Source organism: Protomyctophum bolini, assembly GCF_963924005.1.
Source record: "Protomyctophum bolini genome assembly, chromosome: 20".
NCBI lineage: Eukaryota > Metazoa > Chordata > Actinopteri > Myctophiformes > Myctophidae > Protomyctophum > Protomyctophum bolini.
The window spans coordinates 9,329,506-9,473,684 of record NC_137881.1 but is presented as its reverse complement, the minus strand read 5'-3'; the positions used below and the strand labels follow the sequence as shown (position 1 = coordinate 9,473,684).

The 144,179-nt window shown below is 41.8% G+C and overlaps 1 protein-coding gene across 1 annotated transcript; it reads left to right on the top strand.

Annotated features, from left to right (window-relative positions):
- Positions 1-43,045: 43,045 nt before the first annotated feature.
- Positions 43,046-125,289, top strand: elavl2 (ELAV like neuron-specific RNA binding protein 2; the record flags this gene model as incomplete). Its single annotated transcript, XM_080792160.1, has 9 exons — positions 43,046-43,060; positions 48,439-48,523; positions 98,539-98,629; positions 102,372-102,615; positions 110,510-110,613; positions 116,989-117,142; positions 120,484-120,709; positions 121,530-121,568; positions 124,959-125,289. Exons 3-9 carry the CDS (start codon positions 98,555-98,557, stop codon positions 125,287-125,289), a joined length of 1,173 nt encoding a protein of 390 aa, XP_080648286.1. The 5' UTR covers positions 43,046-43,060; positions 48,439-48,523; positions 98,539-98,554.
- Between the last annotated feature and the right edge of the window lie 18,890 nt (positions 125,290-144,179).

The following is a 144,179-nucleotide window of genomic DNA, read 5'->3' as shown; positions in this document are numbered from 1 at the left end:
CTCATCTTAAGCAGGTCTCGGGTCAACATAAACAACCTCCGGAAAGGCCAAAGGAAGCTAATACATTACTGGAGCACAGGGTCAGCCGGATCGAGCCAGTTTAGGCGGGAGATGAGTTCCCACGATGAGAAGTGGTGTGGTTTGGTTGGAGGGAGGGGGGGGGGTCAAGGTTGGGTGGTATAACCCATTTTGGACTGAGATCGATTAAAAGAATCCTAACATTTTTCTGAAAAACCTATGTTTCTATGTCAGTTGTGCATGCTCAACCTTTTTCATGTCAAGGACCCCCAGAATTATCTCTATTGGGCCACGGACCCCCATCTCAAAATATGTAGTTCCAGGGACCCCCCAGAAGCAAATATTTTAGTTAAAAATGTTCTCTCTGATTTGCGCCACATTTTATGAGCTATGAGCTTGTAGATCTGCTATTTTTCAATAGCTAAAGTAGAACAGAATGCTTGAAACACCAAGAGGGGTTCCCGCCCAGAATGGGATAATCCAATAAAGCTGATTCACAGCATCGCTGTAATATGAGGTCACGGTGCTTGCCGATACCGGGAGAATAGGAGAGGCTACTAGTAATTGTCCTTGAGGAGCAACCCCTCCGTGAAGCGGCGCACGCAGCTAGACAACTCGTGAGATATATTGAGCACGTTATTTTCACGCCAGACATTACTGTACACTTCAAAACTTAGCTGACGCTGACCTTTTTGAGACATTTAAGTCTTTGGTTTGGGTTTTTAATTTTGTATAGATGATGGGTTGTAAACAAATCATGCTTAGGTGCTTGTATTTGTATGCTAATGATCATTATTTTTAATGAATGAATGAATGATGGGGATTTGGCCTTGGTGGTTCTAATAACGTAGCCATTGCATTGGTCAGTGAGTAATATGGAAGGAAGCAGGGTTACCTAATTGGTCCATATAGACTAATATACCACAGGTTGGGCGTACATGGATGCATGATCATCAGACCTAACTAGATGATCACAGAGCTCATGGCCTTCCCTTATCATGGGGTCACTTCAGAGACATGGATGTGATGCGTCTGAAAAGGCCACACTCTCTTGCCAAAGGCCAGCAAATGTTTTATGTTTAATCACGGTGAGCTTTTATCATGGAGTTACCATCGCAACACGGCAGGGGACAGCCATGGTATTTAATTACCATCAGGCTACCATTTTCTTTCCTCTGGGATGACTAACCCAGAAAGTGCTCGGTTTGCAGACATAATAAGATAGAATTAAAATATTGCATTCCTTAAAGGGACACAAAAATATATGGTAATGACGTTTAGAAGATTTACAACACTTACCTGGGTCTTTATGTGTGTAATATTTTGATATTTAAAATTGTAGCAGTGTCCATGATGCCACAGACACTGGGCTCACTTCCTTCCTGGACTACAATTCTCATAATGCTTTGGTGCACTGCTCCTTGTGGATAGGGGGAGGGCTGTTTTACTGAGACAACATGTAGTCTCAGTAAGTTTAGGAAGGAAGTTTAGAGAAGGAAAGGTCATGGTCACGTGACTGTGCTTCCATGACACTTTCATGGGAGATAAATCTCGCACCGGAAGTCACATGAATACAAAGCAGTGAATGGAGCACGCTGGACCAGAATAACAAACATTATTTATGAACCATTGGGACCTGTGTCATATAATCGGTTCAGGAATATAAAAGTAGACGTATCACAGTTTGTTTTCTAATCACCTGCTTTTCGATGTGCACAGTACATCATTTTATTTGAGGATTTAAACAGCAATCAAAAAGCAGGTATCGTTTCTGTTCTGTGGGTATCGCGATATTTGGACATAGTCTTGCGATACTTGGCACATTTAGAAACATAGTTTTTGCTCTTTAGATACACAGCAGACATGTGTTATATGTTTTCTGTTATTTTCCAGAAGCGATTACTTTACAAAAGATCACAGTCATTCAGATATAGTGTTTGTTCATGCTGGTCACTGAGGTCTCATTGACTCCAGTGCATTCTGCCGAACTTCCGGGTGTAGTTTGGTGCGACGAATCTGCCGTCTGGAATTGCGTGATAGCGAAAATGACTTCGGTGACCTTATCCCCATTTCATATACCTTGGGCTAGTCCAGGAAGACACTGCTAAAATCTAAAATATCAAAAACCACATATTACACATATATCTTCTAAACGTCATTAACATTATACACTATTTGCAAAATTGTCTGTGCACCCATTTCAGCACCATGGACAGCGAAGGAGGAGTTGAGAGAAAGTACAAAAATGCACCCGTTTCAGTTGAAACGGGTGGGCAGATAAAAGCATCATAATACTGTTGTTTAGCGTTAGCTTACCTTCTCCACCAGGCCGGAAAGGCCGGGAGGCAGAGATTATGTTTTCACCCCTCTCCTTCCGTCTCTTTTTACAAAAAGGGTGAAGTGTCCCTTTAAGTCAAAGTAGAAAAGTATATGCATCAAAAAATACTTATAGTAGCAAAAGAAAAGTACTCATTATCCCTTTTCAGAATCATATCATCATGTTATTGGTCTATAATTATTGATCATTAACCACCTTTTGAGATTTACAAGCTCACAATGTGTTGCGTTGTGAGATTGTATAGCTCTGCTATTATCAAAAAAAAATAATATGATTCATTATTAATAATAATCTAAATATCCAAAGTAACTAGAAACTAAAGCTGCCAGTGCCACATAAATGTAGTCGAGTAAAAAAGTACAACCATCAGAATACACAAAGGGCTCTAACGTATTCCATGCCTAACCCGCATATAGCGGGTTTAGAACTTTCCACTATCCATAAACGGTATCAATCCAGTAATCCACGCAACCCACTATACATTTTGAGGCTCCTATATTTGCGGGTGGAGTTGTGTTCGTGGACGTGTTGATGCGCTTTCCTTGAAATCTCCGAGTTGGAGTTGCCTCGACGCACATGTTGCAGAACATTCACAGCATAATCTGTGAATTAATTGAATTAATCACAGTCTTAATTCTCCACGAATCTCTGCATGTAATTGTACTATAATCAGCAGTGTCAATTATTGCTGTGCCGTGCATTTTGCGCAATTCCATTTGCTCGTTCAGTTTCATCACTCCATTGCGCAGCAAATATTTAATGGATTATATATTACAATAACATTTTGAGGGTGAACTATACCTTTAACGCCACTGCTAAAACAGCACATAGAGTAAATGTAAAGACATAATTATGTGATATTGCATTTAAGAGTTCAAACATTGAGTTAGAATATTAGTATAATTATACCAGTAAGGGCAAGAAGCGTGCACGCATCCGCCTGGGTGGAATGGGGGGTCAGATCAACATATCTGCCTGGGTGACAGCAGACTGCTGGGCGAGTGCTGGCGCTTTGACATGGGGGGTGAGATCAACATATGGAATGAATTCTGTACTGGCTATATATGGAGAGTGTCTTGAGTGTACAGGGTTTGATGAGGTCAGATCAACAGAACAGCTCAGCTCCATATATGGAGATGGCAGCGAGGTAGTGTCTTGAGTGTACAGGGTTCGATGAGGGCCCAGGTAGGGCCGGGCCTTGCCCTTCATTTTCGGGCCTGTTGAGAACTCTAGTTTTCGCCGGCTGCCAGGCGTGGCTGCACAAATAACTGGAGAAGGATCAACATATGGAATGTCAGAACAGGTCAGCTCCATATATGGAGATCTAAGGGTTTGAGGTCAGATGTAGAGTTTCTGGCCAATATTGATGACATCAGGGATCTCATTGCTGACATCAGGGATCTCCATACATCATGTCACGCGGCATGACCTGGGATGAACAAACAACACACTGACGGGAAATGCTCGATTTCATAGTAAATGCTATTACTATTAATAGTATGCTATTAAATGCAATTATTTTATAGCAGATCTACCAACCCTCAATGCGTCATGAGATTATGAAGTTGACATTTGGAGATGCATATGTTTCTGCTCGACGGTGACAATATCAATATTGAGCTAGAGAGAATATGAATCTGTTCAAATATAAACAAGTTTTCTTCAGTAAAACCTTCAGAACAGTTCCATCAGTTCCTTATACCTAAAATGTTTGTGCAGAGTGCGTTGGAGAAAGCAATATATGTTTCCAGCTCAAGGCTGTCAGCTTCACTCTCCGACATTCGTCGGCTTACATATGTGTAAATACTGTTTGTGTTGACGTGAGTCACATCTACTCTTTTAATATTGCATGGTTTACACTAGCACAACATTTAGAAAAGGGGAAAAGAAATACAATATGCTGCATATTTAAGAAGCAATACAGGGTTGGGCTGTGGTTCATAAAGGTTGTGTCGTGATTATATCACGGCTAGGGTGTGGTTGCCACAAGTATATCATGATATATCACGGCCTGAAGTGTATTATTTATTTTATATCACGATTGGCTGCCGATTCATCCACTATTTGGGAAAATTCTGTTTCTAAACAGACTTCTGAACAAAGTTTTATTAACTTCAATACACTCCAATGGTGATATCCAATTTTTCTTATGATATATCTTAGCACAAATACGGTGTTTTGTTAAGTGCATGCTTCTACTTCATTTTGAGGATTTGGATTTTTTTTCCCAAATCAATGCTATCGATGCTAAAAAATATTGAACCAATGAAAAAGCGGACAAATCCTATTAACTCTATTGGACCCTCAAACTGTCTGCTAGTGCTAATGCAGCTACCACCTCTCTCCCTCTCATGCCAAGGAATTGGCAATTATATCAAGTCACAATACCAACTTTGAGTATTGCACTGTTTTAAATAAATATAAGGTTTTCTTAATTTCCTGAAAAAACTTAATTTCTTGAAAAATGAGTTGGGTGGTTTCTTCCCGACAGCAGAGATATGTGGACCAAAACCACTTCCAGCCTTGCAATAAACGTCACCTTTGAAAAAGGTCTGCGTGTGACAGCGTGAGTGAAAACCTGGCAGCCACGGTGTCCCCTTTGTCAAAATCCAAACACGTCTTTGCTTCTCCATGGTTACCGCTGCCCTTTTATGAGGCCTGCAACACAACACATGAATAGATGTCAAGAGATGTTATCGGAGACATTTCAACCTTTCTGACATAATATCAAAAGACTGGCGAAACATGTATTAACATGCTGCTGAATTACTTTGGCTTTCCGGCGGCCCAATATAGCATCCTTGATGGGGTGTGATATCCATGTAATCGGTACCGGATGGGTGCCTCATGTCTGGAATGCTCCCTGCATTATGATTTCCGTAGATATTGTATATAATCTAGATAGATGATAGAGACAGAAGTGGAGATAAATGTGAAATTGTAGCTGCTTGGTGCCTTTCTATAGCATTTTGCTTTGTGATAAGGCCTATAGTCTTATCTGTAGTGAAGGCAGCGATGGTAAGATTCTGGACTCTCAACATTGGTCCATTGGTAAAAGCCTGAATGGCCCATCAAAGAAAGAGTCCTTTGTCGCCTCACAGCTAGAAGGTCCTGGTTCGATTCCCGCTGGAGACACTGTGGGCGCTGGGGGCGTGTTCCCTCCTCCGCGGCGGGGTTGGTGAAAGGGCCTTTCTGTGTGGAGTTTGCATGTTCTCCCCGTGTCCCCTAGGCTAGGTACCCTCACAAAAAACATGCAGTAAGCCTGGTCTCTAAACTACCTCCCCTGGGGCGCCTGATAGAGGGGAAAGGAACTGGTCGGAATAACGTGTTCCTTCCACGCGCTACGTCCGGCCGGGGAAACTCCCCCTTTTCAGGTGAAACGAAGCAGCTTTGACTCCTCATGCATAGAAGGAAGCATGAGGTCAGTCCGCTGCCCCCCACCCCAGGTTAGCAGAGGAAGTGTAGCGCCCAGGATTACATTAGATAATTGACACTGGGTGAAAAAATGGGTTGCAAAATCGTGGGATAAAAATGTGAGATTTAAAAGAAAGAGTCCTTTGCAGGACTACAGCATCTCACAGTTATAATGGTTATGATTGGTGGAGGGAGATTACTGTCATTGGGAGCATTTCAAGTATCATATCATATCACCCATATCGTTGGGCACAAACCTTATATTTCATATTTTTATTCAACGCCTGATCTTGTACAGTAGATCAGCTATTTTTAGCAAAGATAATAATGTACTGTAGTGAAAAGTACCTAGTATAGAGCTCTGAGGGACTCCAAAGGCCAATGCTGATCTGTGATGTTTTAATTATGTGACAGCGATGGCGTCCTTGAGTCGGCGACCGGAGAAGTGTTAGCCGATCACAACGTGTCACAATGCATTGTGGGCAAAGAAATCTAATTGCCTGAATAATGCAAAATAAAAATGCATTATTAATTGATTAATGCATTAACTTACTGACCATTGTCATTTTTGAGGGGCGCCCTCCTATGTCCAGCTTTTAGTGTGTGTGTAAACACAAACATTACGTAAACACAAACATCGAAGACAAATCAATTAATTAAATTATAGTTTCATTAACAGTCACACCGCTAATCCATATTGTATATTATAACAATTGCCCTTCTGGATTGAATGTTATGCATCTTAAAGCAGTGTGGGAGAGAGTTGGCGTCAAAGGTGTTCTAAGGCTACACAGCAGCAGCTGCTGCACTTGTAAAGGGCCTTCAATTGAGTCTCTCTAGTCACGTACGGAGAGTGGGCGAGTTGAGGCTCAGGTTTCCATGTCTCCGCGAGGCCGTCGGTTTCATCACCGGCTGTGTCAAACTGTTACTCAGCACCCGCTGTTTTCATCTTGAAGTCTTATGTCGGCCCAAGGTTCTGTGATCAGTCTGTCCCTGTCAAAGGGGGCCGACATTGATTCACAACCGCAGCTTCGGGATTTCACCATTTAAAGAACTTCACCACTTTTCAACCTTCTGTTCATATAATTGGACCTCACTAATGCTCATTATAAGATGGCACAGATTCCGTCTACCCACTCTGAGTCGCATCATGGTGCTCTCTGGAGAGTTCAGAAACATGCCTATACCAATGACACCATCAATGGGTTTCATCAATGGATTTCAAGCTAATATTAACTACCGGTATACAGCCTTTCACCTCCTGAAAAGTTGCACATGCATTCCGTCATAGAAGTAACTATTCTTGCATTAATTGAATTAAATTACTGATACTAAACCTGCCTACCGATGATGGTTCACTGGTTTCTGAACTGTACTACAAAGCCCTCCTCTGAGAGGCAGACCGAATGGACAATAAATCGACATCTCGTAATGAGCATTAGTGAGGAGTCTGTGGACCAATTCTATGAATATAGATTGAAAATGGGGAAGCGGTCCTATAAACCTTAAATACCTTTGTTGTACATCAAATAGCAGCACTACAAGCTCACAGCGTGCTGGTGTTGCGACACGTTGTTAGCTTGTATAGAGCTGCTATTATCTCCAAATGTTCACAGAATGTTCACCTAATTTCACCGAACGTTTGCCTATCATTATGACATGCCCAGAACCGGGTTCAGGTGGTTAAACATTGCGCTGGTGTGGTATCCATATTTCATGATATTCTTATATAAGCTATGTTCAAATGTCCGACTATACTGGTTGCGCCAGTTGCGTCAACAGTTTGAAGGTTGTTGTCAGGAGGTGGTTTAACAAGCAAAGTTTAGATAACACGCGAAGATTAGATACATTTACCAAACTCGTGTTCCAAACATTGTTTGCTTGTGTTTTTTGCATGATAGAATTGTTGAGCAGACTTTTTGACTTTTGATCATCGAAGTTTACCCGCATAGATGTCATTGAATCTTTGACACATCACCACCAATGGCACTTTTTTTCAGCGATGTATGACTTTCGTCTGAACGCAGACAGATGTTTCATTCGTGATGGGTAATTGGGAGCCACAGGGGTGCTAGGAGGGGAACAAGGAAGCGAGGATTGAGGAGTGAGGGAGGACAGCCCTTAAAGTGGCTGACGTTGCAAGCTAATGGTGCTGTCACTGGCTAATCACACTGTCAGCTACCATTACCATTCAGACGGCCATCTTGTCTTCATAGCCTCGACTTTGAGGCGCTTGGACTCTTATTCTCTTAGTTAATATTCAACATATAAATCACAAAGGAAAAAGCGTGTGGTAGCAGTCTGCCGTGGGCAGTTAAGGTGTCAATACTGATGAATATCAACACTTTAACACTGATTCATTTTATCAGTGTCCATAATTTCAAATTAAGTTATGCAGTAGGTGCAAACGGAAAACATTCATGTTGTGACATGTTGTGACTCATTCATGTAGCAGACTTGTTGACACTACATCAATGTGTGAAAATCTAATCAAGAACCTCTAATTGTACCTTTTGCACGACATAGTCTTACAAATTAATTTTGCTGCAAACACACTCATCTAAAAACGTTATTGCTTGCCTGTTCCTTTAGGTATTGTAGACATTGGTTTGTACTTAATTCTGCTTCTGCTAACACAGGTGAATTAAATAATTAGATATACAATGGCTGTGTAGGCCTATTGCTGTGTGTCAAAAACATCTATGCCCCGTACTAAAGCCAAATCAAAGCTGCCGGTAAATACATTCCTCCCCCAAATCCATGCAAATCAAACATGGCGTGTTTGTTGTTTCTCAGGGGGCCGAGGTGCACATGCTCTTATTAATCTCTGTAATTTCATCAGACATAAGTGAGGATGCTTTTGCATGGTGCGCTGAGCGTTGGAACATCGGCTTATTGGTTACGTTTAAATTATTCATTGGAAGCATGGGACCGCTTCCCTATGTGGCTGGTGGTGTCAATGACTGCCAAAGGTTGACATGGCTGAGTAGTGTGAATAGTATGATGATGATGATGATGCAAATGATCTAATGCTCTCCAAGTGTCCATGAACAATTTGAACCATAGCCATGGTTCTGCTGCGAAGATTTGGAGAAAACAGCCAATACCATTACCGGCATTTTTCTCCTTTCCCTCCTCTCCTATAGCTATATTCGCTGAGGACATGCATATTAATGTGTAATATTTGATGTTCTGTTGATGAATTGAATGGACCACAATGGAAATATCCCCATGCAGGACTTTATTGTGTCATCCTTTTCTTACTGTACCACATGTGCTGTTTATATTTCTTTCTAATTAAGTATTCAATCAATTAATCAGAAGACAGTGTATGCTTGGTAGCTCCAGACCCAGTATCACACTTTCATTGGAAAAGAATAATGAAAATAATGGAAAAGAATAATTGGAAAAGAATAGCTCCAGACACAGTATCACACTTTCATTGGAAAAGAATAACACGGGAACAAAAGCATGACAAAGGATTTTCACTCGCTATGATGATGTGGGTGTTTGGAGTTATGTTCCCAGACTGGCCCTGTACAAACATAATTGACACAAGGCTGTCGGCATCCTTTATCATACAGTATACATTGAGTATATTATGTGTCGTGTGCCAAAGAATAGCAGTTGTCCCAGCTCACAACGCACTGCGGATGCGACACATTGTGAGCTTGTTGACCAGCTATTTTCACACATTACCCTGCATGTTGTATGTACTGTATACAGTAGCTCAGCCTTAAAAAAGTTTTTTATCTTGTCACAAATCTTTCCTCTAAACTTATAGGCTTATGTTTAAATACTTATTATTGGCAATTCAAAACATGGTTTATTTTCCTGCAAGATTCAAGTTGAGAGTTTTAAGAACTTTCACTCTGCAGTGTTATAGTTAGTATTGGTAAAGGATGGCTGGGTCCTTAAGCATACCAATGATACTGCCAAATAAAACATTATAGCCCCGGAGCCGATGATTCATGTTTTGTTCCCTGTAGCTACATTAAACACCCATTGATCATCCCTGACTCCCACCCTAATCCTAATGCAAAAAATAAATACCGTATATATTCCCCCACCAGCGATTCCTCCCGCCTTTCTCGGAGAGAGAGAGAGAGAGAGAGAGAGAGAGAGAGTGCACACAATCAATACATGCTTTTGGGTGCAGAATAACCTTTTGATGACCAGTGAGAAAATGCAAGCCGTTCGGACAATTTCCCTCATGCACATACACACACACACACACACACACACACACACACACACACACACACACACACACACGTATTATTGACTTTTCCATCTGTGCGCTTTGTGTTTTCTCCTCGCATCCATCCACTATAGGGCTCTGAAGTGTCCTCTTCATCCTGCTGTTTGTTGGGCAGACAGACATGGTCATCCTTGACGATGCGTGCAGGCGCACTGGGCTGTGTGTGAGTCTTAACAGCGCATGCAGTTTCGTGAGGTAAGCAGAGAGGTATGGCGTCCTCTTTCGCCCTTCTCTTTCCCTCAGTGGCTTTAATAAAGGTTCGTGTGGCTGCTTCACTTCCCTGCTCTGCAGTGAGGGGAAAGTGTCCTTCTGTGCTTATTCAGCTGAGCACCCACCACCATGCAGGGCCCATTTAGTAATTTCCTCTTCTGTCCAACACCGTTTCTCCCCCAGGCCCTCCGTGAAATGTTACTTTCGTACTATATTGGCAAACGCTGCAGCACATTTTGTTTGTTAAACTGAGCTCAAACTGAGGAAATTATAGGGTATGTGCCATCTTAGGGCATGGCTGTGGTAAGTGTGGTTCAATATGTACGTGAAGTGTCAACCTAATAGGTCCTCCTCAGTGTTGACAACGCTGAGGAAGAACACGTCCGTTGTCTCTGTCTGTGAGAGGTAAATACAAATAACTATGTGAGAGGGACATCGTGTGCTGGCTGCTATATTAGCTTACTTCCATGATATTGTTGAGCCCGGCACATTAAGACTTTTAGTTAATGCACTGACAACACAGCGTCTTCAGGTTTCCGGATTATTGCCTTTTTGTCAAATAAATAGACCATGATGTTCTTTCAAGTGTGTTCCATTGAATGTAAAAAAAAGTACATCAATGAACGTGCCTGGAAGTACAGTAACTCTCGCGCGCGCACACGCACACGCACACACACACACACACATAGATTGCCATTATGGAAAAGGCATTGGCCTAGTGGGGGCCTGATGATTCTTCACAAAATAGTTTGAATTACTTTAAGATTACAGTAGGTTGCAATCTATATCTTCAATTGAAAATGTCCCATAGCCTGGAGGGATGATCAAGTGAGTCAGTCCCTAGAAATACCATAATACGTTGCTGCCTGGGAAAAAACACCTACAGTAACTCAGATTTTTAGGTTATAGTTTTTTTGTTGTTGCATAAACAAGTGCTATTGAACACCCTTTACGTCTGTGTGTTGTCTCGGAAATATTGAACCAATGAAAAGTAGTAAAAAGCGCTTGGGACAAAACCTCTTAACTCCATTGGACCCTCAAACTGTCTGCTAACTCCACCACCTCTCCCCCTCACATGGAAGTAATTGACAATATATTAAGTCACAACACCAACAAATTCAATGACTTTTTTTAATTTCCTGAAAAATGAACATTTTGGAGTTAAGTTGTTTGTTCCCGACAGCAGAGATATAATGTATTATAAGTAGAGAGGCCCCAGTCAGTCTCCGATAGGATGTGGCTACCCTTGCCATGACAAGAAAAGCCCAGAAGTACGACTGGCACATCCTGCACAAAGCCTCAACAACACCGGCACCACCAGGCAGGCACAAGTCTCGCCATCCCTACAACAACATGCGAGTGTGCCGAGCCTGAACAGACTGCCGAGCATAAAATCACCTGGCTCTGCCCCCTATATAGCCCCATCTCAGAAGCTGGCCTTTTGGCCTTAGGACTGGAGACAAGGGCATGGCTGCATGGCACTGAGTTGGCCATCTGATGATATACGAAAGAACGATTCGATTAAAAAACAAATCTTCATTCATGCTAGCTGGTAGCAAAAGTGTAGTTAAGCTGTGCCAGCGCCTGCATCACCTTTAAGAGAATCAGTTTACTCCCCGCGGGTTAGCAGCCTGCAGACTGTTATTGTGAGGGTCTGCTATCATTAGCTCACAATGTTTACCTTTTGCCAGAAAAGTTTTCATGTCAGGAGCGATGCCGAGACAAAGTCACAAATGACATCCCATCTTTGGATGGATGATGATCACTCTCGCTCGTAGTTTCAGAGCTACGGGGCTTTGAAAATCCTGCTTTGAATCGAGGTAAATGGAGTTGATTGTAAAGAACCCATAGCTGGTGGTGACGGAGGCGTTGCATAGCAACCGGACCAATGTAAAAGAATTGTTTGGTGCTCAACGGCTTCATATATGGAGTATAGGGGCCTATGGGGGGTACGAATATATACATACCTAGCAGATAACGTCCCATAGCTGGGAGGTACGCAGTAAAAGTTTAAAAAAAATCCCAATGAAGAATTCTTGGCTTTGATGGTTTCTTAGATTTGGTGTAGTTCTATTTTTATACAGAAACACAACATAATTTCAACATAAGATTAACGAGTCAATGAGCGTCTGAATCATTTACATAATACGATTCAATTCGAATAGATTTTCTTCCACAGTCTTAACCGATTTTTCCCAATACGATAACACTTATGCCATATTACAATGAACAATATCCAAAATCACAGACAACATCCAGTCTAATATCATGATGTGGATATAATATTGATACTAGGGATGTCCCGATCACGTTTTTCTTCTTCTAATTATAAGCATCATACGATTATTGTGATATTATTACAACTATGCAAATTATTTATAATACACTGTCTATGATCCTGGTCAAAATGAAAAGTAATTGATAGTTTTTTGTTTTTATAATGCATCGTGGACATGGGAGGCATATAAGGCCTGCATTGTGCTTTCTGTAAAGACTAATTCAAATTGTTATCACTTTGGGGTGGGATTGTGGTTTTGTTTTCAATTCCCCACTACTACACAGTCCTCTAAGTTAGGCTTAGCTCCTGCTAAATCTGAACTGGTGGTCTGTGGTTTCTCCATATATTTAATGACATATGTTAATAAATCTCCTTCTTCCACCAGAGTAAGCAGCTCTTGGCTGCACACTCAGCTTTCTTTGTGGACTCTGGCACCGACCAAATAAGATTTGTGCCCTGCTGTATATAGGGGGCATTTACTTTATCTGGCGACTTGTTACCCTGCCCATGTCTTGGCATAATAATGTACAATGGAGGGCTGAGACAAATTTGCTAGGTCATTAGCAGTGTTTTTGGCAGCAAATTTCTATTTTAGTTTAGTCTTTGGAATAAAACTTAATTTAGTTTTAGTCATAGTCTTTGGAATAAACCTTAGTTTTAGTCATATTTTAATCACCTGGAATGTTTTAGTGTTAGACTACTTTTAGTCGACTAAATCTACAGTTGATTAAGTCGACTAAAATGTATTTTGTCGGGCCTTGATGGTGTCGTAATGACTGATTTTACACTTGCACACAAAATAGTCGATCTACAACTTGTAGATCGGCTATTTTCAGCATACAACCAAGTGTAAAATGACTTTCTCAGTGGAGACTGATCTCCACTAGTCCCTTCCTAACATTAGCCATCATAGCTTAGTTTCCATTTAGTTTTCGTCAGTGGTAGTCGACGAACATTTTTCGTCATAGTTTTAGTCAACGAAAACAACACTGGTCATTAGGTTAAGGGTAAAGTTTTCACTGCGGACTCTGTAAGTCATTGGAAAATACAGATGGATGTAGAGTGTACAGGGGCGAGATGAAGTATTACAATACGCTCTTATTTTTAGAGACAACAATACATTCATTTAGTATCTCATGTATGATGTGCACTCTGTATTATTGTTATTTAACCCATTTTGAGCCGGAACCCATTTTGGTGGTTACATACATTATGTTATAATTTAGCTATTGAAAAATAGCAGATCTACAAGCTCATAGCGCGCCACCGAGTGGCGTGCTATGAGCTTGTACAGTAGGTCTGCTATTTTTGAAAAATCGTTAAAATGTGCCTCAAATCTTTCAGAAAATTGTCATGATTTAGAAGATTTTTTTTTAAATCTCGACTTCAGGCCTGAATGGATTAAGTCTTGGCTACCTTGTATTCTTAAATAATGCGATATAAAATATGAAGCATATTTGCTGCTCGCACTGTGCACAGAATTGTATTAACATTGATCGTATCCACTCGTGTGTTATCATCTGTAGGTGAAAATTGTTCTGACTTAAAATCAAAGGGTTGGGCGAACGGTTAATTTCAATGAAATGGAGGGGTAATCAATGCTTGCATGTGTTGGTGAGCATGTGCCTCTGTCCTGTTTTTCATGTTGCCATCAATATCAGCGATTGATCGCACCTCTGTACATGTGTGGTTTACGGGCACATTTTGTTTAAGATACCGAAGGAAGGCATTGAAAATCTTTGCTTAAGAGGTTTACGATGATTGCACAGGTGTCAGGCCCTGCTTTGTCAATAGCTAATTATTGTCTATGATGCTCTTTGGTCTATGATGCTCTTTCAAGACTACATTTTTAACAACTTGAGATCCATATAGTTTGTCATAGAACGAATATACGAAGATAGCCTATGTACATGCTCTTGTGAGGCGATGTAGCAATTTGTTTTACATTTGGCAACTTTTTTTTAATATAAAGAAGTGCCCAAAATAGGGACGCCAAGCTGATAGTACTTAACCCATTTTGGGCAGGAACCCCTTTTGGTGTTAGCCTTATGTTGTGCTTTAGCTATTGAAAAATAGCAGATCTACAAGCTCATATTAACTGTATATATGATGATCTCGGGTGTGCCAGTACAGTACAGTAGAGGGTACAGTAGAGGGACCCCCACACGGTAACTCTGTCATTTCTCAACCGTTTCGGACACGGGGCGGCTCGCCGGAACCGGGCCGTTCCTGTGGGTCTGGACCCCCCGGGACCCCCGAGTTGCACCACTCACTTCACACGGGTGTGATTTTAGAATCTGATCTCAGGTCAAAATGGGTTAAAGGCGAGTGCCCAGGCCAGGACATCATTCTTGTACCGAGTGTGGCCACTTTTCCAGGAATTTCCCAGTTGGCTATAGGGCACTGGTTTCCCATCTCCTGGCAGAGCCGTCCCTACAGCAGCTGCTCCAAGATGTCGTCGTCATCACTCTCCCCGTAATGAGCCCAGGGTGCGGTGTGAATTAAGGCTCAGGCACTATAGGAGTCTGGGTAGTACCACTTGGCGTTGTGGGAAAACCCCACAGTGACACAAGCTGTCTGCACAGACACGTGTGGACAGCAGGCCCTCTGAAGAGACTCCTCAGGTGAACTCTGTTAGAAATGGCCTCATTAGCAGAGTTTCGGCAAGTCGGAAACTTCAAAGGAATAGCCAGGAAGGAGCTGAGGAATGCGCCCAGGCATGAGATCATATATTTGCGGCGTGTCTTCTTACAGTGTCTGTGAACCCAGTGAGTGTGCTGTCGACGTGCCCGTTGGCGGGGGAACGGCGCTTTTAGTTTATATAAATATCCTTGCAATTTATAGGCAGTGAAGGGGGGGTGGGGGTGGGATGCGGGGGTTAGACCCTGCGGTCATGTGAAAGGTTTGTGCAATTATGATGACACTGTGAAGAGGGTGCATGTTCCCTCAGTCTTATCGATGGCGGGGAAATTCAAGTGCCCTTTATGAACACTCAGCTATGTTTGACAATTTAGCCACCTCATGTCAGGATTTCATGTCCTCCCCACAAACCACTTTATAGCAGAAAATGACAAAAAATCGTTCACAATTTCTACAAATCAGCGTAAGGAGAACACTCCAATTGCTTTCGATGATGCCCATTTTTTCTTACCTTTTTTTTTCTCTTCTTACACAAGGCCTTAGATTCAGAACCCGCTCAGTGAAAAAGAAAAGACAAAAAAAAAGAAGAAGAAAAAAGCAATTAAGCTAATGCAGTGTGGGAGTCATAAGGTTGTAGATATTTCAAGAGTAGAGCAATTTACTGCTTGGTAGAAGGAGGAGAGCGCTTGCATTAAAGCACTCCCTCACTCCTAGATTTATTATGCTTTTAGTTGTGTTATATGTGATACAATTAGTGGGAGGTGCCAATAACCACCCCCTGCTCAAGGACGTGGTCATTCGCTGGGCCATCTGTCATTAATTGCATCGTCCCGTTATGCGGCGTGCAGGCTGGTGGGAAGACGTGCCCAAAGGGGATGAGATGAACCGTGTGTCACATGGCTCATGACACCACAGGTGTGGGACTGAGGAGCTGAATCTGTGCCTTGGCGTGTAACAATGGATGGTCCTTTTTGTCTGGGAGCCAATTGGAAGCTAAGCCGGTATATGACCGGAGTGCTTCTCTGCAGCCTGTTATGTGACTTGACACAGAATGCTGAGGTGTCCTTATTTTGGGAAAGTTTGTCAAAATGTTCTCAAAAGTGTTGGTTTTTTGTTTTTTCATTCAAGAATAGCAACAAAAACAACCAAAAAAAGAAAAGAATAAAATCTACTTTACAAGCTTACAAAGAAGTAAAGGGTTTATGTGGAAATTTGGGGAAATTAATTCAAAACATTAATGCCCTTTAAGGATCAAATCCAAATCTCTATACCATAATAATAATAATAATAACAACAATAAAACATGAATGACATTTTTCATGGCACAGAATTATTTGGCCCACCAAATCAGCCTATTTGCAACACTTTTTCTTTGTTTACCAAAGCCACATTGTACAAGAGCTTTGTTCAGTGCACTGTCACACAACAGCCCATTGCATACTGCATCAACTAATTTGGCTGTCATCTTCATTAGGAAACCAATAGGGTTATAACTGCAGAGGGCAGCAATGATATGTGAATAGAAGGCCCTGGAGTGCCATATTGTTATCTGGTGAGAAGGCTAAGTACTAGCCTGTAGACTTCATATAGTCCCACGGTGCTCGTACAATGAACTCAGCAGTGAGGATGATTTCTACAGAACATGAAGCACGTTGTCTCTACTCTACGTCAGGGGTTATCAAACTTTCTCATTTCAAGGGCCCCCAGACCCGCTTGCAGTTTTCATAATATATGCATTAGGTTACAGACCCACACTATTACAATTTTCTATCTTTGGAATCCCAATTTACACTATACAATCCTAACTCAAGGTTTGTAAAAATGTCGTTCCTTTTGTACCCTCAAGGACACCCTTTCAGAACCTTTTTTTTCCTCCCCTAATGATGTAAAACAAATTAACCACTTCAACACTATAATATAGTGACTGTCACTCCCGCCATAGTCATAAAACGACACAGTAGTTCTGGATACTGAATGGATTTATTCAAGCTCTTGTCAAAGCTCAAAACCAACCATCGAACTACATAAAATAAAGCATAAACAAACAAACAAACACTCGTATTAACACATTTTGTACATAATACGTCCTGAAACGTCATAAGGATTGGAACCGAGAGGTGCCTTAGACGTCTGTGGACGTCCTAGCGACATCCAAACGACGCGGGGCGAGATAATAATATTCAGAATAATTACTTTTTTTTGGCATTTCGCTTTTCGCTTGCCGTATGCTAACACTCTGTGAAACTATTAGCTTGTCATTGACTCCCATGTTAGCGCGGCGGAAAGAATGACTCGTATCTCCTCATCCAGGGCGCTCTCCGTGGTGATGAATGGATCGATATGCTGGCGCTGCGTTTCTGCTCCTCATCCGTCTCTCCCGCAAAATATGAACTCTTTTTGTAGCGTATATAAATATATTAAGATGATCGGAGATTGTGATGGCACTTTGTCAGTCAACTTTTTTAAGAAAGTATTTCCGGTTCATGGCTTTCAAAATGGAAGCGATCACTACTCTGGCGATTACTCCGGCGCAAGCAGCGCCTTTATTTTTATGCAGTTCCGGTACTAAATGTGTTAACATATCAAATCAAGTCATAACATTGTACAATACAAGCAAATGAATGCGAAACAAAAGAGAATACAAATAACACACCTTGCTGGCTGCATATAGACTCAAGGGGGGAATGAATCCAAGTGCTCACAGCAACACAAACTGTCTGTCTTACTGCACGTTCAAACGCTCATGAACGAGCGGAAGCGTTGTGTTACACACTTGTGTGTCGTACGTTAAACTACACTATTAAAAGGTTCCGGAACAAATCACACAATTACTACTTCCAGTAACTCAAATAACATGTAAAGGTAGTTTCAGGGGCAAATAAATAATATACAAAATAAAGAACAAAAATATACCCAAAAGTAAACCTAGTAGTGACTATAGTGACTATATACTTTGTTGACCGGGGCCCCGGGTATCTATCCATGGCCCCCTCATTTTCTCCATCTGCATCAAATTTCTTGAAAGTTTTCCTGAAAATAGCTGATGAAACAACACTGTTTTTTTGGTGCAAATATTCACCCATTGTTGCCAAATGTTCGCCTGTTATGATTTGCCCTGCAGAAAGTACGCTATAGCTAGGGTTCAAGTGGCATACGCCAGCCACATAACGCTGGTAGTGTATAGTGTTTAATAAATCCAGATTTTCACTGTGAAAGCTGGCCTTCACTTGACTTCAATTTTTAATCATAATTGCCTCATAATTATTTTATCATTTCTACTACACAAAATGATGACTGAGTTGGTGGCTGGCTTGTGTCTACTCTGTATTCCCCAGTGGCACAGCTGCACTAATTATTAGGCATGAGCCTTTACCCACTTTCAACCTGGAGTCTCTATTTTGGGCGTGTCATTACAGGCAAACATTTTCCAATTCTTTGAAAATTATCGAACTTTTAAAAAGCAACAAAATAGCCAACGAGTTTGTAGATTGGCTGTTTTACAGTAGATATATATTTTCTGAACAAACATATCAGATATACAAGCTCACAAAGTGTCGCAATGCGATACATTGTGAGGTTGGAGATCTGATATTTTCATTGAATGTTTGGCTATTATTACATGCCCAGAATTGGGATGCCAGGGTTTATTTATACAGTTTTAAGGAATGCATATAGATTATGCATTTCTTATAATATCATTCCCTTATTATAAAAGAAGTGTCATTTCTGAACAAAAAGCTTAAATTCATCAATTAATTGAAACGTGGTACCATAACCAATGTCCCGATTTACCTGCCATATTCAGCAGAGTATTCATTTCTTCCTGCAGAGGGCCTGAACAACAGCTGAGTACATCTGGCATATATATATTGGGGTGTGACTAACATAGCATTGGCAGAATGCAACTAGAAAATAAAGTCCATTCCTGTACGTACGTATACATCCACAGGCTGCATCAGAGTCACTTCTGTTGTAAACTCTAAGTACTGGACCCTCGTCTGGTTTGACAGACAGGTAGTGTGTGCAGGCGGGGTGGTGTGTGGTAATCCGGTTGAAGTATTCCTTTGGTACAGTGACTGCGGCAGCGGGCCCAGGAGAACAATAGCGCGACACGAGACAGTATCACGCTAAAGGTTCACAAAGTTTATTACACAAACAGGAACATAATATAGTGCTGAATCGTAATGACGTGACAACAAGATATGAGACATAATAACATGCCTACTGCAGCAAGGCTGACCTTGCTGTCTGAGATGTCTCTCGTAGCCTAACTATAAAGTATGCTACAGATCAGGCAGTACACAATACATATCAAGTACACTGTGTCTCACGTTCAATTACACAGACATGGGTGATCATGATTATAACAACTTCCCTGGTGTGTCAGCTGTGGTTTCAAGCTTAATGGGATTTTATCTAAAGTTAGAGGAATCACGCCTTGCATGCATGGAGCAAGGTATTTAAAAATCACACCCGTGTGAAAGTGAGGGGCGCTTTACCAACACTTATCATCGCGATATCATAACATAATATCATATGACGATTTGCTCAGTGACAGACAAAACAAACATTTTAAACTCTGTTCATTGTTAATGGCATTTTATGTGTGTGCACTGCTTAGTGACAAAGCAAACATTAAACTCTGTCCATTGTCAATGGCGTTTTTTAATGTTCGTCTAGACAAGACAAACCTTAAACCTGTATATAGGAGGGGCCCTCAAAAATCACACTTGTGTGAAATGAGGGACGCTCTTGTCATCGTACATCAATTTATGTTAGCGGACATTGCTACATAAGGTATGGTCCCTTATTGGCCAAGTGCTCTCACCAACATGTGATTGGTTTTCCCTTCAATGTCAATGGCATTTAATGTTGAATTTACATCATATTTAGCGGAATTATCAGATCTTATCATCATACATCATCTCATACTGGCCAATCAGAATTGCCTGTTGCCTGTGATTGGTTAGCTGATTTGCTCGTTTACATGGCGTTTCATGTTTTGATGTTTAATTTACTCCAATCCCCCACCAACCCCCTCCACCTCATCACCAACAGAGTGTAAAAAGCTAAATGGAATCCTGTGCCATTGTTGACGGACAGGTGGGGAGATGACTTCCTGACACACTGTGGCGTATATACGTGCAAGAGAGGCAGTCCCGTCAGGGGCTGACATCGTTCATTTGTCGGTGAGCATTTGACTTGACAGGGTTGGAGGGGACTTAGGATTCAAATGATCATTTTCTACTCTACTACTTTTTTTTTAAATGCAGGGGGTCCATAAAAGCCCCAAAGGTTGACAGACTAAAATTGCTTAAAATATTTGTGGGTGAGGGATTTGGCGGGCTCATGTTTTGGGAGAGAGTTTAAGTATCTGTGACTGACAGCTTTTTATGACAGAATTGGCACAATACATGCAAACAAACAGACAAGGGCAAAGGCAACATGTTTGGAATCCTGCACGTCGTCTGCCTGAGACGAGCTTCCTTTCTGTTTTGTTTTGACATGTGATACCAAGCGAAACTGACAGTGAGCTTAATTCAGAACACTGTGTCACACTATTATCTTTGTTATCAAGTTAAATCATCACCCCTGCACATAATCAGGAGTTCACCTTAATGATTGAATAATGTTTTCATTTTGTAAATGTGCACAGTGGTTTAATCGAGACAGCTTGCGACTTGTAAATATTTTGGAATTATTTGTTAAGGGGGATGCAGAAGAATAGACCCAGGGATGGCTCATGGGCTGGGGAATAGCATGCAGGCTGGGGTGGACCATCTGGCCTATTCTGCATATTCTTACCATTTGAATTGCAGATTGGAGTTAGGATGAGCTTTTGGATCTAGAGCGATGGCAGACTTCACACAGCACGAACCGAGGCGGTGGCAAAAACAGAAAACAGACAGTGTGAAGGCAGCCATCATTGCACCCGATGGCAACAAAGGCTTGCATGACCATGTGTCTTTTTGCATAGATCACTAGTAGTGGATCGCTTACGAAAAAACAAAAAAGAAAGGCTTCAAAGGAAGCTTGAGCTTCTAAAATAACTCCCAAGTAGTTTTATTTAAATTGACTAGTGGTTGTGGGCCGTCCAGAAAGCCGAATGGTAAGGGTGCATGTACCACATTGGCACGATGCTTTGTTTAGCAAGGGACCTTTTGCTGAATATCAAACCACACTCTCTGCATTTCCTGTCTCTACGTTGTCACAGTCATTGTCAATATAGGCCTGAAAAACATAATATGCTGTACAGTGTGTATGTAATACACAGTACACTATATGCAGAAAGGGTTGGGAAATGCAGTATTATGGTGTATTTGTGAGTGATCCCACTGGACTGTGTGTGACAGGACTCAGGACAGGCCATACCGGCGGCGCGGCCGTGGTGGTTGAGAACTGCATTCCATACGTGTGTCAGGTTCCTGATTATATCGGGCAAATCGAAACCTCCTATCACTGCGCACACACACACACACACACACACACACACACACACACACACACACACTGTGTATATAGTATCTGTAGCCTACATATTATTCCTAGACGTTTCTTCCCTGATTGAAATGTGCCGATTCATTTGTGGTACAGTAGTTCCCATTTTAGTTGCAGGAAGGTTTCGTTATTGTCAAGGCATTAAATGACTGCTGTTTCACTGATGAATCTCAGGGTCTTAATAAGTACAACCCTTTTCACGTCTCTGGTCTGCATCCACTCACCCTTATTACGGCCATGGATCTCCTTATGGGCAATTTCAAGGACTTTGTTTTACTTTACACTTTAAAAATGTCGGGTATAATGTGCAATTGTGGTCAGTGTTTATGAACAACCATAAAGTCAAACTTGGTGTAGCGTTAAAGCCAAGCTATTATGCAGTAAAAGTTAACGTCCATGAAGAGAAGTGAGGACAATGTCGTCATTAAAGAGGACATTACTGGTCTGTGGAACACAGGGACGCTGTGCATGATAACAACGTATTAGGTTTTAGTGCCATGGCAAAATGCAGCAAAATTTGACATGCAGAAAGCTTAAATCAAACTCTGTCAGTCTGTTTTATCGTTTGTTGTCTCCGCTTTTATGGCCACAAAGAGGAGGGGATGAGAGATATGCAGCAATGAGAACGTAAAAAGTACAATTTGTGATTTATCCAAAAGTACGGCATTTAATAACTCCCAGAGGCATTAAAAAATAAAGAAATATATAAATAAATGGCGAGAGGAAGAACATTTGACACTCGCAACACTTGACCTCAGATTTGGCCATAGAGCATGCATAAGAAAAATCAATAGTGACAGATGCCCTATTTTCCCTCCCTCTTGAAAACAGATGTATTAAAAAAAGGCCTATCCTCAAAGGTTAATGCCTCTTCTCGCAGCCCATGTAGGAGCACCGGAGCCTGGGGACAAAAGGTCTGATGGAAGGCACAACCGGGATGGAGTTCACTTGGTCTGGAACATCTCTGGCATTTCAGTCTCCTCTGGAAATGATGTAACATGTGACCTGACATTAATCAGCCTAGAAAAGATGGATCAGGTGTGTGTAGAGCCCTGTCGCAAAGCAGCAAAGTCTGCACTCATTTAACCACTTAACCACAAACAATATATTCTATATTGTTTCACAAAGTTAGTTTTAGGGTCCAATGGAGTTAAGAGGTTTTTTTTACTACTTTTCATTAGTTAAATATTTTCCAAACAACACGCAGACGTAAAGGGTGTTCAATAGCACCGATTTATGCAAAAACATAAATAAAATAAACAAACCTTAAAAATGGAGTTAGGTGGTTTCCTCCCGACAGCAACAATTTTAATGTCTTATACTTTCTCGGAACCCTGCTTATTGTTTTTGTTGTTGTTTACCGGTATTTGTATCCCCATTAGTAGTTACCAAGGCAACACTTCCAGTTGCTTTCCTCAAGAAGTTGAGGTAATAGATGTTGGCATCTTGAATGAGTCGCTGCTTACACAGGTTATGACCACTCGATGTGGGTGGCAATCCAAGAGACAACTGTGAATATTCAGCGAAGCCACTGTATACACAACAGGTATCAAAATATAACAGTTCTCTGTCTCTTGAGTTCAAGGTTTCAGCTGCTGCGCACGCCTTCGTGTCGACAATAACTTAATTAAAAAAGAGCTTTGCACAACATTTCTGTTCGCCCATTATTATAAAGGGTCCACTTCCCACGCTTTCCCAATGGCACCACTTGTAGTAAATGCTTCGGGAATAGTGGTTTATAATGAGGAATTGTTGCCTGTACTGTACAGCAGGTAATTCATCTATACTCAGTCAGCATGTCACAACTAAGGCATTATTTCTTGCCTTGGAACTTGTTCACATGAGCGCTTAATTAGGTCTCTGCCAGGTAGTATAAGTCAATCTTATAGGATGAAACATGGGAAATCTGGTCACTTGACTATAGAGATAATGTGTACTGATTTACGTGATGCGTTGCAAAAATCGGCGTCCTGGTGGCGCTATAACAAGCCAAATTGAAACATTTGTGGGCAGAGGTTCTGCTCTGGCCATCGAGGAGCGTGTGTGCACAGTGTCACGTCGATCAGTCTGTACACACACACTGTGTGTCCGGACGGACAGGGGCCAAAACATAGTCTTGGCCACTCCCTCGGCCTGGCGGAGACAATTAACATAAGCCTAGTCCATGCTTAGGCAATAAGGGGTCAAGAAACATCTTTGTACCAAAGCATAAATTTGCCTTTAGGATACACGTGAGAACTTTTGGACAAAAGGTATGTACACAGGGTGACCTCGGAAAAGGACACATGTGCTGGCAGTTCCTACAGCCAGCAGATTACTCTTATCACATTTAAAGGCCTGAGACCTTGAAATAATGCACCTTTAATCAAATTTACTGCCGGCTGCTTCCGAACCATAGTGTATCACATGGAAAAAAAGGCACAAGAAAGGCGTCTTTTGAGTGTCACGCCGTATCTCTCTTGACCCCTGGTCTGCTGTTTACAATTTGTGCTGCCATAAAAGCTTTGTTCGCTTAAACTAGATTTTCTTTTTGAACTGGTAACCTTGGGTAAAGTAAAGTCAATTTTAATCCAGGAGAGGAGGTTTTAATCAGCCTTTATTATTTGATAAAGTGGAAGTGCCTGGCTCTTGCAACTAGGCAGAGCTGATTTAGTTTGCAGCCTTTTTATTTTCAACCCCTTGACACTGAGATATCAAATGGAAGACATTCTAGGAAGGTAAATAAGCGCTGCAGGATAAGCCTCTTTCTTAGTATTTGAACCGGTAATTGCACATATAATCTTTGTACGGTTTCATCTGTGCTTGTGCTCTCTGCCAGTGTCTTGTGTCTAGTGCTCTCTGCCAGCAGGCCACGAAAGCAAATCAACAAATATTGTTTCACGTATGCTTTATATGGCAGAATTAATCGAATTAATGTAATATGTAATTAATTAAATTGACATGGCATCCAATGGCTATACCTCAAACAAACTATGATCTGATGTTTTCAGCAGAATAGAGGTTACTTCTTATGGTTATGGAGGGGTTACACATCTATTTGTTTCATTCAATTCATTCAAACCTTCTCAAACATTTTGGTGATACTATTTGGCTGTGCTATCCTTGTAGAGTACAAACACAGTGTTACTACAGGAGTACTGTACGTCTGGGTGAAATAATTGCAGGTAAACAACAGTCTGTCTAGCTCATCCATCCTCAATTAGTCTGCGTTATTTGTCGGGAAGCGACGCTGCCACAATACGTAGCTACGTTTATTCAGTTGTATAAATGTGTTTGATTCGATCTAGTGGAAAGGCTACTCACATTAGCTTCGGATGGCTATCTGTTGTTAGCTTAGACCCTGGGCTGCGCCATCTTCAGTGTGCTTTCAGTCTCCAAATGCCCCTCCCAGACAGCATTTCTGGTCAAAGCAGTGCTTTTAGTACGAAGCCTAGCGGTCGTGGTAATAGCGCCGGCCAGTAGTTATCATTAAGCTTCAGGCAGACAATAACAACCGGTCGAGAGTCAACACACACATGGGGCAGCGGTGGCCGAACGGTTTGCGGAGCGGTCTTGATACCGGAAGGTCGCCAGTTCGAATCCCCGGACCGGCACGTTAAAATTACCACCGTTAAAGTGCCCTTGAGCAAGTCATTGAACCCCTACCATGAAATGTTCTATGAGCAGGGTGTGGCTGTAAACAAGCATCTCGAGCTTAGTCCACTTCCCTGGGTAAACAAAGAACTTTGCTTTGCTTTACACCATTACCGTAAGTTGACACAACATCCGGTCGTGGTGTTTTGGATCTTCAAAATAAGGGTTGAACGGCACCATGTCCACCATGTTATTAATTAATCCTGGCGGGGAAGCAGTTAATTAAGTCCTCTGAAACATAAACGTACTCTTTGCCAAGCTTTATGTAAGCCATGCCTTCCCTTGACAGGGTCATTTTGATGAATATGTACAGTGTTCGCTAGCCAAGTCCATGCCAAGACAGAGCATAACTTAATTGCCCTCTTTGGTAATGATCTGTATTAAGTCCATTATTGCAAACTATAAAATCAAAGCAGCGAATGGATTCAATCGTGTTAATATTGATTTCCTTAATGTTAAAAGCACGGAGGAAGATACCTAAAGGAGAGATAGGCTATACAGTAGCACTGATGTCCCCTTTGGTCTGAGGGAGAAAAAGGGAGATGTTCTGATGCACTGCACCAAAGAGAGAGCGTATCTAATCTGACACCTAGCACTCCTGGCTAATGTCTTGACAGGGTGTAAGTGGATCATTTATGCCCTTGGAAAATGTTACGTCGGTGCAGCTAAAAGTAAAAGGCGGAGAAGTCTCTGAGCCTACGTGCTAGTCTGTGCCCCGCTGTTCTTTTACTGTATATTGTACCTTCAATATGTTCTCTGTCTCCAGCCATATTGATTTTGAATTAGAAGTGGTTCACGTTTCCCTGTATCCAGCCGCGCTACACTTAGATGCCTAATGATGCTGCCAAGTTTTGTCATCAAGCCCAGGGGCTGTTTTTAGTCGTTTCGGTAACTTTTAGTTCTACTGGTTCAGATATCGATACAGATGCCACAACATGTGTGGTTGAACTGTGTGTCTGTTTCTATGATAACGCAGTCCAGAGAAATGTCCGCACCTTTGACCCTATAGCCTAGAGGAAGCAAAATAGAGTCTGTAACACTGGTAAAGAAACTCAAAGTTTTTCTCCCAACGTACTGTGCTGTCTCTGCCATAATTGGTAGCCACCACATACAGTATGGTGGAGATGCTGTTACTTATACCCATAAGATAGCTCTGGTCCATAGCCTTACTGCTTCTATGATTCTGCCCTGCCGTAAGGCTATGCTACTTTCGTTTTTAAATCTCACATGGAAATCAGACCAGCCTCTCCTCTTTAGTGGAAATCTCAAGAACGTTTGACCTACTCGCCAATACAAAGACTGGTTGCGTCATTAGAAAGCCTACTTTCCTTAGTGGACGCACTCTGAGCCCCCCACCACACGTATAAACGGTATACTTTTTGGCCAGAAAGGGATTTTCTTTTAGTGAGTGGATGTGCGTGCTCTATTGTATTTTTCCAAGTTACTCCTCTCACCACTCTCATAACGTAGCGACTTGTGACAAGCCCTTGGCGCACATTTTCATATCGTCGCTGTCAGATGGAAACCTTTATGTCCAAAAGCGTTACTTTTCCAAAAATGTACGCAATGATCCAATGTAGTTATTGTCACAAGGTCTTTCTTTTATGTAACATGTAGCATGAGCTAATGTGTGTCTAGAGGTGCGGGTCGCGGCATTTGGAGCGACGCCCATCCAGAAGGGTTGACTCCCACTTCTAGACCAGAGCAGCCAATGCGTTCCTCCAGGCTTTCATGTTTTGCGCTGACGAAAATGAAAGCCTACAGTAGGTAGCGAGGCTATGTAACATGTATGAGCTATTATTAAGTTCATTAAGTATTCCGTTCATACATTGACCTTATTCAATAAGGCATTCATTTACGGCAATTAATAACATAAAAAAAGATGAAATATGGAGATACAGGGTTTCTGCCCGACAGATGATGATGATATGCAAATGGTGATACATAGATCACTTAAGCGACGTTAACCACTCGTATTGGTATCCACAGGACTAATCACATGGATAGATAGAGCGGGGCTCGAGTTGACACAGAGGGGCGACGGTGCGAGCTAACGGTTAGCCAATGGCTGCTCAAAATGACAGCGTTCCCGCCATCCACGATTGATGACTTCATTTATCTCTCCCTGGTGTATGCGCCGCGTTTTGCTGTGAAAACGAATAGCCCTGTAAAATGGAGAAATCGTGCCCTGAAAGAATCCCCCTTTACAATACCACAGAGGCATATTTATTTCATCTTAAAGGGGAGGTTTGGACGCATCCTCCAGTCCCTCCCTAGTGACATTTTCCAACTTGACATTCAGTGACATTTCCAGTTAAATATTCGCTGATATTCCTGCAGTAGAATTAAAAGCGTGTCTAAAAGGGACATCAGCATTAAAGCTCCCTCTCTCGCTCTCTATCTCTCTCTCTCACTATCTTTCTACCACTGTGTTATTCCCACATTCTTTGATTTGGGTCTCTTTCCCCAACCCACTCTCTCTCTGTCGCTCCATTGCACTCCATATGGCAGAATAAAAGGATCATATACTGTATGTGTCCTTTGATAAGAGTTTTCACACCTCTACAGTCATCATAGGGAGTCATTTTAATCCAGAAGGATTTCCAGAATTTTTACCACCGAAAATATGCAAGAGACAGACTTACATGAACAAAGAAAGATTAGGGGGTGATTTATTAATGTATTAAATGTGTAATGTATTTATTGAGACCGTATAGGTCGCAGTTTACTATGGAAACCTGCATTTCCCGTCCGGTCGGATGGTCACGCCTCCATATATGGTCAGGCCTCGTGACGTCACACCTCGTGACATCACGCCTCTCGTGTATCGTGTATTACATTCACACACACACACACACACACACACACACACACACACACACACACACACACACAGAGAGAATGTAATGTTTGTTTTGACACTGTTTGTCTTACATCATCATTACATCACCTAATCATATAATAACATGATAAGAGCGCCCCTCACTTCACATGATTTTTAACCACATATACATTCAGTCAGTCAGTCGAAATGTAATGTGAGACATATATATCTCATGTATACTGTATGTAACAATACAAAGATCAGAACTCAGGCGACCACAACATATATACTGATCGATTTGCTAAATTAGCTACATTTTTTTTTTCAAGAAAACAGCACTAAGTCAATCACTGTGATTAAACATGCATGTCTAATCAATCTCAACAATCACCTCTGCCACCACCACCTTCATAATCACTGTCCGCCATTTGTCTCTGCCATCACCACCACCGCCACAGGCTAAGATCATTTAGCCGGCCACTCAACGAGCACAATGATTGTACGCCCTCTGCCCTTAGTGGCAATGTTCTGTGCATACAGGTTCCTTTAAGTGCTTTCTATTGATTGATTAGTACTGTAAAACATGAGCAGGGAGTGGTATTTTTAAATGGGCTACATGGCATGCCACATAATCCCAAAAAGCAATAGGTAACAATTAACTATTGACTTCTGTTTTCGTTCACAGTGTCTATTTTTAACTTAGTCATTGTGATTGATCTCTTCTCGTTCATCACCATAATGAACTAAACATTGCTCTGTGTCCATGTTAAGCGTGTTTATATTTTTAGTGTCTGGTTCGTCGAACAACGTCAATTCATGAAGTGTTTTTAAGAAGTACATAGCCTACTGAGCGGGAAACCCACTTTATATATTGTATATTTATAGATGAGATTCAAGCTGTATGCCTATTCTTAGCACATCATTTAGACAAATTAAGTTATTCACCTACAGTATAAGGTTGTTCAAATAAGACCAGGCTATACAGTAACAATCTTTTTTTTTTGGGGGGGGGGGGGGGGGGTATTAACCAAAATAGCAGATCTACAAGCTCATGCTAGCAGGTTGTCTATTTTCAGACAAGAGATTTGAGCGAAAGAAGCACAGATCACTTAATACAGAGTCAACCCGGGTCAACGGTAACAAGACAACTCACCCCGTTTCTGTTTTCCTCCCAGAATTTCCCCCAGTGAGGGGTGGGATAGGCTGGACAGCAGACGGCTGGACTTTGAATTTCTCTAATATAAACTTTCATGACAGCAGACAGCCTAAGTACAAATACAATTTATGAAAAGCTACTACAGTGAAGTCTGTTCACAGAAGTTGTTGTAGGATATGTGGGGATCTGACGAGGTACCATTTGAGTGGGCAAAACCTTACATAATACTAAATAATACTAAATTGTTTATAGGGTCAATAATAAGTAAAATAATATAGCCTTTCCACAGGAGTATGTTTTTATATTTTTCCAAAAAGAATACAAACAGCCAATAGCAAAGTTATCCCCCTCACTGGTGAAAATTCCGGGAGGAAAAACGGGCAAGCACCGGGGTGAGTTGTCCAGTATTCAGGTTAAAGTGTCAGTTAAGTACAGAGATAGTTTAAGTGGTTAGGGTGACCAGACGTCCCGGTTTGTCTGGGGCAGTCCTGGACTGGTGTCAAGCTCAGTCCCTAGTCCGGACAAATATCAGTAAAACATACAAATGTCACAGTAAAAGGTCTTAAAGGACTTAAAGGTCCTGGGTTTGGAGTATACATATGAAAATATGGTCATCCCTACAGTACTAATGTTGATTTTGACAGCATGTTTTGATTTAATTGTAGTCATAGACTCTTGAATAAAACACTAAATGATTAAATAAATAAATATCGTAAGGATTTGGTCGATTAAATTTGGCGGGCCTTGATGGCGTCGTAATGCCTGGTACACTTGTGAGCTTGTTGTTCGGCTTCTCCACTAGTTTCTCCCTAACATAAAATTGTCTAGTCTTTATTTGATGATGTCGATATGTCAGTCTCAGTTGTGTGGCTTAGTTTGTATTTAATTTCCATTTAGTTTTTGTCAATCAACAGCAGTATAATACGTATTTTTCCCTTACTTGTGATTTGCAGCAGTTTCCATGCCTATATTTTGCCATATGCTCTTTTTGTCCTTGGTGGAGGACCCTGCCTGCCTGTGTAGGCCGGACTGATTCATGTGCCATGTCTCCACTCCCTACACATCACCCACACTCATCACTGAGAATCTCCCCGTAAATAACCAATGATAAATATGGTGCTACACCCACCTATAAATCTTTGTCATTAGAAGCCTCTGGATTTCATTTGCTGCTTCCCATTCCAGCCTGATAACGATCAGGGCCTTGCAGTCGCGACGCTGAGAGGCGTGAACCGTGAATGCATGGAGTTTAAAAGACCCCAAAATCCAAATTATTAACTTTGTGATGACGGCCCCGTTTCATTTTGCAGGGACGTAGTGCACCTCTGCTCTGCATATTTGAATGAAGGGGTAGAATTCAGATCTGAGGTTGGGGGTTAGAGTAATTGATTGTAATCAAAATGTAAAGTAAGTCTGAGCTGTCCCACTAATGGATTTAATAGTTTATTTGACTCGAGAGGTGAATCAATCTTAAAGTATTGACCATGGGATCCTGGAGGATTAAAGGAGGGCCAAAGGGTCGCGCGGGCTGTCCCGCTTTGCTGTGAAACGGCCATCGCTTGGACAAGGTCCTGGGTTCTAAGCAGTTTAGCATATTGAATGGAAATTAACCTTCCTCGTCGGGAAAGCCCAAGACAAGCAAATCCTCTTTAATTTGTTAATTCATTTATTATAGTCCCGGAGAATGTCGGCACTGCTAAAAGATGCTGTGATGCTCACTTCGCAAAACTTTGCCAAGGACAGCGCTTGTTTAATTACTAAAAGGAAACTGCCACTTTCTGCCAAATTCTAAATGCAAACGCAAAGTTTTTTAAGCGTTCCAGTCACTCAGTATGAATGACTAATTAAGGGCTGCTATCAAAATGATGTGCACTGTATAACTTTCAGCCCGTGCATTGCAGTGGGAATATTTCCTCGATCAACCTTCTCACAATATTGGCATAGTAAGCATGTTGGTGACGGAGGGTCTCAGCCATTTGTAGCCCTCAATGGAGCCAACAATAACTTGTGCAGTCGCTGGTGACAGCGCCGATCAATGACGTGTCGAAAAACACCAAGCTCCGCCGGGTGAGATATGGATTATGAGCGTTGGGAGACTTCGGCCCGCTGCAGCCGGGTTATATACCGTGCATGTGGCATGGCCACCCGAGGCGGTGGGGATAAAACCTCCCTTTGCATACAGCACTGACGCTGGTGCCCCGTGGGGCAATCAGTGCTGGCTTGCTAGCTTCAGTTAGCAACACATTTCTGATTGTGTCATTAAAGACAGCCCTCATTATGGCTTGGCAAGGACAATTTACATGCTCTATTCTACAGAATGTGAATGAGGCTCTGATCAATTATACCCATTACCTAGGCAACTGATTGGTATGTCCTCAGGCACTCGTAGTACCATGGTAACTGGGCAGACAAATATACGCACAAATGCAGATGCACAGGTACACACACACACACACACACACACACACACACACACACACACACACACACACAGCTTTCTCCAGAGCAATGTTGTCAAGTAACTAAAGTAATATATTACTTTCAGTAATATATATTTTTTCCAGTAACTAGTAACGTAACTAGTTACTTTCACATTTTGAGTAATAATATTACATTAACTTTTTTCCAAAAGTAACATGTTACTATTTTCACGAGCCTTGGTGGAACTGTGGGTTTGAGTGTTTATTTATAATAATGGTAGACTGGGTTGGGGTGGAGTTACTTTGCAGGCTACTGATCCGCTCTAGATCTGCTCTGTACGTGAAGTATCGGATGCAGAAGGGCGGGCGTTAAACCGTCCGGAACGCGGAACAACAAACTAGTGTGAGACTCATGTTGTTAAACTGCAAGAGAAGTAAACAAACTAAACATGGAGGAGGTGGAGGAGACACCGGCACCACAAAGCGTTTTATTCACTACTTGGAAGTATTTGCATTATTTTGAGTGTGTCCGCGATAAAGACGAGATGAACATTAAATCACATTATTGTGATCCACCGGAGAAGGCTGTGACTAGACTAAAATGTTACAGAGGGACTAGCGGAGAAGACATCCAGTAGAGCTAAAAGACTTAAGTCATTTTATGTTTGATTGCTACCGTGCCGCACTGTGAGCTTGAAGTGTAAAAACTCAAACTTGACTAAAACTAAAAAGAAAAGTCAAAAATATGACTAAAACTAAATTAAATGTTATTCAAAAAGATTATGACTAGAACTAAATCAAAATTTGATGTCAAAATTATAACACTGCATGGAATCATTTCCTTGTTGCAGAATTGGAGACCACTGCAGGTTGGTTGGGGCCGGCCGGGGGATGCATGTTCAGTGGGCTGGGTAACTGGGGAAGAGAGCACATTCGTCACACTATCCCAGTGAAGGAGCCACGTGCTCTTCTATATCCTCCCCAGACCAGTAGACAAGGGGAATTGGCAATGACTAAACCATAGAAAACACTAAAGTTACTCAGTTTTATTATGGGCTGTCATAGAAACAGTTTGCATTATACAGTATAGCTCTAACTGCCAACACTAGTTGAGAAGGTCCCCCTCCACCCACTACGATCGGTAATAGAACACTTAGCCTCCACTCAGCTTAAATATCATCATCATGTCAGTGACCTTGTGCTGTATGTGTTCCTTCAGAAGAATCCCCCGGTGTGCCTCTTCCCAGCAGGCGGCGAGGACTGCTTTCGAGCAGCGCGTCGGCCAAGACTATGCCGAGTTGAGGAATGTCTTGGCAGTTAATGGATGGTGCAGAAGACGCCCATTTCTTTCCCTCACGGTGCTGCTATAGCCACTCAGCTTGCTTCCCCACCGTAGTCTCAGCTATAGCCTGCGGGGTAGGGCTAGCTCTCAGGAGCCTCCTCACGCTCGTGCCACTATCTGCAGGGTTAAATGATTGGATGGCAGCCAGATGCCTGATGGCCTGCCACAATATTGGCGAATAGCCTACACTTTTATGTGAAGAGAGTTGAGAATGGAGGCTACATTACAGTGTTTGCCAGAAAAGCTGAAAAAGCGGAGGGGAAAAAAAGAAAAGAAAAAAGACTGCTCTCTGGTAATCAATGCAGGATTAACCTCTCTTATCAGAGGGACATTTGCAGTCTAACATTAAGCTAGCAGAGCTCGTGTTTTGGGCATTAAACCACAAATACCATGATTGCTTTGGCTATTTGTGCATGTCTATAGAGAGTTGTTCTTGTTGACAGAACCATTAGTCTGAGAGATACCACAAAATTCATCATAGTCAGCCTGCGGTAGTTTCACAAATTCATCATGTCATTACACTTTTCTCGTGTGTGTGTGTGTGTGTGTGTGTGTGTGTGTGTGTGTGTGTGTGTGTGTGTGTGTGTGTGTGTGTGTGTGTGTGTGTGTGTGTGTGTGTGTGTGTGTGTGTGTGTGTGTGTGTGTGTGTGTGTGTGTGTGTGTGTGTGTGTGTGTGTGTGTGTGTGTGTGGGGTTAGCAGGCAGAGATGCCACGTCCACGATAAGAACACAATTCCAGCCGTGGTGGTAGTAGCATGTTTGGGTTTGATACTGCTAGAGTAATGAATGCTTCAATAATAGCCACATCAAGAATTAGAATGAATATGCAAAGTATATTTCGTTAGAGGACACTAAAAGGTCTTCTTCGTTATGTCTTGATCAGAAAGCCATTTATCTCCAGGCTCTCAATGCGACCGACTCCCTAATCTGCGTGATAGATAATTAATATCTGCTTATTGACTAAATGAAAGTCATTATCTTGATTTCCCGTGGATAATTTATCTGTCTGTGTGCCTCAAGGACGTTATTTTACGGTGCCTGCAGGTATTGATGTGAATCTTAATGGTCATACACATTTTGATTTATTCATTAGACACATGCACAATTCTATGGAAGAGAGAAATTATGTCTGATTTATAATTTGTTGTCAGTATATATATATATTTTTTTTTTGTTAATCTTTCCCCCTAAGATACAGTTTCCATTATAGGACAGACTGAACATAACTTTACAATTGACATTTAACCACTTGAACCCCAGCATCCCTATTCTGGTGGGAACATGATTCACCAAAAATAGCTAATCTACAAGCTCACAACTTGTGAGCACTTATCTTATGGGTGTTTCTTAGTAGTAGTAACGGTATAGGTAGTCGACGAACATTTTCTTTCGGTTGTAGTCGACAACATCAACACTGATAATTCATACTAAATACTAAATACATCTCATCTTTTCTGAAATGGGACTCTGAACCCTACCACACCCGGTCAAGTCATTTCCTCGGATTCAAGGTACCAAACGTTAACTCTGAACTTGCTAGATCTGCTTTTAGCTTCTGTGGCTCTTTTACATGGAATGACCTGCAAACGACATTAAAATTGACCACATTGGTACCCTTGAGTCGTTTTAAAACCTTGGTGAGCATACAGACCCCCACAAATTTGTCTTAGCTTTTTATTTGTAAACCTATGTAATTCACATGTATACCTTTTGTTTGTTTTTTCCTGGTCTTCTGATGTATTGTGATGTTTTTCTATATGATATTGTATTACTCGACGACACAGAAAATGAGCTTAATTACTCAGTGTATTTTCGAGAATAAATAAAACTTGAATGAATGAATATAAGCCTCGCATAGCCAGATAATATCACTGCGTGGATATTTGTCTCTTGTGCTTCTCAGTGTAGATCTCAGGTTAGATCTACAACCAATTAGAGCAGCGCAGCCCGCTCTTGCAATGTTCGTCACAGGTGATAAGCCCGCCCCATATTTGCATAGAATATAACCTGGTTGGTTCTATTCTGGTTCCAGACGATTCTGGTTAGTTCCTCACTACTACTGTAGGCCTATGTAGCTGTGAAATCCTCCCACAATTGAGCGGTGCCAGACATAATCTGCCTGGGGCATTTTTTTTTGCAATGTCAGATTCGTCTAGCTACGCAAGGCAAGATTCTTTACACATGCAACCACCCACATCGGGAGCAGTTAGGGGTTCTTCGTCTTGCTCAAGCACACCATGACATGAAGCCAGGGGGAGCAAGGGATCGAACCGAGAACCTTACAGTTCCCAAGTGACTGGTCTGTGTCTGGCCACAGCCCTGCCTGACAACATGTTTTTTTCTAGTTGCAGAATGCATCTCAAATGAGGTGAAAAGTTTTGACTAAAGTGAAACACAACAAACAATGGCAAACTAAGGGTCGCACTCAGAATGACAAACCATGTTTTCCTTTAACAGAAACAAGTTGACTTCAGAGTTAAAGAAGACAGTTTTCCTTTCTTCACATGGTAAAAAATAAATATGAAAAATCTAATATGGATCACAAGTCACAGCATATAAAGGAAGAAACCATGGCAACATACGTTGACTGAGGCACACAATGTACACCTGTGGGAATTCCCTAAGGTGGTCATTATTTCTTAACCCTAGAACACTAAACAGGTGATTTTCATCCGGACAATTGTTTAGAATTTTCATAATAATAATAATAATAATAAACTTTATTTATATAGCACCTTTTTAAACAATGTTACAAAGTGCTTAAAGGGACGCTTTTTGCTAAATAATGTATGTTAATGATCTTTAGAAGATTTAGTACACTTTCCTGGGGGTCTTTATGTGTGTAATATGTGGTTTTAGATATTTTAGATTTTAGCAGCGAGCCCTCTGATGTCATTGTCACTGGGCTTTAACATCATTAACGTCATAAACGTCATTAACATATATATATATATATATATATATATATATATAATTTTTTTGGCAAAAACGGTAAGTTTCCCTTTAACAATATATAAAATAAAACACACTATTTCTGTACTTCAATATATTTTGATGAGAAATATTTTGTATGGAATATTTTACATTGGGTAAAATATACCCGTGTTTAGTGATGGTCTGACAAAATATATGTTTAGTGTTCCAGGGTTAAGCTAATGTGTACAGTAGTTCTGTGCATCGGTATAATATAGCTTAATCGACATTGAGCTGTCATTGGTCAAACCATTTGATTATTTTGTTTAGTTTTTTTAATCTTCCCCTTGTACTGATGTGGTACATGTGACCATGACCAGCCAATTGGATTTGAGCTCACCTTCCTGAGATCTGAGTCATTAATTTCACAACATGCCATGGACTCAAAACCTGTTTGGACAGCTTTATTGCTGGTGTTGATTGCAAATAACGTGTGGCGGTATCAACTGCTAACTGTATATATTATGCACATTTATGAAGGCAGGCTCCACACACACATACAGCATGTACACTTTACACACATGCTGTGACTTATTTAGATTATTTGAACACATCCCACACACAGGCACCCAACACTTTATATTTTTAATTATGTGTCACGCACGCACGCACATATACGTAGAAGTCGTAGATGTATAGGTTCCATGCATACAGCACCTAACAAAGGCACAAACCATTATATAATATATTGATATTTCCCCCTTTGTTGTTATTTTCCGCTATTTTATTCAGGAGTCAAAACCCTTTACCGTCTTCATACAACTTGTATAATGGGATGTACAGTAACAATTCATCATCTTGAGTCTTCTCTTCAAACACATGGGGTCTGTTTTTTCCCACGAAATTAACACGATTTATTGTATTGTAGAAGAAAGAATTAATATTGTCTCTCTTAATTAGATTCATGCTTTATTTCTACAATTAATTGCTTTAACCACCATGAACCCAATGACTGTTGATTTCGTCAACAAATAAAAACTAGACTAAAATGTTAGGAAGGGACTAGTGGACAAGAGATCCAGTATAAGTCATTTTACACTTGGTTGGATGCTGAAAATAGCCGATCTATTTTCGGCTATTTTCAGCAAGTGTAAAAACAGCCATTACGACGACATCAAGGACCACCAAAGTACATTTTAGTCAACTAAATCAACTGTAGATTTGAAATCGACTGAAATCTTTTGATATTTTGTCAACTGAAACTAGACTAAGGGCCGATTCATACTCCCATTTCGGCGCTGTAGTGCCGAAATGATTTCGGCTCGTCAGAAATTTTCAGTAGCACCGAAGAGCCGACTTTAGGACGGTACCCGCCCCCCCGAACCTCAAATGACGTCAAATTGTAGGCTCTACAGCGCCGAAACGACTTTTATTCGGCTCTAAAATAGGAGTATGAATCGGCCCTAACACTAAAGTATTCCAGGTGACTAAGATGTGACCGAATGAAAATTATTCAAGAGACTATGACTAAGATAGAGATTTGCTGCCAAAAAACAACACTGGTCCATGTCTCTCCCGCGCAGAGCTCTCGTTATCCACTCCCTGCTGAGAGCCCTTGAGAGTTAGTGGAGACCGTGGAGCTATATTCACCCTGGGTTACATCCAAGTATAGAAGGCTCTCACAGCCAGGCCAAGCGCCCCTGCTGCCAGTGGTGCAGCAACAAGTATAGCCTATACTCCAGTAAATACTCAAGTATTCAAAATGACACATTTTCTCTTTAATATCAAATGCATTGCTGTTATTAGCCTATTTCCCCACCTAAAATAAAGTAAGATATTTTCAAATATTGAACCTCTAGTTCACAAACAAAAAACAAGACTATACGGGGGGGAAAAAGAATACAAAGACAAAAAGCAAAAGACAAGGCTGCATTTTTCATATTACAAAATACATTCATTGAAATCCTATTGCATTATAGAACTTATCCTCTTGTAGTCTAAGTATGAATGTTAGTTTTTCCATAACATACAGTTCCTCAGTAATGTCTATCTTTCGTTGGTGGGTCCTGTTGGTACCAGCGTCGTGTTATCGCTTTTTTACTTGTTGCAATTTCCCAGCAATAGAAATGGACAAGTCAGAGGTGAACTTCTGTAGTTTTTTTTAATCGGTTAATTCATAATATATAGGGGGGTATATCCCTTCCTAGAAATGTAGGAGAGTTAAAATACAATATTTTTATTTGAAATGCAAAGTGAAAATGACGACGGGAGCTTAAAAAAAACTAAAAACTAAAAAAGGCCATCTCCATGTCGTCTGTCCAGTGGGGGGAAGTAACTAAGTACATTTATTTACTCAAGTATACTTTGAGGTACTTAAAGTCTAGAATAAACTATGCGCATGATTCAAGTGAATGGCACATCGAGTGGCAAATCGAGTGGCAAAGCAACATGCAAAGTGAGTTTAACATTGTTTAATGTTGTTTAATGCAATCAGATAGGACTTTTCTGTTTGGATGCATGGGTTGTCATGGCCTGAAAGTAGTTTTTTGCCACTCCTGCGTAACTTCCGGGTTTGATGAGGATGTCACGTGCTATACCCTCTATTCAAGAGACTATATGACTAAAACTAAAATCTAAATTTGCTGCCCAAAAACAACACTGACTGAATAGCCACCCCTCCCTCCGACCTGTCTGCTGGGGCCCGCAGGGCGCAATGCCAGCTTGGCAGAGATTGACAGACAGGAGGCTTTATCTCGACATCTCCATCCCTGCATTAGACCTTCCCAGTCCCACTGCCGTCGCGAGAGCTGTCACGCCACGGTTTTCCGCTCAACCCCGCTAGCGGCGCCCCGCCACCATGCTCACCACGTTACGTAAGCTGCCACCCCGGGCCCTATCGTACGGGCATCACAAACCTGAGGCGCTCGCACACACACACACATACACACATACACGCATACACGCATATACACGCATGCATGCACACACGCACACACACGCACACACACACACACACACACACACACACACACACACACACACACACACACACAGAGAGAACTTCAGTAGGAATGAAATGTCCCTTTGATTTCAATCCCTGCATTAACCCATTAAGACCTGAGTCCAATTCTTCTTAACAGTTTTCTGAAAAAAACGTATCTTGCTATCAGTGCGTCTCAAAGGTTAATGATATGTATTTGAACACAGACTCCCATCTCAAAATATATTTTTTCCAGGGACACCCAGAAGCAAAGATTTGAGTGTGTGTTCACTTTCAAAAATATATTGTCAGTGTATACTAGGGAGGCAACCACCTAACTCCATTGTTGAGGTTTTTGATTATTATTAATATTATTTTTCTTTTTTTTCCCTAAATCAATGCTATTGAACACCCTTTAAGTCTGTGTGTTGGTTAAAAACATATTGAACCAATGAAAAGTAGTAAAAAGCGCTTTGGGCAAAACCTCTTAACTCCATTGGACCCAATGGACGCTCAAACTGTCTGCTACAGCAGCTAACTCCACCATTTCTCCCTCTCTCATGCAGTCAATATATAAAGTCACACTACCAACTTTGATGAGGCAGTATTGCATAATTGTTTAATAATAACAATCGTTTAATAACGTTTTCTTATATTTATGTGCTTTCTACCCCCGACAGCAGAGCTATATATTCAAAGATTTGCACACTTTCGCTGGTTTTTCAAAAACACCAACCGATCTACAACCTTTATAGATCTGGTGTTTTTGAACGAGCCAACGTATACATCGACCACTGAGGCTTTCCCGGTTTTCCGGGGTTAAAGGGCACAGAAGAACGTGTGGGTGAATGAGGTTCATTGCTGTGATAATACTGATCATACTGTGTTGGAGTCCAAAGCAATTTCCTGCCTGCCGCCGCCGCCGCCTCTGTATCAGTATATACGCACGTCCTGAAACCACGGAGATTGGTGGCCAGGATGCTGAATTTTTCATGAGGCAGGAAAGGTTAGATAAGATCCTCCCGTGCATTGGAGATAGTGTACCTCCCCCTTGACAGATCTCCCTTTAGGGCTGAAGGGGAAAAAAAGAAAAAAGGGAAAAAAGAAAATGTATAATATATTTGAACAATCGAATGGCTCATATTTTCACACGTGCGCGCACACACACACACACACACACAGACACACACACACACACACACACACACACACACACACACAATCACACTCACACACGTGTACACACTGTAATGACCCGTTATAAAACATGTATAGGCAGAGAGAGAGAGAGTATTTAGTTTTTCCGATGTACTGTAAACTGTACTCCATACAGCTGTATGGAGTTGTAGGGTCCATTAATCTGTACTCTCTGCTGTCAGATTAGACTCAAACAATGAATGAGTCATGATGTGTTCATGAACATCAAACATACTGTTTGCCTGTAATTGCCTGAAAAGATTGTAGAAATGGTAGAAATGTCACAACACCATTATGTCATGAACGGCAACATCCAATAAACCCCAACTTGGAATCACATGTTGAGGGGCCTCTAATAGAGCACAAAAAAATCGCTTTCACGTCAGTGGGGGGCGCCACAAACATGAAAAGTTGTACCATCTGTCATACAATCTCTTTTTTCCCCCCTGCCTTTTCCTCGTTCTTGCCGGCTGCACCCCATGACTGATGGAGCCCTCCTGGGTGTGGACACATACTTAGAGGCAGTTCTGTTGGCCTACACACTACACTACAGACTACAGTATTATAACCCGTGTGTTAGAGGCTTTCACACATACAGTATACCACTTTGCTAATCATAGCTAATTTTGGCTAACTAAGCCAGTCATGACACTGACAGATGGTGTAACTGTAATGAACTATAGAAAGGGGGGTGCTCCGCAGAGTGCTTGTCTGGGAAAATAGCTAAAATTCTTTAATCACATAATACAACGACAACAAAGTTAATTGGAAAATAAAATGCCTGCTTAAAGTTTAAATTTCTGTTTAAAGATTTCAACAGGGCCTGCCTCTCTAATCTCTTTAGTGTTCCATAATTTGGGATCATAATCTAAAGGTACTACAACATGAAATTCAACTTTTCAAAAATGTCTGGTGTTTTTCACGCTCCCCTATGTGTTTTCTATCCCGACAAATATGCAATTTTGAACAATCAGCCTTTCTGCATCATATGGGCTTTACTTTTATGGAAATTGCTCTCAGGAACAGCTCAACTGATTTGGTCGTATGCGTGATGTCATCTGTATCGCCCTACTTTGTATAATTCATGGAAAGCATGAGTGTCTATTTCAAACAAAGTGTTTTTTGACACTCCCCCAGAGAGGACGTATAGGGCCTTAGTCCTATCATAATTTGACCCCCCATTATCAGGATGTATAGGATGTTGATATTCATTCAGCCAACACTCCCCACTCACAGGTAGTACCCCCCCCCCCCCCCCAGAGAGGACGTATAGGGCCTTAGTCCTACTCCTCCCAAATCACACCTTGGAAGGCATGAGTGTCTATTTCAGTGTTCAGTGTTTTTTGACTGGGGGGGGGGGGGGGGGTCATATTTTGACAGCAGGAATTGCCTGTCATAATTTCACGCCCCAGTACCAGGATATAGTAGGATGTTGATATTCATTCATCAGCCAACACTCCCCACACTCAGGTACAACACATCTTATCATGGTCAGTATCATGGTCAGTATCATATCGGTATGTCAGTATCATGTCAGTCAATATCATGGTCAGTATCATGGTCAGTATGTCAGTATCACGGTCAGTACTATGTCGGTCACGTTCTAGTTCAAACTTGTGGCATTACTCTTCAAAAATTACGTTCCACTTCAAAGAAGTATCGTTCCACTTCAAAAGTGTGTGTGTGTGTGTGTGTGTGTGGTGTGGGTGTTCATTTTTTTTCCAATTTTCTGGCCTAATAAGCCTCCTGCATATTTTTATAGTGTTATGTTTCTATTAAACACCAAGTGAGAAGGCTAATAACAGGAACAGAGAGCATTCCCCTTCCTTTCTGTGCTCTGCTTTGATTAAAGCTCAACACGGTACTTGATTGCGGTTCACGTCACCGATCTACAGACTCACACTGTGTGTTTAGTGATCTTGCAGATTGACTATTTTCTGTGCACGACACCCGTGTGTGCACCTGAATCACCCATAATTGAGTTGGAGTCACAGTCGGATAGTGTGTTACAAAAAACTGTGTTTCTATAAAAAGTCGTTGTCATGGCTACTCCTCCGGCGGAGAAACCGACCGGTCATTACAATACTAAATTACTGGACTGGTCTTGAAAAATGTGAAATAAATGTAATTATGTTTTCTTGACAGCTATAGCTATGTGCCGTTTACCTGTCCCCAATAAAAAACTATTATATAAAATAAAATAAAACTCTGAGAGTTGTGGAGGTCCATGGCATTTAAAAAGTTTGAGAACCTCCGGTATTGTAATTGTATAGCAGACGTGAAGTCCACATACCAGATGGTGTGATTGTCAATGTCTGAGCCGCTTCCTCCCGCTTCCTCCGCCTCTGGGTCTCAACACTACTCACGACGCGACGCATTTAGACGCAGAATATGGATGCCGAGGTAACTGGTTAAGAGGTATCCATGAAGTCACACCATGGGGCTCCGGCATGGGTGGCTTGACGCTAGAGCTCGTAAAATGTTCCCATGAGCTTTCTCCAGTCAGAGTGAGCTACACATATTAGCATAATGACTACAAAGCCCACCGACTGCTAGGTCTAAACGCAGACAAAGTGTAGCGGCACAACACGTTTGAGTTCTTAGCTGGAAAGGTCAGAAGCCTGCTTCTCAAACTTGGAGAAAAAGCATTGCTGCTATTTTTGCTGGCATGCGTGACTACAGGCCTTTTTTCTCTTTTCTCTGACAGAGGACTGTTTCTTTTTCTCTTCTAGCCAGAAAAATGGAGAGAGATGACAAGAGACAGCCCCAGGAAGTGCTCTCCTCTTCCCTCCATGTGCGTGTCCCTCTGCAGATAATGCTAGCCACCGTCTTGTGCCCTGCCTGTGCAACTCTGGCTCGACTCTGCTGGCTGGCTGAGCCTTATTGGTGGTTCTTCAACTGAGGATGTCCTTTGACTTGAAGGTCGGCAGTAAAGTACAGTAAGCCTGCGTGCCACCAATGTTAATCAAGAAATGGCTTTTTGTTTTAGACAGTACTTGTTGAGCCGACCATTGCCTGGAGCCATGGACTATGACTTACCACGTTTGAGGCTGCTCAAATCTAAACTGTAGAGATGAACCGCATGAACCGTAGCTTCCCTACATTCTCTAGTGCTCAACATCAGCAAGAGAACACATGTTACCAAATACCAATGAGAATCTGTATGCTGGAATATTCAGGGTGAGTGACAAAATAGCAGCTAGGAGAATGAGACTTACAGGACACTGCCAAAGACACCAGGAGCTGCCAGCCAGCAAACCGGTGCTGTGGGAACCAACACATGGGCAGCGGTCACGAGGACGTCCCATGCTAACATATTATGTGGATGTACACTCAAGAAAGATGCAGGAGCGCAAAGCACCAACGAGCTGGCCGGATGTATGGAGAACCGAGATGACTGGAAGCGACGATGGAAGGCTCGTCTGAGGACGACCTAGAGAGAGAGAGAGAGAGATGTCGTACTAGTAGGTTCAGTGAAAACAGCTGATCTACAAGCTCACATCACACTACAATGCAACGCTGTATTATGAGATTTTCGAAGAAGAGATGTGGTTTAGAGGGACAAAACCCCTCTGGGACCCTGGCCAACGAAGTATAGGGTTTAAGTAGTTAAACATGCCAGTCTATAATCAATTAACTGAGGGCCTGATTTACTAACCATTTTTTAACCTAATTTCAGAATCATTCTGCAACTAGAAACATAATGTGTAATTCAGCAAACATTATCATTTTAAACCCACATTGTGTGCCATTGGCATCGAAAAGGTGTAGGATATATGTTAAGTGTGGTCGAGTATGCATTCTGCTGGATTTACACATGCTCATGCATAACATGCCTGGAATTTCTCCAACACTGAAAACCAGGTGCAAATTAGCACAGGCAGGTTATATTATAAGAAGCGTCTGGTGGAGATGAATGTAAATAAATGCAGCAAAGAGACACAGATTTCCGATGGGTCTGCATAATGTAGATATAGATTAGACCTTGAATCTCCCACACAACGTTCCCATATGGCAATAATCAAGCTCCTTGAAACTGTAGCTACGCTATCTGGTATATGGATGAATAGAATCTACAATAGCACTGCACCTGAAATATGCTTCCCCCAGGTGGATGCTGGGGGAAGCATATTTCAGGGTTTTGTGCAACAGCTGTTGCAGTTCACAAACACTACAACAACATAATAAACAGATTTGCAGAAACAGAAAACCAAAAAAATTAATGTTCAAGTCCAATTTAATTTAAGGCACCAAATCCTTGAACTATACCATCTGTTTTGTGTACAATTTTGGCCTGCTCTTATCCAGAAAGACGTCTAAAGTAAATGTAAGTAAATGGCACGAACCCTTGTTATTATCAAATGAACGGCAAATAAAATAACAAAGTGCTGAAAAGTAACCAGGATACCAGGTAACATCCAAACCTTGTATCTGTCTAGAGCATTAGTGGACAAGCCAACTGTGAAGAATGTCAGGAAAAAGGGAGAGAGAGATAGGGAGAGACATGCAGCAAAGGTCGTCATGAACGGGACTCGAACACACTCTGGCCGGAGCCTATTATGTATGTGGCATGGATATTTAGAACAAAATAAATCAATAGGTAAAATTCTGCCAAACGCAAAATAGCAATGGCGGATTATAATGAAGCCTCTCATTAGTTACCATGAAGTTAGCAGCAAACACTGCTAAAACGGTCAGATTATACTAGTGTATCATCACATCCAAATTAAGTATTTTGGACTTCCATTGAACACTGCTCTGTCCTACTGTTGATTTTGACAGCATATTTTGATTTAGTTTTAGTCAGTCTTTATGAGTAAAATGTTATTTTAGTTTAAGTAAAATTTTAGTCATCTGAAATGTTTTAGCTTTAGTCGATTAAATATCATAAGATTTTATTCGACTAAATCTACAGTTGATTTTGTTGACTAATGTGTTTTGGCAGGCCTGAGAGAGAGCGAGTGCATTTTCCAGCAGCGGCATCAGCCGCGGAACACCCGCGGCAGGCGGCAGTGTTTCTCGGCAGCATCAGTCCGACACTCTACTCCAACCCTAAACCTAACCCTAACTGCAAGCACGACGCAACGCATGGCATCAGCCACGGAACACCCTCGGCAGGCGGTAGTGTTTCTCGGCAGCATCAGTCCGACACTCTACTCCAACCCTAAACCTAACCCTAACTGCAAGCACGACGCAACGCATGGCATCAGCCGCGGAACACCCGCGGCAGGCGGCAGTGTTTCTCGGCAGCATCAGTCCGACACTCTACTCCAACCCTAAACCTAACCATAACCACAAGCTCGACGCAACGCATGTCGGACCAACGCACTGCCACAGAAGCGAGCGGCAGTTGAGTATTATAATCCCCCCAGCTTCCCCGGCAGATGCCGCCCCTTCTCCCGGCAGCACCGCAGCTGTTAACCGGCAGTTGTGACGTGGAACGGCGGCCCCGAGATGGAGTGGCAGTGGAGTGACATAATCCCCCCCAATTTCCCGGCAGATGCCGCCCCTCCCCCCGGCAGTGCTGCGACTGTTACCGGCAGTTGACCGACACTCTGACAGTGCCGCGGAACGGAGCTGTCATATTCCATCCACCTACTCCGGCAGGAACGGAGCTGTCATATTCCATCCACCTACTCCGGCAGGGACGGAGCTGTCATATTCCATCCACCTACTCCGGCAGCTGCCGGCCCTCTCCCCGGCAGTGTCGCATCTCATTGCCGACCCGTTGCTGGAGAATGCACTCGCTGCTTCTGTCGTAATGGCTGTGTTGTGAGCTTGTAGATCTGCTATTTTCAGAGCGCAACCAGACCTAAAATGACATGTCTTTTAGTTCTACTGGATCTCTTATCCACTAGTCCCCCTCCTAACATTAGTCAATTTTTTTATTTCTTGATGAAATCAATATGTATATATTTTGTCTTAGTTTTAGTCATCATTCCTTAGTTTTCATTTCGTTTTTGTCAGTGAATAAGGTAGTCGACGAAATACCACTGAATACCGCTCTGTCCGATGCAGGTTCTTGGATGAACCGGGAAGCACCCTATGATCCGACGGACCATTGCTCCGAAGGAGCATTTGTCCGAGGTGCCCTGGGGGTCGGGAGAGGGTGGGTGGTTAGGTTTAGGTGTCTGCCCCGGGGGAGGTTAGGGTGAGGGTTTGAGGTAGGTTGTCGATCGGACCAATGGACCGTCGGCATATTGACGCGGACCCGGATGAACCGGAGTCTTGTCTGCATTGAGCTGGAAGTGGTGGGAAGGGAGTTCTGTTTTGTGAGTCCTAATGTATTCATTTTATGAGCAATTGTTGCCCAAATTGAATTTCACTCGTTTGGAGTTGCATTGCAAATATTTCAGTTTTCCGGGTGGTCCCATTAGGTGATTGCGTAATTAGCTGTTGCCTTAGTAAATAAGACATTAATTCCCTGCACCTTATGAGTGCAAATTGCACTGAAAGTAATTTGCCTTAGGGAAAATTTGCAATTTGCCTTGATGCACGTAAAGCTGGCCCTCTGAGTTAAAGTCAAACTCTGGAGTTGACTGTGTAAGCACTAAGCAGAGCACGTCAAGTTTATTTATATAGAACATTTCATACAACAAGGCAATTCAGTGTGCTTTAAGTAAAGGCATTGAATGCATTTAAAAACATAATACAATTGTAAAAATACATAAATATGCTAAACTCACTCACTCAGGTGACTCATGGACGATCTCAGACTTCTCACCAATTCATAACATAGTGGCAAGTGATGTGCCCCTGAACCATTGAGTGATTTAAGTGTGATCACCTGTGTTGTGTGTACTGTGGTGCAAACCCACTCTTTTGACACTAATTGCTAAGGGTTTTTTTTTTCCTTTTTTGCTGGGATGAGATACTCATGTCTCAGCATAAAATAATTACCTGAAAGTGCTTTCCAGAGCTGAAGAGCTGTTAACAGCAGAATGAAGAGTCTTATAGTCACCCTATTGTAGTCATGTGGATTAATTGTGAATTTGCCGTTAGTGGACATTGGAGTCACTAAACTAATGGCCATGTTCTAACCTTAAAGGACCACTTTTCAACCTATGTTCATATAATTAGGTCCTCACTAATAATCATGATAAAATGGCAGAATGTTTTTCTACTCAGCCTGTAGGGCTGTGGGCAGTTCAGAAACCCGTCCACCAGTGACATCATCAATATCTTTTTTTACAAAATATATGATACGAAAACGATCACTTCCATTTCGCATTGCAACTTTTCAGGACTAGAAAGCTTTCTATTTCTATTAGCTTGGATTCCCCATCGATGATGTCACTGGCGGACGGGTTTCTGAACTGCCCACAGCCCTCCTATATGACACACGGACTGAGTAGAATTTTGCCATTTTATCATGATTATTGGTGAGGACCTATTATATGAAGATAGGTTGAAAAATGTTGAAGTGGTCCTTTAAACTCAACCCTGTGTTTTATTAGAAAGATAGGGGGGGGGGGGGTTCATTTTGTGAAAAAATAGTTTATAACCTTTCATTTTCATTTCTCCATATATATCAGATCCCTATGATACCAGTTAGAGCTGCCAGGCCAGTGAGGCCACAGCATGGTGAAGTAGTTGGGTAATCACATCAATCTTTTGACATTCAAGGACACATTAGGTAGAAGAAAACACAGAAGACGGCGTGCGTGCGTGCGTGCGTGCGTGTGTGCGTGCGGCTGTGTGCCCATGCGACTAATGATATACCTTTTATCCCTACCAATGTGCTTCAATAAATATGTATATGTCAGTTCAGTGGTGTGCAACAACTGGGCGAGGTGACTTTACAAGGTTGAGGCATTTGTAAATGTGGCAGGATGCTCGGCCGTGTGCCTGCATGTGATAGTAAAGTCCCATCTTGGCGTTCTGAATAAAGTGTGTGACCCACAGCACCTTGGACTTCCTCTGTGGCACACCACAGGGGTGGGGCAGCGAACACAAGTGAAGGAACATTATACTATGGTCCCCTCTAACTTTGTGGTGTATATATATATATTTGTTTTGTTACAGTACATTTGCACGTACACAAAATGTGTCCTCTGCATTTAACCCAAGTCAAAGTCGTACGATTAGTCACACACGTTACCGCAGTGAAATTTGTTCTCCGCATTTGACCCATCTCTTGCAACGTGCGCCGCGCTCAGGAATCATTAGTTGATTTGACCCCCAATCCAAGTGCCAACCCAACCCAAATTGCTCCCGATGTGCTTGTTGGTGCCTTGCATGGCTTCCGCCACAATCTATGTAAAGTGCCTTGGATAAAGGCGCTATATAAATGCACCATTTACCATTTATTTCTCAGGGACACTTTGACACATAGAATAAGACGGGAGGTGAACCGAGGATCTTCTGATTTCCAGACGGCATACAACTACCAGTGGTGGAAAGTAAGTAGTATATTTACTTAAGTACTGCACTACATCTCAGAGACAAATATTATACTTTTACTTTTAATATTTTTGTAACTTTAGTTACTACAGTAGTTACTGTAGATTTAGATTACTATTACAAAACATGCATGACCCATTTCAGCCCTATGGCCATTTGAAAATAGCCGATCTACAAGCTCACGATGCTATTTTCAAAAGTTTTGTATACATTTTATACATTTGAAAACTTGTGAAATGGGACATTCTTCATAATGAATACCGTCTACTTTTGGTACTTTAAGTACATTTTGATACCAAAACATTTGTGCTTTTATTGAATTCCAGACTTTTACTGGTAATAGAGTAATTCTACAGTGTAGTATTGATACTTTTACTTACTGACTATAGCACCCTGTTGGCCACCTTCAAGTCAACGTAGTATCATTATAAGCATTCATTTAGATTGTCTGAATAAAGATTTGAAGTTCTTCAGAAAACTTCAGGTAAGAATTTATAATGTGTTTTTAGAATCGGCCTCAGCAGGTCGTCTAAATGGGTTAAAATGTGTGAGCTCAGATACACGTGAAAGTCTCTTTCATACACAATCCAGTTAGCATTACAATATGTGACCAGATTTGACTGAGAAAAACTTTTTTTCCCCTTTTTTTTCCAAAAATGAGTTGGCACAGGCAGACTCTTCACATACTAGAGCATGTCTGAAGTGTCAGAGCTGAAATCGACATGTAAATATAAAATAAATGCTTAAACATGTAGCTAGGTGTAATGTTAGAGACCACAGAAGTGAACCTTTCAAGCCTGTTTTCTCAACTCGCTGTTTTACATTACTAATACTCTATAAGCCATATCTCCAAAACTGGTGGGTCAAACTGAACAACCAATATGTCAAGTTGAAGCTATGATTCCCTGCTTTCATATGACATGAAAAAACGAAAATTAAAAAACATCAATGGCAGTCTCTCAGTCAGATTTTGTCACATATGCCCTTGCTCAGCTGGAACAAAAGGAGGATTTCTTCTAATTCCAATCAGTTGGGAGTCTGGGACGGCATTGGCCACACTGTACATTAGTGTACGGAAATAAATGAGTGAATGCATGTATGTATTTTACCATTCAATGCATTTATCTCTGTGACCAGCTTTTTAATTCTCAGTCATCCTAAAAGGTGCAGTTCCAACACTATTGGGTCAGTCTAAATAAGCTCTGATTCATACTTGGCTCTGATTCCATGCGTTTGAAATGACAAAAGCTAAGATACAAAGATTTGGAATGATCAGGTATTTGTGTATAAATATTCATGCTTTTGAACTTTTGGTTTGTTAGTGTTTTTAAATGCACACTACCTGAACATGGTTTTGTATCTGAACAGAGCTGTTCAGTCCTCTTTCCATCACTTTGGCTATACATGGCCTTTTCAGGTCCCAAGGGGGTAATCACTACATTTCCCAGGGATGCCTGCTTGGCTAAGCAGTTTTAATACACAAATCAATTTTGCATTACCCCCTTCTGGCTGTGAGTGCTCATAGTGTGAGAGCCATGAAAAATTGATGGGCCTTAGCATGCAGATTGCAGCCCCAGTGAATCTTAAATCTGGCCAGGACCTTTTTTCCCACCCTTTCCTTCCTTCTTTTGTCATGTTTTTTTCACAATGCATCAATCGCGGGGGTGTTTGTTTTGCTTGTAAATTGTTCCTCTGGACGCCCCCCCCCCCCCACCAGTGAAAATAGAAAACGTTCGTGTCGGAGAGGAAATTAAACACACTGGAAGTAAGTGTTTGCCCTTGATAACTTCTGTTTCTACAGTGTGGTGGTGATGGAGTGGGCACACACATACACATGGTTCCACACAACATAGACCGATAAGCAGTATGAACCTACCTGTGTGTTAAAATGCACCACACACACATAATGACCAGTGTCTATATAAATAGTGTTTGTTTTTAACACTGGAATTATATAGTGTCATTATATGGTGTAATTTGGCAAGCCTTTGCATTTGAGTAGGTGATGACTTGACTGCTAAAATAAATTATAGTGCCCATAATTAGGTTTCACTATGAAATGAAGCTATCAGAGGAGAGAATGAGGAAATTTCACACTTTGGAAATTAGATTGTTCAAGGTGCTGTGTTGATGTCCTTGACTATAGGCCTATCAAAAGCTCTTTTTCTTTTCAACGCCTCTCGCACACTTTGTCCTCTGACGAACACTGACAAAAATCTGCAATGAACTGCAATTCCTTTACTCTGAGGGTCTTTTTCAATACCACTACATTTTGTTAATGTAATGACTTTCCCGTTCCAGAATAGGGTTGATCTCAACCGGTAGTATAGTGTGACATTAAGACACTTGAATAGATCAGTACTGAATTCCTACATCTAATGTGGCAACAGGGAGATTTTCCGTTCTAAAACACAGCAGGGCAATTACCATACAGTAAGTCCATTTGTTTCCTTTTAATGGTCTAGGTCTAGGGAAAGCCTCGATCTGTTCTGGTAATTTAAGAAAATGCATGCATACTGACCACCAGGGATCTTTGTGGAGGTCAGCTAAATGATTGATAGTTAGGAACTAAATGGACAATTACAAGTCTGTATAACTTCAAGAGTGTATGGAAGTAAGGGCCCATTTGTTTCCATGGTGTACACTCTCAGAGTATTATAGTAAACTACAGATTTTGCAGTGTAGACTGGAATCCCAGAGATAACCTATAAGACAAAGTGTCTGATAAATTAGAGATATATAATGAATAAATTAATCAATTTGTAGGCTTAAACACAATAGGAGGGTGGCAGAAGGTAGTGGGCAACTGGGCATGCACAGTAACGGCGTGGATGGATTAATAAAACAAAAATGTAGCTACATTGTTCGGTAATGCGGAAAGCAACTTGTAGTAACTTTTGGTCTCTGATGGGTGGAAACCTAAACTGTTCAATTCAATTAAAAAAATGGCAAAAGAACAAGAACCTGTATGATCGAATGCCCAAGGCTGAGCCAGAAAATAGCAGCCAGGAGAATGAGACCAGCATGACACTGCCAAAGACACCAAGAGCTGCCAGAGAGCAAATCGGTGGTGTGGTCACCAACACACGGGCACCGGTCACAAGGATGTCCCACATTAACATGGAGGGATGTACTCAAGAAAGACGCAGGAGCGCAAAGCACCCATGAGCTGGCCAGATGTATGGATGGAACCGGGATGACTGGAAGCAACGATGGAGGGCTCGTCTGAGGACAACCTGGAGAGAAAAGTAGAAGCTCTGAGTCTACAAGCTCAACATTTTGTCGCTTCGCACTGCGTTTAGAGCTTGTAAATCTACTACTTTTAATCCTTCACTGTGACGCAGTACTGTGATCAAGTAGGCCTATAGGGTGCTAATCTATAAAGATTTCTTTTTTAATATGGACATAAGAGGTTTCTGCTCGACAGAGACGTTTTGTAACTAGTTTCCTCCAACACTGCAATGTGTACGTGACCCTAAAATGTGAGGTACTGTACCTGCATACAAAAGCAAGCCCTGAAGATTCAGTGCTACACCTTTTTGTGTAGAGATGGGGGTTTGTTGCCATGGCAATGATAATGTCACTTCAATGGCAGAGATGGTAAGATGGTGGGTGGGTTGCATTTCATATGCAGGTGCTACTGTATGCGGCTATGCGCTGAGGAAAGTGATAGAGATAATGGAATCAATTTCCTGTGATTTCTGAAGCATAGAGCTTGCCGAGAAATAATAAAGGAATTACATGAGCCAGGGCTGAACATCATCCAGCGACTATTTGACTTCAGCTTGATCAGTGGAATTGAAAATAAATAAAACGTTTGGTGTGTGTTCACCTTCATAGTATACGGTGGCTCATTGCTGCCATGTGGGATATATTTTTTCTGCTTGGTTGTGTCATATTATACCGGCAACTTCATGTGGTAAAATCGACATCCTATGTGGTAAAACATCTTTATACTGTATGGTAAACACTTCGGATAAAATACCACAGGGGCCATATAGCCGCCCTACCCATGGCATCTTGTTCTTGTCACATACAAAAAGTAGCATAGTTGGATATGGTTTGTAGTACTTTTTCTTATGAGGGAAGGCAGCATGTACACTTGTACAGTACACATGCTTAAACCATAGCAACTTCATTTATTCACACTTTGGGAGAAGAATCTAACTACATTATAGGAGATTGATTTGAAATAGCCAGCACACAATGAATGTTTTTTATATACCTCTCATGGACAGAAGCAACGGACACGTTTCGACTTCCTCAGCGTTGTTACGACACTGTGGAAAACCTATTACTGTTGGTCGAAACGCGTGTATACATATTAATATATAGCCTATAGCCACGCCCGTGGCACCAGGGAGGACATGAACCCCAGTCAGGGTAGTGGGCAGGAAGTTTACACCTATGCTACCAAGATGTTCGGCCTTAAAAATCTATCCCAAAAGATTTGAAAACTCTTAATTGCTTAAACAGTAAACGGCTGCGTTTCTCCAATTGACACACGGCCGTGTTACAGGCCTTATCGTACAGTAGAATGTAATCGGATCAGCCTCCACTGTGACACTATATTTGGCTGATGGTCTGTGTTGTGTGGGTCAATGGCAAAGATTTTTTTCCTCACCATCTGCCTGCTCGATACTAACATGCTTTTCTTGCACTTTGGACTGCCGCAGCTTGCGTACAGCGATGTCGCCGAGGAGAACGGGCATCTGTCGCAGACTCACTTTCCCTGTGCAAATTCCCTCCAGCAAATCCTCTAAGGGTTTCAGTCGGAAATGCCAATAGTGAAATCTGGTCCGTCAGCTCTAGGAGGTCAGGACACAATGTATTGAAATTGACATCTGCCTCGATGACATTGAATAGCCGTCAGCTTACAAAATATTTTTGGTCAGCAAAGCAGCAGGGGATGCGCGAGTTGTCCCGTCACATTTGGCTCATTTAGGACGTTAATATACACACGCTATCCTAACAAACACCATTGCACGCGCACACATGCTTAAAATTATCTCGGGCCCTCTTATTTGTTTCTGCACTTAAAGAAATGCGTCAGCTCAAGTGCGGGGGTCATGGTTGTGATATTTGGACCTACATATAGTAGGTCACGGTCACTGATGTTTGCTCCGCCTGGCAATGGAATGAAACCTGTCAAATATCCTTGTTGCACCCCAGCTCTACGTGTGAGACCTGCTCAGACAGAAAATCAATTTGAATTCCATTCCAGTGGTGTGCGTGTCTGTGCATGCATGTGTGTGCATGCACATGTGTGTGTGCGTGAGTACACCGTTTTATTTTTGTGTTATTTGTGTGTGTGGGTGGGAAGCGGGGGTGGGGGGGGGGAGTACACGCGCATGTACAGTATAGGCACATCATCATGTCCTTGAGCAAACACCGGTGCTTCTGTTCCGTATGATAGTATATACTAGCTAGGGTCTCAATGTGCAGCGGCATGCATTTTGCACCCGTGTGCTCGCCTCATCGCGTGCCAGCATAATGCACATCCGTGCCAGGCTAGGTCTTCACACATCAGTGCGCATGCATGCAGGTGTGAGGGCGAGGATGTCGGGGTGGTCTACCGCAGGCCAAACACCCGTCCTTGTTGTGGCTATATACGCTTCTCCACTGAGGCTTTACAACCACTAATTCTGATCCGGCAATCGGTTTAGCCAACCGTTATGATTCTGAAATGCCGGTTTTGGGCTGCCAGGTGGTGTCCAGTCTCTCTGTTCCATCGATCAGACAGTCCTCTGGGCATCATTTGAGCTCAGTTAAAAGGGACATTAGCTCACCACGTGACTTGTTGAAGGGAATATTGGCCCTGTAGATCAACTGTACTCCAGGATAGGCTGAGCAGCCAGGCTCTACTCTACTCTATCCATTCAGTGGTGGTGGGGTGCTTATACATGAAGGCAGTATTTGTGGGCTGTGTGGTTGCTTTAGTTTATGTGCACTGATGGGCAGTGTTGTTTTTGGCAGCAAATTTAGATTTTTGTTTTAGTCATAGTCTTTTGAATAGTTACTTGCGTTTTCGTGTGTCGCCGTTTGATGTGTATGCGCCGTGCCAGCGTACATGACGTAATGACTACTTGTGCTTGATATGGCAGTGGTGTCAGATTACATACATGTACTGTATACATAGGGGCATTACCTTTAATCCTCCCGACACTAAAACATATCGTCATTACGTCACCATCGAAAACCAATTACACCCTGGCATTGGGTCCTTTAATCCACATCTTTATTACTTCATCATTGAGAGCTAGTTGTACCAGTTATACACTGACGTCATATGCTGCTACGATACATACGCATCAAACGAGGCATACGCAAAGTAACCACAGTATACCGCTAATACATAGAGGCATTTCCCTTAATCCACCCGACACTGATCGACATATATTCGTCACCATCGAAAGCCGTCACTCATCTGTATTAATTACAACATTACGTAATGGATTGTTGTTAATAACGTAACGAAATAATGAATTTGAAATGCTTAAATAGAATTACCTTCATGTTCCTTCATGTTCTTCAACAGAAGAACATGAAGCTAATTCATGTTCTTCTTTCACAGTATGGCTACGAGCTTGTAGGTCTGCTATTTTTTTTTTATCGAAGAACGACTGACATAGAAACATAGCTTTTTCAGAAAACTGTCAGGATGTAGAAGACATTTTTAGAATCTCATCTCAGGTCAAAATGGGTTAACAGTAACGCAAAACATAGCATACTATTAAATTATTCAATTAAGTCAAATAAAAGGCTGTGTAAGAAATGGCATATTTAATGATCACAAAATGGGACCACGTGATATGAATATGAACAGCAAATGACCATGGATAAAAGCCGATACGACCCGTTATATCTCAAATGTATCGATTCGCTCCATATCAGTCCGTTGGTACGGGGAGCGCCCCTCGAAGCACAGGGCCAGCGCTGTCATGTCTGTCCTGGAGAGCTCCTACCTGTCTCTTGTTTATCACATGCTATATAGAAATCTCTGCTGTTTGTGACATTGATAGGCACAGCTAGTGTGCACGCTCTTTTAAGTAATGGTTATATAGTAAAGGTCTACTTTATAGCATCAGCACTCATGCTTCTTGAAGATGTGATAAGTAGTACTAATTATAATTTAGGTGATTTGACAGCTGAGTGAAATACCATAAATATCAGTAAATATCAGAAATATCAATATTAATTGATGAAGTTTTACCTTGTCCATTTGGGGGGGGGGGGGTGCTAGCCCCTCCTATATTCAGCTATAGGGTAGATTTTTGTCCTAACACAAACAATGAAATGCCATTGACAATGAATGGATAATTTACGTCATATGTGTCTGAGCAAATCGGCAATTTCTTTCCTACTGTTGTGACCCTGTGGGTCACTTCACACGGGTGTGATTTTTGTTTTACTTTTGAACATGTATCCAAATGATTGTCCATGGGAGACAAGTGCTATTATATATTGTGCATCACTGATGGCATATTATCGACTTCTGCCATGAAAATGTATTAGATAGCTGAATATCCATCTGAGCGGGTTTTGACTATACTGTACATCTGCCAAAGGCACGTCCAATGTGCAGAAATGCATGTTGCATCGCCCAATTGATTTCCTCTGTCTGTGCAGGCCTGCCAAAGAGAAGATATAATGAGAGCTTGTTTAGCGTGCCTGTATCCAGTCCTCAAAGCATAGCCTCTAAGCCTAATTTATGCTCCGTCGCACAGCAGTGTCGCACGCCAAACATAGCAGACCTGCAAGCTCACAACATGCCGCGGATGCAACGTGTTGTGAGCTTGCATACTTCTTTTAGACGCGGGACACTGTCGTGCGACGAAGTATGAATCAGGCTTCATTCCGTAAGCCAGGCTACAGGGGATCCTCGCATATTAGAAATCCCATCACGGGGAGACACTTCCCAGTCGCAGTCGGCAGACTTGAACATTATTGACATATCAGACGCATGCATGTACTGCATATGCTGTAAAATAAGCCCCAGAGTTGGATGACATTTATCTTGAGCGAAAAGGAGGCAGCATGTCTAATGCTATTTAATGTATCATGTGCTTCTAAACGAACCTCCCAGAGCATTGTGGAAACATTGACCATAAAGTCGGAAACAGAGGGGTCTAATGATACTTATCTGTGTGCTTCTTTGAAAGTGCACTCTGTGTGTGTGTGTGTGTGTGTGTGTGTGTGTGTGTGTGTGTGTGTGTGTGTGTGTGTGTGTGTGTGTGTGTGTGTGTGTGTGTGTGTGTGTGCGTGTGCGTGTGCGTGTGCGTGTGCGTGCGCGTGCGTGCGCGCGCGTGCATGCGTGCGTGCGCGCGCGTGCATGCGTGCGTCTCTGTTGAAGGGGAGCAGTGGGGAGAATAGGAAAGCTGTGAGTGGCCCATCTATGAAAGCGCCATTAAATTGTCAGTTATGATGGATGTTCTGCCTTTTCTGCATTAACTGGTACATTAGAAGTCATTAATTCTTCAGGATGTGCACTGGAGATCGGAGCCTCCCAGGGGGGTCTCACTGCCTTGATAAAGCAGGAGAGGAGAGAGGGATGGATGGAGAGAGAGAGAGAGAGAGAGAGAGAGATACAGATACAGTGCTGTTGCTGAAGCTTCATGCTGGGAAAGAAAGAGAAAGAGAGTGAGAGAGATCGTTGCAGTGTGATGATGACCAATTCCAATGTTGATGCCTGCTCAGTGATTTCCATATAGCCTTGAGCAGAAAGACTGATGCAAGAGCAACACTTTCATGCTTAATTCAGATCTGTCGTCTGATGGTGTTGCACGCCGGAAATAGCAATGCGACACCTTTGCGAGATTGTAGATCGGCTATTCTCGCTGCACGTACAGCTGAGTATAAATCAGGCTTTTCACTGCTTAAGAGCTGAAAGGATTCTCTCAGCTCGCAGCATTGTTTTCATGCCAAGAAGATCCAGAGAAAGTGGCTTACAACACTGTCCCTCAGCACATTCTCCCCACCAGCAGTCACAGTTCACGTTGAAAAGCTAATGGCTTTGTATTTTCATAAAATATCCATTTCCTTTTGTTTTCACAGTGTAACGTTAGGTGCAATTATAAAAAAAGGTCACGTTTAACCATGATAAATGGTGAATGCGCAGCCGAGTGAGTCAGAATTTTTCGTCAGACACATTAATCTGCTGAGGGGTGTGTTGATATAAATCAAAAGTTTTCACATTGTAAAGGCACAATTATTCAACTGACTTTGTCAAACGTGAGCTGCATATTGTGAACTGGGTCACTTTGCCCCCCTACCTGTGCCTATTTTCAACTTGTCAAACCAGAATGCAACATTTCACTGACAATTAAACAACAATTAGTGGGCATAGTGCTCTTTTGATGGCCATCTGGAAATGGCAAACAACATGGATATCGTTTCTCTCTCTGTCTGTCTGTCTCTATCTCTCTCTCTTTCCGTCCGTCCGTCCCCCTCTCTCTCTCTCTCCCTCTATCTCTCTCTCTCTCTCTCTCTCTCTCTCTCTCTCTCTCTCTCTCTCTCTCTCTCTCTCTCTCTCTCTCTCTCTATGTCATGTTGACACAGAACCAGCCACCAAAGTGCCTCGATCAGCACAGGAGTCACAACCTTGAAGAGAGCATTATGATCACAACACAGGGCCACAGACACGCATGGGGAATTTAAGGAATGTCAGGCATGAGCACAGCAACAAAATCCCACTTCTATACTACCCATATATGTATAGCTTTCTCTTCGCACTCCTGCCCACAAGCAGGGAAACATAATGACACCTCCAGGACGTGAAATAGTTCTTTGGCTCCCCCTCCCATGTTTATCCCCCCCCCCCCCCAACCCCCCCTTTCCTCTTTATGACCTGTTCTGTACATGTACAACCTCGCCATCTGCTGTGTTTAAAGCCAGTAAATATGTTGAATGGAGGGCAACGGGGACGAGTGGGGGTGGGGGATGTGCGCGTCGTGCGTTGAGTGGTGGCTGCGGCTGGTGTGTGGTCAATGAAAACTGAAACAAAGCAGCCCACCAAGGTCCCACAATCTCACACTTTCGCTGTGGGCGACCATGTATGCCGCCAGATATTTATCATCCCACGACAAGCGGGTCACAAGCAAGTCCCACGACCGTTGTTACTGCCTCTGTATTTATTGTCAGGCCTCTGGGGCCAAGATCACAGCTGTTTATTTATTTATTTATTTATTATTATTATTATTTGCTTTTTATGGCGGTGTGTCCTAAGCAGAAATGTGTGGAGAAATTGCTCTGAAGTTGGGCTATTTACAGACGTAGCCTTCCGAGTTGCGTATGATTGATGACCGCAATGCGTATTGACTTATGTAAGTCCTTGGGTATGGACAGTTTATATGTTTAGGTTTAGTTTTTTAGTTTTTCTGGGGGGGAGTGTTGATACTGTTGGTCTTTTGGACATGTTTATTTCCACCCACCGCGTCGCTGTGTCAGTGCCTTCATTTGATGTGGCATGTCTGTTAAATTGAGGTGTTGCGATTGTCAGAGGCTCCATTAAAATGGAATTTGACATGTTGTAAAAGCCATTGGTGTTGTGCTAGACGTTGTCGTTCAGACTTCTTGGCTTTACAGCCAGCTTCACACTTTCCCAGGCTGCGGTCTCACCCCATAGCTCCTTTTCACCAACTGGTTCACTTCGTCAAACACCTGGGAAGGTTATCACAGGGGCAGAGACAGAGAGAGAAATATCCCACTTTTGCACTCATCAGCAGAAAGCCAGATGGTCTAGGACCAAGTGTTCCCTCCTATTAAAAAGTGTTAGAAATATTCCCTATGTATTATGCAAGCAGAACCAAAAGTTATCTTCTGAACCTAGTTTTACTGTGTGTACCAAAATTAGATCTGCCGCCCCCTGCATGTCCTCCACACAGCCATAGGGAGTCTGTCAAAACCTGCTGTGTGATAACTGGAACCCTCCCAACAATGTATCAGTATTTTTTATTCTTTTTTTTTATGTGTTTTTTGTTTTTTTACACTTCCTGTATGATGATTATTGTCTGACCCCAGGGAGGAAGTTGAGTGTGCTGAACTCTCCCTCTCCTGCTGCACTTAAATACATCCCACACACTCTCTGAGCACAAGAGCTGAAGAGAGAAGTTCCCCTCGAAGCATTCAAACCTTCCCTCTCATCTGGTTGACCTATGGCAGGCTTCCCTCACCCCCACAAGACCTTTGCTAGAATACTCACAGGGCCTGGCTAATTGCTCTTAATATGATAAAAAAGAAAAATCGAATAAAAACCGAGTCTGGTGTGGGCAGGCAGTCTGTCAGTATCCGATCAGAGATCGTCCTCCTTTAGGGCACTCGCATCCACATGCCTGTTTCATTCGCATCGTCTATTGCCACACATATGTGGAGACATATGTGTGATTCCCATGGTGTATAAATACTTTTTTTTATAACACATTTTTCACCACTGCCAGTTGCCTAAGCTGTATAATTCTTGGCACTATACTCTCCCTCTGCCAACCTAAGGAGAGCCCCAAACTGAGCTCATGCTTCCTTCAGTGCATGAGGAGTGATCAGGCCGCTTCTTATCAGTTTCCCCGGTAGGATGTATGTAGCATGTGGAAGGAACACATTATTCCAACCAGTTCCTTTCCCCTCCCATCAGGCTGACCAGGGGAAGGCAGTAGAGACCAGGATTACTGCATTTTTTTAGGTTACCTACTCTAGGAGATATGGGGATGCATGGTTTATTCAAATATATTTGTGACCTGTTACATGCCCTTTATATTTAACAAAACATAAACATAAACTAAATTGTAGTAGCGCTTGTTACTGTGCATTGGGCTCCCAGCAAGACCAAATAAACTAGAAGATAAATTCAACCTGGGATCACAAAATGTACTGTAAGGAAGTGGGCGGGAACACCACAAACTCTAAATGGCATATTGGAGCCAGCCAGAAATGGAAGCCCTCTGTCCCCAATATTTCAACCATTGTATGCCAGCAGTCACTTGGCACCGTCCATGAGGACTAAGGACGACCTAGAGAGAGAATGTTTTAGTGACTAAATGTCAAGAGATTTTAGTCGTATTTTCCGGGGCTCGATGCCGTCGTATAATGGCTGATTTTACGCTTGCTGAAAATAGCCGATCTACAAGCTCACAACACATCGCAGCACGACGCGTTGTGAGCTTGTAGATCGGCTATTTTCAGCATGCAACAAAGTGTGAAATGACTTGTACTGGATCTCTTCATGTCCACTAGTCCCTTCCTAACATTTTAGTCTAGTTTTTATTTATTTGACGAAATTGTCGATATATTTAGTTTTAGTCATCATTGCTTAGTTTTTATTTAATTTCTTTTTCTTTTTTGTCAGTGAAAATAGGTAGTTTTAGTCAACAAAATCAACACTGCTTTCTGTCAAGGAAGTTGTACATCACTCCTTATCTAGGATCGAGTCACTTTTTTTAATTAGTAGGCTAATAAGTACCCGCTTTGAGTTGAATTGCCGTATCCATTCGTGACCTACAAAGGAGACAGACAGTACAACAGTCTGTTGTGACTGGAAGTTGTTTCACCGTATGTGTGACAATGAGTCTTGTCAACTTGGGTTCAAACTCGGTGGCAGAGAATCTGGGACGCTGCTCCCAGAAAGTATTGTTAAATCTGTTTCCCCTCCTTGCAAGAGCCAGGGCCTGTTGTTTAAGTCCATGTTCATCGTTCTCCATAAAGTACCACACAACCTTTTGAGTGGGGCTGTAATAAATCAGAGCATCCTGACACGACAGGGGAAGATTATGCAGGAGCAGAATATGGTCGGCAATAATGAAGGAGATTTCACTTTGGCCGTACGTCACATGTCAAGCCAACTGAATGAAAAAGAAAGAAAAGGGAGAGAAAGAAAAAAAAGAACATTGCAAAAGACCTATATTAGTAGAGCACGTAGAGCTATCAAAAGCGACCCTAAACTTTTAAAAGGAAAGATATTGGGAATGAATGGAATTATGAACTGTCACGGACAGAGTAGTAAGTCATTTTCCTTTATTCCCCCGTGGCCATCCATGGCCTTTTCAGCAACTCTGATATTAGAAAATATTACTGCAAGAATTATGTTTTGACATTCAAATGTTATTGCATCCTTCAATATGTGTGTTTTGCTAGTTTGCTCTCTCTCTCTCTCTCCCTCTCTCACCCTCACCCCCCCTCCCCCCCCCCCCCCCCCCCTCTCTCTCTCTCCCATGCATGTTCTTTTGAATAATGGGCAGGCTTGACAGACAGAGAGATTCTCTTTTGCCTTGTTGTTGTTTTAGCCATAAACCCCACCCCACTGTCCTACTGCTCTGGACTATTTTGCAACATCTTGGCTACATCATAAGTGCATCAATAATTGAGTGGCTCACAGAGGGTGGTGGGGTGCAGGGGTGCTAAAATTTTTATGGCTTGTCATTATGGAAGCCCCCCCCCCCCCCCCCCCCAAAAAAAAGCCCACCCGCCTACCCCCGCCCGGCCTCCAGCACCATCCTTCACCTCCCATAGTTTCCCCCTCTCCCCTGGGCAATGTCTCTCCCCCTCTCCAACAGGAAGTGGTGTGATATGGAGCCGTCTCTGGGGGTGGCGGTGGGGGGGAGGTGGGCATGGTATTCCTGACATACTGTGGATATTGCCGTTGGCCCGGCGGTGACATCATGTGCCATTACACAGTCTGATCTAACTTAATGCACTGGATATCAACCCGTGGGCCGCGGGCCCGCTTGTGGGCCGTGACTGAGGCCAAATAGTTGTGATGATATAACATTTATATTAAAAGAATATACAGTATATGAATATATATATTAGGACCCTCTCAAAAACGAGATACTACAGTATATCTCAAATGTATATCTCAAATGTTAAACATTTTTTTGAAAAATCACACCCGTGTGAAGTGAGGGGCACTCTCATCATCTTCCAACATCGAGGAGGTAATTCGATAGGCTATAGCTTGGAGCAGCTATAAATGTTACTTTATTCAATGGTCATCCAATCCATAGTCTATTCTATGATTAGCCTATGATTAGATGATGTAATGATGATGTAAAACAAACGGTGTCAAAACAAATTGTTAATGGGATTTAATGTTTGTGTTAGGGACAAAATAAACATTAATTTCTCTTCATTGTCAATGGCATTTTAAACATAGAAATAAAAACAAACATTAAACCTGTATATAGGAGGGGCTACCGCCTCTCAAAGATTGGTTTTCATTGTCATACCAATAAATAGGAATTTTATAATCCACCCATCTGACCACTTAACAAGGCAGCAAGGGATAACAAGGGATATTTAACTTTCAAATAAAATAAACAAAAAATATATCATTTATAATGTATCTTGTAAATGTGGGTCCCTTAAATGTACTGAAATCAAAAGTAGTAGGCTACAATAAAAAATAAAATCCATAAAAGTCCACCACTAATTATGTCACAAAATATACAGTAGAATAAAAACAGATGTCTAAATGTCGTTCCATTACGTGTGAGGTTACATTCTATTTTTATTTCTGCATTTGCAAACATTAGCTCTTCAGTTAGATTTCATATATAATTGACTTAATTTATTGCAGTGTCGCTGCTACAGTAGTGCTTTCATCTCAGAGACTTGCCATGTTACAGCCAGGTGATTCATGTTTGTTGTTCTGGAAAATGGGATATGTATCCAGTGCTCATAAAGCTGTTGGTGATGTGCCTCTGTGCTTCTTTGATCACAAGGCTTTGCGGAGACTAGTATCAAAGTAACATTTACACACTCGTCATCAGTGATTCTTCATCCTGTTTCAGGGGGAAGAACATTGTGTGACGGCCACCTATCATGTTGTACTCAATCACTGACTGTGAAACAGAGCCTTCATATAATACTGTGTTATCTTCAGGTCAAAGCTTATGCAAGCCATTAGCTGGGAAACATTTGAAATAAATAGCAACTGACCATCTGCATAAAACTACTTATGCAAATACTTTTAAGTGCTTGAAAGAACATATATCAACCGAGTCGAGCGTAAATAATGCAATGTTGTGTCTAGACAGAGCGTTTTGATCTTTGTGGTTGGTAAGACTTTCAATTATTTATATATACTTATATATACGGTTCTTTTGTCTTGCAGGGTTTTGGCGTAGAAATACCTCACTATGTATAAAGCAAACAAACAGCCTTGACTAGACTAACTCACTTGTTTTACAGACTCAAGTAAATGAAAGTTAGATTAAATTGAAAAAACGCACTACAGTTGCAAGTCTGGTGTTTCAGAAAGCAATATTTAACAAAGAGATTACTAGTGGCCCGGACAGTTAGCTCATGGTCACCTAGGCTGCCAAACCAGCTGGACGGCGTGCTGCGGGTTTGACTCCCGAGCCCGACGGCCTTTGCCACGTGTCACTCCCCATCTCTCTCCCCCTTTCCTGTCTGTCTACTGTTCCCTATCATAAAAAAGCCCCAAACAAATCTTTAAAATAAAAGGGGGGAAAAAGAGACTAGTACGAGAACACAGTGATGTTGACCATGTGTGGTCAAACCTCAGCGGTTCTCAAAGTTGGGTATAGGAATCCCAGGGGTCCTTGAAGGGGTACCACGGCCTCCCCACTTAAACACCATGTTATAGTTTGGCTATTGGGAATTAGCCGATCTACAAGTTCACACAGCATTGTGACGGAACGAATGAGTTGTGTAGATGTGTGAAAATCTTTGAATAATTTAGAATTAACACAAATCTTCTCTTATTATGGCAGGTCCCTTGCACACAATCCTTTCAGATAGGGGTACGTGTTCAAATACATGTATGTCATTCACATACATTCTTTTTGAGAACCACTGCAGTGAATGAGGGATATCTTGTCAGCCACTCCCAGCCAATGACCCGTGTTGACGGGAAGCCATTTTGTTCCTCTTGGTATCTGTCAAGTTCTTCTGTTTCTCTGCCTCGTGGTTTCTCTGTGTCTGGAAGGTGACATGGCGGTCGTTGCATGTTCACCAGAGCATGAAACTCTGTCGTCGAGAGACAACAGGACTGTGCCACAGTAGCCTACAATATACCTGCCACTTGACAGCAGTGCACATTGTGCCATGCAGCTTCTGATGACTGTGCTTTTGTACCGGCCACCAGATTTATTTTTGGGGGGGATATTTCAATAATACGCATACATATTTTGGGAGTCTGTACCTCTCAGTGAAACCCCCCACAAGCTTATACTGTCAAATATGGAGTTCCCCAGGCACCAGCAGCAGAAGCACTGCATGCTCCATTTGCTGTAACGTGTTAGCACAGTATTAGCCTGTCCACAGTGTGTTTTGAGACAGGTCATGGAAACCAAAAGGACTTAACTCTGTCTGTACCTATTCCAACGACGTGTTTGTTAAGCAGAAAATGCATTTTAAGTTTGAGATACCAATTTTAACCAATCGGGATAGAGAACGCAGTCAGAATAGGCCTACAGGAACTGGTTGGAATAACGTGTTCCTTTCACGCGCTACGTCCAACCAGGGAAACTCCCCCCTGTCAGGTGTAAAGGAGCAACTTGGACACTCAAGCATCAAGGAAGCATGAGTTAAGTCCGTTGCTCTCCCCAGGTTGGCGGAGGGTGTGTAGAGCCCAGGATCACAGTAGATGATTGACACAGGGGTGAAAAATGGGTTACAAAATCGTGGGATAAAAAATATATTAAGAAAAAAAAGAATAGGCCTACAGATTAAACAAGTGAGATTGTAAGTGACGACACAGAAATGAGCAGACCAAATTGTAACCTACCTGAAAATGTATTTTCTGTTTATTAAAGAGCCGGAGAGACAGAGAGAATATATATATATTATATATTACTATTAGAATATACAGATTTTACCTTTTAATTAAAAAGGTAGTTAAGCCAAAAGATAATACCCTACCTTTAAGCGTATTTAACCAGGTCCTGTGAGTATTCCAGCTATAGATCTTGGTAGATGAATGAAGCCTGCCATAGGTCCACCAGATGAGAAGGTTTAATGCTTAGGATGGCACTTCTCAATAGACCTTGTCAGTGGAATTGCGTTGCCAGGGAACGGCTTCGTCCTATAAGTTTATGTCCTGTCAGCTACCGAAATTCACAAACTCTGCCAGAGGAAATAAACTTGGACCCATCTAGAATGTTTATGTTGTCAAGTATGAAAAGGCCTATTCAAGTCGGAGTGTGCTCAGAGTGTGTGTGGGCTGTATTTAAGTGCAGCAGTGGAGTGAGAGTTCATTTTAAAGCGTGGACTGATTTGAAAAGTCCATCCGAAAACAGCCCCTGGAGAAAAGATTGATTGAATGTCCATGACTTATTAACCACTCAATTATGTTCAGCCAACATTGACTCAATTATTCAGGGGGATTTAATGACTTTGAAGAAAATGTAAACGAAAAGCAAATTCTACAATTAAAGGAAAATAGACTGCATGTACCGGTCCGGTACACTACAATACTTGGCCAAAGCTGTGAGGGGGGGAAAAAACACATGTACTGTATGTATTGACGGTGGTATAGTGACTGACTGGAGTTGTAGCATAAACAAGCACGATGTATGCTACTCTGAACATTTATTGAAAGCAATTGCTCTGAGCACACCTTAGGGGGCGTTATCTGTGTATTTGAATTCACTGTATTCCCTCAACCCCTTTGTATTTGTGTGACTTTGTATTCAGCGTGTGTGGGTGCAGTGCATCGCCGAGCTCTGGCACACTGGAGCTCCAGTGAGCTCCACTGGTGTGTCAGTGGGACTGGAGTGTGCACAGTACACTCACCAGCCAGTCCTGGCACAGTTTCCAATTACTTGTCCCATACACCCCCGAGTCTCTCTCTCTGAAAGATGTGTTTTTAGTATACTGTAGCACCACTGCCCAAAACAGAGCTCCATTACACCCAATTTCACAGCACAATTCTGGGTGTTAATTTAGCTCAGAGAGAGTAAAAGTTTACCTCGCTGGGTTGAATTAACACCAAGTTTTTCCTGTGTTGTCAGCGGACAAGCTCCTGTGGAAAGTGAGCTCGCGTTTCCTATATCTCTCCTCTCTCCCTCCCTCTCTCTCTCTCTGCTGTGTGTGTCATCCTTCTGTTCTAATGAGAAGCAGGGATCAGCAAGGCAGGCCCCCGGAGTTTGACAGAGATGCCTGTCGTGTGCCTCCACAGTTCTCTCTCTCTCTCTCTCTCTCTCTCTCTCTCTCTCTCTCTCTCTCTCTCTCTCTCTCTCTCTCTCACTTCCTCTACACTCCCCTCTCACACCAGAGCTGTCGACTCCTGGCAGTTTGATTCTAAACTGTTCCCTCTCGTCGGACCGGCTTCCAGGAAAGCTGCCGTGACAGAGAATAAAACAAGTGAAATGTATAGTTTGTAGTGAACAATGTGAAGACGAGCTTCCTCTCCACATGTGTGGAAGGCCCATGTGTTCGGTTTCCTTTTGCGGTTCAGGCGGTAGTCTTCACATCCTCTTTCCTGTTCCTAACTCAACGTGTTCTTAAGCAGGCGCCATCAAAGTTTAGATTCCAGAAAGTATTCAGCATTTCGGAAATAAAAATGTTCTGTAGTGTGACTGCCAAATGAAACAGTAGTGATTTATGACACATTGCATATTTAACGATTGCCCTGGCGTACACCTACAGTACAGTATGAGCAGTGGCAAAATGGAGGTTAAGAAAATGGTGCTTTTTGTGATCGACCCAGCATAACATTCAAGCCATGTCACCACCAGTGAAATTCCCTGAGGTGACATGGAATGCAAAGACAGCATGTCACCTCCACCGCTCTCCACCCACGCTGCACTCCATTGCACAGTGTGCTACTGTACTCTCTAGCTTAATCCCCTGTATAATATGACACACTTACTGGAGGCTATACTTACTCATTCAGATAATACAATGAGATGTTGGGCTGCATTGTAGAGATGTCCAGATAGGCCGATACCATTCTTTCATTCCCGATCCGATTCTGATCCAACAACTCCGATACCGATATCAATTAGATACTTTGTCTTATATGACTGCTGCTCTGAGTCCTAATCCTCTCTACTTTGAGAGTGCTAGTAACTAATGTCTAATACAACTGCTGTTCTAAATCCTTTAGACCCGTTATTGGCCTTATACCAACCTTGAAACCTACCTCAGTTACGTCGCGAAGAATGGTGGTCCCTTATTCCTCAAGACACAGACTGAGTCGCCCGCCCTCTTCTGTGGAAGGGCAACATTCCCATCTGTGAATCTCATAAAGCACATTGTAGAACTCATCCTCTTTGTAATTACCTACCTACTAATTACCTACAGGTAAACCGTATCAGCACAGCTGTCAAGCCGTAGCACATGGGAGGAACCTCAAGGTGATCTTCTCTTCCAGCTGTTACTTTTGGTAACTTCTTCTACAATAAAGACAATACCTGTGGAAACGCAGTCGCCTGGGGCAACTCAGTGTATCACCTACAATACACAGCCTGCTGAAGGAACTCCGGTCCAGATACAAGCTGCTTCTGCTGACCAATGGGGAGACTCAGACACAACAGGAGAAGATGGTGGCAGATGTGAGTAGTTATTTGATGCCATTGTGGTGGGAGGAGAGCATGCTGAGGAGAAACCTTGTGTCCATCTTCAAACACTGCTTCACACTGCTAGAGTTGAGCCACAGGAATGTGTTGTGTTTGGAGATTCGCTGGACACAGACATTCAGGGTGGTTTCAATGCAGGCGTTCGGGCAACAGTTTGGATCAACAACAAGGGTGGCTCCGCGCCTGACTGCTCCGTCAAACCAGACTACGATATTCAGAAGAATATAACTGGATTGCATTTAAATGTATTCTATTTTTCAGTGTTTATTATTTACTGTAGTGTAGTTAGTTTAGAGGCTGGTCTGCATTCATGTGAGCGGCGGAAGTCGAGAGTAACATAGCTCTAAATGCAACGCATTAGAGCTATGGACCAGAGCTACCCTTATCCCTAAACGTATTTGCCATTGTTTTACTATTTTAAACCATTTTTAAATAGTACAAATAGCCGATCTACAAGCTAACAACGTGTCGCTGTAGATTGGCTAGTTGAACTATTTTTAAATGTTTTAAAATTGTAAAAAAAAATAGCAAATAAGTTTAGGGATAAGGGGTAAGGGGTGGCGCAAGATAAAGCCCATAGGGCTGTATTTTGCGTGTCTTAAGTACCAGGTCTTATTCCCTAACTTGAGTAAACTAAAGACCTGGAGGCGTGATCAATGCCATTTGGTTATTCTGAGTGGCCAAAGAGCATTGACCACGCCTCCAGGTCTTTAGTTTACTCAAGTTAGGGAATAAGACCTGGTACTTAAGACACGCAAAATACAGCCCATAGTGTCTATTTTACGTCATGATGATGTATGTACGGTGATAAGAGCGACCCTCACTTCACACAGGTGTAATTTTTATTAGCTCTGAACCTGTATCCCTTCCTAGTAGTGTGACTGCAACTACACAGCTCACAGGAGTTTGACATGGGTTTTCACACGTCTCCTAGCAACAATGGACAAGTTGAACTTGTCTGGAGACTGTCTGAGGAAACCTTTTGGAGTGTAAATGTTAAAAAGACCCAAACTATGCTATCTCTTATGAATGTGCAAATGAAATGAAATGAAGAACTCTAAACTGAATTCACTTGACATAAAGTTCTTCACCCCAGGGTTTCAGAATATGATGTAGGTTGTGTCACCTTTAAATGGCGTAATTGACATTAATGCCACTGCCTGACTGCATAACACTGTATGATATAGTGGCACTGTGGCAACACTCGACTGCTTGAGCCTTGACGAGATGTGGTCAACAATGTATTTCCACTCAGCAATTATTATGAGGAAGACAAGATAACAATTCTTGGAAATGTACACATGCTCTGCTTTTACGTATTGCATTCAAGCTGGTATAGCAGCCCACTTTTGTTAGGGTTATTGATGTACTGTACATCGACAGTGTGTACTGTATTCATATACATTATTGTTTCATCATTCGCCGCTCTTCTGCGCGGCATTCTAGGACTGACATAAATTAAAACTAGAATAAGGCAAAATGGAGAGAGAATCGTAGAGATGGAAAGAGAGAGAGACTCCCTGACTTATCGTGGACTCAAGTAGGTCAATACGACAGGCTTGACTGATTTCTATTCTGTTATGTCTGTTTTGTTCAGACTCGTCGAATCTCAGTCTTGGTAGATTCACCTGTTTGATAATAAAGCAGACGGGAGGGCTGAATGAATGACAGGGTTCATTCATTCTGGACTTCCATACCGCTAAGAAAAACATAATACAACGAGAAAGAGGTGCACTGCGGAGGTCATATCTCTACCCTCTACCTACCCAAGGCTGTGAAAGAGGCAGAACTCTGTTTATTGCTGGGATGATGTGGAGCATTACATCAAGTAGATCGGATGTGTTCATCAATTGTGTTGTGTTTTCCCTCGCACAAACTTTAGAAGCCAATTCAAGCCATTATGTCAAACATCTGTAGCACACGAGTCCAGAGATCATGTGAAATAAATCTGTGTGAGGTTTAGGGCAGATTCACACTATGGTCCCGGGTGCGCACTCGGGACCACTTGGCAGATGTTGTAGTAGTGTGAACGATGCGTACCGTTCCCAGGAACGGATTGCCAAACTGTACCCTGGAACGGATTGCCCAACCGTACCTGGGTTCGCAATCAATCAAGTCTCGGATACGGATTGCTGCAATGTGAAAGCCATCCGTACTGGCCAACCGGCATGTGCACTTAAGCCTCTCCAACTGATCCAGCTCACTTGGTCTTCAACCAGCCAAAATTCTCACACCCTTCTCCGCTCCCTCCATTGGCTCCCGGTCGCTGCCCGCACAGAATACAAAACTCTGATGCTGGTATTCAAAGCAACCAAAGGCATGGCTCCCCCATATCTCACAAGTATGATCGAACCCTACAAACCCTCCAGTGCACTCAGATCAGCCAACGCAGGGAATTTGGAAGTACCATCACTAAAAACACCGGGACAACGCTCCACACGTCCCAAACTCTTCTCCCTTCTGGCTCCAAAACTATGGAATGCACTTCCCATTGCAGTCAGAACTGCAGCCTCACTCCCAATCTTCTGCCGTAGTGTCACCTTTTCAGACTCCATCATGGCCCGTAGGACTTGCCCTAGCCCCTTAGATAGCACTTTATGTAGACTTAGATAGCATTTTATACAGACTTAAAGCATGTTACAATAGACAGCACTATAATTGCATTTTATGTAGTCATAGCACTTTATAGTACATATGTATAGTATAATATAATATAGTATGCATAGTTTATATATAGTTTCATTATATAGATACTCCACTGTTACGCTCTTAGCTTACCCATGTTTTATGATAACTACTTTTTATGTATGTGTTGTATGCCATGCTTTTTTTGTTATTGCTTAATGTAAATCACTCTGGATTAAGAGCATCTGCTAAATGCCTAAATTGTAAATTGTACTAAAAGGAGGAAGTGGATATAATCATAATTTACTGTATATATTTCTATAATGACACATAAAACACATGCACTCCAGCTAGGACAAACATACCAAGGTTTAGTCAGTGACGTCACTGCCATACAGACGAGAGACAACGTTACATTGCGCTGTTTAAGACGATTTGAAAAATATGCAGGGATTGACTTTCTTGGCCTACTCACTGGAACATACACAAGAAATGTGGAGCTGATGAGTTTGCGAGATTGGTTCTGAACTAGGGCTGGGTGCATTAACCACAATACCACCATAAGAAGGGTTCATATTAACTGTGATTATTATTACCTGAACAGGACATTAAAGCATTTTATACATCCAGCTCATACAACCGACAGACACTGAGATGATCCACAACGTCATCTATAGAGCACCGAAGTCTGACTTTCAGGGCGCCAGTACACAGGTTCATGTCTTTTTTTATTTGCATTGAAATTCCCATTCATATAAGAACTGTGTTTGAAAAATAAACCGATCATCCCGGCCTTTCTGTCAGGGGGGTGGCTGTGCGTCGTTAATGATGTCCATTCATATTTCATACAGCCAGTTTCTGGAGAAAATGGAATTAATGTGGTCGCATTAGCCTTGAAACTACATATGAAAGCAATGTTGCTGCAAATATACGTCACGCCCAGCTAGTGTCAACACATTGTGTTCCTGAGATTCCTCGTTGACGTAAATAATTAATTAACATGTCAGTTTATGTTGTGCGACGGGCAGCTGCAGCCACCCCGCCTACCCGGAAATGTAGTCTCTGGGTTGTTTGACTCTTTTCTTACGCTTATTGTGTTACTCTTTGGGTATATTTGTACATTTCCACCCTCAGTTCTTATATGAAGAGATCTAAAATGGGGATTTCAATGCAAATAAAAAGTACACGAACCTGTGGACTGGCACCCTCTACTGACAGTGAGGTCAGGACTTCGGTGCTCTATGGTTCACTGTATGTCATGATGGGACATCCAGTACGATCATCTTTAAACGTGGGTTGGCTAATCTGGCGAAATAATTGTCACGGGGACTGATGGAATTCTACTTTGTTCAAAGTCACTTTCTTTCCTCACAACTATGCATTTTTGCTAAGCGTTTAACATAATGCCTTGTCCACTCCATGGTCCATCTGCTACTTCCAAAAGACCACATCAGACTTATAATAGACCTCATTAGACTTGTACTGAACACACTCTGAGCTGGTATAACGTAGCCTCACTAAAGTCACTATACAAGCTCTGCTGTGCCTATGCGTCTATGTGCCTTTGGAGAATTAAAGATTAATTGCCAATTTCCACCCGTTTTCAGCATTGATTAATTACAGTGAGACTCGTTGGCGAATTGAGAAGATTAATGCTGTAAGATTTGCCCCTTTAGATTGTTATTGATTTTGATTTTCTAAAAAAGAAAAGAAAATCTGTCTTCTTCTTCCCGAGAGGGCAGATGGCTAAGCTTCAGAGGCTGCATTTAGGATTTAAAAGTGTGCCAGACAGAGTTTTAAATTATATGTTCTGTGAAAGTGAAAGAAGTTGAAGTGAAATAGGCTGTTATGAATAAAGGTTTCGCATAATTGGCCAACAAATGGGTTAGATGATACGGTTACCAATGGCAACAAAAGAATATTACATTATACAAGTTGCCCTCTATTTTATCTCTGCCATATTACTTGTGCCACAATAAAAGTAAACAAGGCCCAAGTGACTGTGACCTTTTTGCTAATTATTTCTTCTTAAATGTATATTCAGTGATTTCACTTATCACTTATTTTTTTTCGTTTTGTTGTGATAATCCTCCCTGCTATAGAGTGTGCTGACCATATAAGGAGTTCCTCCCTGTTCACCTGGGGTAAAAAAAAAAACATAGGTTTCGTTTTTGGCTAGGTGGCCCAGCCTTCATCCAATCAGGATAGAGAGGGGCCTTCTGCCAATCATGATCGAGCGGGGTGGGCCTTGGTGTGTGTGCTGTTGGCCTGTTGCGTGTCCCTCCCACTGTAATGCATGCATGTGAACATCTTGTTACCGGGGGAGACCGGGGTAGTTTCCAAATCACCCAAATCACTGAATGCTCCTTTAAAGTCTTGATATGGTCTCCTTTTTTCCCCCCTTTCCCTGCAACAACAGACGGAAATGGGTCTCCCTGTCTCTATTTGGGGCACATGTTTCTACTGCCAGCTCTTGGGGCCTGTTGCCCATAAATGCTATGATGTCATGCTGTGTAACAGACACAAAGGCAGCAATAATCGTATAGCGTGGTTGTCACTTATCCCCCCTTTTATGGTGGCGGGGGAGGGGGGGGGGGGGGTCGATCTCCAGTCGAAAGAAATCAGGAAGACTGACACATGTCTGTTGAAGGCAGTGGGGTCTGTATTGTTTGTGCTCCACCAGGATGTTGGCTCCCAAACATGGGATTAGGGCTATTGTGATCTGCCTAAGCGTGTGGTATTAGCTATATTCTCATGGAATCTCATGAAAGCCACTTTGAAACGTTGGTTGCCTCTGATGTGCATGTGTCGGGGGGAAAAGGTGCCATGTCTGGGCTCTCCCAAGATCTCAGATTCAATTATGGATCCATTTTAAATGAGATATTGCAGTAGGAAATAAAATCCCATATTGTGGAGCTTTGAAATGGAAAAAAAGCAGTAATTTGCAAGACCTGCATGTGTGTGTGATCTGCCAAAGAGTGTTGTATCAAACAGATTTTATGATTCCTCGGTCTCTGTAGAATAGTCACTCCTTTTATGTATATTTAACTTTGCATGAGAATCGGGGAGGGGGGTTGATGGAAATTAATGTAAAATGTAAAATCATTCAAATACAGTAGCTTGTACTTGAAAGGCTTGCCATCTTGCTTAGCATGACGGACGGTTAAGATGCACTTGCAGTGCTGTATATTATTTGCCATTCAGGAATGTTGTGTTACATTTCTCTCACTCTCCATTTGTTCCCCATCGGTTGGCTGCCTGCTACCCGAATTCCTTTCAGTTACCTACAGGTTTCAAGAGGATGCCTGCATGAGCCAACCATTCCAAACCTGTTGAAATCAGTCGGGGGGCCAAAGGTGCTCCATTGATTGCAGGTCACTGTTGAGCGGATGTTTGTCTCCCTGATTACACTGTCCCCTGGGAGGGCGTTTGTTGAGCTCCTGTGATGACACACACAGGCCCACATCATCAGTGTCTCATACCCTTGAGAAGGGGACAAAGCAATACCCACTCATCTCATGGTTCCATTTTGTGGCTTTGGATTTTCTTTTTCTTTTTACACTGTAAAATCCTTGAGTGTTAATGTAACTACAGGTCTATTTGTACACTCTCAAGTTAAATTTACAATCAGAATTTTACAGTGTAATGATTGGCATCTGGCATCTTCCAGTCTCAACAACACTCTCTTTACAGTAAATTTACAGTATGGCTTTGCTGACTCCTATTATTGGCTTTCAACACCAGGGTTCCTGAACCAGTGTTGTTTTTGGCAGCAAATTTAGATTTTAGTTTTAGTCATAGTCTTTTGAATAGTTTTCATTTAGTCTTATATAATTTTAGTCCCCTGGAATGTTTTAGTGTTAGTCTAGTTTTAGTCGACTAAATCGACAGTTGATTTAGTCGACTAAAATGTATTTTGGCGGGCCTTGATGCCGTCGTAATGGCTGGTTTTACACTTACTGAAAATAGCAGATCTACTATTTCGGCTATTTTCAGCATTCAACCAAGTGTAAAATGACTTATACTGGATCTCTAAACTGTTTTAGTCTAATTTCTATTTGTTGACGAAATTGTCAATACATTTAGTCTTACTTTTAGTCATCGTAGCTTAGTTTCCATTTAGTTTCCATTTAGTTTTAATCAGTGAAAAAAGGTAGTCGACGAACATACATTTTTTCGTCTTAGTATTAGTCGACAAAATCAACACTGTCCTGAACATTACCTGATGATTAAATTAAGGGGATGCTTAAAGGTTTCAGTAGAGCACACAAGGGTTTCTTTGTCACATAATGTATCTGACTGCTATTAGGTTTGAAAACACAGGACATGATGTTATGGTCCAGAGTACCTGTAACAATGTTTGCAAAAATGTTTTTGTTTTTATGTCTTTGTTTTGTATTCATGAATATAGCAGCCTCCAAAATGAACATTTATACAAAGCCAGAAAAAGAATCCTGGCAGCAAGGCACTCATTTTAATCCTAATTTGTTTAAATTATTTTTATTTATTTAGCATCAGTAAACCTTTATTGCCAAAATTGAATTGAGAGAATTCAGACAATTAGGAGAATAGGGGGTCTACTGTCTTCCCTGTCCTTTCTTTTATAGACAGCTAAATTAGCATTACTGTAGTTATCGCCGGAAGCGATCCTATTGATGTTATCTAAGTTACTGTAGGCAACATTTACCTCCATCTGCGGTATGGACAGGTGGACATGGATCAAGAGTGAATCAGACACCATGGTGTCAAAATGCATTCAGAAAAAGATAAGTTCATCTTTCATGATGGAATAAAAGAGTACTGTATGGTATGCAAGACATTACTCCAGGGCTCCGTACATTAGTGCACATTAGGTGACATATTTAAAATGGGTTTGCATTTTGTCTTTGTGGGCAGTATACATGTATAGAGTATATTAACCACTTAAACCCACTTGATTGACCGGGGTCCCCCAAGGGTCCCTATAGTTTGCCCCCTATTTGTTTCTCTCTACACCAAATCTCTTTTCTGAAAAAAGCCCATAAGATCACATCATGTTGCAAGATCACGCATTGCGACACGTTGTGAGCTTGGCGATCGCAGAATGTTTTCAGAATGGGAACCTATTATTCATGTTAAAATAAGTCCCTTTGCAAGAATGAATGACATGCACGATCCATCCATTCATATTCATGGTAAAGCTGAACCATCTCATTTCTACAAACCAAGCAATTTGCTCTGGCGTTATATCAATATGTCACTGCATATAGCTTAACCGTGGTGGACCAAAATAAGATTGGCATGTTTCTCTTTGGATCAAATAATTATGCCTGAGAAGCCATTATCTCAGCAAACTGCCATGTCTGAATAATTAATCATTTAATCACTTGTTTTGTTTGACCCAAATGCACAACATTTATCACTTTGCTCTGTGTCTCCTAATGCAATATTCTCTTTAATTTCAGAAAGATGTTTGCTCTTCACGTTTAGGCCAAACAATCCCTTGATGAATCACTGTGGGGATAATACATAATACATTGCATTCATATGGCACCTTTGAAAAGGGCGTGAACACCTTGAGACAAGCTCAAAAGAGCTGGCTCTTTTGAGTTCAGGTCAATGTTAGCCTGGTTTCCCGCCCACTCCACTGAGCGCACTGGTTCGGCTCAGAGTCTGACAATCAGGCTAGGTCAATGTCATATCATTTACAATGTGGATTTGTGGAATCATGCTAAATACCTGAAAGAAAAATGAAACAAAACTACAGTAGCAGGTGGCTTTGAAAATATGATTGAAGGACTTTTGTTTTGTTTTGTTTTTTTAACAAACAAAATGCCACGGTAGGCTTACATTTCTTGCTGCCAGACTCTTTAACACCACTAATGTGCCTACAGTACACTTCTTTATTCCACAGTGTCTTCATTTATTTATTTATGTTATTGGGACTGGACTGTATTTGTCAAGTAGATTATCTGCAAATTGACCGCTTTTTTATTTCAAGTGTTTTTTTCTTTAACAATTCCTACTGTAAATGAAGCCTCATGGTTTGATTAAAAATGTAAAAAGCTCTTTGATTGCCTTAATCTTGTGCCTTAAAGAGATTGGGATCGGCTCTATAACCATGCGATCAATATTAAATGCCTATCTGCATTTGAGAGGATCCAAATCATGGATGTTCCATACGCTGAACTCGCCCTGGTCCAGTGCATTAGCGAGTTCTCACTAACGCCCTGCCAGGAAAGCATCTGCTGCACACGGGTACAAATTCCACTGCCTGCGATGGGTCCAACTTTAATAAGAAATAAAAGCATGTTTTGTGTTGGTGTCTATTCCCCATGCAGGCTGAGAAGCCTCTGAGCACCCCAGCTTATATGCTTTTTTGGGCTTAAAATAAAATAAAATATTTTATTTAGAGTGCCCTCTACAGATCTGGTCTATGGGTAATTTATGTTGAGAGGCTTCCCGGCCGGGAGAATAGACTTTCACCAACACAAAACAGGCTTTGTTTCGGTGATTACCGAAGTGGTTTTGTTTATTTTTTGATATTTTTACTGGTATGCAGCAGAGGCTTTCTTGGCAGGGCGTTGGTGAGAACTCGCTAACGCACTGGACCAGGGCTAACGCTGAACAGACACAGCTAATACATTAAGACTAACTAGTCAACTAAATAAATACTATTACTGACACTGTTATAACTAGAAATGCACTCTGTCGAGCTGCCAACTTGTGCGCGAGCTGAGCACACAACTTACCTCTGAAGGCCTATTCATAGTCTGGATTTTCGGTGGTGAGGTGACCACCGCTCCGGTGGTGAGCTGACCACCGGAGCTGAAATAACTTTGAGTGGTGGTGAGTAAAAACAGAGAGAAGGGCTGGAGCGGTGGCGGTGGTTTGCTCTTCACCGCGGCTCGTGACGTCATGTTGTAGTTCGGTGGTCACCCCACCACCGAAAATCCAGACTATGTATGAGCCTTGACTCTTGTCAATTTACCGTCCCTCCCCCCTTTCTGCCACCAGTTTGACACCCCTGGACTACCACCCAACGTGTGAGGATATCTTGCCTATGTATATTCTCTTTCCCATTGTAAATTGCAAGCTTCTTTGGCAAATGGGCAAATAGAAACAGTATCAGGCCAGTATCGGCCAATCAGGGATTGTGTATTTTTGGTGTCGTCGCTCGGCCAATCAGAGCGCAGCGTATGTCGGTGGCCCCCTCGGGCCAATTGGATTGACAGTACAGTACAGTACAGTACAGTACAGTACAGTACAGTACAGTACAGTACAGTACAGCACCACTCACTTCAGATGGGTCTGATTTCTTTTCTCCCATAGAATCAAAGATGTTATGGTCATGATTCACCAGGATCCTATATGGCTTGATTCTAGGCTTAAAATAATTTATATAAATATTTTTTCAGTGGAACCAGAAGCCCACGCCCACTGCTATGCCCTATTTATTATAAGAAGTTCTATTATAATTATATTATTGTACTTCAATCAATGTACATATTTTACAGGCTATTTGTTTGCGGGCAGTTCTTTCCACGAAAGAGAAACTGCTGCCATTCAATCGGACAACAACTCACAGACTCCCTCCTCCCTCCCCGACATCTGGATTTAAAGGGAGGCCTCAGATCAAATCACACTAAAGAGACAAAATGGCAAACGAGCTCAGGCCACTGTTTAATGATGCCCTTTGTTTGCTGTCTGGGAAATTCACTTTCTAATCTCCCGGACGCTGTGAAGGCTTGCCAAGGAGTAGTGTGCCCCATAAAACCCCCTTGATTTCTTATTTTATCTGTGGACAACCAAATCGATAGTCGTCTCCCCTGCACCTGCTCTCCCAGCCCCCTCGCCCCCATAGCTCCAAATCCAACCCCCTTCCCGGTACCCCGGAGAGAGACATGCCCGTCCCGCTCTCCAATCAGATTATTTAGGCCAGGCTATTTCAAGGGGGAACGAAGCTCTGGGTGGACACGATCTCCTCAGTGTCTCCACGATACAGGGGTGTGTTTAAAAAAAAGAAGAGGGAAAAAAAGGACCATCGAAATTTCCCAGGATCTTGACACATCTAATTGAGATTTCATGCCCTATTTTCTCCAAGATCCAAAGCCTCGCTCTTTTCTACTGTGAGCAGTATTTCCCAGAGGATCTAGATGAAAGAAATTGTTTGCAGGTTTTATTTGGTTTTTGATGCTTAATTTTTTTCCCTTTATCACCATTGAAACAGCTTTTCAATAAAAGCGCCTCCATTGTTCAGTAGACAAAGTGACTGTGCTTGATGTATTTTGTCTGAAGGGTGGTGAAAAATGTGTTCCAATCAGCTATTGATGGGTGGGGGGAATACTCACTGGTAGTGCCTGCTTCTTATTTCTTCCACCAAGCAATTTTTTCTTTTAATTGCACACATTTTTCAGGAGTGCATGTGTATCAAACATGTCACTCTGCTATAGTATTTGCAACAGCTGACATTCACTCCCACAGAAGCCACTGAAGCTTTCAAATGGCCCCTCGTCATAATGATGCTTGACAAAGCAACATGTTCCAACATGACATAATTGGTTGTGTAGGGCTTCACTCACACCTTTCTATCTAGCATACAACATTGATGCATGCTACTGTAGATGCATGCTAGATGTAAACAAAGGGTGATTGTGTCAATGCATTTCCAATGGAAGTCACATGGTGATTTCCCATCAACCTGTGTAGTTAGCACTATGACTAATCCTTACTAGTCTCAGGGTCACTGATGATGACCATCCCTGTATTCATGTTATGACATCATTCAAGCTTGCATTACACGGCCTAATGGTCACAGTGGGAGTGTATACCTCCCAGCAGGACCCTATATTGCATGCTCTACAGTCAGTGACATCATACCCCCCCCCCCCCCCCCCCACACACACACACACACACACACACACCAGGCAAGTGCCATGGAAAGGCTACCATTTCTGGTTCATAAGTAGATGAGGACATTGCATGATTTTGTGCGAGTTGTTATTAAAGTATGAGTCTGTGCTAAAGAAGTTTGCCAAGTCACATTTGCAATACATTTGCAATTAACCCATGCTAACTATTAGCTAGCGCACCCCAGCTCTACCTCTAGAAAGTGTCTTTGCAGAAGTACAGTCCTAATATACAGTATGCAGAAATACACTAAAAGAGCAGCAATGTTCCTTATCATTGTGATTCTAAAATATAGACCATGTTCAGTTATAGGAAAGTGTAGGATAATGCTTCTAAACATCCCAATTCTTAAAATTCACAACATCTCTTTTCAATTTACTCCAGTCCCCCTTTTCCTGATCTTAAGAACCCAGCATCACAGCCAGCACAGAAAACAGGATTTACAGAGGTATTTTACAGCAATTATGCCTATTACCTTGTCTTTGTTTGTCATGAAGAACATGCCGACATTTCATTGTCAGTCCCAACGGGGAGGATTAGTATAATCACCCAAAAATGCAACACTGAGGCAATCAACACAGTAGAGGCACATTACACACAGGAACCACTATTGACATCTTGGCAAATCTTTTGAGGTCCCTAAAACACCACCTGGTGTCCAGGAAATATAGCTGTGTTTGCAGACATTTTATCTGCCAATGGGTGATCATGGGGGTCAAGTATACTCACCCTTGACCTTTAACAGCAGTGGTCGGGAGCCATTATGCCTCATGTGATACAGATGACTTGCAGGGAGCAGAAAGAACATGAGAAAAGATCTGAATGTCTCAGGCTTGGCAGCCAATGCACATTACACAGATGGATTAAGCCAGGTAATGACCCTATGGCACTGTGGCCGTGTTGTTTTTGTTTCGTTTTTAGTTTTCCCGGGGGTGTGCCCGGACATATTTGTGTCTCTGAACTATGGACGTTGACCTTTATTTACCGCACAGTCAGTCAAGTGTGAATGTTATAGCGTTTGCCCTCCATTTGTGTGATATTGCTTTACAATAAAGAGTCCCCTGATAAACCTCTTTACCACCTTTCAGCTCATGGACAGTAAGTAGCCTACTGCATGACATAATGGCAGCTCACTATTGCGTTCGAGATTCCAGTATCCAGAAACATAACTGGAGCACTTTATATATGTCATCAGCCTCAGGGAACAGTGTGTGTGTGTGTGTGTGTGTGTGTGTGTGTGTGTGTGTGTGTGTGTGTGTGTGTGTGCGTGTGCGTGTGTGTGTGTTGCACAAAATGCAACAATTCAATATTCAATAAATTCAACAAATCCTTAGGGGTGGAAATGAATTCACCAATGTTATTTATTTCCTATGTTATTTATTTCCTTGTTAAAGGTATGCCTTTAAGGGGGTCCGGCCCCTTTCAGGAGTTCAGAGAGCACAGATGGGTGTGGTCAGGGAAATGTTTGGCACAGGTTCCTGGAGTTCTGGCTGAGTTGTTTGTTCACTTCCTCCTCCCTGTGAAGGGGTTTTAAAGCCTCCTGTGACTTCTAAACCACTTTTCACTTGACTGAAGTGTTGCATGTGCATGTTTTGGTAACCAGCAAAGAACAATTATGGACTTCCCCCCAGTTTTTGTTGTGTTTGTTGTCTCTTTGGTTGAACCAAGATGGTTGTTTTCATGTGTTCACTGGCTATGGCATCTAGCTAAGCCAGACACATGCTCTATGGGCCTGACAATAAGAGGAGGTTTATGGGCCACAAGCTACTGCAGTCTGGTAAGACTTAATTAATTATTGTTACTGTTATTGTTTTCTACTAAATGAAATGGTTGCTCTGCAGGTGAATTATCATGAGTAGTGTCATGTGCAGTGTTGTTTTTGGTAGCACATTTCTATTTGGTCTCTTGATATCACAAGATTTTGGCGGGATTTTGTGTTTTGGCGGGCCTTGATGCCTAAAATGGCTGATTTTATACTAGCTGAAAATAGCAGATCTACAAGCTCACAACACGTCGCAGCGTGTTGTAGATCGGCTATTTTCAGCATGCAACCAAGTCTAAAATTGTGTCTTACTTATACTGGCCCTCTTGTCCACTAGTCCCTTCCTAACAGTTTTTATCTGTTGACGAAATTGTCAACACATTTAGTTGTCATCATAGCTTAGTTTTCATTTAGTTTCCATGTAGTTTTCATCAGTGAGAAAAGGTAGTCGACGAACATTTTTCGTCTTGGTTTTAGTCGATAAAAACAACACTGGTAGTGTGTCATTTCATAGTCCTTCAGTATGTTCAGTGAGTGTTTTGGAGGTGACCAAAACCATGCCAACATTACTGACTGCTATGTTTTCTGCCTTGTCTCTAGGTTGCTGCTTTAAAGTGGCACAGCAGTACCTGCAGTAAGAGAAATTATTCGTCAATTTGTTAAACTTGTAACTTGTGTAATTCAGTAAAATCATGTGAGACTTAAATAAACATATCTGCTGTTGGGCAGAAACCAACTATCAAAAAATGTTTATTTTCTATAAATCAGTGCTATTGAACACCCTTTACTCTGTGAGGGTTTTACAAATATTGAAGACAAAGTTTATGGACAAAGCTGCCTGACAGCAGATATGTATTAATCTGAATTTGGAAATGATTAACTTGGGAACAATTAACGTAATAAACCATTTTAATGAGTGTAGAAATTTGTGTCACCATGTCATGATCATAGGATTTATTCCTCTTGTTTTTGTCTTCTGCTAATGCACAACACGGTGATATTGCATGAGCAGCTGTGACATTGAGGCATACAGCACTGTGATTCAAAAAGAAAATAAATAAATATATATATATATATTTTTTAATTGACACAGCTAATGACAAATAGGTTCAAGACGTGAGGTTTTAGTTTTTATTTTATTTTAACCAATGGCAAATACTGTGATTCATTATGTTTTAGTTTGACTTAAAGCAGGAGGCACTATACTATGTAACTTTGTTTAATGAATAAAAAGTGCAATTTTGTCCAATTTGTAGAGTATGTTAACACAATATACCTTCAACTTTGGGGTGGTTGTATTTAGTCTCCTTGCTCTTCTATTGAGATATTTAGATCGTGTCAAAGGTCATGGCTCACCTAGATGCAGGATCTGACACAGATTTTTACCTAATGGTCAACATACAATTTATCCCCTGAGCAAGCAGGAAGGCTCTTTTAGTTCAATGGTGAACATTTTAGCATTTGCACAGGAACCCGTGGTATAAGAGGAACACATATGTGCTGCTCAGAGTAATCTAGTAAGAGTGGTGACACTAGCGCTGACTGCCATTGTAACAATGGAGTGCGGAAGTGCTCATTCTATCTCAATGGGATAGTTCCAATGTTTGGAACTATAGCCCATAGGCACCCGCTTTGCGGCGAGATCAAAGCGTGTCGCCACTCTTACTATTCCACTCGGGTGCTGCTATAGCTCCCACAGCCTCTCTGGCCTCCACAATGGAAATAAGATAACATCTTTACACATTAAACACACAGGATTTTACTGTGCACCTTTTATTTTCCTTGATTTGTTGTACAGAACTCGCCTTTCTCAAAACCAGTCATGAATCACCATGGGAAACTAGAGTCAAATATTAACTATTCAGATTTTGTCTGCACAATTTTTATTTGGAAGTATGTGATTAATATAGATTGCCTGTTTGTAATGGACTAGTATTTTAGCTTTTATACCAATTGCAGATAATGAAACCAACTGAAAGAGTAACACCAATGAGATTGATCATTTGTGTCTGTTGTCCTTTGGGTGGAATATATTTAATTATATTCAGAACTCACACAGGAGGTTTTAATGGCATGCTGCATCCAACGTGTAGAGTTCACAAGTAACTGTTGCATTAGTCAGTATGATGTTTGGTCAGGAGGGCATAAATGCTTAATTTGCAATAGTCTTGCATGCATTTAAACTTATCTCATGTTCTATTTTTGAGTAAGATTTGTTTAATTGTTACTGTAGTAGGGAACTGTTTGACTTTGTTCTATAGTTCAGAATAATTTGTGAGCAGGAGATTTACAATACTTTGGGAGAACTCTGAACTTCCTTAAAGCATCCCTTGGTATCCTCCCACACACAACTGTTGCTCTTCTCTCCAAATCATCAATTTAAAAGTTAGTTAGATTAGGCCTATAGTGTAATTCATTCTGTTTGCCTTTTCAAGAATGTCTCTATATACCATTACACCTAGGTCTGTCTTGCACACCGTAATGACTCGTGCTATTCAAATTGAAATGACACGCGAAACCACATTTTCTCGTATTGCCTCTCAAGTTGAATATGTCTGGTCTGGTCTATAGTGGAGGTGGAAAGCCTGGTGAGGCGAGGTTAATAGTAGAGTGATTGTCACTGTGTAACCGCCGGCAATGTATGCTTCCAAATATGCGCAGGGGAGAGAGGGCTGGAAGCTGCGTGCTGCATTGTCAGAAACGTGTGCGCTCTCCGTGGTCCTGAAATGCTCCAGTGCTGAAAACGGTGACAATGCGATGCCTGCTACTGTCTGTCCTATAGAAAATGAGGGAAACGCATTTTGTGTTTGGCAAAAGCACATGTCGATATCAGATAGTTATTTCGGCGAGCTATTCATTTCCAACAGTGTCGAGTCCGTGCAGACTGAGGGGACATCGTGGCACAAACGGCTGATGCCGAACGCCAGTATAGCCCAACCCAATGAAAGATCCAGTGTCGAGTCGTGTTATCGTGTCTTGTTTTCTTGTACGTGTAGAACCAACAGGGGCAGATAACGGTGAACCGCAATTATCAGACGAGCATCGAGGACAGGGTAGCCTATATCAAAGTAGCCTAATCCGTACCTTACCCATCGAATAGGCTGCAAGATTGTACCCTGTAGGCTAGTTGTTTTGTATGAGCGGCTTCATTTCAGTCTGTCAAAGAGAGACGTTCCTCCCCCCCCCCCCCATAAGGCGTGGCAGAAGAATGCATTTCACATATAATGGAATATAATGCACCGATATTTTGTTATTCCTGCATGCGTGCTTCAGTGCATGCCTCTGCATGGCGGCACTTGACTTCAATTTCTATGTTTTAAAGTAAATGCTTGATCATTTTTGAATGACTCTGGTGAGAACGAATCGCATCTTTGGCTTGGAAGGATGGCAAGCCGAACCGGTAGCGCGTTATAGCCAATTGCATTGAAGAACCACTACGTGCTCGAGGGTGGATGGAGCTACTCCGGGTATACTTCCGCGTGCATGCGTGCTCGTGTGTAGGTTGAATGGATGAGACTGGTGAGAGAGCGGAGAGGTATAGCATTGCTGTGATACGGCCCTATATATTTGCTGACAGGACTATCTTCTTTTTAAAGACAACCTCCTCCTTACATAGCTTTTCACATAGTGATGTCGCGTATTTGTGTGGCGCACCTGTAAAGAGCGAGACGGGCAGAAGCCGACTTTTTTAATTATTTGATTCCTTTTATTTCTTCTGTTCATTTCCTTTTATTTAATGCATTTGCTGAAAGGAACCCATTCTGTATTTTGATTTAATAAATATTTAATTTCCTCATTTTATCTTGTTTGTGTTGGCTTTTATGTTTCCAAGTTTGAACTAAGAGTGGAATTCGTTTTTTTTTACAACCTATTACCAGGTGTTTTCTTGATTCAGAGATTGTTTGCCTAAGGACGTCCGTAACTTTCATTTATAGAAACGGTAAGATATTTTACATATTTGCTCATTGATCTAAAATATTTGGGATGGATATTTTAGTGCATAAATTCCATGAAACCAGTGACTATAGGGTAGATCATGCCTTCATTGTATTCATCTCTGGTTAGTGCATGTAAACGCGATTGCAAAGTCAGCGCGAACGATTTCAACTGAATCCAATTTGCATTGACTCTATTTGACTGACAGATTTCTAGTCTGGATTGCTATGCGTTGACAGATGATGGACCTACAATGGGATAAATGGTTTAGGCTAGCCTACTCTACTTGCAAGCATTGCAAACGTTATTTCAAATCAGATTCATGGGCGAGCGTCTTAATTTCTCGCCCATGTTATTTCTCTAGTGTGCATGGCCATGGATAGGCCTGGAGAGCTGTAACGTGGGACACTGGCTCGTGCTAGATCGCTATTGTATCGCATGTTGTGTTCTAAAATTAACAGGTTTGTGCCCTAAAACACAAGGCAATTGAGCTTATTTGGACTCCAAATTATAGGCCAATTGAGGGATAATAGCTGCACCCAATTAACCTGATTTAAAAAGACTATTAAATAGGTACTCATCCCTTTTTCATCTATATCACATTACATTTTATTCATACATTTAAGTCTACAACCGTGACCAAATAGCACATTGTCACATATGGAATTGATCATATTGGACATAGTTTTGACCCTAAAAACAAGGATTTAATTGCATTTGCAGGTTACTCTGTAACTTGGTTAAATTGAACCTCCAACGCTGCAAAGTGAATGCTGCACATGTTAGGCGCAGTCCGTGCACTGCACAACTAATGCTATTGTTTGACTGCAGTGTGTTGGGTAACAAAAAGAAGAAGCTGGAGACGTAAAGGGATCCGTTGCTATATCCTTGCTATTCCCTCCCTTATAATTACTCAAGGCAGGCCTTTTTAGTTTTATGCCTATCCTACTACTACTGGCTACCGCTAACCAGTATGGATCTAAAGGCACATGGCATTGTACACTACTTCATTGTTTCATGTAGACATAATATGCAGCAGTGGCAAAGATGAGCTTTATTTGAACGTATATCCCTGCAGCCTGGACATCTAAATGAGGACCACCTCCCATTTGGACCGTCCCGCCTCTGATTGGCCGAGGGTCTAATTAGTTTACTTAGTACACTGCGCGCACCCGCCGTCGCCCCCCGTTCTCTACAGCGTCAAGTTGTCGAGGAAGAGTTTCATGCAATTGAATTCTGGCTCTCTCTTCAAGCTATAAGAGTATATCCAGTCTTAACTATTCTACAAGAACAGGTAAGCTGAACGTGAACTGTGACGCTGGCTGTGTGAATTCATTTTCTGAGAAAAGTGTCGCCCGGTCCCGGAGTTGCACAAAAAAAAAAAATGACGTGCACGCCGCGCACCTGGGCTGCTAGCTAGCCAAGCCTGTAGTTTGGGTGTAGCAGCAGGTGGCTTTACTTTACCAACCCAACCCCAGTGGCTTCATGGAAATTAATTAATCCCTAGGCCTACGTCATATCATCATATTCTAGTCATATCTGTCGAATATAAACTGCAAATGTAACGTTTAAATGTACCACGTACGTCGGCCACAACGGCGAGAACAATGCATTTGTTTGACGCTAGCTTAATGTACCTGTAGAAGGCATGCATGGCCGGCCCAGACGCCATTCTTTATTAAAAACATACATGTGTTTTTAACCGTCGGCTAACCATTTGTGTTACTGCACAGTGCACATACACGGCAACAATTTATTTTGATATGCCGTAGGCCTACAGATTGTTTTGTATTCGTTAAAACAACCAGCATTCCCTAGTCGTCGCAGCCAGAGTTGATATTTGTTAAGCTTAATGAACGCCACCTGTGTTTCTGCATGTGGTCGGAGATGAGGACTTAATGGTGGAACACAGTGGACACTATAGCGTTTACTACCTGGCTAAACTCAGTTCAATGCCTTCTCGCAGTAGTAGGCCTACTCGGGCAGGTTTATGCAATGACTTACACACACACACACACACACACGGCTGTTCTCCGCAACACAGGTGTGTCACGGACTCACGCTGCAAATGAAGCAACCAGCTCCTCTCCCCAACACGCACGAAGAAACTACAAACCAGCCCCTTTAATAAGCTTTTGATTCATTGAATAAACCAGTTCATCCAAATGCTGTTCCAATGTGTGGGCTGCCTAGCCACAACATGTGGCTGTAATGTTATTTACACGAATTCAGCAGATGCTGTAGTCATGTAGTGAGTTGTGTATTCCTTTGACATAATATGATTGGCCCCTTTGTATTCCTGCAATTGTAATGCTATTAAACAATGGGACTCGGATGGGTTAAATTGTTTGATGTAGGCTATACCATTAGTTTTAACCAAGGAATTATCAGTTTACTTGTCCCCACAGCATAGTGTTACCCTACATTTTGACATAGCTATGGAATTCATGATGAATCTTTGTGCAGGCCAATGTGTTTATTCCTTATATCCGCACAACCATATTGTTGCCATCATCCATAACTGCTATTTGTGTACACGGTGCACTTTGAGTTCATGCAAATGCTAGGCTAAGAATCAGGTTTTTAGTCTAATGCTATGCAGTATTTCGTTCTCAGTGTTACTGTAGTTTCTATTTAGTTGGCCTCCTTAGTAGAGTTACTATTGTCTCTGGCTCCTTAGGTACTTACTATTGTATCTGGCATTGAATACTGAGCAGGCAAGTGTGCAGAGAGCAGGGTTTGCCTTGTGTCAAGAATTCAAGCTGTAGTCTGCAGTGACTCAGAAGGTCACCAATATATCCTGTATCATCAAGCCAGCAACTGACGAGTTAATTTAGCAGGAGACTGCTGATGCACTGTTTCGTAGGTGGCCTGTGGGAATGGAGAGCATGGACCAGCAATACAGACTGGTCGAGGCCTGAGGGTGTGGTGCACTCTAGTGTTGCTTGACTACTATGAGTCTGTTTGATTGTATTGCTGTATTGTTGTATTGTTCTTTCTGCTTTGGCAATGTAAACGTATGTTTTCTCATGCCAATAAAGCCCATTGAATTGAATTGAGTCTGGGGTCATTGTCCCCCCAGCTAAGTGAATGAGAGTCAAATAAGGGTTATTGAGTAGCTGCAATTTGCAACACTTGTGTCACTTGTATTTGTAACAATCTAGAGTTGTTACACCAACCATTGACAGCCCATGCAACCAAACAAAGTCCTATCTGATCGTATTAAACAGCATTAAACTTTGGTTGAATTATACGCTTTCTATCTGCAAAGTGTTTGTTTAATAAATATCCACCGTAGACATGTTATGAGCTACTTTCTCTCAAGAAATTCTGTGCAGGTGAACATTTTTCTGTTTTTGAGTTTGGACGCTTTCGTTGGGAATCCCTCAATGGCCCTGCGTACCACATGTTTTGAAATTGCACATAATGCAGCCAGGAGGTTGCATTTTTGAAAACGAGCGCTTCCAAACTCCAATACTTAGAAAAATAATCACCTGCACAGAATTTATTGACAGAAAATAGCTCATATCATGTCTACGGTGGATTTTTATGCAACAATTTGCAGCTAGAAAGGGGATAATTCAAGCTTTTTATAAATGCAAAAAAAGTTTAATGTTAATCAGATAGGACTTTTCTGTTTGGATGCATGGGCTGTCAACGGTTGGTGTTGCAACTCTAGATTCAGCATATATATTTTTTAAATCTAGTGCAAATTGTGGTGAACAGATATAAAACAGTGTAACTCTTCAATGTGTTATAATGTGAGCATGTTATGCTACACTTCAGTAGCACTGTGCTCTGGGTGTTTACGGCCTTCATGGAGAGTGCAGGCACATTTAGCATCATTAATGCTGGCCAACATCACATCCTATCCATTAAATTGTGCATTGTTTGACCTCATGCCCAGTCCAGCATTTTCATTCTCTTGGTATCGCACGGGAATCCTCCTCCCATGATATTTTCTATTAATATCCACAGCTTTCAGGCATTACCCCCTTCAGCATTCCGCTGCCTTCTACAATTGCAGTGGCTTCATGTTCTTTGAGCGATCGGGGGAAGAGTGGTTGTCTTGATGTATTATTGAGTTAAGACATTTGCCTTTTTCTAAATAAAGGCTGCTGACAGAGCTACTAAAACGCAGGAACTTCCAAAGGCCACGTCAGTGTGCTATGCAGTAATGTGCACTAGGGCTGTCAGAGAATTAGGTTAGTGTACGGGGGATGGCTTTGGCAACAAAACCCCCCCCCCCCCCCTTTTGTCCTCCTCAAAACCCTATCCCATCCCCCTATATTCTCTAGTTTCTTTCTGTATTTTTCTTTCTAAATATTCGCTTGTTGCAGTTGACTTAGTCTGGGCTCAGTGGGTGGCGCATGGGACTCTCTTCCCCTTCCCTCCGTGTCTATTTTGTGTGCTGGCCACAGGGTGTCCCTCCCTCCGTGTGTGCTGGTCATTGCCGGAGGCCAGCACTGCAGTGTCCTTGGACCTTGTCACTGAATCACAGCAACTCGTAAAGATCTCCCACATGTGCTACTACTGTGTGTGTGTGTGTGTGTGTGTGTGTATATATATATATATATATATATATATATATATACACACACTTGGTATCAAATTGCCTTTTTAGTCTCAACTGTTTTCCCTCCATTTGTTTTAGCTTCACAATTCTCTTAATGGTTTGTCATGTAAACAGTGCAATGTCCACTTGTTTTGAAATGAAGTATTCTGGCATAAGCATGGTTATTGATGAGCAGGGATGCTATTTTGTAAAAAGGTGATTTGCAACAAAAAAAAAGTTGGAAATGGAACATGATTGTAGTTTGGAGAGGGAGCAGACATCGATAGATGCTGAGGAGTGCTACTTAACTGCAGTTTGGTTTGTGATCACGAAACACCAACGCTCACAGCTGCTCTCTGTATTTTGACATTCACCATATTCACTGGGTGTTTGTTACTTCATACTTACAGTGCCAGGAAGTGGCATTTCCTCCGAACCAGCAAATGACGAGGGCAATATGGCCGCTGTGTGAATGTAGTCAATTGAAACGTGTATGTGCAGTGCAAAGCACAGCCATGTAGTTTACACTTTTGCTAATTTGCATAACGGTACACTTTGGTAATGTTTATGTGGTGGCACTGGGTAAACCACACTAGTAATTTGGTTTATGATATATCATCACAAAGCAAGGTATGAGTCCAACCTCCCCCAACCTTATTGTAGCTTTGATTTTACCATATTTTGGATGTTTAAGTTGTTAAAGATGATGATGGTTGTTTAAGTAGTTAAAGATAATGATGTATATCTATCAAATTGCCTTTTTAGTCTTGAGTGTATATTTTACTGGGTATATTTACATTTTCTGTGACTACCATTGGAGCGTTGATATTCAATTCACAAATCTAATATCCAGCCCAGTTTGAGCCAGAGGGGCAGGGGCATGCATGTGTCAACTACTTGGACACAAACTACACTGGTTTTCTGTTTAGTTCATTTGCATTCAGTTTAGATCATTTGCATATTGCATTCCTCCCTGCTGGAGATGGATGTTCAGGCATCTAGTATATGCCTGTAGTATGAAATGCTGTGCGATGTCAAGACTGTTTTCAGTCACTGTGTGTGTGTGTGTGTGTGTGTGTGTGTGTGTGTGTGTGTGTGTGTGTGTGTGTGTGGGCCATATTTTACAAGGACGGACAGGCCATGATTGTTGCTGTGTCTGCACTCTGTAGCTGGGTTGGTGTAGTTCTGACGGAGAGCTCTAAATACTCATGTCATAACAGCATATTTATAGGGGACCTGCCCCTTTAAAAAAAATTTAAATGTATTGTCAGTCACCGTATTGACCGTAATAGTTGTGGGAATTAGCTAATCTGGAAAAAGTCTGATCTGCCAAACACTCCTATCCCAAAACTGAAAAATAATCAATATGACTTGTGATTAATTCTATCACACTAAATTAAGCGGGGTACACTGGTTGGACTACTCTTACACTCTGTTGTGATAGTTTGAAAATGGTGATCCAGTTTATTTACACTCTTATTCCAGATTATTTTTATGCAGTTAAGCAGTTCAGGTGCTTTTTCAGTGAAATTGATTTAGTTGGCTCCAATCAAATATACTAGTTGTCTACTATATTTCAGATCGAAGACTTGCACTTTGTTTATGCCAGCTGCTCAAATATGCCAGATAACGGTCCATAACAATCCCAACAATTTGGAGAAAAATGAAACTAATCTATATTCACAAGTATGCTAGGTGCTCATGTTCGTTGGTGTACTAGCTGCATATTTTGTAGAAAGCATTTATTTTATTGATGACACCAGTGCCATTAATTGAAAACAAGATGTCAACCCTTTGACTAGAGTCTCCTGAGTCCTGTGGCAGTTGCTTTAATCACACCTCATTCATTTATTTACTGTTGAATTACTGAGGGAGGTCTTTATTATTCCTTGTTGCATGATGCTACATGTGTCAGGGATTTGTTACACATTAAATCTGAAGCGGTGCTTGTTGTTTTGACAATTCTTTTAACGGTATGTCTGTATGTTTACCATTTGTCTAGCACAGTAGTATTACAAATCAAAATGGCTTTTGTTCTTTTCCCGCAGTTGTATTTATTGGCATAATTCTTTCAGTTGAATTTCAACTGTCAACATGTCTTACTTCCAAGAACCAACCCTGGTCACCAGTGACCAAGGACAAATCATTGAGTGGTTGAGGCAAAACCTGCCACTCCTAATGGCATCCTAAAATGGAGGAAGGCCTTTGGTTAAAGGAGAATTCCATACAAGGCTTTCTTACCTTTCTTTGTAGTTGTTACGTCCCAAAGCAAAGAGGTCCAGGTGTTATTTTGTGCAAAAGCTCCTTATTGGCTATTTCCCCTACCATAAGCCCTAAATGAATTGCATTTAATTGAATGGGAATTGAATGGGGCTATGGGGTGTTGTGCTAAGTCGCTTATTTCCATCTCTCAAAATTATTATTATTTTGAATATATCCTCTTCATAATGTAAATAATATCCCAGGCGGCACACTTTGCTACTTATTTAGATGGAAATAAGCGAATTAGTACAACACCCCATAGCCCCATTCAATTCCCATTCAATGCAATTCATTGAGGGCTTACTATAGGGGAAATAGCCAATAAGGAGTATTTGCACAAAAAAACACCTGGACCTCTTTGGTGGGGACGTAACGACTACTAAGAAAGGTAAGAAAGCCTTCTAGCATGGAATTCTCCTTTAAAGCACAGATCACAAAGAATTTAGCTACAGTGCAAGACATATGGATAAATCAATGTAGCACGTGGACTCTGAGAACATACCTAACTAACAATGTTACAGCATTCTGTATGCAGTGAGTGGCATTGAAGCAGACCAGCAGATGGTTATGAAATATTGACGGGTGTGCTAGAAGTCAGAAGCATTCATTCTCTTTATTTAACCAAAGACATTTAAATTGGGTATCAGGTTCTTTTCATAGTAGCATTGCGTGTTAAGTCCCCCCCCCCTCATCCCTCTCTCTTGCTCAATCTGTGTGCGAATGCAGTGGGATGTGTGAGTACCAGTTAACTAAACATGCTACACTTTAATGACTCTTAAAGGGATCCATTGCTCAGTGGGGTAAAACTGTAGTGTGGTGTGGAGGAGGATGGGTTTATCCTAGCACTGACGGGAGTGGGGGGGAGGGGGACAAAATAACCCCATGATCTTTAACTGGGGCTGTTTTTCTGATGAAAACCGCAAGGCAAGGCCTCCAGGGGAACAAGATGCTCCGCACTGAAATGCCAGCACTGATGAAGGCTGGTTGGCTGCCTCCAAATACTGAAAGCCTTCACTGGATTTTTTTTTTGGGCAGAGGCTTCATGCCAAGCCTCCGTTTCCAAGTGTTTATCTAATGAAATATTTCTGCCTTGTGGCATTGTCTGCAGCGGGATAAGGGCCAATGTTTGTACTTTGTACTTAAAATGGAAGGTGATACTGAATTGGAGATGGAAGCAAGCTTTTACGTGTTTGTATTATTTGTTATCCACTGCATTTATTATACTATAGATTAAATGGATTGCTTGCATAATATGCAAGTGAGGGAGGACTGCGGGATGCACACGCAGATTAGACACACCAACGGACCGTCATGCAGAAACAACGGTCAGACATGCGGTCAGACATGCGCTGCTCCCATGCTTGCGGTTAGGTTTAGGTGGAGTCTAGTATAATTTCAATTATAATTTGGCTGAATTTGATATGCTTTTCATCATAACTGGGCTATCAAGAGTTGCCGAGTGCAAGTAGCAGCAAAGCAGACCCGTTTTTCAGTCTTTAACGTTACCTGTTTTAGACTAAGAGGAAAATAACAGATGGGAAGAGCAGCGGGAGAGATTATTTGAGCTGTGAAGTTCAAGCCTACGTCATTGCCTGACTTGAACGCATGCAGCACTATTTTGAGTTTGTGTAGACTGTACTTGGCACTATCAGGAAGGACACAGCATGCACACGTTGAAAGCAAATCCGTCTCAGAAATGTTTCTGTAGTGGTTTGACATTGCATGGATGACATTTTGGGCTACTTCAATGGATTTAACCCCTTTTTGGTGTTTTAAGCATTATGTTATGCTTTAGCTGTTGGTCTGCTATTTTTGAAAAATCGTGAAAATGTGGCGTAAATCTTTGAATATATATTCTTTCAGAGCGAACGTTTTAAACTCTACTTTGCTTCTCGGGGGTCCTGACTCCCTGGAACAACTTCTATTCAGATGGGGGTCGGCGGCAATATTTACATATATTTCTGATGGGTCCCTGACATGAAAAGGTTTGATCATGACATTGACTGACATAGAAAGTAGAAACATGGGTTTTTCAGAAAACTGTCATGATTTAGAAGACATTTGTAGAATCTGGTCTCGGTCGAAATGGGTTAAAGGGATTCATTTGACAATGGTTTGTCTTGAAACTTTTGGTTTGTTGTTTGTCCACGAGCTTTGAGAAGATTGAAATGCTTAGTTGGTAAAATATAATTGGGATTTCTGTATGAAATCTGTGCAGACTGTGGTGGCCAGTCCTCGTGCCAACAATCATTCTAGTGTGTTCAATCAGTTACATTTAGCAAAAAGAAAAGTACAGGTTGGCAATTTCAAATTATGTTTAAGAGTAGCTATTCAATGGGACACCTAGTGTTAAGTACATACGCAGGCCTGTCTCAATTAGATAATTGCATTTTGTCATAATCGTCATTGTTTCCATATTCCAATGTTGTACATAAAAAAGCAGAAATGGCAGATCTACAAGCTTACAACACGGTAAGCTTGTAGATCAGATATTTCCCCTATGTTTAACTTTTTTTTAACTATAAAATTAATCTGTCAGTAATTTCTTTGTATATTTCAGTTGTCATATCTGCCCTGTGTATTTTTGAGGGGCGCCAGCCCCTCCTATACACAGGTTTAATTTGTCTTTAGTTCAATGTTTGTTTTCTAAACGCCATTGACAATGAAGGGAAAATTATGTCATAATGTGCCTCATTACATCATATTGTCTCTTTATTGTTAATGGCGTTTAATGTTTGTTGGCACTGTTTGTTTTACATCAGTATGCTGATCAAATCACATCGTGAAGCCCTCCGTTCTTTCTGCTGGCTGTTTCTACATGTCGACGCCTTTAGTTTCAACGTTGGGTTTGCTTGACTAATTACTTTATCTTTATATTGTGCGTTTAACCCATTTTGACCCGAGATCAGATTCTAATAATGTCTTCTACATCCTGACAGTTTTCTGAAAAAGCTATGTTTCAATGCAAGTCGTCAGTCATCTTTCAAAAATAGCAGACCTACAAGCTCGTAGCGTGCCACTCGGTGGCGCGCTATGAGCTTGTAGATCTGCTATTTTTCTAGCCTGGTTTCCAGCCCATAGACCCCGCCCACTCGACTGAGCGCACTGGTTCAAGAACAGCTGGAAAATGAAATCAAAAACCGATGTGGAGTGAACGGTGGGTGGGTGGGTGGCTAGGGAGGTAGTGATGTTGTCGATACATTTAAGGTCCCAATTCACCACCCGTCCAATAATCGTGTAGTGTGTTCAAAGATCCCATCTGAAGTCTGAATCCTCCCGAGTTTATCGGGGCACTCCGATCATTTTGATATCTGGATCACTACTGTATGGATGCAAGGCACGCACACAACGCTATAATGTCAGAATCTATTTGAAACTTTTAGATAACCTGCCTGCTCCATGCAGGCTATCCGATCCATGCATGCTTCGTCTGTTATATTCGTTGCATAAGCAACCAACACGTTTAAATGTGTGTACTACAACTATTTTGTAGCTGCAATTAATCAATCAATGTATAAACGTCCGTTACACTAAGCTGAGAGAGCACGCACAAAGCGCATCAATCAATGGTGTGAATTGCGTGGACGTGGATTACTTTACTTATTCATCAAGGTGAAAAGGTCTGTCGAGGCATCGCCTATAGGCTATAATTTATTATCTATAATAGGCATCATTATTTATTCTGACTTCCAAGTTATTCCTGTGATGTTTATGCAATCACTATATGTTTCATGTAGTTCTTCTCTTTCACGGGTAGGCCTATGGGCTTGAATGTCCCTTAATTAACTTTAATATGTAGGGTTCGATGAACTTCAATCTAGTCTTACCAGCGCTATATAGTGCTAGTTTAATAGTTAATTAAATTCCGAGCAGCCTCTGCACAGCAAAAAGGACTTTTAGCCCAATCGCCAACCAGGCAGTCCCTGTATTATATTTTTGTATAGCCTAAAAGAATGTCAAAGTTAAATACATGTAAAATTGCATGTGACTCACTGTACTGGCATAATGTTGCCACCTACTGCTTATTTCATTAGCTTATTTTATATCTACCATGAGTCGCATTATCAGTGGATGGAAACGACCGTCAATACGCTTTACTTTGTTTTAACTTAATGAATACACGCTTCCTATTTCCGCAAAAACTTAATGAAAAAGCACCTATTGAGGAGGGATGCACCAGACATGAGTGGAGACAGCTGTCGGAAGGGTTCTGAAATGCAGGAATTGTATTGAGTTCTTGCAGGAGAGAGAATCACTGTACTGAAGAAAAAAAACATATAAAATGTCAATGTATGGAACTAGAAATAAGGAGCCATTTCTAGTTACAACTTGAACCCAAGCATGCATATTCTGGGGGGAATATTCACCAAAGCAGATCTACAAGTTCACGAGTCACAACGCATTATTGTGTGCTTGTAGATTGTCTATTTTTGGGAAATACATTTGCTGTACATTTGGGGTGGGGCGGTACGTACAGTTCTAACTTGGGTCCATTTGACTAAGAATAGACAGTTTAGGTCATAACCAGAATCACGGTCATCTAGTGCAGGGGCCAACACTGATAATTTCATGAATTGGTACCACTTAAGGTGACATATATTTCTATTCTCCTTGGGCTAAAAACAGCCATACCTGTCATCACAAATGTGATGAGGTCAGCACATAAGCCATAAGTGGCTATGGCCGAATTTAGACTAGGATTCTGAATCATGAACACCCCCTAGTTTGACACGTCTCATGCTACTTGTCTTAAAGCATAATGACATTTGGAAAATGTTGCCTTTTATAGGTTGTCTATGGTGTGGTCACATATACCTAGTGACAACTGGCATTAAGCTACTGAATTGGAAGAGTTATCATACCAAAATCTAAACTAGCCCATTTCGACCTGATACCAGATTCTACAAATGTCTTTTAAATCATGATAGTTTTCTATATCGGTTGTTCTCAAACTATTTCATGTCAAGGAGCCCCAGAATTATTATGTAATTGACCCGCGACCCCCATCTGAAAATATGTTGTTCCAGGGACCGCCCAGAAGCAAAGATTTGAGTTACAAATGTTCTCTCTGAAGGAATAAATAGTCAAAGACTTGCACCACATTTTCACAAGTTTTCAAAAATAGCAGATCTGCTATTTTTCAATAGCTAAAGTATAACATAATGCTGAAAACACCAAAAAGTGGTTCCTGCCCAAAATGGGGCTAGAGACGTGTAGGAATACATAAAACATAATAACCTTTAGGTGGTACAGAAATCTGTCTCTGCGCCTGGGCTAATCTTTGAATGTTTTCCTTTTTAATTTCTCATGTGTACAGGGTCATGTTCAATTAATTTGTGGGAAGCAGTTTGGTGAGAGAATGTAGTGAAAATGGCGTATTTAAGTCCAGGCAAAAATGACAATCCCAAGGGTTACAAATACCAACTAATGTAGTGTAAATCAAAGCTTATAAATAAAAGTACACCACCTTTCAAACAACTATGGATTTCAATGTCAGACTGTTGCCAGTGGCAACATTTCTCTTTGCTTGTGCGTTTGCACTTAGAGGCGTGGGTTGCAACCATTCATGGGTGTATTCACCTCTTATTACCCCTAATATTGAACAATTTGCAGCTATGATATCAAGCGTGCCTAAACCAAGAAAACAAATGGTATTCTTGTGCAGTCTACTTAACTGTTATGGTGTTTTTCTGATGACTCTTGATTATGATTACACACAAATTATAACGCACACAAAGATGCTTCTTTCTTCGCTGCATGTGTAGGCATACCTTAAGTGTGTGTCTGTGTGTGTGTGTCCATATTAAACTGACTGCATGGATTTAGACGCTTGTTAATTTATTGGTAATGAGTTTAAGGCAAAGTAGGCACTAGTAGACATGTTCTCGTCATAAGGTTTGTCAGCTCACAGCTTGCCAGTGTTAAGTTTGTTTGTCTTTTGGAGGTAAAGCTGTGTGTCATGACCTCTGGGTAATATTTATAGATCTTGCTTGTTCAGATTTTTGAAATATTTAAGTGCCAACTTGATGATGTGCCGGTGTGCATTAGCTCAAGCAACGGCTCCATCTGCTAGATGTGAGCGAACTTTCTGATTTGTGATTTCAGTACACCTTTCTGCGAAGCGTCCATCTACTTCATTAATTGCCTTTCCATGCTTATTGTGCTCATTCCTGTAGACACTAGACAGCTGATTCCATTCTTGACCGAATATTTATACATCCCATGGTTCTTCTTTGTTCCTCACCCAAGCTGACTTGTAACTGAGTGAAACGTTGCCTTTTGCCTCTTCCTGGTTTAACCCAATCTGCATTTATATGGACAGCCAAAACATACTATCAGCCCACACCGAGTCCCTCCCTTCCAACAATGACATGTTATCACCACTGACTGTTCACTGTGCATCACTGTTCTTGTTGATCTAACATGAAGCTCTTTTTGTGTCCTCTTTTGCAGACAACTCCAAACTAACATGGCAGTCAGACTGTGCGATGTGGCTTCTCTTCTCAGAAGTGGATCGTGGGCGGCTGAACCGGCTTGGACTGGGGTCTGTGGCATTTCTTTCTTGAATTAATTTGGCCACTAGGCCTGCTCATTGTCTCTGTGCTCGGGTCATACCAATGATTCCAGCACTCAGTCAGACCGATTTTGTATATGAAATCCAATTATTGAAACCCCATGTTCATATGATACGTGACTACCTGTATATTGGTATGGTCTAAACACGTCGGACTGCTGCTGATATTGACTGAATAATGTTTAACTTAACAATTACAATATTGATAGTGGTGTTTGACTAAACTGACATACATCTGCACATCACTGGATAATATGTTAAGAAAGGATGTGTCTTCATACATGAACCCGCTGCTTGTTGCCTCACAACGTAGGACTATCGTACTGTTCCAGGCATGTTCAGTACCAGTGTACTGGTAGGTGTGCCTATGTGACTATGTGGCCATGAGCACGAGTATATGACTATAGTGTACCAGTAGGGGGCGCCAGAAACAGAGAGAGGGCTAGTGCTGCAATGTTGCCTGCTAATGAGAGAGAGAGAGAGAGAGAGAGAGAGAGAGAGAGGTGGGGGGGGGGGGCTGCACCACTCAGTTCACACGGGTGTGATTTTTTTTTTTACTATAGATCAGTTACTGAATGAAATGTTGCCACAGCTAACCTAAAGAGAGATTATTGTTTATAACCCATTTAGACCTGAGGACGATTCTACAACATTTTCCAGTTTTCAGAAAAACCTATTTTTCTATGTCTGTCATTCTCAAACATTTTCATGTCAAAGACCCCCCCCCCCCAAGGAAAACTATATGTAATTGGGACCATCATCTGAAAATATGTAGTTCCATGGACTCCCATCAAATATTTGAGTTAAAAACATTTGGTCTGAAAGAATGTATATTCAAAGATTTGCCCCACATTTTCACGATTGTTCAAGTGCCACGCTATAAGCTTGTAGTTTTTTTTTTTTTTACAATAGCTAAATTATAAAAGAATGCTTAAAACATCAAGGGGTTCCCGCCCAGAATGGGTTCATCGACCAAATACTTCATGCTGTTCCAAGTGCACTTTTTTCTTTTTTTGAGAGGCAATGTAGCCTCAGTCCCAGCCTTACTCATCTGCGAAGAGAAAAGCCTGGTCACAACCTAAGGCAGAGAGTGTATCGGCGGAAGTGTCAGGCCGGAAACATCCGTCAGATCCGTCATTTCCTTGAGCAGTACTTCCGTCAAAACCTCGCAACTGCCACCCCCAGAAAATTATACACTACAGCGTCTTTCCCAGCCTGGGCAATGCATGGCTTTCTGAACTTATGTCATAGGCCAGCCAAGTATATGGGCCTTTAATGTTTGGTTAGAGCCCAATTATAAATTCCCCGTCCCCAGCCAAGTCTATGGACTTCAATGTTTGTTTTTAGCCCATACTGGGCGGGGGACCCCTTTTGATGTTTTAAGCATCATGTTACACTTTAGCTATTGAAAAATGGCAGATCTACAAGATCATAGCGCGGCACCGAGTGCCGCTCTACGAGCTTGTAGGTCTGCTATTTTTGAAAAATCTTGAAAATGTGGCTTAAATCTTTCAGAGTGAACGTTTTTAACTCAAATCTTTGCTTCTGAGAGGTTCCTGGAACAACATATTTTCAGATGGGGGTCGGTGGCCAATTACATAAAATTTTTGGGATCCTTGACATGAAATATTGAGCACCACTGATACAGAAACATGAGGTTTTTCAGACAATTGTCATCATTTAGAAGATATTTTTTTAATTTCGACGTCGGGCCTAAATTGGTTGGGGCAGTTATGATGTAATATTTTTCCAGTCATGTCTATGGACTTTAATGTTTGTTTAGGGCAGTTATGATGTATGTTTTTGCTAGCCAAGTCTATGGACTTAAATGTTTCTTTATGGCAGTAAATACCGTCAGACGTCATCTGGCTGATATAAATACTGTCCTCGCTGCGCCCCCTTTAACAGTTGAGCGGTGCAGCTATTATTCTGAACATTTATAAGGAGCACCTGCTGCCCCCCGCTGATTTACTGCCGTTTCCAACATGACAGCCATGTAAACGCATACACAAAGCAATGTCATTTACAGCTAAAAATTGCACTCAAAAATGTTTTTGAAAACATTTGAGCCAGAAATTGACAAAGCAGTACCAGAAAATGGATTCTATTTGATCAACTCACTTCCTTGTTTTCCGACTGTGCTGCAGCCGGCCACTTATGGAATACTTTCATTACCAAACAAGGAAATACCTGGTTTTGTTGTGTTTTGGGTCAATTTATTAATGTGTGTATTAAGTAGCCGTGTAATAAGCGGGATAATGCATGGCTGAGTGGTCATCGTTTATATATAAATCACCTTCAGGGTGATGAACCACCTCCGCTTCGCGTCGGTGGTTAATCAGCCTGTCTGTGATTTATCTATAAGCCATACATTATCCCTTACTTACAAGTTGTTGTTTTTGCCTAATAATATGCCTGTTGAGATATCCATTCTCATTAGTGCCCTTGGTATTGTTGTTGTCGGACAGAAACCTTGTACTGGAAGTCCAAAACCGTTTGTTCCAATGTAGTCATTTAGTCACAAGCTCTTGTTAATACTTCATTGGTCAAATATTTATGAAACCCACCGACTCACCCAAAAGATGACTTTCTACTCACCCCATGGAGACTTGAATTCATGGCTGTTTTTTTTTGTTGCATTCCTAAGACAATAATTTGATGACCGCAGTGGTTCCCTATAGACATAGACAGAGTGTCCTTTGTCTTTAAATCATTGGTTTAAAACAAACAAAAAAATCACTCCCGCGTGAAGTGAGGGGCGCTTTTCATCGTACATCATCCATTCATTGTCGTTGGGAATTTAATCTTTGTGTAGGACAAAAATAGCCGATTTGCTCGTCCACATGTGACGTAAATTCTCCATTCATTGTCGATGGGAATGTATTGTTTGTGTAAGATGAAAATCTACACTATAGTGTATATCCATCCAAAATGTATATCCATGAATTCAAGCCTCAATGGGGTGAGTAATCAATAGTTAAAGTATTTTTTTGGGTGGAACTATCCCTTTAACCCATTCTGACCGGGCACCCATTTTGGTGTTAGCATCATGTTATGCTTTAGCTATTGAAAAATAGCAGATCTACAAGCTCATATCGCGCCACCGAGTGGCGCGATACGAGCTTGTAGGTCTGCTATTTTTGAAAAATCGAAGAACGACTGACATTTTTCTAGAATCTGATCTCAGGTCAGAATGGATTAATCAGACCAGTGTGTGTCCAGTGGAAACCTCGTATGAATCTGATCTCAGGTCAGAATGGGTTAACCAGCTTGATGTCCCTATTTTGGGCATGCCATTATAGTGGCAACATCTTAATTGTAAAAAATAAAAGTGGCAGATCACAACACTTTGCAACGCATTATGCGTTGCAAAATCGAAGGTTGCAATTTTATTTAAGCATTGCATTTCGTCTGACTTTAATCGATACTTCGATCGATGACAATTCATCATAGGCTGAATCAGCGGAAACTGCCCATAGATCTGAAGTCCCGTTAGTCCAAACATGCATTATGGTTGGCGAACATGCACTGCTCCCGTGCTTGTGGTTATGTTTAGGTTAGGGTTAGAGATGGGGATAGTAATTTCGGAACAATGACCCTAATGACTAATGACACCTGAAGAGCGTCCTTTTCTTAATTGAGTGTCAGTGAGCATCTCTGAGTCAGTTTTGTCTTGGTTTCGGCCAAACTGACTTTTTTTTTGTCTCTTTAGCAGGTAATTGCTGCCATGGAAACACAGCTGTCTAATGGGCCAACTTGCAACAACACAAGCAACGGCCCCTCTACAATCTCAAACAACTGCTCCTCTCCTGTAGAGTCAGGGAGCATAGAAGACAGTAAAACCAACTTGATAGTCAACTATCTGCCTCAGAACATGACCCAGGAGGAGCTGAAGAGCTTGTTTGGGAGCATCGGCGAAATTGAGTCCTGTAAACTAGTTCGAGACAAAATAACAGGTAACATGCAGACAAACACACTGGCTCTTTCCATTTCTATCACTTTCCAACTATTTTTGAGGGGCGCTAGCCCCCTCCTATTCCCAGCGTTGTGTGTTTGTGTGTACCCCATAGTGATGATTTGATTGGCTGAGCACGGAATGTGAGGATAAAAAGTGAGGACGCCAAAAGTGATTGGCCGGAATGTGATGATGTATGATAAGAGTGCCACTCACTTCACACGAGTGTGATCTTAATTTTTATTTTATATATAACTTATTTTAAGACACTCATTGTCCCTGTTTTAGTTTTTATTCAAAGAACCTCTTTACACTAGCCTGACACTCAGTCTGAATCTCGTTTCACTTCAATATATAAAACCTCTCGTGTCTGTAAAGAAACTATTTATCATACGTCGATTTAATAGCCATATTGATACGGTCGTGAGTTACCGCAGTGGGGGCAGCAATGTTTGTTGTCTGACGCTGTTGAATGACGGGGCTGATGGCCGATCAGGTGAATCAGCTGCTACGATCGGATTTCCGAACGACACTGACGCAGCCGTAGGCAGAGAGACTACAGACCTGAATCGCCAGAACATATTTTCTTAATGGGCGTGGCTAGCGATTCAGGGCTGGAGCCAGGCTATCTTTACACTAGAACCCAGGCAAACTAATACAAGTGTCCCCACAAATGTCTGCATCAATATGTGTTCACAAAAATGTTAGCGCTCTGGTTCTACCAACTGCATTACCCATTAAGTCATACACTTTGCTCTATTTATGCATGCACACATGTGAGTTTCCCTACATCCATATAGATGATCTCTTTGGATGGTGTTAATCTCATGAATTATGGAACTTTTACCCTCAATGGATTGAAGTCAGAAGCCTTAAACTTTAAAATCCTCATATTTGGCGAGGCAAACAAAGTCTCACATGTTTTAATTAGATGCCACTGTGTAAATGTTTCCACCATTATGAAAACGACCCAGCAGCAAGCCAGAATGAGTTGGGCCATTAAGGGCTGATTTAATTGTTAAATATCACTGATATATGATTAATATGTAGTGTGCACTGGTGCCTTGGTGTGTAGGGTTTCTTTGGAGAGAGAGTGGATGTTAGTTTTTGTTATTATTGTACTTGCAGACTGGGAGGACCTCAAAAGTACCATGTGGAGTCACATTGCATATTTAGGTAGAAGACTTTATAAGATTACTTTTTAAAGCAGAGCGGTGTGCAGCCGGCATGGAGGCACATGCTGACATGGCCTCTCGGACGTGAGCGGTTAGATAATGGCTGAGGCTGCTGGATTCTTAACTGCGTGCTGAGTTTGTCAAGGTTGCCTAGACCTTCCTCCATCTGCTCTTTAGAACTCCCTCAGTCCCTCTGTCAGGGACTTCAGCCTCCTTAGCCTTTTTCTTGGTTGAGAATGAATAAGCTTCTGTCATTTGCATATTTTTCTCTGAAATTGCCAGAGCCACTGTGTAGTGAACTGATCGTTCACCGTGAATGGAGGCTGCCGGGTAGGAGGCTGATTCTCCCCAGTGACTTGTGTGAGAGAGAAGCCGGTCTTGAATTGACTCTACTCCTTTTGTAATTATAGATCATTTTAATGATGTTTTGATACCCAAGGGTTTGACTGCCTTCATTAAGTGAACATAAAAGATGTGCACAGAACCACCTCCTGTCTCCTGAAATATTCATAATGTTAAATATTTCACAATGCTTACATATAGCTGACCACTATTCATGAGAGGCTGTCTTGTGCGTGCTTGGCAGAAGCACTGCACCTACTAATGGCTAAAGTTACCCATGCCTAAAAATGTGGAGTATTTTTAGATAAATGCATTCATGTCCATCTTCCTTATGTTGAACTGCATCACATTATCTTTAATGAGGCTTTCTGATGTTAACAGGCTAGTTGCTATTATTTAAAATGTAAAAAGTACATTTAGAAGTTAGTCAGATCAGTGTTGTGTTGCACAGTTTAAAGGAGCAAGCAGTTGGGAGTGCATCACCTATGCATTCACGTGGTTGGATTTGTTGGGGGCCATTCAATTATATTTATCCCTGCTTCTGGTCAGATTTAATTAAATGCATTCACTTCCTATTTATATTGGCTAGTATCATAATTTAAAAGTAGTATAAACCAACCATGGCAACCCTAATCCCCCCCATAGCTCACAATTTGCTCATGTTGTGAGCTTGTAGATCTACTAGTTTTGTTAATGGTGGTTTGGCCAAACACTTGTGTTTGATGGGGGGACGGGGGCAATCAAGTGTTTGGTCAAACCACGTGACTTCTATTGGAAAAGCATTGAGGCGGCCATTAAACACGGACGGAACAGAGCATGTCCGTCCTACATATGTGTACAAGCCCCCCCCCCCCCCCCACACACACACACACACACACACACACACACACACACACACCTTTTTGTGTTGAAGTTGTAGGCTTACAGGCCAAGCCATGTTGTGTCATGTAATGATTCCATGCAGGAAATGGCATTGTGAAGTGATGACAAGCTAGAAAAGCATTTCATTGTATGAAATGGGTTGAGATGAAACGCAAGTAATATTTTTCCTAAATCTTTTTGGCACAACTCACTTGGGTGGTTGAACATAAACATACTTGATAGGATGCATATTTAACAGTACAAGTGTGAAAACGGTAGCCTAAATAATTTAAGTGTTTGGAACCAAATGGAAGACTTATTTAATATTCCACAATAACCACACATGGGGTTCTATTACAGTAATGTTAACTCCATAGACACATACAAAACAGAGTACAAATCTCCATCTTTAATGTTTGTTTAGAGTACAATGTTTTAAAGAAGTGAGATGCACCTCACTTCACACGAGTGTGGGGCGGCGGTGGCTCAGGTGTAGAGTGGCTGGATGGTAACCGCAAGGTTGCCTGTTCGAACCCGGGCTCCCCCAGAGTTGGTGTCGAAGTGTCTTTGCATGGTTTCCACCACCATCAGTGTATGAATGTGTGTGTGAATGGGTGAATTGATGCACAATCTATACAAAGCGCCTTGGATAAAGGCGCTATGTAAATGCGAGTGTTTTTGTAATAGCAATTTAAGGGGCGTTCACATGTGGTGTGAAGTTGGGAGCAGACTTGATCTCTGGTTTCATCCATATTTTGCTCCTTTTGAAAATGGGGCTTACGTGGTTAATCGAGACGCCAATGATAGAGGCTGCCTTTCTTTTAGTTTTAGAGGGCCAAGATCCAATTTCTACAGGGCGCTAAGGCTGCAACAGTTAATCAAAGTATCAAACTAATCAATTTAATCATTATAAAAATCAATCAACAACATAATTGCTCATATTGATCCTTATGTTGGGGCATGTCATCGGCAAGCTCAATATTGATCCCCATTTTTGGACATAAAATTCACAGAATATTGAGAATAAAAACTAATTAAAATGTGCGCTTCTTGATAAAAATTAATTTAAAAAGTACTGGATTGAATAATCACTATAGTATGAAAATAACATAAAGTTCAGTGTCATTTAGTTACTGACTCATTTTCAGTTATGGCGTGTTGCCCTGTGGCAGTGTCCTTAACTTCAACTAGTGTCCATGTTGGGGCTGGGTGATATGAATTAAAATCTGTATCACGTCTATTTCAGGTGCCTCAATTGCGATTAATGAATGATTATAGAGCGTCGCAGTCCCGCCCCCGACGACTGGCCCGGAAGAGAATTCCCCATTCATTTTTTCCCCATAGACGTTTCAAAAAGTATTTATTTAAAGACCTTTTAATCATGACAATAATCAAAACGTTTTGGGCAGATGGAATAATTAGAAGGAAAAAAATGGCAGGGTACAACACTTTTCTTAGTTTTTCTTCTTTCTAATTATTTGATCGGCGTTGTGTTTATTGTATTTACTTTTTTAAACATCTATGGCAAAAATGAATGTGGAATTCTCTTCCGGGCCTGTCGTCATCATGAAAGGGGGAGGGACTTGAACGCTCTATTTTATACACTGTTGAGGGGCTACATATGCCCATTGCCCAGCTTTGTCTGTGTGAATTTTAGCGATGATTTGATTGGCTGAGCAAAGTACATATTGAGGATAAAAAAATGAGGGCAGAAAATTTGGCGGAATTACAGAAAAGTGAGGACGCCAATTGTGATTGGCCAGAATGTGACTATGTAGATGATGTATGATAAGAGTGCCCCTCACTTCATACAAGTGTTTTATATTTTTTCCTTAATTTGTAGTTCAAGGTTTGCTTTAAAATTGACAATGAAGGGAAAATGTAGTCATCTTGTGCCTACGACAAACATTAAATGCCATTAACAATAATAAGTTTGTTTTGACAGTTTGTTTTAAATCACCATTACAGATCACCTAATCAACATGAGTTAGACTTTTTATATATTAGTGCCCCTCACTTCACACGGGTGTGATACATTTTTTAACACTGCCCTCATAGTACTCTGATGAGGTCTGCACTGTAAATATTACGGGCTTGCTATTTTTGCACGCCAACATTGTACAATAAAGTATAATGGGGTTGATTATAAAAACCACACCTGTGTGAAATGAGGGGCGCTCTTGTCATCGTACATCTATTTATGTTAGCGGTCATTTGACATTGCTACATAAGTTACATAAGGTGGTCCCTTATTGGCAAAGCGCTCCCAACATGTGAATGGCTAGCCGATTTGCTCGTTTACAAATGACATAAGTTTTCCCCTCAATATAAATGGCGTTTAATGTTTTGATGTTTAATTTACGCCATATTTAGAGGAATTATCAGCTCTTATCATCATGCATCATCTCATACTGGCCAATCAGAATGCCTGTTGCCTGTGATTGGTTAGCTGATTTGCTCACTTACATATGGTGTACATTTTCCCTTCAATGTCAATGGTGTTTATTGGTTTTGATGTTTAATTTACGCCATATTTAGTGGAATTTCTGTGGGGACGAGATTTAGCGGACATTTGACCTGAATTCCCCTTTCATTGTTAATGCCAAATCTTGAGACGTGTGGGGACAAAAGCTGTTTATAGAAGGAGCTAACGCCCGTGTGAAGTGAGTGGCGCTCTTATCATTGAACTTATTTTTTTGTGCAGGACAAATAAAGCCGATTTGCTCGTCCACATGACGTAAATTCTCCATTCATTGTTAATGGGAATTTTATGTTTGTGTAAGACGAAAATCTACACTAATGAATATGTCGATTCGTTGATGCATACAAATTCAAAGTAAAAGATTAAAAAAAAATGATTTCCACAATAGTTGTGGGCATGACGGGTTAGCCCACCCTCCATTCTGGCAGCCATGCACAGAGGGAGTCAGTTCATATCTCATATTCTAGTCAGATCTCCTATGAGTCTTGGTTTTAACAAAGACCACTGAAGTAGCAGAGATTGAAGTGTTCCACAGGAGCCACATAATTTCCATTTCACATCCCCCACCTCAACACATGCCTACACACAGACTCTCAGGCTTTGTTTGACCTCCAGGCATTAACGAAAAGCGTGATTTCACCAGCTCATTTCAAAGGCTCTGCGTCTTTTTTCTATAGCACTCCCTGAGATGTAGGCCTAAGGTGAATGTAAGTTTATGAACTGTTCCTCGTCACAGCTAAGGAACCCATGAGACCGCTGCCTCATGGTGTTGTGAGCCAGAAATAAGTTAATATGTGTATACATTCAGGCCACCTATTTACTGCCAAAGCTACAAGTCCCTTTATAGTATTTGTTGCTGTCAGATGGAAACCTTGTGTCTAAAACCATTACTTTTAGACATAAGGTTTTCAGGAAATAAAGGGGGCAGACATTTGTTCCAATAAATCTAATGTCATTTAAGTTCTTGTTGATACTTAATTGGTTCAATTTGTAAAATCCACACACTTAACACTAGCATGTCTGAGAGGTCATTTTGACCGTTTTAAAGTTGAAGTTGATTATCTTTGCCTATGAAGCTTTCAGAAGGTTCCCCTTCCATGACCACCATCATCTATCACCATTCTATCATCTCAGATATTTTTGACATCTGAAACATTTTCTAAATATGAATTTAAGCATATAACATTTAAGCCCTCAAGGGCAAGTATTGCCCATTTGCAGACTCTGTTTCCATCAGAGTTTGGAAGCACTTGTTTTTGCAATATGTTCTAATTCAAAACAGCATGGTACACAGGACAGTTGAGTGATATCTAACGAGCACTTCCAAACTGCAACACTTAAAAAAAGAATCGCCTGCAAGGACAGAAAGTAGCTCATAATATGTCTACAGTGCATTTTTATGAAACAAACACTGAGGATAGAAAGAGGATAATTCAAGCTTTTCGTACAGCTGCAATGTTGTTGAGTTTGACGTTGTGTAATACAATCAGATAACACTGTTCTGTTTGGATGAATGGTCTGCTAATGGAAGTTGCACCTTGTTAGCACCTTGCCATTAACTTATATGGTAAGATGGCCGTGGTATGGTCCATAGGAGCCGACTGTTGATACATTAAAAGCTGATGCTCAGCCACCCCCGCCTCTAATAAATCATCCTGTGCAAATAATTGGTTAATCAATGTTGACATTAGTTTCCCTCTTATTTTTTTAGTCCCAAAGTGAACACGGTGCCTTGGAGTAATTTTGCTTCCATATGCTACTGCGGGAATATGAAAATATTTCCCCCCGATCTAATAGAAAGTTTCCATTTCATTGAAGTAGCTTAGATGTTAATTTGCTGAAGTTGCTTGTGAACTTGACCTGCAGCAGAATTGCATGGAGGCCCAGTGATGTGGGCGGAGGAAATTGAATTGCCTGTGTGCACATAAGAGTGGGTGTCAATCTATTGTACGTCTTGGAGATAAACGGCTGCAGGAGGTGGTTTGGGGAACACACTGAGACACAGCCGCTGTGCTGTCAGAGATGTAAGTCAGTGTAAAACCAGACTAATTGCCTGCCATTGGTAATTTAAGATATTTGTCAAAGAGATGGCTAGGTTCTGGTGTCCTTGTGACCTTGTGTATTCTTGGACTCAGAGTTTTAATTGATTGATTGAAACATTTATTTCACAGTATGTAGAATGGGTACATTTCAAACGAAAGTCAATACAAAAACTGCTACTTTGTGGACAAAACCATGATAAAGAAACAGGGTCCACCATTTTCAATTCATCAGAACATTTATAGACGTACAAATACACACAGGAACAGGAAATCATCATAAATAATAAGGGTAAAAAGATAAGGGGTGGGGAATCAGACTTTTTTTTTAGTATCGAATTGCAGTCGTCCCTAGGTGCCCTTTGTGGGTGGTATTTGAAGGTGTCAACGGATTCACATGTATTATGGCTGTTGGTAGGGGCGATCCACATTTTAGTATCATAGGAGCGAAAGTTCAATGAATTTATTTCGTTGTTTGACCCGAATCTGGGTTGCACGTAGTTTGTTGAACTCCCTCTGGTGTTGAAACTGTACTGTAGACTTTGTTGACATTAAGGAAGTATTTTGACAGGTACATGGGTATCTTGGTGGTGTAGCGAATCTTATAGACCAGGCCCATTGCAAGTTTCTGGACTGTCGTCAACCCTAAAGCTGCGTTCAGACCTGAATATATATATATATATATATTGCTTAACCTCCTTTTTTATTGCGTTGTAAGCTTGTAGATCAATTTTCAAAGAAAATAGGAACAATTGAAAAATGTCATCTACAAAATGGGGAATGTCAGGGTTAAAGACGTTAATTCTTCACTTGACAAAGATACCTTTTTCAAAATAATAATAATAATAATTTCAGTTAACGTCATTGTGGAACATGTTTTACTTAGTTACAGTTCACGTCCTCCTAATATAGGCTATATATTGTTTGCATATCCAGAATATATGTATTATGCCCCTGGTTATGCACAATTTTGAATACATCTTGTCTTGATTGCAGGGCAGAGCCTAGGGTATGGATTTGTGAATTACGTGGACCCGAAAGATGCAGAAAAAGCCATCAATACCTTAAACGGCCTGAGACTTCAAACCAAAACCATCAAGGTAAGATGACCTAAATGAAATTGCAAAAATATGTAAAAATAGGTTGCCATTTAATTCTGTCCTTATGCCAAGATTTCTTCTTAGACCAATAAGTCGAGGGGCAATCTGCATCGACGACATTGAAGCCAATTAAATGTGAAGCCAATTAAATCTGTTTCCGTTAACAACAGCTGCAAAAAGGCCTACTATTATAGCTCTCTGGCTTGAAGTCAAAGCACTGAGGGGAGCAGAACTGAGAGAGAGTCATGGCAGCCTATTGTTAATCTGGGCACAGGCAGCTTTGTCTGGGCCTCAAGTAGAGCAGAACTGTTTCTATGGTTGCGTGTGCTATGGAGTGGCTCCCCCATATGTATGATGCCGGTACAGGGAGGTGGTGGCCATTAGCATTCATCAGACAGTGCATGGACTGTGGTGTGCTGGTGGAAAAGCTAATTTGCTTCATACAGTGTCTCAGGACCTGGGAGGAACGGTTAATCCCAGATTATTGGATGTGATCTTCCAGTGGGGCCGTACACGGCATTGGTCTGATCTCTCGGAAATGTAGGCAAGAGAGAGTTAAAAAAAATAACAGAAATTAAAATTTTGTTAGTAAATATGCTGATTGTGATTGGTGCCAAGTCGTGTATTGCAAGCTTTATTATTTTGAAGGGGTACTGTGTGGAATGTTGTGAACTCACTTGGTTTTCCGTGCACAAATCAAACGTGGCACAAAGCTTTATCCTCCTCACACCTCTAAAAGTGGAACATGGGAGCATTTTCTTTCCCTTTTTTTTTTCCTACATCACATCACCAAATTCTCCAGCTGCTCTGTTAGAAGTGCAAATAAACCCCATTGAGCTAGAGGAATATACTTTGCAAGTATTAGCATCAAATGAAGTGTGAAGGGGAGGCAGGGAGGGATGGAGAATGGCAGAGAAGGCTGTGCGGAGGGAGGGGGCTTTAGCTTTTTTCACTTTCACCTTGTATGCTTTTGCTTCAGGACAGGACTAGGGGAAGGTGAGAGAGGGGCGGAGAGTGGGGGGGTCTCATCGATCGGGGAGCACCGAAAAGAATCCTATTTGGAGGTTTAATTAAAGCAAGTGAATTTTATTGATACAATCCATCGGGCGAGATTGCGGAGAGGGGCCTGGCGTAGGACCATTTAGCAGGCCTGACACTGTAATTAAATGCGGCCGCGGTGCACTCTCCAGATAATAGACGTCCCTGTCACGCGAACCTGCAGCCACCAGGCACAGGGAATTGCAAGGTGCAGCAGACCCTGGCGCTGTCCTCACGCACGCACGCGCACGCTCAGTTTGCAACACAAGTACTTTCCCCCGTTGACTCTGACTGTAGGCTGGCTGTGTCGGTGTGCGTGCATGTTTTTATGCATGTGTTGCGCTGTAGAGTCTGCATGTCTGCACGGTGTCTCTGGGAAAGGATGGTGGTGCAATGAGGAAAATGAATTTATGACTACTCAGGGGTGTAATGATGTATTGATCCACAGTACCTGGTAGATGACTATCTGGTCCCCCTCTGTTTTCTATTACTCGCCTGTGTTTATGGACAAATGTTGATTTATGGTTGGGCTCCAGCCCAGTGCAGTAGGCTGCCAGAACACCCCTTCTAAAAAACATTATAGCTCTAGAAAGAAAGAAAGAAATGTTGACACATTGGTCTATGGAGAAAGACTAATTTGTTACTTTGAAGTGACATTTGTTGCATTCTTGTATTGTTTTTCCTCTGCCAACCTATAGTGCTATACATGGATTTTCCTATGGACCATTTATGACGGTACATTTTTAATGCAAAGAAACAGTATTTAGCTAAAAGCGACAATTCTCCCCATTGACTCCCATCCTATATTAAAATGACCACAGCCACATCACTCAGACAGAACCATCAACAAACCCATATATAGGCAGGACCACAGCCACGGTTAACTCTTGACATAACCATAAGCAAACCCGATAAGCCCACTATGACACAGATGATATTCCCATAGGCATATATGGTAAACCAGTTGTCCAAAGCCACGGATCCGACCGCTATGCCCATATTGCCCATGGATTTTATTTATATACCACCTTATATACTTTTTTTATTTTTAATATTTTTATTCAGAGTGCCATACAGTCATGAAAAACATGCTTTACATTTCAGTTTACAATATGCACCTTTTTTCTTTTCTTGCTGCCAAACAGACAATATAGAGTCTATAACTGATATTTATTTTTATTTATTTAACCTTTATTTAACCAGTAAAAACCACATTGAGACTGAAGTAGTCTCTTTTACAAGTGTGAACTGGCCAAGACAAGAGGCAAAATAAGTGACACAGCTCTGCCAGTAACAAAAAATACACAACAAAAAACAGGACAGACATACAATGCTCATAAATACAGTACCCACTGGGGTGCGCACGCTTTTCCGACACACTGAAGATCCGAAGCGGGGGGACATGAGATGCGAAAAAGCGATGGTCCGACATGCGCTGCTCCCGTGCTTGCGTTTAGGGTTAGGTTAGGATTGAGGTTTCGGATCAATAGTATGTCGGAACTAAAGCCTGCACCCGTACCCACTACCAAAGAAGCTCAAAGGGAGAACAGGAACGCGACCAATAAGGACTAATAAATAAAAACTAAGCAACGGAAATTGCTAGTAGACTAAAAAGCAAGCAGACATTTGCTATACGTCAAAGCAGGAGCAATGTATGGGAAGTATGCCCATGGCAATCCTTTTAAAGCTCACTAGGGGAATCACAGCAGCCAGTATGAGTCTGGTCTGTAGGTCATTCCAAGACCAGGGTCCGAAATAAGCAATGCTTTTTTCCCCCAGCCTTTTGTTGGGGGCACGATGTAGCGTAACCAAGCATTTGATCTGAGGTTGAGAGAGTTTTGGACAAGTTCAAATTTAGAACTAATGTAACGTGGGAGGTTACCAAGAATATCTTTATAAATGAGAGTTTACCAATGTAGCAACCTGCGAGACGTTAACCCATTTTGGGCGGGAACCCCTTTTGGTGTTAGCATTTGTACGTTATGCTTTAGCTATTTAAAAATAGCAGATCTACAAGCTCATAGCGCGCCACCGAGTGGCGCGCTACGAGCTTATAGGTCTGCTATTTTAGAAAAATCGAAGAGCGACTGACGTAGAAGACATTTTTAGAATCTGATCTCAGGTCAGAATGGAAAACTGTCAGGATGTAGAAGACCTTTGTAGAATCTGATCTCAGGTCAGAATGGGTTAAGGAATACCAACCCACTAGGGCGTACAGAGTACAGTGATGAGTCCTATAGGGGGAATTGGTTATAAACCTCAATGCAGCATGAAACAGGGGGTCAAGTTTGCTCAGAGTTGAGGAACTAGCAAAGCGGTAGACATTATCGCTGATGGATATAGATGAGAAATAAACAATCCATAATGATAATAATTATGCATAAAAAAAGGTATAGTTGCAAAGTAATCCATGTGGGGCTGGCAGACATTCCAAAAGTTCTGTTGCCTATTCTTAATATTATAATACATTTTGTCTAGAGGAGTGTAACTAGATAGTTCATTTAGCCAGTGTGAAACTGTACTGCTACATTTATGTATGAAAGGTGCTATACAAATAAAGTTTATTATTATTATTATTATTACTGGACTTCCAATGTAAGGTAATACATGTCTTTGCTGCTAGAAAAAGCTAGTTCAATGTATTTATTTTGGTGTCTGTCCCAACCGTCCTCCCCGCCAGTGCCAAAAAGGCATAGGCGAGGGGAAAGGGAGCCAGAAATCCCCAAGCTAGATGAAACAGCATCTACAATTGAATGCCAAAATGATGACACAGCACTGCATGACCAAAACATATGGATGAAGGTCCCCTTCTGTTTTTTACACCTCCAGCAGAGAAAAGACAGCTAGCTCACTGTTCATCTTATGGAGCTTCTCTGGCGTGTAATAAACCCTATGTATAATTTTAGATTGGGATAACTTGTATAACTTATATACCTTTCTAAACATAAAGTTACAAAGTGCTATACAGGTTAGAAACAGAAAATATAAAGGACATCAAAAACAACAAAGACATCAGAAACATTAAACTTGAAAAATAACAATAACTTAAAACTCGGTGTGTGCATCGACAATGATGCAAATTGGTGAATTGGTGAGGAATCGTGATGCTCTTTGAGTACTTACCCCATTTTGGACGGGAACCCCTTTTGGTGTTTTAGAAACGTTATAATTTAGCTATTGAAAAATAGCAGATCTACAAGCGAGTGGCGCGCTACGAGCTTGTAGGTCTGCTATTTTTGAAAAAATCGTGAAAATGTGTCGCAAATCCTGACAGAACACGGTCAGGATTTAGAAGACATTTGTAGAACGGGCCTCAAGTCTTGATGGGTTAAGTGCCACCAGGGAACCTGTACTATTATGTTCAGGGATCCCCCGCCCTCACTCCCTGCGTGACTGACTGGCATCGCCGTCAGTCATAAAGTCATGTTAGTCTAGTTTTGAGTTTGCTTGTTTGCTGCTTGTACATTCATTTTTCCCCTTTTTTTGGAGTGGAACAGCAATGTCCCTATGTCCTAACCTATGTGACTGTCCCGATGTTTAGTACCAGTAGGGGCAAAAGTGGCACTGCTGTGCTAGAAACAGAGAGAGAGAGATAGTGTTGCAATGAGAGATAGAGAGAGAGGTGTCAGTTCTCGACAGTTTCGGAAACTGGGCGGCTCGCCAGAACCGGGCTGGCACCCTGACCCTGGGGGCGTTTCTGTGGGTCTGGAAGTTCCGGGGACCCACCTGGGGGCCCCCACACGGAGTTGCACCACTTGGTTCACACGGGTGTGATTTTTTTTTTTGATGGGCATGCAACACTGTACTATATGAATTAGGCTTTAGCGGTACCATTGTGAATACAAAAGTCCACTGTACACAATTTGTTTTTGTGGCATGTCTCCCCGCAGCTCCGCTGCAAAACCATGCTCCTTGTTTTGGGGCGTTTTCTTCAGTCAGTGTATCACTCAAAATCCCCATGCATGGGGAAAGCCCCCATATATGGTGCCCAGGTCTCGTGACATCAGTGATGTAGACCCCTGATGTCATAGTAAATGCAACCTGCTGTCGCAATTAAGTCCATATATGGAGATCCCTGATGTCATCAATATTGGCCAGCAACTCTACATCTGACCTCAAACCCTTAGATCTCCATATAAATATGGCAATAGAGTATGTTCTAGTTTGTCTGAGGAATTTTATATAATATAATATTCATGATGTTCCTGGATGTGGACACATTTTAATAACATTGTGAGAAAATGATAACATGAATCCAGCATCGTGAAATAATACCGTAGTTACACACACATCACTGCACTCGGTGCACTGTGATGCCACACTTTTCACATTCATGCGAGATTGCCTTCATGAAGAATCATGAAGAATGCCTCTGGTTGCCAAAGCAGCCTGACGTATGATTTCTGTACTACCTTTTTCGCGGACGGTGGGACCTGATGGGTGCTGAGGGGGCACTTGTTTTACAGGTTAAGGTTGGGTTTAGGCATATTTTTTGTAAGGTGGGGGTTTAGGCAGTGTTTTTGTGAGGTTGGGGTTGGGTTTAGGCATAGTTTTTGTGAGGTTGGGGTTAGGTTTAGGCAGTGTTTTTGTGAGGTTGGGATTAGGTTTAGGCATAGTTGTTGTGAGGTTGGGGTTAGGTTTAGGCAGTGTTTTTGTGAGGTTTAGGTTAGTTTTAGGCATAGTTTTTGTAAGGTTTAGGGTTGGTTTAGGCATAGTTTCTGTGAGGTTGGGGTTAGGTTTAGGCATAGTTTTTGAGGTTCCATAACCCCGCCCTACTAGTAGTAGCTGGCGCTGTAAAACAAGCACCCCATCATTATCCATCAGGTCCCACCGTCCGTGAAGAAGTGAGTCATGTATTATTTCACTCCACCTTTTCAGGTGGAAAAAGGTGAAGAAGTTAATTTGAGGGCAGGAACAACACTGTTATCGTTTGGCTTTTATTCTGAAGGTCAAGTTTATTCTGAAGGTCAAGTATCAACAAACATGCTGTCCATTGCAATGTTGTGACAATATCTTCCGTGTGTGCGTGTGTCTTTTTAATTGGACCTGAACTTCTTTATCTGACGGAACTGTTTCTTTCTGCTTACATTCTCTTGGCAAGAAATAGGCCATAGTGTCAGCTCTCATCTGTCGGTGTGAACAAATGTAACGAGAGTTGTGATGTATACCCTACCCGCTCTGATGCGATTCATTTTGAGAGGTGTGTGTGTGTGTGTGTGTGTGTGTGTGTGTTGGCACACTACAGTGTGTTTTAGCTTGTGTGTAATCCTGAACCCTTCTGCAATGCGCTGTACAAGCTAACTGGCGGTCACGCTATCTGTCTCTCCGCCCCGTAAGGTTTCCTACGCTCGTCCAAGCTCGGCCTCCATCAGAGATGCAAATTTGTACGTGAGTGGCTTGCCAAAAACCATGACTCAGAAGGAACTGGAGCAGCTCTTCTCCCAGTACGGGCGCATCATTACCTCACGCATTCTGGTGGACCAGGTGACTGGTGAGTATAATGTGAGAATGCCACGACTGATTCCAGTCGCTTGGATTTTATAGTATAGAAATAGTAGATGGTAATTGTCTTCTATAGAAGCATTTTGCACAGCGAAAATAGCCAAACTACAAGCTCTTAATGTGTCGCACTGCAACGCATTGAGAGCTGGTAGATGGGCTATTTTCTGTTATTTAAAGATCAGAGTGATCAGACTTGCACACTTTTCCTGCCATGTATGAATTCATTAATTATTGCGCCCCTGACGGTTACAAAATTACCCCAGGACAGCATGAATGAATATCACTAAAATATAATAATTCTACATTGAGGAAACGGCACTAGTGTGGGGGCTGCTTTCACATTGTTTCACAAATCACACATTAAGGGCTTGGCCATACAAACCATTTTAGTCATGAGATTTTATTTTGCTTTAATCCATGAGTCTACCAGCCCCCCGTTTTCATCTCCCCACACATCACCCTCCGTTCCTCCTCCTCCTGCCTGCACACTGGCTGTCTGGCAAGGTGCCACCATCAGGCCTAAGGAATACATCAAACATGTTGCTATGTGGTCCCCCAAAAAATGCAATTTTCCACTGGAGCAGTTCATAAATATGCATCGATGGATAGAATATGAAATCAGTGTAATGTAGTAGGTCTCTACGTCTGGTAATTCCTTTTCTCCTTTCCGCTTACAACATCCCTCCCAGCTGCTTGCGTTCACCTTCTCACTCGCCCTCCCTTTTTGCTGGCTTTTTTTTATTCCCCTAGGTTGTAGCTGTAGCCTGCTTTTGTGGCAAGAGGTAAAATACATTTACAACGACTTATAATCTTCATTTCCCAAACTGCCATGTGGAAAGGGATCCATATGAAATGCTAATAAACTGAATTTCCCACAGCTATAAACAAACACGTCTATGCCACTTTACATTCCCTGCTGCAGCAGAGGGCACGATGCTTTGAAGCAAGGACTTATAGAGAAACCGATCAATTTGCTATGTTTTGACACAATGGTGTTGTGCGAAAATAGTTGATCTACAATTTATTTTTTGGGGGGGGTGGGACAGACATTCTAATCTAAAATGGCATTCCCAAAGTAGATCTGCCTACGGGTGTCACAATATCTTTTTTATCAAAACGCTTGTTTCTCAATAAGTAACTTTTTTATTTGAATAAAAACAATGATTCTGCGCTTCCCTCAAGAGCATGAGGAGCATTTGAAGGATTTTCAATTTCCCAGTCACTATTGTAGTATGCTGTGATGTCAAGTAGCTCTGTGTTGCTCAAGGCAATTAATTTGCATCGCACATGCCCTTCAATACGCTCTATTTTGAAGATCACAGACTTGACAAATGTGCTAAGCTTTGGAATGATCGCGGAAAACGCTGTTTTGAATCTGACATAAGAAATGAATGTAGACTGTAAAGCCATTCATATGGATGTCTTTGGTAAGCTGCTTGCAGCTGCATTTTCAGATGGCCCCTAGTAATTATTTTTCAATGAGAGGCAATGTGTCGGTCAGCACTGCTGCGCATGTGCTAGAATTGAGTAGTCTTGCTGCAGGCTAAACATTAACTCTAACCCCAATCCTACCAGCTGTGTCGTCTTTGAAATGTTTACCCTTTTTCCTTCGGATGTCTGAAAATGGCTTCTGAATCCTAAGAGTTTCCTGAAAAACCTGTTTCTATGTCAGCGGTGCTCAACCTTTTTCACGTCAAGGACCCCCAGAATTATCTGTATTTGGCTGCGGATCCCCGTCTGAAAATATGTTGATCCAGTGACCTCCCAGAAGCAAAGATTTAGTTAAAAACGTTCGCCAAGTATATAACTTAAGCCATATGCTTAAATGTTTTATAAGACCATCGATTCATCCGCAATAGCTCGTTTTGGAAACATCGGGGCTTAATGAGACACTGCTGTCTCGTTGAACCCAGCTGGGTGAATAACCTAAATTACCTGTTCAACGTCACCACGGTAAATGCTCCATATAAATATGTAAGCACTAATGTTAATGTTCACTGCATACACGTAATATAGTTACATGATGACCAAGCAATGTTACAGTCCACTGTAGGCTACAGCTATTTGGTTAATTCCAAATCGTAGCGCTGTACAGCTATTCAGTTTCCCCATCGTAGCACGGCGTGACTCGTTGTGTGCCCAAAAGAACAGATCTGCAAGCTGTCGACATGCCATCGAGCGGCATGTTTATTGTTTGTATGTCTGTTCTTTTGGTTAGGCAACGCACATTACGAGTGGTATGTGGGTTTGAGAGCCAATGATTAATGTAAACTATACAGTAATCTAGTAGATTATAGCCAAGTTGACAGTTGTCATAATATTGCATAGCTCTGTTCGGGACTGTTGCACAATGTTGAACGGTGAAAAAGTTGCACTTTGTTAACGGGGACAGTACAGTATTGGACATATTAACTGCCACTTCAGAGGATCGCTGCTACTTGATTCAGAAGATGTTTACTCACCCCTGGAAATTGCTGGAAACCATTAGAATGTTTGGAACATCAGCCAATTAACGTGAGTTGCATAAATCCTTTATTTCAGCGACTATTAGTCTGTTCTCTGACACACTCGTCTCAATAACAATAACCACGACGCCAGCTAGGGGCACCGCCATATAGTGGCATTTTCTTTTTTTTTCTCCCACTCAAGCTTTTTCGGGTTTTCGGGGCCATTATGGTAATTGTTAGGGTCGGGCCGAGCCTCGGGCATTGGGCATTTTTAAGCTCTTTACCTCCTGGTACTGTGGATGTTGTAGAATGAAACACAGCGTTCATGTGTTATACGGGCCATACGTGAATATATAATATTATATTTATAGTGAAAATCTAGTGCACTTCCTGAAAGAGGTCACATGACAAAACTGAAGCCTGCTTGCTGTATTTCTTAAAGAGACACTACTTGCCATAGGAAATCAACGAATTTCAAAATTTCAAAATATACACACACAGACTCAAGACAAGCACCCTCACACTCTCAGTACAATCTACCTAATAATTGCATGCTTTTGTAGGGCTACTTTCACAATTTCATGTTGTATTGTTTTTATTCATTTAAAATATCACACCCGTGTGAAGTGAGGGGCGCTCTTATCATCATACATCATCATACATCATCTCATTCTGGCCAATCACAATTTATCACTTTTGTCTTCAATGTTTGCGTTTACAAACTTTTGTCTTCAATGTTTGTGCTCCTTAAATTTGGTGGGTGCTCCTAAAGCAATTCTGGTGCTCCTACATTTTTAAACTGGTAGCACCAGTGCTACTAAGTAAAACAGTTAATTTGACTAGCCCTGCAGCCATAATCATCGAGCATGTGCCTTTTCCCCAGGAGTCTCCAGAGGGGTAGGCTTCATTCGCTTTGACCGGAGAATTGAAGCCGAGGAGGCCATCAAGGGGCTGAACTGCCAGAAGCCTCCCGGTGCCACTGAGCCAATCACGGTGAAGTTTGCCAACAACCCAAGTCAAAAGACTAGCCAAGCGCTTCTCTCCCAGCTGTACCAGTCCCCCAATCGAAGGTACCCAGGACCCCTCGCGCAGCAAGCACAGCGCTTCAGGTGAAATTAAAAGAAAAATAACTGAAACTGCTACTCATGCGGAATATGTTGACCTTCAAGTCTCTTGAAATTAGCATTTAAATTGTCTCAGCAGAATTGTGTGAAAATCTGTGTTTTGTTGTGTTAAGACTGTCGAGAATAATTCAGCCCTTTCAGTCTTTACATTTTGAAGCTTGGCTGAGCTACATTGTCCTGTTGCAGATGTAGTTTGGTTTGAGGTAGTTTGGTTTGAGGTAATTTGGTCAGGCATGGCAGTGGACGAGCAGTTCTCTGTATAATTAAGACAGCGCGTCATTTGAGGTGTTAAAGGCAATGGCTACTTACTCAACATCCTGGGATGTTTTGTGCTTTATTTGAGAAGGAAGATGGGTGGGAAGGGGGGGAACTATCAATATATTAACGACCATCTGATGATGGTCACGTAGGATCATAATGTTAACTTTTTTTTATTAAATAAACTTGAATTGTTCCGATTTGAAGAGTGTAGCACCTAGTAGAAAATCATTTCCCGTGTTTTTAAAGTCAACTCGTGCTCTTCCCAACCTTGTTGTGTCTGAATCAAGTGGATGTTTCCTGTTTGCTCTGTTGAGTAGCTAGAATATCGACACTCAAGGCAAATGTCAGCAGGTTAATAAGGATGGGATTGTCTTGGGAATAACGTGGCGGGAGAACAGCTGACTCCACTTAGTCTCTAGTTATCGATTAATCTCTGTGGCTCCTTGACGCAAACTTTATGAAAATGTATTCATTTATCTCATGGAAACCATCATGCATACTGGAGCTAATATATGTATTGGTTTTTGTGTGTGTTTGGTTTCAGGTTGGACAATCTGCTTAACATGGCCTATGGAGTCAAAAGGTAATTTAGATTTCATTCTAGTTTTGATTAGATCGATTTCTGGGTATACAAGTCTGTCTTAATTTTCAGAAACTGCTGGGAAATTTGTTTCCTTAAATTTTCCATGACTGGCATTGTGTGTAGTGGTACACTGTTGTGCGAGGGCACGGGATTAAGTGGTACTTGATCACTATGAGGTAGCACGTTCAGGAAGATTCAATCTGTTTCCAGGTATCTGTGTTTTTCCCTTGATTTATTTTTATGGGGCATGGACCATCTGACTGAACATCTCTGTAATGAGCAATGGGTTTGACTGGATTCATTGGAATGGTAATCTGGGAATCCATCAGCAAAAATAAATAAATGAATGAATTTGCCTCTGGGGGCAGTACCCGTGTCCGCATATAGAGACCGGGTGTCAGCTCCTTCTGCCCTCCTTCTTCCGGTGGTGCGTATTTGTTTACATTCCTACTAACAACAAACTGTACACATTGTAATGCGAGTTGCCGATAGATTCAGCTGCGCCGCTCTGAATCTGTCTTGAGAGATTATTGGAACGGTAGTGTGGTAGAGTGTTCTGTCCCATAGCAAGCGTGACGATACAATACATGTGAGGGAGGGATGGAGAAAGCAGAGAGGGCTGTGGGTGAACGGAGGTTCTGAGGTTGATTCACGCTAGCAGGAGAAAGACCACCGATGGGGTCATGCGACACCCACTGTCCCTGCTCCTGCTGCAATTCTGTACAATCATCTCCCCCCCCCTGCCACTGCAACATGCTACTCTGTTGACCAACCTCTTTAGCTATACAAACGTTGGATGCATCTTTGCATTTTCATGTCACTGGCTTCCATTGCCAATGAATGGTAGGCTGTAGCTTTCATCTGCTGTGTGAACGCAGCATTAGTGTCAGATCTCATCTCTTGGTGTGAATAGTAGAGCTTTGCCATATAAGTAAGTAAGGCTAAAAGCCAAGGGGTCGGGTTGGGACAAAACTGTTAAACCACACCAGTGCAACTCATTGAGTTGCATTGGTGGAGACAGGAGATGGGCTGGAGCCCATCTCCTGCCCTCTGTAGCGTCGACATGACGCTAGTACAGTATGTCGCAGGGACTTATCCCCAAGTAAGTCTTTGGTATGAACCCGGCCCGGGGATCTAACCCAACCTAACCACGAGGCTACTGAACTGGGACGTATAGTAGAGCTTTAATCGGGGCTTAATTATTTGAGCCCCAGCCCAGCCGACAAAAGTCCAGCCCGGCCCCGAATCCCGTAAAATGTTTGACAAATTAGGCCTGGCCTGAGAGCCCGTTTGTTCCAACAACAGCGCATTGTTTCTGAAGTTGTGCTGGTCCGACTCTCTCCATTACTAACCCTATTCCCTAACCGCATGCGAAGCCAAGTAGTCGGGAGTGACGTTGGTTAACTTTATCTACTGGAGCTCTAACGTGTGTGTGTGTGTGTGTGTGTGTGTGTGCGCGCAAACAACGGCCGCGAGGTGTGAGGTTGTGACACGCAAACATACACGTTACTAAAATAATAATCATACTAATATGGGGTGGGAAATAAGACTGCGCTTATTTCACCTGACAAATATCACTGTGACCATTTCTTTGTTTTGTTGTGTTTGATAAAACTATGGACCATCTTTGGTGCTGAAAATGAATTAATGAAACATTTCTTTCTTGGCCTAAGCAATTCTTCCCCAGTAGTGGCTTCTTGATTAACTGATTCATTTCCTAAAAGTTGATTTTGCGATGTGTCAGCCACTTGAACTATTTATTATTTGTGGTCTTGAGACGCTGTTAATTTGCAGTTTCTGTTGATATTATTCCATATCTAAACAACAAACGTATAGTTTTCTTAACTATATGGAATACTACTACTATCTACTACTACGTATAGTATGCGCCACGTCTCTGCGTACGTGTGTGTTCGGTTGTAATGCACGTAACTCGAGAACCGTTTGACCCACCGACTTCACATTCGACACACGCGTTCCACACCCCCCACAGTGCAGTGCCAGATCATCTAGTCGGTCGGACCTACGGTTCACCAGAACCACCACAAAAGGCTCTGGTCAGGCTCTGCCAGTGGGCCTAATGAGGCCAACTCCTTTCACCTGGGCCAGGCTCTGCCAGTGGGCCTTATGAGGTCAACTCCTTACACCTGGGCCAGGCTCTGCCAGTGGGCCTTATGAGGCCAACTCCTTTCACCTGTGCAATTTCTAGCCTCAGCCAAAGCCAATTGAGGCTCAACCAATCAGGCTCTGCCAGTGGGCAGAATTATTATGACAACATATATCATTAGGTTCCCAAGTTGCATCGTTCCCAAGTAGGCCGGTGGCCGACTGCGATGGGCACGTACAAGTCTAGTGCTTCAAATTGACAAGATGACGGAGTGTGTGTGTGTGTGTGGTCGTCTTTGTAATTAAATAGTATCTGTCCGTTGCCATCACTGTCTCTGCCAGTGTTACGGTGTTTGTTGTCGTAACTGCCACAGAAGTTTCGTCCATACAATCTGTTTGGTTAAAATGTCATACATGCATCTTGTGATCTACCCACTACACCTTGATCTATTATGGACAGTGATTCTCCCTCTTACACTTTACTGCGTCTGAAGCGTGTTCAGAAGTCTCTGAGATGGTACTTTGTTTGAGCTCAATTGAACAGAGAGCATTCCTAGAGGATGACTAAAGTTCAGTTCCCTAAAGGCTCAAAGGCCTATCACTGGCAATGCTAGACTTGTGATTTGTCTTCTCTGCTGCTGGTTGGCTGGTGTCTTGGTTGCCAAATCTCTCTCGGGTTCCTTGATGCTGGGAGCACACCTGTCATGGTAGATGTTCCCTGAGAGGCCAACTGGAGCAGCTAATCTCATCCGACACCTGCTGAAATAATTCATGGCTTTTCCTATGCACTTTGGATTTTGTTCTTCAAACCCCAAGACCAGATTTACCTAAGATCAGGGTTTTTGGGACTCGTTATTGCAGTCTCTGAAAACAAACTGAATATTTAATAGTTCATTTTATATTGTTTATGAACAATGATTTTGGTAATATTCACAGGGAACACAGATTTATTACACCATCTGTTTCAACTTTTGTGCTGTGCAGTTGAGGTACAGACTTGGTGCATTCTTCTGACAGGACTGCTTTTGTAAATAATTGTCTAGCTGTAGAGAAGATATTGATGAATGCCAAAGAATTTGGTTATCCAGTGATTTCTGAAACAAAGGTGTTTGAAGTGTAACCTCTTTTGAAGAGTAGTGTAAACATGCCTCAGGCCTGTAAAGTTGTCAGTTTCTGTTACTGCTCATTGAAGTGTCTTTTACTCTTTTCTTTTTCTTTTTTCTTTTTTAGATTGACCCGTTGAGTGTTTTGTCTTGAACCGTGCTGTTTGTTTGTGTTTTACAGCAGGTTCTCCCCCATGGCCATCGATGGGGTAACCAGTCTGGCTGGCATCAACATCCCGGGGCACGCGGGCACTGGTTGGTGCATCTTCGTCTACAACTTGGCTCCAGACGCCGATGAAAGCATCCTGTGGCAGATGTTTGGGCCCTTCGGCGCAGTCACAAATGTCAAGGTCATCCGCGATTTCAACACAAACAAGTGCAAAGGATTCGGTTTTGTCACCATGACTAACTATGATGAAGCTGCCGTGGCCATCGCTAGCTTGAATGGATACCGCCTCGGAGACAGAGTTCTCCAAGTGTCATTCAAAACCAACAAAACGCACAAAGCCTAATAACCCACTCCGATTGTTTCTGGAGAACTCTGCAGAAAATGGAAACGTATCGACCGTATACTTTCTACATTAGTAAAACCATCTTTGTAAAATCAGTGTTACAAAGGAAAACGATATTTGGCGTCCAACAGCGTGATTTTCTTCTCCTTCATTGCTAAAGCTTTGAATCTTCTTGATATAATTTATGTTGAACCAGAAAAAAAAATCTGCAGGTTTTGAGGCCTGTGATGTTGCATTCTATTGCTGTCTCTACGGATGGACCTTTCTAAAATGTTACTACTAGGTTTTCGTTGTTTTGTTGCCCATCTGCTTTGAAAAAGTAAGTCTTGTAAGGCTTTGTGTAGTGATTTATTTTGTATTTTTCTGTGTTCTGATTTGCCTTAGGTGCGTTATGCTTTCAGTGGTTAAAGTATTTATTTTTGGACGATTTTCAGTTTTTGTTTTTGTAAGTATTCTGTTTATTGTAATATGAGTTGGTTCTTGGTTGGCTGCATAATGTTGCTTATTGTAAAATTTAAAGGAGAAAAGACAAAAAAATTCTTAAAGCAGTACCTTGCCAAAGAGCTAAGAACCTCTTTGATGTGGGTTTAAAAAGCATCTATTTTTATAAAAAGAAAAATTTGGAGAAACTTTTTACTGGACCTGGAGCAAATATTTTGACTTGGATACTTTGAGAAATATCTTCATATGACACCTTGTGAGCTTTTGAACTTTACCAGAAAGTTTTCAGCGGTTGAAATTTCTGGAGAGATTTATGATGTAAAAGATACCTTTTGAGATCTTTGTATTATCTTTAGATTCTAGAATCAATGGCAGTGCTGGTTTCATTTGTAAAATCATCTGTGGGTTGTCCCATCATCCTGGTTATTATATGACTAGCAAACTCACTTTCAGATTTGATTTTTGAAACAGACAGAAAAATACAAAGGTTTATTCGCGAAAAGTGCATGCAAAATTATAACGTGGAAATATCTTAAAAGGTAAAACGGGGGATAAAAATCTGTTCTTCCGTAAGAATTCCCTTCAGACAGAGCTCATGGTGTTTTGTGGTGTACTTATGCTATATCATTAAAGGCTGAATTTGTCTTACTATCAACTAATAAGGGTTTTTACCTGCTTTGTATGTAAGATTAAGGGAGATGGGCTGACGATGGCAGCAGCTTAACAAAACTGTTTGAATGAAGAATAGGATTGATTGCTCCGGATCTTAGAGCTACAGTACCGTATGTAAATAAGTCCTTTTATGTTGAGTATTTGGCAATTTTTATTTTGGTTCTTTTTTGGACTTAATTGCAAAGTGCTTTTGTTTTTTAAGAGTACGTAAGGTATTTTCATTTGGAATTTTTGCTTTCATCTCGATTGTTTACATTCAGTTGAATACTTGATTTGTTGTCCTATGGACTAGATTTACAGTGCATCAGATTTGTTGGTTGTTTGGTCTGTAGATAGTCTTGCTTCGTAAAAAGTATTAAGAATCTATGGACATCTAAGTTATTTTTTGTTGTTGTTTTATATATATATATATATATATAAACACCATAGATATATATATATATATATATATTTATGTGGTAAAGAATTGATATGAACCACAGTTTTGAACTGTTTGATTACGCTTTTGTTTTTCTTTTCTTATTCATATATACGTAATGCATATAACCTGTCTTTAAAATCATAAAAAGGTGTATATTGCTCTTTTCACTTTGGGGAAGGACAATGAAGCAGTCACATGACCATATAGCAAAAAGGGTTGCAAGAGATTAACACACATCTTGCGCTACTTGGAAGAAAGACCTGGAGGCTAGTCGAGCCTTAATAGATGCATCGAGTGCTGCACCTGCATCCTGCTTGGTACTTTAAACAATTAATAGTCATGCTTCCCCTTAAAAATGAGCAGTGTGCTATGCATTATATATTTATCTTTGCAACTGCTTTTTCTCCCCCCTTTTTTTCTTTATCTTTATCCTCCTCCTGTTTGTTGTAAAAGTTAAATCTTTGAGTCTAAGATTGAGCTGTGATACTTGCTGCTGTGGGGCAGGGGCTGGATTTCTCTTTTTTTCCCCCCTTTTTTTTCACGCCTGACCTCATTATTCACATTTTTTTTGTTTGTTTTTTGTAACAGACAATGAATCCATGAGTGGATTCTGACAATTTATGCTTTGATGGCCTGGTGTGAAAAAAATCCTCCTGCCCCTCTTAATGTGAGAATGATTATTTAAATGGAAGTTGTACAGTATGACTTTGTTCACAGCATTTTTATTTATTTTTCTCTTTCTTTAATAGAATATATCTTTAGTTCCCGTATTTAAAATGATGTACATGTTCTTTACTTTGTTTTGAATATTTTGGACTTTTACATGTTGAGTACATCAATAAATAAGTTGGAGGGCAATGCAATTCTGTGAATGAATCCCATGATTACTTCATCAATACATTCTTAAACCAAATTCTTAAGTAAAAGAAAAGTGTCATATTGACAAAAAAAAAAAAAAACATTGTTGAGCAACAAGTCTTGACACTTTTAGCCAAAGCATAAATTATGCTTTGAAAGACTATTTTGATCTTTAGTGGCAAATTCTGTGTTTGGCAAAAAAGGCTCATTTCCTGGACAATTCACGGTTTTCTGATTTTGCTCTGCCCTTTTGATGTAGTTAATATTTCAGTTGATTTGTTTTTAACCTGTCTTGGTTAAACATGTGATTTTTATTTTAGTAGAACTCGCTGCCAACATAATCATTTATAGCTTTGCTTTTTTTCCTGCCTACATAAGTGGGCCTCTTAAGGGAAGCAGCCTATCCAGATTAAAAAGATTTCTTTACAAAGACATTTGGTCAGTGCCTCAGAGTTTATCTGAATGACAGGTCAGGTCATTTTGGTGAAACATACCTTTATTTCTTCCAAATGCCAATAACTGACGGGCATTGTACAGAAGGTATAAAGCCTATCAATTCTGGCTGGTCAGAGGATGCTTAACATTCATAAAAAGAACCCTCATACCTCAAAGAAACAAGCTAATGAAATGAATTGTTCTCCCTACAATTTAAGCATTTAGCAGACGCTCTTAATTCAGAGCGAACCACAGTAAGCAAGAACAAAAACATATGTCATCAAGACTCATAGGTAAACGAATAACCTAACAGTGGAATATCTATAGTGAAACGATGCATATACACTAGTGCAATGTCTACATAAAATGCTATTTACTTTCCATAAATCTCTCAATCTTGCACTAGATGGCCAGAAGCAGAGGTGAAAAGTAACTGACTGTTCTCAAGTACTTTTACTGTAGTGAGTATTTTCATTTTTTCTACCCAACTAGAAGAGTCAAATAGCCTATTGTACTTTTTACTGCAATTTGGAAATTTAAGTTACATTGCTGAATTAGATTATTATTAATACAAAACATTGCTGATCTACAAGCTCACTGTGTCGCAACTTTATGAGCTGTTGTAGATCTGCTATTTTCAAAACACATGAATTTTGATACACTTTTACTCAAGTAAACCTTTGAGTACAGGTCTCATGTGTAATAAAGTATTTTTATATTGTATTTCTCATACTGTAGATAAATAGATGCCTCATTGGCCGCTGCAGTTCGTTGGAGCGATGCCTGTTGAAGGAGGGGCGGAAGAATTTACACTGGGAGAGGAAGTAAGTGTGGAAGGCACGTTACGTCACGCTGCCACTCAAGTGATTACTGGCCAATCACAGCACATCTTTTCCGGGACTTATCAGACCCGAACATGCGCTCTGTGACGCACGCTCATGCTTCCGCGGTGCTTCGCAAGGAATCTCGGGAATGTGTTGCCCTCCCTTGATCACATACACTCCAGAGCTGGAAAGGGCGTCTACGTTTATATGTCTATGGTATTTCTACCTTTACTTATGTAAAGGTTACTACTCCACCACTGGCCCTAAGTGGTAATGCATCATCGTAGCTCAATGTAACGACTCTTAATTCAGCTGCCGTACAACCCTTTTGTTTCTCCTTTATGTGGCACAGTGACATTGAAATTATTGAACTTATTCCCAGGCGTTTTCACTTGAACAGAGGATCTTCTACATCAGTGGCTGAATGCTATTTACTGGTTGGCCCAATAGTTAATTGGGGTAGAGTTCAGGCACTGGCTCCAGAATCTGCTGTCACAAAGAGTGGCACGAGGCTTGAAGGGAGAGAAGCCTGATATAGAGTATTGATTTTCCTTATCTCACGCTCCACTTGAGGCCGGCAGCCTTGGCAAAGGTGAAATGGCCCGCTTTGAAGTGAGCTTCCCTACTGTGTGGCCACCTCTTTCTGTCGGACTGTCGCTTTAAGGGGCATTGGAAGGACAAAGCCCTGATCCGTTGAAGCAGCCTGGCTAGGCTGGCTTTTCATGTGTCTTTTATTTTTATTTTTTTCATGGCAAAAGTTCTCTTAATCGTGCTGTGTTGAAGAGCTCCAGTCCACCCACTTATTTTAATGAACACGATATTTATGCCATGCTCAATCATGTAGCAATTGTACCATTCTGCATGGGTAGTGAAGGATATGGGGTCTAATCTGCATGCAGTTTAAAAAGCTTTCAGTGATTTATTGGCCCATTAGCTTAAACGTTACAACAGTGTAATCTCTCCCGATGGCCATTTCTCGTATTGCAAGGAATCATTTTTGAATAATTCTGCTATCTACAAACGTCCTCCTTCAGTCAATTAAAGATTTCTTTGAGCTTCTTGGTGGAGTTGTTGTGCAGGTAACGGATATCTGAGTGACAACTTGCAGGCATGCCTGTGGCAGTTGTCCCAGCTGTAGAAGGGTGTTGTCATTGCAGACGTGCAATTGATGTGATTGGTCATCCTACAGCTGATTACACGGTGCCAGTAAAACAGGATTAGTAGGCGAGGGCTATGGCAGTCATCTCGGATGAGTCGTTTCTAAGTTGATGTGATGTTATTTCCCACTCAGTTTTTAGACAAGCCTTGGACCCTTTTGTGTGTTTGAAGGAGCAGTCATTCAGATCAAGGGATTGAATGAATGCGTGACTGGGTAAAATGAGATTTTACTAATTTGAAGACGAAGGTGAGGACGAAATTCTGATTAGCCGGAATGAGATGATGTATGATGTTGTACGATGATAAGAGCGCCCCTCACTTCACACAGGTGTGATTTTTATTATTATTTTATATATTGCACACAGGTTTGTGTTCATTTGCCCTTTCTAGTGGTGGAACTTGGTAAATGCCAGAATAGGCAAGTCTATTCACATGCAAATGCACAGGTTACAACCTAGCCAGGCCATGAATGAAACGGCATACAGTATTTTAAATAGAGCACCGAAGTCTGACGTCAATATCGGAGGGCGCAAATCCATGGGTTCATGTACTTTTTATTTGCATTTTAATCCCCATAGGGGGGGTTTCACATCAAGAATCAACTGACGCTATTGTTACTGCTACTGATTACTGAATTAGTTAAATTCAGTAGCAGTAGACGATATGTATCGCAAACGATACAGAGACAACCTCCCTGACAATAACGCAGAGACAGCTTGTTTATTTTTGGACCACAATGCTTATATGAAACGATTTTAAGATGACCCCATGTTATTCTCCATAGAGAAATTACTTCCGTGAACCAGGGGAATCGAGGGGATGAGCGAGTCACGTCAGGACTTGGGTGCTCTATTCACTGACTTTTCTGTCCAAAGAGTGAGAGGTAGTGGTTCATGCATCTAAACTATACTAGAATATCTAGGACGTTGAAACGCCCATGCACCCTTAGTTGCACAACACCAATGTATATTGGTTGCATAATATAATCTGCTTCCAGTACCTACTGGAGTCATGCTTCCCCTTATAATAAATTGTTGTCTTGGCTGTTCTTGCAGTAACCACATTATTGTCTGCTTCCAGTAAAATTACTTGGAATGCCATGTGGGAAAGTCCACTGGGAAATGTGATTTCTGGCAATGTCCCCTATTATTATTAAACTATTGTCCCCCGTTTTGTGTTGGCCCATCCCCCACAACCAATAATTAACATTCAATCGTTAACCGAACAAGACTAGGTCTAAACCAAGTATATGACTGGATTGTGTGTGAAACGGTGGAGAGATTTGAAATCATGGATTCAGGAAGTGGCAATACTCTGCCAAGGTATAACTTCATCAGTAAGTGATGTTCAGATTTCCCTGTAGAGGTAGGCAGGGTCATGCCAGTTTAATAGATCATCCGGGCTGACTTGAACCAATAGATGTATTCGAACCATGGCTACAAGTAGCATCATCTCTGGCTTCAAATTATGAGAGAAGGTCACTAGTAATTAGGATAAAGCTACATTGTGTAGCATGGAGGAACCGGACTCTCTTTTCCCTGTGTTTTGCCCAGGTGGGTGTGGTTTTGAGGATAGGTTTAGGCATTGTTTCTGTGAGGTTACGGTTAGGATTAGGTTTAGGTTTAGGCATATAGTTTAAAGTGAGGTTAAGGTCAGGATTAGGGTTAGGCCCATCTAGGAACCCATTTGGGAAAGAAAAATGAAAAGAATATAGTTTTTCTTCTTGCTTTTTGTAGAATCTGTCTTGAGAGATTAGGGATAGGCATATGACAAAACCCACCACGCTCACCTGGGCGAAACACCTAAGAAAGAGTTACGACACCACACAACCTGGAAGAATCATTCACGTTTATAGGGCTGGCCCTGCTATTTCAGGCCAGCCAAGAAGCACTAAGGCAGATGTTTTCTCTATTGTTATGTCACCAGTCTACCAAACTGCCAGTGCCAACACCACCTCTTCCTACTCAAAGCACAGTATCAGAGACAGGGGAGGTGATGAATAAAATGTCATTAAATTCGACCCAGTGCTGCTGATGTCAGCAGGTAACCGTAAACACATTTGCATGTGGTCTGTCTGCTGCAGTGATTTATGGGCACAACACATTTTCCATTACAGTTCATTTATAGTCTGCCCCCATCTTCCTGTCAATAAGTTGCTTGGCACCACAACAACTTATCGTCGCTGTCCGGTGGTACAGTATGTTCAAAACCATAAATTATTATTATTTAAAAATATATGGTTGTAGATCTGCTATTTTCACATTAGGGCATTCATTTATGAGTTATGTAAGTGAGCCCAGTGTCCATGGCGTATATCTATTCAGTATTTTAGCCGTGACATGAGCGCCCCCTCCAGAGTCACTTCCGGGTCCTACTTTTGTGTCGCTTGACTCGCTTATACTGTCTGACTAAATCTGAGACGAAAACAACCATGAAAGTCTAACACCAAAGTGTTGAATACATCAGTCAAATGACTGGTATTGGTGTCCTCAAAGAATTGAACACAATGCAAAACTCTCATACCTAAATGTACCGTATGTGTATTCGGCTTGATAATTATCAATATCAAGCTGTATTGATTTATTTGTCGTCGTCGTCCTCCCGCCTATTGAATTCACTGTCAGCTACAAGCATTCACATACCATGTGTACAGTATACTATCTTGTTTGAGCGACAGATGAAACGATAGATTAAGTTAATTGAAAAACAATACATCTGTGACTTATTTATCAACATATATCTTTGTTTCTACTCTTCTCTGGCTGAGCAAAGGAGGAGAAACAGACATTATGTTTCAGTAAAAACCGGACCGTTATTTCTGGTGTTGCTACCGTCAAGTTGACATTTTCAAAGCCCTCGACTGTGGACAGTAAATTGATGTTGGAGTAAACAAAGCCACTTTGACTTGTACTACCTCCACAGACAGAGCAATTACGACATAGCGTTTCCTTTCCTTCCCTGAGAGGTTTCAGTTGATGGGTGGCTTGTAGAGACCTTTCTCCTTTACAAGCAAACTGAAAACTTTGCTATCCAATTTTAATACTACTGTAGCATTTAGGGTTAAAATGTATCTCCCTTCTCCAGCATCGTTCAGCCATCATTTTTTTGTCAGTTCTAATTCCCATTTTACAACTGTTATTTGGCATCTGCAGGACATTGTCTGTCACTCACCAGCTCTTGAACCTTTTAAATGCAGAAGGTTTAAGTTGATTGACATGGAGTGGATGGAGAGTGGTCCTTTCATATGAATTTCATGTGATCAGCGATTTAATGGCGTCGCGATACTTAAATTCACAAGTGCTCTCTCTCTCTCTCCATGGCGGCTTTTCCATCAAGCACCTTCTGAAATGTTCTTTTTTTTTAACAAGCAATTACAGAAACAAAGGTTTTAGACAATGGTTTTAGACATTGCAGAGGATAAGTGGAGGCTGTTTGGAGATGGATGGGGGGATGTTTGTTGGTTACACTGAATTTAATTCAATCTTGGAGGTATGGCAAGCCTACAGAGCTTGCCATACGAAAAGCGCCATTCATCTTTGTAAATCCCAAAGATGCCAAGCAGCTTGGTTTTTACCATAATTTGCAGTGATGAGCGCCTCGCTCCATCGTCTTGCCATCTGTTATACATCAGCTCTGGCATTCAACTCAGCATTTGGTTCTTGATCTGATGTCTTCGTCTTGCTTCCATTCCACAGTAAAAGATGTTGTAATGATTGGATTTCAATGCTTACATCACAAATGGTCGAATCTTGGCTCGCTCGATCCAGCCGCTGTCAGTCCACCACTGACTCCCAACGCGGAGGCATCATCTATCCAGGGATAGATGGATGGATGACTCCCAACGGGGAGGCATCGTCTATCCAGGGATGGATGGATTTCTAGACCCCTTTAAGACTGCCGTTGTGGAGACACACGCGCACACACACACACACACACACACACACACACACACACACACACACACACACACACACACACACTGATGTGTGTCAACATAGTCAGACCCCCCCCCCCCCCATCTCAGCCTCTCTTTTTTAGTTTTTTCTATGAAATTACTATAGTTGTAATAGTTCTGGTTTGTGTGTTGTGTACTTGTTGTGTACTTGCCTTGTCATCCTCCTGTCCGAGTTTAGTAGTTACTAATTAGTAGTCGTTCCTGGCCATGTTAACGTATAATGCTAAGGCAGATCAACTTATATTCTGTTTAGATCAGCTGATCTTTACAAAATCACATAAAAGAAACCATAAGCTTCTGCTCATCTTCTTTACTTGAACAGAACACTGTTTGGGAATTGGAGAAACAAAACGGATAAACAAAAAGTATTTTCTGCGGTGGCCCCCTGGTGGCTCGGGGCCCATTTCATTTGAGATGGTTCAAATATTCTAGCTAAATCGACTGCTAACAGGGCCTATGTTGTACTCTCCCAATGGCACCATAATGAGGCGATGAAGAAAAGGGGCGCAGATTAGAATAACAGCCTTAACTAATCCATATCAGGCCGATGAGGCGGTACGTTTGGGGAAAGCGTGTCATTTCTCATTTCGCAGTGCAATGCCAAAATTGCTCTTGCTCTTGCTCTCTCTCTCTCTCTCTCTCTCTCTCATACAACCCCCACGCAAAACAATCCCTGATAGCAGCTGTGGCAGGCCGCCGGCACGAGGATGGCAATCAACATATTCAGCCCCCCTCCCCTATCTCTGCCTCTCTCCTTCACCGCTTGTCTGCTTTTTCTCAGCTCCCGCCAATAGTCAGAAGAGAACACAGAGGAAAATCCATGTCTGACTGTAAATAAAAGAAAATTAGTTTTGGCCAGTAGGAAACGACTCCGGCTACTCCAGCCCTCATCCCAGGGACATATAGGCTGTGCTGCCAATGATCGCTATTGACAAGTCTTCCTGCTGGCCGTGGGCAGTGTTGCAGTACTGTGCAAACATGGATAGAATTTTAGATATGGCTGTCAGGACAAATATTATTTACATTCAGAATTTCACAATAATGGAAGAATATATCACATCTATTCCAAATGGTGGAACCTTGATCGATAAAGGAAAATCGAATACCCGCCTAGATAACCTAGCTTGTAGCTTCCCAACATTATTAAGATGTTGCTTTCAAAACCAGTGGTTGTCACGGTTTTATGCAGCATTCAAATGCAAAGATACCCCAGAATGCTCCCCCCAGAAGGGGAGCATCACACTCCTTTGCAAAATTCAACATGGGTGTCAGGTTCTGCCATATCGCAATAACAGCAGAGGAGCTACAGTATCTCTAGCCTGTGCAGAGTATGCAGGTAATGATATGAATGACTATAGAGTGTGACCTCTTATATACCGACTGACTGCCGTAATTTAAATTCCCCACCACTGTCTTTGGCGTTGTGGAAACACCATTTGCTCCAGCCAGAGCAGCGTGGCTCGTTACCTTCCATCGTGCAGACAGACAGTGGAACCATACACTGTTTTTCTGCAGAGGGATTTACATCCGTGTGCTGCTGATAAAGAACTTCAGCTTTCCCTTTGGTTCTCCTTTCCTCAAAAGTCTCGGTCTCACATGACACGCTCTTACAGCAAGACATAAAAAAAGAAAGCTACATTGTTCTGTGACTATACGTACCTGCCTCCAACGCCCATTGCATCTCTCTCCCCTGGTAGATACTAATAGCTGGTTTGGCTCCTGTAAAATGTAATTGTGGCGCCAAAGGCAAGAAGACGGGGGGGTGGGGTGGGGGACAGACTGTGGGTCTTTATAGATTGCAGAATCTAGCACTTAGACCACCCACTGTGTCTGATGATGATGTGTATACCTTTGAGGAGCGAAGCATTCACTGGAGTGTTGAGGCCCTGGTAGGCAAGATGCTCTGTGTGTGTGTGTGTGTGTGTGTGTGTGTGTGTGTGTGTGTGTGTGTGTGTGTGTGTGTGCGCGTGTGTGCGTGTGTCGTATGCTCATTTGTGCTTAAGCACTTACAATAGAATCTATTGTAGATGTACTGTATTATGCATGTGTTTGTGCACAAACTTTGCTGAAGTAATGTGTGTGCACTAGCATGTGTGTTAGTTAGTTCTGTATGCAGTTAAGAATGACTGGAGAGCACCAGGAATAATGCCTCGTCTCTCATTTCCTCTGCAGGAGCTTCCTTGAAAATATTTACTTTTCATATAGCAGTGGCAGCCATGTTCTGACGGCATTCATTTTTCCCATAGAGATTTCCCAGAGAGAGAGAGAGACCCACCCTATTTCCATGAAACACATCATGTTTATAGATCATGCATGCATTGTGGTCTATTACTGAGCGGTTGTGTTTCACCGTACTGTAGGTAGTGTGAGTCACACATATGGCCTTATACAGTATACAGCATACAGCAACATTACAGTGCATTTCAATGAGGCCCTATCTGTGAGCACTGAGCACACGCGCGCACGCGCGCACACACACACACACACACACACACACACACACACACACACACACACACACACACACACACACCACACTGCAGATGGCTAAGATCTGAAGGAAGTGCTGTCGTCGACATGGCAAAACATATGGCATTCTCAGCCCGCAAAGGACGGTTTGTTTGCAAAAATGTTCTAGGGAGTGAAATCCCTTTATACTTATACCAAAACATAAAAGTTATTTTAAGAATTTAAAGGCTGTTCTGAAAGAAATTGTTTCCATTTTGAAATTTGGACATGGCTATTTCACATTTGGTTCGTTTCTATTGGACAATTATTTTAAATAAGATAATATGAAGTAACTTTTCACTAGACTATATAATATCTTATAATATCATTATTTTAAAATCGTACTTTTGCTTGAGTACAGTTTTGGAGAACAGACAATGGAGAAACTCCCACATACGTCAGCTGACCAATGGCGTAACTTCATCAGACAGTCAAAGGCTTTTTTTCCACACTTAGGCGTCTATAGTTTTCCGCTGTGAGCAGGAGTCTCTTCCGGGTTTTTAGACAGCTGGTGGATGGAAATGAAGCTCCACCAATGCGGCGTCGGCCAGATTCCCGCAAAAGCTTACCCCCGTAGGTGGAGCTTCATTTCCATCCACCAGCTGTCTAAAAACCAGGAAGAGACGCCTGCCACGAGCGGATTTCTGCCGTGCCTAGATGCCCAAGTGTGGAAACAGCTAGAGTGTACCCAGCCAGAAAAACGGAAACACGCTGCCGACACTGCAAGTTGCAGCGTGGGTGGAGTTTCATTTCCATCCACCAGCTGTTTAAAAACCTAGAAGAGATGGCATGTCTATTACCGTCTTGGTTGCTGTGCGCGCGCGTGTGCGTGCGTGCATGTGTATGGTTGTTTGCCCCACCGACTGCCTCAAAATCGACACACACAGTGTTTGTGTGGTGGTTCTCCAGAACCACCACAAAAGGCTCTGCTCCGGCTCTGCCAGTGGGCCTAATCAGCCTAAATCCCTCACCTCCACCTCCATCCATCCTCTGCCTCAGCCAATTGATTGCCATGATTTCCAGGCATCCCCACACCTGCCAATTGATATTAGATTAGTACTCTTGCTTTTGGTACTTTAAGTACATTTCGATGCCAATTTATATATTGCAGTAAGCAAACAAATGCGAGTACTTTTGCCACCACTGGTTTTCATCAAGGTAAACTGCTCTCAGGGGGAGTGACAATAAAAGAAAAGGAATAATAAGCCATTTGTTTCCCAGCATTAATTAGTTTGCCTTTGCTGACAAGACACTTTACTTTAACTTCCAATGTGATTGTAATGTATCATGGCTAAACAAAGAACAAACTGGGGCTTGGCAATCCTCTGAGAATGTGTGTGGCGCGGGGGTGGCAGTCTGAATATCTGCACCCCAAGTTCCCTCCGCAGCGTGGCTCAAATCCTTCTGACTTTGTAGCTGGAGAAACACTTAAGTGGCATATAGTATATTTACCTCATTATTACTGTTGACACGCTCTCTGATTAAAAAACCTCTCATGAAAATGTCGTCTCACTTCCTGGACTACAAAGCCACACCTGCTCCATGCAGCCTTCCCTCTCCACAAGGAGGGGAAGTGCACTAAAGCATTATGGGCATTGTAGGAATTCAGCAATTCAGTCAAACCCTGATCAAACACACATACTTCATTATTTGTGTGAGAAAAACTGCAGTAGCCAAGGCTTAGACCTTTATACAATGAACTACTCCATGTTTTAACGTACTTCCAAAGTGTGTACACTGTTTAAGACCCGTAAGTTGCAGGATGTTTGTTTTAAAGTGATGTAACATCAGGGGTTATCATATTGCACCAAGGGGTTTCATACGTTTGTTAGACATACTAACAGTCCACAGGCATTATTCCGACAACACTGTTGCTCCCGACATGCGCGTCCGGTTACAATTAACCCGTGGCCGGGTTAAAACTCACCCGTGTGGCTCCTGACATGTGCGGCAGGTTAAAAAGAACCCATGGCCGGTTAAAACTCACACGTGTGGCTCCCGACATGCATGGCAGGTTACAACTAACCTGTGGCAGGTTAAAAGTAACGGCTGGCGTCCTGTGAGGTTAGGTTTTGGGTAGGTTTTGGGTGTCGGACTCTGACTGTAGGACTGTTAGTATATCTCGGACCAAACACATGCACCCGCACCATAATGCATCGTGTCGTACAGTGTGTGTGTGTGTGTGTGGGGCTTGGGTCCAATTTGTGCGTTCTGCCCCGCACGGCCCGGTATTGACCTGTTCCGCCAGTGGTGGGCACAAAAGGGAATGGGATACAGACAGGCGTGTACAACGGGGTACTCTGACAAAGTACAGAGAAAAAAAGAATAATATAATGGTGGCTTGAGTAGGCGTTCATCTTTAACCACCTGAACCCCGGCATCCATATTCCGGGAGACATTTGCCAATTATAGCAGATCTACAAGCCCAGACGCACGTGAGCTTGTAGATCGGCTATTTTTGGCCACGAGATTTTGTGTAGACGTTTACGGTACAGAGCCAACTCTCATCTCATCTTGGACTGAAACCGTACGTCTTCATAGAGCAACACTCCTGTCTGAATTACTGCAGACCGTCATCCCCTCTGTGCATTGGAGTAGTAGTGGCCGTTCGGCCCTGTGACTGCGGTATCGTAAATTTTGAGTTGTTTACGGATGCTGCCGTTTTGGTTGCGCTCCGGGAGGGGTAAACTTGGAGCAGGGCCATTTACCGGGCAGCTTGATGAGAGTGCAGCGAGGCGAGTTAATTAATACAACATCCCTGGGCCCGCGGGCGAGGATGCAGACCTGACCTAGGAGGGAACGAGGACAAGAGATGGAGGGACAGCAAAGGGAGAAAGAGAGATGGAGAGAGAGAGAGAGAACATAACAGGGAAATAATAAGAGACAATCCAGTAGGGAGAGCATAAGGGATGAGGAAGAGGTTGAGGAGGGACTTGCGAGCTGTCTTCAAATGGCTTTTCCATGATCCGACAATAGCCAACACATTCTAAACTGGTCGTTTTAAAGTACTGCAGAATATTTGTTGATGTTTCCAATGTCGTATGTGATCAACCTTTTTTATATTGGAATATTCCTTCTGATGTGGGAGCAACATATTTCATGGGAAGCAGCTGTACAGTACACTAAAGTAGCTTTTGAAGCAGCTATTAAGCAGATCTACAAGCTTGTAGTGCGTCACCGAGCGCCACGCTACGAGCTTGTAGATTTGCTTTTTTATTGTTAAAATGTGTGCAAATCTTTGAATATATATTCTTTCACAGCAAACATTTTAACTCAAATCTTTGCTTCTGGGGAGTCCCTGAAACAATATATTTTCAGATGGGAGGGTCAGCGGCCAAAAGCAGATAATTCTGGCGGTCCTTCACATGAAAACGTTAGGGCACCACTGATACGTTTTTCTGAAAACTGCCAACAGACATTTTGTAGAATCTGCTCTCAGGTCTTTATGGGTTAAAGATGTGACAGTGTTTTCACTCGTGGCACTGTACTGTATCTGTTGCTTAACTTTTCCTCAATGGGAAAACACTTTGTCTGCTGAGCTCCATCAAACAAGAAAGAAAGTTGCCTGGAGACAGGAACGTCCATGAGAAGCTACCCCGCCCCCCATCACTCCCTCTTCTAACACTTTCCCTGTTCGTATATGTTCACATTTAATTTCTTTCTTTTTGCTGGTGAAAGATCGCTTCGAAGACCACCAAACGAATCCCGCCCCACTGAACCAAGGTGGAGATTGAAAAAGAAAAAAAAAAAGAAATAGCTAATTACAGTATACACAAACTCAGTTTTATTGGAGCGTTGTACTGCATTACCAATCTAAACTGTAAACCTTGGGGGGGGGATGTGTTAAAATGGACAATGGATGGACACAATTGAATTTGAGCATGGACGAGGTTGACCAATACTCCCCTACTACCAAGCAATGTTATTATTTTGCGTTCAGCTGCCTTCTTGTATAATACTGTATGAATTCAGACTGGCTTTATCGCCCATACAAATCAGTCAAACTAGTGGAGAATGAAAAGCTGTAAATGGCACTGCTGCCAGCAGACACAAAAAGCGATAGAGGCTATAAATACCCTGAATAAAAAGAGAAAGCTTCTGAATGTAAGTTGTGTCAAAATAGGAAACTGCTGGCTGGATCCCATTTAACTGTTTTTTCCCTTTTCCTTTTGGATGGTGTTTAGAATTCACTCAATAATTACCATATTAAAATGCATGTATGAGTCTGTGCAGTTGTGGGGAGAGAGATAAGACCGGGGAGAAGCGTTGGGGGGTGGGGGGAGTCAACCGGAGGCCTATCAGTCAGCTCTGAATTGCTTTATAATTACTGAGAGTGAGATGCACAGACATAATTTCCTTCTAAAAAATAATGCAAAGTTTCATTTTCGTACTGTCGTGGGGGAAAGGGAGCCGGCCTGAATACATTGGCTTAACCTCTTCGTGTAGAAGCCGGCATGGTGCCATGTTAAGCACAGTGTAGCCTACTTTCTGCACAGCATGAGAGTGCTGCTGCCTCCTTTTTGTGGGATCGGATGGAATAATCCAAAATCTGACACATTGAGGTTGTGTACAGTACAGTGTATGAATATTTTTTTAGCTTAATGCACGTATTTATTTGCATAATACGTGTGCTACTGTACATTGTACATTATATTGAGCCTGGTTGAGCAAGTTTGGTATATTTGATTTAGTAGTCACTTGCACTTTTTAAAAGACAAACAATTCAGGAAATAGTCAACGAGTCAAACGACACTTTTCTAGGTTCATTGTAATGATGGTGCAAATGTATTTTCGAATGACATGAAACCAATATGACTACAAAAAGTACAATTTAATGCATGCCTTTCAAATAAGATAATTTATTGTATTTGCCATCTTGCCAATGCCATGCCACTGACAAGCATGAGTGTCCACAGTAGAGTCAATAAATAGTCCAAATATCCTCATCGTTGTTGTAAACTCTAAGTACTGAACCCTCGTCTGGTTTGACAGACAGGTAGTGTGTGCCGGCTGGGTGGTGTGTGACGATCCGGTTGAAGTATACCTTGGTACGGCGGCGGCGGTCGATGGGCCCCGGGGGGAACAATAACGCGACACAAGACAGTATCACGCTAAAGGTTCACCAAGTTTATTACACACATACAGGAAATATATAGCTGCTGGATCCTAATGACGTGACACAACACTTGAGACATAACAACCGCTAACTGCAGCAAGCTGACCTTGCTGTCTGAGATGTATCCAGTAGCTAACTATGCTACAGTTCAGGCAGTACACAATACATATCTAGTACATTGTGTATTCACGTACATTACAAGTACACAGACATGGGCGATCAGATTACAACAATCATCAATCAAGATGTTTGCAGAAAACGGCAAAAATAATGAACACTGAGCAACATTGAGAAATTAATTTTGTGTGATCATATTGTGTGAGCAATTGGATAGTTTAAAAAGCATGGCAGAGAGAGGTTATACCAAAATAGAAATACATGGAACTAAAGCTTCAAGACAACCTCACGGTGTTGTCATAGAGAACATTTCTTAGCAAGCTACACATTAATTAAAGGCAATTCCACTCAATTAAATTAGGCTAAAGGTTTTAAGAAGCAAAGCCACCAGAACTGGGCCTATAGTAAAGGATTAATTGCAAGCAAAACATTATATTTTGCATCACCAGTCAGTCCCTGCACGTTCTCAACTGTATATATTTGGAAGCTGGAGTAGAATAGAGGTGTGGAGATGGAAGCATAGCAAGGTTTCAGCTGGTGGCAGGTTCTCTGATTAAATATTGATGGGATTGAGTTCTGCAATCCAGGCCTGTCATGACAGAAAATACCCTCTCTCTTCTTCAGGTGTAACGCATGGTCTTTCGCTTTAGAAAAAAGCCATCCACTCACTGTTACCTTTGATCAAACACATGAACGTTGAAGGGGAGCTTATACAAGTGGTGGAGATCAGTGGTCTGTGCACACAGCGAGGCTGATACAGTAAGGTCTGCTATATTATTACTCAATATGGTGCAATGGTGCCACATACTGTAATGTCACTTTCACTTTGTATAATTGCCAGATGATACAATGTAGGACTTTGCACTTCTAAACCAGTCATTGGCTGTTAGATATATTACGACTGCTGTTCCTGTATGATATGACCGAATGTTAATTACTGTCCATGCGGGAAATGAGAAGTATTGACTTGCATGCAGTACAGTATGTTAGTACTGCAGTACAGTATGACACTCTAGCCCCTCAGCATTGTCTGGACATTTAGCTACAGTATGTACAGGAGTGCATTATTTGAACACACGATTACACTTTCAAAATGGAACTTCTGTTCGCTACACATGCATTTCTCTGATTGTGTGTTTACATATTTTGTCTTCTCTGTCGTGCACATCTACATGAATAATCCCAGTTTCTACCTGCTTGATAGTATACCGAGTATACTCATGACCAGCTGTCCACAGTCAGATTATGTACGTTATGTATGTAAGAGAGTATGATACAGTATGTGCTGCTGCTGTGTCTCCGCGTAATGCCATATGTATGGCTGAGTGTATGTCTTAGAAGGTTGTTAATCCCTTTAAAACGGACCTGTTCCCTTCGCAGAGGAGGCTGGGCACGGCTTGCTCCCATCTCCTGCCTCTTTTGCTCTCACTCTCCCACGCCGGTCCTTGCCAGTGTTCAAACACACATTTCAGAATAACTGTGTTTGCCTTCACGAAGGAAGGGGCCAGTTATTTGATCTTTATTAGAGGCGTCTCACGTCCATGTGCCATGTGGCCACGAGAGCAAATATTAACTGCAGAGAAAGGTCTGATGTGCAATCAAATCAACGCTGGTTTGTTTTTCAGCCGTTCCTATAAGAATATATCTGTATTTGTCCGCATTTATTTTGAGAATCCAGAAGAAAAATGGGCACACTCATTGTTTGCCCTCATTGTTTGCCCTCACGACATCATATGGCTGCGACGCTCGTTATTTCCTGTTCCGTTCTTTCGTGCTAACCAATATTATGTAATTAATAACCCTAACAATTTGCCATAATTGTTTCAGTATGTGGAAACAAAAACACGAAGTGGAGCAATGACTATTATCAGGTTGATAACCAATAATTACTTCCAAACTATGAGCTCATTAAGCAGGCTCCTGTGGAGGATCCAAGCACAACATAGCCTTCCAGAATCCCTTCCTCTCTCCCACCAGGACTGCCACATCCCCCCCCCCCCCCCCCCCACCTTCTCGCTCCATTCCCATTTATTTCTTTGTCTTTCCATCCTTATGTGGTTTTCATTCCATCTGCTCTCCCTGCTGTTTCTGTTTCAATTACATTCGACAGTCAGGCTCACTCTTTATTTATTTCTTGAGTTCTTCCTTTCTCCGTCACTCCTGCTTCGTCCCCCATCGATTCCCCTTCTCGCCTCTATCACATTTTCCTGCTAAAAACCTAACTTTCTTTTTTATTTATGCACATGGTGTGCCCCTCTCTCTTTCTCTCTGTCCTCCCACCCTTCTCTCTCCACTCTCGACCCTCTCTGAAAGATTAACCATCCTCTCTGCATCTCGCCTCATCTATCATCCTAATGGGGGCTACGAGGGGGAGGAGAGCAACAA